The 143,902-nt window shown below is 38.9% G+C and overlaps 2 protein-coding genes across 3 annotated transcripts; both read right to left on the reverse strand.

The window, feature by feature from the left end:
- Positions 1-45,958: 45,958 nt before the first annotated feature.
- On the reverse strand, positions 45,959-78,791 carry GXYLT1 (glucoside xylosyltransferase 1). Of its 2 annotated transcripts, XM_082043256.1 has the most exons (8): positions 78,484-78,791; positions 69,577-69,669; positions 59,590-59,764; positions 58,704-58,829; positions 57,460-57,711; positions 49,852-49,975; positions 49,373-49,545; positions 45,959-47,855 (listed from the first exon to the last, which is right to left on the reverse strand). In XM_082043256.1, exons 1-8 carry the CDS (start codon positions 78,678-78,680, stop codon positions 47,694-47,696), a joined length of 1,302 nt encoding a protein of 433 aa, XP_081899382.1. In that variant the 5' UTR covers positions 78,681-78,791; the 3' UTR covers positions 45,959-47,693. The 2 variants fall into 2 exon arrangements, with proteins under 2 accessions (XP_081899382.1, XP_081899383.1); XM_082043257.1 differs by lacking the exon at positions 69,577-69,669.
- A 10,802-nt stretch (positions 78,792-89,593) lies between these two features.
- On the reverse strand, positions 89,594-120,608 carry YAF2 (YY1 associated factor 2). The gene is made up of 4 exons (XM_082043258.1): positions 120,281-120,608; positions 120,000-120,125; positions 98,292-98,444; positions 89,594-95,687 (listed from the first exon to the last, which is right to left on the reverse strand). The coding sequence occupies exons 1-4, from the start codon at positions 120,304-120,306 to the stop codon at positions 95,450-95,452; spliced, it is 543 nt and encodes a 180-aa protein (XP_081899384.1). The 5' UTR covers positions 120,307-120,608; the 3' UTR covers positions 89,594-95,449.
- Positions 120,609-143,902: the final 23,294 nt, after the last annotated feature.

Raw genomic sequence — 143,902 nt, forward strand, 5'->3', positions numbered from 1 at the left:
TTCTTTTTCATGGGAAGAGTTTAGATAAGAAAGCTCGATGCAGCATGTAAACAGGGACTCCATGGGAACAGACTTTTCTCAAATGTTTTTCAAAACCCTCCTCTGGAGACCTCAATGTCGTATGTGAATTCCAGGCCAGTTTGCAGTCTAACCTGAGTCCATGTTCACAGAGCTGCTGTTTTGATCTACTAAAGCTCTTACTGGATAATGTTGTCTGATTTTTGCTGTTTCCGATTTCTGCCTCTAACTGTCCTCCTCTTGGAACTGTAAAACCAGAAAAGGAAAAAAAAAAAAAAAAAAGGACAAACAAACAACAACAACAAAAAAACTTTATACAATGTTGGCTTTGACAGTTCAGATATTCTCCCTGGTATCAGTTTTTGACTGCAGGCTCTGATCCTCCAGCTGATAGGGTCTAAAATTAGGCTGAATCCTATAAAGCACAAAATGGGCAAATGTATTTACCCTGGGTCATTTATTATTTCTGCCTGATGCTGTGGAATCTCCAGCAGATGACTGCACAGTATGCGTTGCTGAATTATGCAGATAACCGATGAATTTTAGGGTAGTGGCTGCCTTAAGCAAATACTATCTTGCTATTGTAAATTTAATATTACAACTATTTTGATGCTTTTCTGTGTTTCATCTGCTTATTTTAAAAACAGCAGTATTTGTTTGCAATGGCATTGTAATACCCTCATAATCTCAAACCATAATGCCAATAAACCACCAGTGACATTGTAATGGCTCACATTACCATATCATTATAGATGTAAAAGTCAGTCCCATATACTTCCTACAACATCAGTATTGGTGAGGCAGCCATTAAGATGTCAGTGGTGGAGCAGAGAATCACCATTATGAGCTTAGTCAAGATAATAAAACATTGCTAAAGGTAGCTACAGGGCCATGCTCAGCAGCTGTTTCCAAATATAAACCTCTCAGCAGTTTAAAAATAAATTTTAAATTAGCCAAATGCTCAAATCTGCATTAGGAACTGATGTTTATGTCAGAAAAAAAAAAAAAAAAAGTCCTACTTAAGCCTGTCAGAGGTTGGGGTTTTCTTTAATGCCTATTGTGAAGAGGCATCTTTTGAAAAAATATTTCAGTATACTTTAAATCACTGAAAAATTGAGAGACAATAATTTTACTCTTGCTTTAGCTATAAGTGTTTTGTCCTTTGTTGAGAGCAACGGAAATGCCTTGCTAAAAATGAGAACACAGCCAGGTTGTATATAACCTTCTATAGCTGAATCCAGTGCTGAAATACTTTACAGATATGAATTTATATTCTATAGCATACACAATTTGTTCTATTCAGGCCTTTCATTGCCATTAGTGTAATTCAAAGTCATATCAGATTAATCTTTTTAATGAGATTTTTTTAAAACAATGCAATACCAAGGAGATTAATGAAAAGTAGCTAACAGAGATTCTGGCAAAAGGGAGAAGTTACTTGACTTTGGAAAGTATAGAGGATTGAGACTGGAAAGCACAAATGGCAGTAAGGGAACATAATGTACACAGCAAGCCAAGTACAGTAAAATAAGAGCATTTGCTGCAATAGCAGCTTACATTTATGGACATTGCATTTATGAATGTGTTGAGACTAAGTCATATAAACATAATCATGCTGCTGGATTTCTTTATATATGGTACATAAAAATCAGCAGTGACTCTTCTTAAGTGAATTTTAATCATCATTAAATTCGGATAATACATAAGGAAAGCATAACTGTAGACTTTACTTCATCTCTATTTATTAACTAGTCTTTAGAAGCAGGTGGTGAAGCCCTTACCTTTACTGCTCAGCCTGTACTGAAGCTGGAGATACCTTGGTTTCACCAACACTTCTTAGATGGGTAAGTAGTTTACAGGGCAAGGACATTCTTAAAATTGGCCCTTCCTCTTACAATATACGAAATGTGCAGATTATCATTGCAGATGACACCAAATTGGGTGGGATGGCCATACAGAGGGATCTGGACCAGCTGGATCATTGGGCTGAGGCCAGTTGTATGAGGTTTATCAAGGCCAAGTGCTGGGTCCTGCACTTGGATCACAACAACCCCAGGCAGCGCTGCAGGCTCGGGGAAGAGTGGCTGGAAAGCTGCCTGGCAGAGAGGGATCTGGGGGTGTTGATCAACAGCCAGATGAGTATGAGCCAGCAGTGTACCCAGGTAGCCAAAAAGGCCAACAGTATCCTGGCTTGTATCAGGAATAGTGTGGCCAGCAGGACTAGAGAAGTGCCACTGTATTCAGTGCTGGTGAAGCCTAGGCCTCATCTTGAATACTGTGAAGACACCATCCCCAGAAGTGTTTAAAGGGTATTTAGATGAGGTTCTTAGGGACATGGTTTAGTGCTAGAGTTAGGTTGTGGTTGGATTCAATGATCCTGAGGGTCTCTTCCAACTGAAACGATTCTATAATTCTACGATGATTCTACGAACACACAACTCTCAGGGCTCCACTCTTACAAAAGATTATGTTATCAAATGGGGAGTTTGACAAAGCCAAATTTTTAAGAGTCTATCAAAAATCTACAAAAACAATGGAAACTGTGGAAATAACTTATTTTTATAAATTATTTTTCTTAAAATCACTGTAACATTGGAGTGACTGGTTTTCAAATGCCTGTTTGGATTGGTCGTTTCTCAAGTGATAAGGCAAGTATGTGAAAACTGAGGAGATAACGGAAGTGATTTTGACTCTTCCATTCAAGTGATGTAGTTTTTCTGCTTTATTAAATCATGTGCTAACTATTGTTTTCAACATGATTTATATTCTATGCAGGTGAATATAGTCCTCTCCAGACTCATGGTAGTGATGACCTTGACTTGGATGTAAGAATGGAAGATGATGGTCTTTGACTATGTCTATATGCACACCTGTGTATGTGACTGTCCATATAGTCATATATGCTGTTGAATGCATGTTTAGGAAGAAAGATCAGGCATAATTAGTTGTCTGTAAGAAGAACAAGAGTTGTATTGGTCAGGCATTTAAATGCACTATTTGTATTATCTTGGAAATAGAGACAAAATTGTCATGAATGTACAGTGCTCAAAGCAACTTACACACTATTTTCTTTCAACACCAAACATCTGAAGCTTTATCACCACTAAATTAATAAATTTCTTATTCTGAGCAGTCCCGTTGAAGACATTTCAACATACTCTTTTCCTCTTTCAGTCAGAGGTCTTTACACAGTGCACTGCAAAGGGCAGATAACCACTGAAGGTCAAACAGATTCAAACACATCATTGAACTCTTCTGTGTTGTTTCTCCAAAAGATAAAATGGTTAGGCACTTTTCATCTGTTTTGCAAGTGGTATAAGACAAGGGTGTCAAACTCAATTTCACTGAAGGCTACATCAGCCTAGTGGTTGCCTTCAAAGGCCCGAATGTGATTTTAAGACTGTATAAATGTAGGAGTAGATACATTTGTACAGCTTATACAACCACAAGGCTGACGTGGCCCCCAGTGAAAATAAGTTTTACACGCCTGGTGTAAGACTTAACAACACCAAGTTCAGGTTTCCACAGATACCAGGTATAAAACACTGATTTATAAATTGCCTTCTCTGATTATAATCTTAGGAAAGCCAACCACTCTTTTAAAGACTAATAAAATTTTAGGTAACTCCAAAAATACAAAGAAGAGATGTTTTTATAACTTTGACAGGTGGAAGACATGTACTTTGGAAATAGGCTACTTTTTAAAGTATTACTACATTTTGCATACGAATAAACTATCTGGTATCTCTTAGAAACTTCTGGCATAACTTTTTAGTTATGTTTCTTTAGATGGCAGAATGCTTGGGAAACATGCACACAAAGCTGTAAGGTCTGGTTAACTGTATAACAGTCATTTCCCAAAGTATTTAAAGCATTTAGGACTTTTCAGGAGACACTGAGATGAAATGGTGCTAAATTTTGGAGAAGGTGTTTGTTAATTGACCCTGCCCTGTCAGCTCTGGGGCAGCACAGCATCTTCCTGGTTTTGATGTCTGAGGATGATGAAGGTTTCTGGGAGTCAGCAATGGGGTTAGTAGAGAGGAGATAATTGAAATGGATCTTGGAAGAAAAATCAGTGAGTAAGGTTATAGCAACAATACAGAGCACCAGGTTCATCTGTACTTCTGTTGCTGGCATTCATCCTGTAACAGCAAAGGGTCCCTTCCCTCCCCAAATGTCTTTATAGCTATTTTTTTAACTAGGCAGGATTTTATCAGCTTTTCCACTCTTTAAACATTGTCAGTGTTAGCCAGACTTCACAGTTAATTGTATTCTAATCTATCCAATTAGTCCCCTATTCCCACAAAGACTTACACATGTGGTTAATTTAAAGTTTAACGCAAGTGTGAAACTCTTCTGTGCCTGAGCCTGCCTGTTCCTAATGAGTGAAAAAGCAAATGCTTTTCTTCCTCAAATCCCTCCTTGAGAGCCACAGCTTTCTCTTGGCCTTTCATCATTAATCTCAGCTCTAGTGTTATGCACTATCTCACACATGCCTGATTATTAAACATAATAAAACAAAGTGAAAAACAAATCCAAAATAAAAGCCAAAGGGAATCAAATTACCTGATGGCCATGCCTTGTAAATAACAGCCCTTTCATGAAACAAGTTCCTTTTCTTTTGCTTTCTGCTGTTTCCTGTCCTCTTTCACCCCCTCTGTGACCCTTCTTAGCCGATGTCATAATTTATTGTGTTGTCTGTCATGTAAGCATCCTAGGGCAGGGACCTTGTCATCTCAGTAGTCTGCACAGCACCATGCACCTCCAGAGGAGTGTATAAATATTAATAAACACACACATTCAGTGAAATCAAAAGCCCTGTTTTTCTGAACCAATAACTCCCTCTCTCTGGGTATGAAACAGTAGTAATCCATGGCCATGAGCTTTAATCCTTTTGAAAAGTATTTTAAAATGGGACATTCATGAGCAGTATGAAAAATACATGCAAACAAACAAAGGTACAGCACAGCTAGTAAAGCACTGTTTTTCTGCATGAGCAGCGTTTATTGACTTCCACCCACAAGGAAAAATGCTGTTACCTGCTGGCCCTCAACCTGCTCCCAACCATGTTAAACTCTGTTTGGAAAAGTTTTACTAACCAGCCTTTCCAAACTTTTGGGTCCTTTTAACCTACCATTTCTTCCTTTCTCTGCCACCCCATTTATAGTGTTAAAGCATTACAAAAATGCTAATAAAATAATTGTAAAAATTAGAAGAAATTTATGATACTTCTGTACAATCTGTTTACCCTCCCTTCTGCCTGTGTCTCATGACTCAAACTTCAATTGCAGGACCATACCTTTATTTTTTACAAAAACCCTCTGACTTCTGGCAGCCAAGAGAAAGGGATTTTATGGAACAATCAACCTGTGAGTGTAGATGAGGTGTAGAAGCTGATGGCAAGGATCATACCTGCATCACAGGATGTCTAGCATGACCAGACTCGCAAATGAACTACATCCCTTTTAGGAAAGCTGTATATTCTTTCTTGCCTTGATCCACTATTATTCTCTGCACCCCATGGACCCAGGGTCCTCTGGAAAAAAACTTGCCTCTGACAGTGGCATTGTTACCAGAAGCAGTTAGTCAGTTTTCAAGGGTTTAGTGGGTTGTTTCTGTTAGAAGGAGAACAAAATAAAAAAGGAAACAAATATTTGTCTGTTCTAAGTCTCTTTAGCAGGAGAAAACAAGAACATTGTCCTGTAGATCAATACATGCAGGATCGAATACCTGTTCCAGCTCTCCACTCTGCAATGTGTCCCCTAAATATCACTGTTAATTTTATATCAGGGTCACGCAATGTTTTACCAGCTGATTCTAATTTGTCATTTTTTCTATGCAGCGACATTTTTTTACAATGGGTATAGCAGGGTACATCCATTCCTGACACAGGCTTACAACCATTGGCAAACTCTTTCTGTGCCTCACTTTCCCTGGCACTGAGCAGGGACAGTACCTGCCTCAGCCCATGGGAACTGGAAGCACACAACATCTCCATAGCATTCCTTGGCAGGACTTTCCTGCTGTTCCCAGTTACTTAGACAGGCACAAGGCCATTCGGGCAGGAAAAGCAGTGCCTGGGAGAAGGAAAGTCCCAGCTGTCCTGTGCTTATGCTAGTGAAGCGAACAGTAGGGATTTATTGTACGGTTGTGTGCTCTCATCCTTCTTCAAATTAAAGTTCAAGGAAGAAGATCTTTCATATTGATCAACAAGTTAAGAAAATGTGTTGCAGAGCTGTTGTGCACTTGTGTGTCTGGGTGGTAAACCCCAGGAGAGGTTTCACCAGCTACCTAAGCTCACAGAGATGGGCATAGTGCACCTGCAAAGCAGCACAGGAGAGACAATTGCAAGGCTTTTCACAACATAATTGCCATTTGTTCTAGTTTTTAATATATAATGACTAAAAAGTCTCATCTTCTTAGTATTATCATTGTGATGAGTGATTTCTGCTGTTTTTATGTTGTATTGTATTGTTTTCTCAAGCCTCCATTATGCATGAACTCACATTCACACAAGTCTTCTACAAAATATTCTGTTGAGAAAATTGGACATATCAACTAAAAAACACTGGAGTAACCACTGTTTCGATGCATACATGTTGTCTTCTCTTATACACCCATTTCCCTGAAACAGTAAACTGTAAAACTGAAAATGCTCTTGAAAGCATGGCTACCTTATATCAGACAGCCAGCTGTAGATGGTGATTATTTTCTGGAATTTTTAGCTGGGAAGAATTTGAGGGAGGAAAGAGATTTTTGCATTTGCTGGACTTTCAGAAATGTGGCAACTTATGGAACACCTACGCAGTAGCTTCATCTAACTAGCCAGAAATCTGGCAGCCCCAGGACCTGCCAGATTAATGACATGTGCAATACACAGATGGTTCATGTACATGCAGTAAGTATCATGTGAGCTGAAAGTGTCAGAGTAGCTATGCGCAGATTTAGTCCATGAAATCCCACTGACATACAGAGGTCTCACCTGAGTTCCCCTGGCTCAATGTCTGTACCATATTTGAAGGCAGCACTAGGCTCTGGGGTACAAAAGTGTCTCCTCTATTTATTCCAGAAAGAAACAAAATACATTTTGCTATTTATTCTGAATTAATAAGGCTTCAGTAAGGCTTTGCTCACTGCTAGTGTAATACGGTTGAACATTGTGTTGTACTGTGATAGGTCTGCCCTGAATGAAATTAACTTTCTTCATAGGAGCCTGTATGGTGCAAAGTTTCGGATTTGTGGCTAAAAAAGTGTCCAGAACACACTAATGTTTTGGCTATTGCTGAGCAGTGCTTGCACAGAATCTCTTTTTCCCACTCTGCCCTCTCATCACCCCACAGTGAGTTGGCTGGGGGTGGGCAAGAAGTTGGGAGGGGAAACATCTGGGACAGCTAATCCAAACTAGCCAAAGGGATACTCCATGCTGTATAACATTTTGCTCAGCAATAAAACTGGGTTAGAGGAAGGAGGAGGTGGAGGGGCTTTGGCTTCCAAGGCAGATGATGCTCAGAGGCTGGTGGGAGGTGTGTGTGGGTGTGTGTAGTGTGCTGGTGGTGGTGAGTAGTGATTGCTTTTGCATCACTGGGCTTTGCCTCTTTTTTTTTACCTGTCTTTGTCTTCACCTATGAGTTTTCTTGGTTTTGCACTTGCTATTCCCCCCCTGTTCTGCTGGGAGAGGGGGTGAGTGAGCAGCTGTGTGGTGCTTCTCTGCTGGCCACGGTCAGCGCACAACACACCAGTATGAGCCCAGACTTGTATTTGCTTTAACAGCAAGATTGCTTCCTTCTTCACCCAGCAGCCCTTGTATTTACTGAAGCACACATTTAACTGGTGAGTTTGGTGTCTATGTGTTTGTTGTCCTGTACTACCTACATCAGGGTCTTGGGCCCCATCTACTTTCAGCCCCTGCTTCTGCAAACCCTGACAAGCATGTCATTGCCCTGCTACCATCTATGTGCCCTAGCTTACACTTATTCACTGTTTTTCTTGTCTTTCCTCCTAATCACCCTTCAGAATCTCCTGCCCTGCTTGTCCAGGTGCTTGGCCACAGGACCTGTTCATCATGAGGGACCTGATTCCCACCATCCTATGCCATAGTCCTTCTCCTCCCCAGAGCCGAGCATTAACACTGGGTACAGAGAGACAATGCTCCTGCTCCCCTTCCTATGTTCAGGAACACAACGAAGAACATGAGTTGAGTGACTTACCCATAGGTCCATGACCTGACAGCCATCATGATTTTATCCCCGGTTTAAAAATCCTAGTTCTGCAAGCCATATATCAAAAGTGAATTTATTTCTGTAGGATAAACAAGTTTATAGCACTCTTGGGTGAGGGGGTATTCTCATTTTTTTTTGTCACCTGAATCATGAAATTAGTTTTTACTCAAGATGCTGTCCAGGACCAGTCAAAATGTAGCTTACTAGGGGATTCCTACTGAAACTGTTCATTTCAGCAGCATTAAACACACCAGTTCTTTTTAGACTGAAAGTCAGCCTCTCTGAAGACGGCAGGCGTTTTGTCATTTATTTCAATGGTATAGCTTTCTGCCTTTTCATATAAAAGAATCACTTACTGCAGAGAGGAACTGAGATACTGGGGCTTGAGTTTGGATCCTGATTGATCTCCAAATCCCTTGTGCAATCACCCAGGCAGCTGAGCTCTGCTGCAAGTCCAGGAATAAGGATGAATTCCACCCAACCCCCGAAAGAGAACAAGGACAAAGCAAATGTTTGGAGGATTTAAAGTCTTTAGGGACCAGAATGGTTGATTCTCCTCATTTCCCTTTGCTGCTATTGTAAAGGTTTCTTTCACTGTAAAGCTGATCAAATTGCCATTGAATGTCACTAGCAAAACTGCAAGTGATTTGTAAGCCAGAATACACCAGAAGGTTATTATTGTTATTATTATACTATATAGAAGCGAATTCTGAAGAACTTTTTGAAAAAGATGTGTTCTCTCTGTACTGTCAACTAGCCTGAAGAAGTTCCAGCTTTCAGCAAAACACAGAAAGACAGCTTCTGAAGTGTGTTACTAGCTCCCATTTTAAGGGATGTCATTTTTGCCTTCAGTGTGGCTGTTAATACTCCCTGACTTCAATGGGCTTTGCACATACCCTTCTGGTGATCAAAGCGGTCCGACACCAATAAAACACCATAGTTGCAGTATGTAGAAGTTCACCCTCACTAATTAAACCCACATTTTCAATGTTAGGGTCTTGCTGCAGCACCAAGTACGTAATAGGACTGTCAGGGGGGAAAAAAAATCACATATTAAAATATGTAATTGAAATTTGCCCCCCAAATCCCCCAACATTAAAATTTTTCATAGAATCACTCAAAACCAACAAATAACTGACAGCCTGAAGGGCCTGTGTTCTTGGACAATGGTGCTGGTACATTGTGTGCTGGCAGTCAGTGTGTTAGGGCAACTGTTTCATAACTTTCTCCACCCCATGTCAGTTCAGTGTACATGAAGAAAGAGGTTTTTGAAGAACATTTCTTAAGCTATGGTGCTCAAGAGGTCCAGAGTAGGAAACTTGCAAATAGAGACCACACTGCTGGAAGTCCTTTACATCATGTCTTCCAGCATGATGCTTCCCCACCCTACATACTCACTGTTCATCTTTTGCTAATTTTCCTGCCAGACTGAGAGTCACAGAAAGTTCACTTACACTCTTTTGAAACATTTACATACACGGGTTTCTTTATTTTTTCTTGCTGGACAATGAAGTTCCCTTGCTAACCTAAGTACATGGAAGCCTTTTCCCTCTAAGTGTCCTCATGTGTGTCAGAGAGGTCAGAAATCTTATCACTCAACCTTCTAGCTCTTGCATTGTGCCAAAAGGTTGGTCAGCAATCTTTTTGACAGCGGATTAAAAAGTAAGAAGCTTAACTAGAGAGTCTCAGAACATAATTTTTGATGCTCTGCTAGTATGCTTTGAAATGGATCTCAGTGTATATTTTCAATTACATATTTTTAAAAATTCAGTGCACATGGAGTGGTCTGTTTGCCCTTTCCTCATACAAACACGTTTACCTTTTGCTAATGGGAGTAGCAGAGGTATGAACAACATCTGGGTTGTAGGCACTAGGAATCTTCAGAGTCCTCAGCACTCCCAGCTGCGTTACTCACAGCTTTAGCACACAGGCAGCAAAAACTCGGAGAATATTTCCACTTCATTCTATACTTTTGCTTTGGAGGTGTGATGAACCATCTTTCAGTCAAAGCCAAATATTGTACTGTGGGTGCAAATTTTTGCTAATGAATGAATAGCAGACATACATTTTTCATTTGATAAAGACATGCACTTAACGTTGTCATTTAAAAAATGTATATTCATACAGCCATTTAAAAATAACTGGCACCATTGTCATAATTATCTTCTCATATGTTCAGCAGTGCCAGGAATTAACTATGAATGTAAATGTAATCAAGCACGCTACCACACTTTTAATAAATAAGGCAGTTTCTATATCTCTATTGTGCTGGGAATGATCCATCGTTTGCTCTTAAAGAAGCTAAAGGGAAATCTTTCCCCAGCAAACAAGAGTGTTGGTTCACTAATGTATCACACTGCACAGAGTCTGCTGAAACTCACGGGTGGATTAGTTCTGAAAAAAGGCATCCAGCTCCAACTATGGGATGAAAAACCAGTATTTCTGTGTGTCCTCTCTCATAGATGTGGGGAGTGGAGGATTGTCTGGAAATTGTGTGCAAGAGTGGATTTATCTGGGGAGGTACTATGCAGATTCTCAAACTCTCCCTTTAGCGCAAGTGCTCTGTATGTTCCTACATGACATAATGGCAGCCTTTTTTATACATATACCCCTTTCCCCGATCTCCCTGCTTCATCCTCCACCTGTCAGATAAGGGACACTTTCACTAATGGTCTATGTATTTTAAGAAAAGACTTCAAGTCATGTGCATCATAGGAAACAAGATATATGGTTAAAACACAATTCACCATGACTTGATTATTTCACTCTAGTGTTGCCCCAGCTCCCGCCTCTCCTCATCTCTCTGATGGTGCCTTTTGTTTCCTTCATATTCTCACCTCCTTGAAGGAGCAAGTGGTTTTAGTGAACAAACATGTGACCATAGGTCCTCTCAAAAACCCTAAGACCATTTATCAGCAAAAAGATATCAGGAATAAAAAAGGTGAATTGTGTAAAGGTAATAAGATACTACTTCCTTAGTACGTGTTGGAAAAACACAAATATTTTCTTTCAAAATATATACATCGCCCCCATTAAATGCCCAGCTAAGAATCCTATTGTCCTTCAGAAAATGCATAAGATCTGGACAACCAGGCCTGTGACTCAAAGAAAACATGCTATGGAAGGGCTTGCTTTGGGGCTGAAGTGGCAATTTACTCTCCAGAGGCATTTAGGTACCCCATATTTCTGTTGTGAGAAGGGGATAAGTTAGCAGCCACATGAGCACCTTTCTACTAAATACGGCTGAGACAACTTGCTCATTAAACCCAGGCTACCAGGCACCTGTCACTCAGTAACAGCCTTCGGAGCAGAAGAGGGCTGGATGCTGTGCTGGATTTTAACCAGTGGCCTGAGGGTAGAAGCACCTGTGTGTCCTAGTATTAGGTATTATTTCTCATTGATTTGACAGGGAGACTGCTCGCTGTTCTGGCATGCTGAAAAGTAGAGACCACACTGACAGTTTAACCCTTGAATACATCCCACAGGGGTTTACAGACCCAAGGTGCTTGATTAGGTAGAGCTTGCAAGTGAGTTTCAGTAATATTATACAAATAATTGCAAGGAGAATATTAGGCAAACTAGTAAGTCACATATTATGAAAATACTGGTCTCTGTCAGAGAGTTCCAGATAATCACTGATTAATTTATTTTTTTTTGTCAGCAGGTTTTGTTTCTCCATGTGTATTCTCTACATCCCCCCACAGCTCACAGGGATCATTCACAAGGTCATGGGTAGGTGGTGGAGAAAACTTCTCCACTGGGAGAAAGGAGACAGACACCAGAGTTCCTCCAGTCTCTTCCTCCAAATTCAGGCACCAAACTTTTCATGAGGGATTTTTTTTTACACTTGAGGAAAACTGCACCATGTCAGCAGCACGTGAATCAAAGACTTTCAATCAGATTTTTTTTCTTTGTGACCAAAGCATGGAGGCAATTTTCATGCACCCCTGCATATCCTGTTTTCAGCCAGCCCTGGAAGTATTATAGATATGAACATAACAAACAGAACTTCTCCATAGCCCCATCTCTGTATCAGGAAGAGGGGGCATGTATCACATAATGACAACTGAGATAAATATGGACAGATACTCCAACTGAATCCTGTGCTTCTGAGATTAAAGCACTGGCAGTAAAGAACCTCTTCTCAATATCACCATCAAAAAAATGGTACAGGAGTGATATCTGTCTCTTAAGAAAAAAAAAATGCAAGTAACCTAGAAATACTGATTCCACAAGAGGGTCTCATTTAGAAAAAGAAAATGTGTAGGGAAATAGAGAGGAGTACAGTATCTTCTTTCCTTTAAACAGTGCTGGTGCAGTGACAAGATACAATACCATTAATATTATTTCCCATTAATGGTTTTGGATCATTAGTTGTCATCATAGTTGATTACAGTAACTAGCTATGCACTTAAACGTATGTGACTGGAAGCATGATCAGTAAATTTAACTTACTGATTCCCTAATGGATTAATTTATTTCTTCAGCTGGGTGATATCAGTAGTAACAGGCAGGACTTGGTTTCGAAGCCCATCTCAGTAGGCTCAGGACTGTTTCCTTCATCTCCAGTATATTTGAGTCAGATCTATGCAGATTTTATAGATGTGAAAACATTTTAATAAAAAATGCAAACTAATTTCTCAGAGGTGTCTTGGATACTTATGTGTACACATGCCATGGTGTGTACACAAGAATTATATTATGTATCAGCCATTAATTTTACTTTCTTAAAGAAGTATCAAGATGAAAAATAGTTTCAATGGCTGAGTTCATGTGTGTGCATAAAACGAACTGTCAGCAGTGTAATAGAAATTATGGTAAGGTATGTTTCTACATGTAATGGGGTATAGGGTAAATTTTATTATTATGTTCCCTGGCACATAAATAATACAAATTCCCCAAAGGGCCCTTGCAGATATCAGCTGATACTTCTGTGTTTTTGTAGCTTTCAAACTGCTATTGGTTTTGTGCTACTGTTGTAAAACCAGAGAACACTGCATGAGCTTCCCTACCCTTTCTGCTGTTTTGTACTAAACAGACATTAGTAACAGAGTGTGTACAGAAACATTCTGTGTCAAACTCCAGAGAATGAAGAAAATGCATCATATTTTGTCACTTCTTCTTCAGTGAAGGAATTCTTAGAATTGCTCTCTGTCCAAAAATATAGTGTTAAAAAATGTAGCAGTTCTTTAAATAAAGTTTTCCACAGATTATCACTACTGAAGAAATGTAATCCTGCTTGATATTCAGTATATATTTTCTCCTGACAGTTTTATGGTACAATTAAATTTCATACTTTCTTTTCTACCACTCTGAATATGCATTAGAAAACCAAGCATCATAATTCTAAGCCAATTGGCTTGATTTGCTTGTTTGAATTCAGATATTGTTTCTTCCTATGCATTTCAAAGAAGGGCCATGAGTTGTAACAGTGTATTTAGAATTAACACAGCACATGGTCACCAAAGGTTTAGCTTGCAAAAAAAATTGTATTTCTAAACTCAAGTTATGTGCTTTACATGATAAATGAAATAATGTAATTCTAAAATGGTTTATTGGAGTAACAAAATGTAGAGAAACAATAGAGCTAATGGAGGGTTAGGGAGAAATGCAGATTATGGAACTCATTGTGTATTAGTTGAAAATTATACTGATATTTAGATGGACTTAATATCTTAATAAGACTCATTTGAATGCAAGAGAATGAACATTGAGTTGATATTAACTTTTAATGCTTGTCATTTTATGTTAATTCATATTTTTAATTTATAGTCAATTTTTTTTTGTAGTCAGACTGGCTAATTATACCTCAAACATGTAAATTTGACATGATGCCAACACCAGCTAAAAAAAAAATATTCAACAACATACTTGGTTATAAAGACCTGTAATCACTGCCACTGGATTCTGGCTGAGTTCCTCCAACCACATAAAGCATTATGCTTCGCACTAGTAAAATCATTCCATTTCTGTGAGACAATTTCTTTAGTTTGTTTTACCGAGGAGACAATGCTAATGTGCTCTATTTATGCAACCTTTTCCTGATCATTGATTTGATCACCCTTGGAGAAATCCTTCATCTAGCCTTGATATCTGCAGATGCAGTTTTCAAAGATTTTTTCACACTAAAAGCATCATTGGCAAATAAATCTTTTTCTGTCACTGAAATGGTGTCAAACTGGGATCGTGAGCTCTGTTTCTAACAGTACAAAGTAAGTTGTTCTTGTAAATCTTAGAGGTCTGCTAACCTTCTAAAATCCAAATGTAAAACTAGTGCCTTATATTTTATATATCTGATTTCTTTCAGGGCATTTATTTCACAACACATATTAAACCAAGTTACTGGCTCTAAGTATGCCAAATAGACAGGAGTTTATGTGCTACAGGAAGATGAGCACTTTCCTTTTCTTAATTTAAACTTTTGAATTAGACTTTATTTCATTTCTTTTATCAAGTTTCCAGAATTGAAATAATAAATTTCTTCCATCAGCTTTGTACAGATAGTTTTTTGAATGCTCATAATTCAGACACCCTTAAAAAAACAAATTATTTTTGCTTGAGTGACCTTGGCCTTCATAAAATTGGGAGATACTGTTCACAAAGCTTTATAGACTGTAGAGATGTGTTGAGCTGATAACCTTATAGCACCAGCCCTCTACCCGTTTGAAGGGATTTGTTTGTTTAGCAAGTGTTTCTGTAATGGAAGCCAACTATTTCATGAAACTTTTTGTTTGCGTATGGGTGAGCAGATGAGATGATTAACATATGTACCAAATTGAAAACCCTTACCCCTTCAGTAAGCCATTCTTTCTCCTCCTCCCACCTTCTGTGGGGTCAGCACTTTACTCGTCTTTCAGGACACAGATTGAGATTAAACCGGTAAACCAAATTTTAACATGGCAAATCTTCACTCAGGCAAAACTCTAGTTGATACAAGAGGGAAGTTTCCCCTAAAAAAGAATTGAAAGTTGAGCTGCGCCTTTGAGTGTAAGAAAATGTACAGCTACTGCAAATAATGGGGTTAGATGAAGTTTCTAGCTCCACTTCACTTCTTTCTGCAGAGGTGTTGAAGCCAGGGACAGTCCCTGGTTTTATGAAGTATTTTAAACCACCATCACAGTCCTTCCTCACTCAGCTATACCTATGATGTACAAAGTCCCTGATGCACAAAACTAGCTTGCATCTCCTGCAACATTAAGAAAGATGAGCAGAAATTCTCCGCTCTGCCTTACTATCAGTGATTTTGAGGACAGCTTTCCAGTAGCAGGCTGCTATGGTGCTGCTCTCACTTAGGCGCTGCAGAGCTCAGGCAAACAAGCTATGAGGTCCGTGTTCCCATGGGTTCACTGACTGCAGCCACAGAGCTCTGGGGACAGTGGTTTGGTGGGGTGTTCCACCAGTGTCCACCAGGACAGCAGCAAAAACATGGGCAGCCTGGAAGCGATTCTTTTTCCAACCAGCAGCAAAATTGTCAGTCTGTTGTAGGAGCTGGGTCTGTTTTATTTTCTCTATGCTTTTTGTGCATGCAGGTAACCAATCTTACAATTACACCCACAGTTAACTAATAATTACTGAACATCAGTCTTGGTAGCTACAGCTGAATGTGGTTCCCTATTCCTGTCTGTTCAAGCCCATATTATCAAAGTGCTTGTTTACATCCAAAATTATCAGGTCAGTTTTCTATCACAGTTTTCAACGCTAAAGTCACAGCAATCTTGTTTTAGTTTTCGTTTTTCATTTGCGTTTTGTCATTATGGTGGTGGGGTTTTTGTTTGTTGGCTTAGGTTTTGTGGGTTGTTTGGTTTGTTTTTTTTTGTTTTTTGGGTTTTTTTTTTGAGGGGGGAGGATGGGTTTTGTGGGTTTTTGTGGTGGAAAGTGAGAGATTGCAGAGGTTTTGGTTTTACTACCTGGTAGGGGTGTCATTCGACAGAAATCATTCAAGAACCTATATAAATGGCTCTGCTCTAGCATCTTTTATCTAGTCTCCAGTTGGGCCCATGAAACACACATAATAACAGTTACAGAGCACCAAGAAGAGGGTTTACTTGCCCCTCATGCAGAGCAGCGAAAATAGAAGAATTTTGAAATTTGCAGACCATCCTTATGATAACTGAGAACACATCTTTTCAGTGACTCAGAACTGATTTTCTTTTATTAAAGCATCTTCCATAATAGCTAGTGCATACTTACAATGCTAGTTACTTTCTCGCAATTATGTTATTCAGAAATAATTGGATTTCTGGGTTTAATTGGGCTCTAAATTAGCCAGAGCTTTCATAAAAGCTATTACAGAGATTCCTAATAGCAGCTTTTCCTGCTATTTAAGCACAGTATTTCAATGAGAGTTATTCACCAGTGTAAAAAGTCTTGGCTGCTGTGAACTCTAGCACAGGTTCAGATTAATTATGACAATTTAGGCACCATCCTTTTGTAATTAAACATTTGCTGAAAACACTACCCAGAGTGCACAACTGTGTCAAAAAAATGGTTGCCCTTAATTTAGAAAGATATTATTTTGTTTTCCAGCTTTTTGGAAGATCAAGAAGCTTTATGGTAGGTGGACTCCTGACAACGGGTTCAGAGGCAGAGTCAGCATCTGTTTGTTCCCACCAGTCATTTCACCAGCCGGAGCAGGAGGAGGCTGCAGGAGGTGTCCTGCTGGTGCCCCCTCCCACCCAAGGGATCCTGTGCTCCATTTGCCAACCACCCCTGCACATTCGTGTTTGCATGCAAACATTCCACTACTGGGAAAAAAACAGAGAAGTAATAATGTAGTCAGGTATTTTGGAGAATATCCTGGGGCACTTTCTCTGACTTTGTTGGAGATGTCGGCGGGGTGATGTTGAGATGATTCAGGGTCAAGAATAACGGACCTGGCCTTTGTGCTGTTCCCTCTGGGTGGCAACACTACTCCAGCACAGCGGTATCTGTGAGCATCACAGTCTTCATCGTACCCCATAGGCTGTATTTTAGGCATCACTCTGATTAATGAAAGGGGCTTGCCTTATGCTACCAAACAACATAACTCCTGGACCATAGTGATGCCTTTCCTACTTATCTCCTGGCACAGCAGGAGATAAGAATGGCAATCAACAAATTGACCACTGATTCCTGCCTACTGTCTGGCCTCTGCATGCCATGTTTGCTGCACTAACTGGTTGAGAAAGTCTGACGTTTTGCTCAGTCCTGCCTCATTTAATCTGAGGTCAAATATGTTAAGAATCTTCTCCCAGACACAAAACTCAAGACTACGTAAATTGTATAATATTGGACTTGAGAACAGAGGGTGACCTAGCATGTGAAAACTCAGGAAGGATTTGAGAAAGACAGCTTGGACTGTTAGAGAACAAGTTAGCAAGTCAAAACTTGGGTTTTTTTCTTTGGAAAATGGATAATCTAAGAAAAGTTAAAATGTGTTTTGTTAAATTTCCCTCCTTCTCTGAACCACTGTAAATTCTGAAGAAGTCCACCTCTATCCAAAGCTAGTGCTGGGGGAGATGAGGCCCAGTGGTGAAAGTTGGTCTTGTTATTACCTGCTCTGCTGGTTAGCTTCAGCATAAATGTGGTGGCTTGAAATCGCAATATCTTTTCCTGGACTAAATTAAAGGCAAAACTGGGAGAGCTTCTGATCTCATAATTTGCACTGTCTTTTCTTGGCTTTCAGGAAGACATTTGCTCCCAGTAACATTCTGCTCTGTTATTGGAACCACTTTCCACGTAAAACAGATACACGTCACATAGAGGTTTTGCTTTCCACCCTAACTCAGCACCTAAGAGAGTGGGTAGATATGATTGGCAGCATTTTTTGTGGGTTTTTTTCCCAGTCATTCGAGCTCTACAAAGCATTTTTCTGGGGTATTTCTATCTTCAGGAAAGGCATCCTATACAGTGTTTTTGAAAAAGGCTTATGCTAAAAATTCAAATACATTTTTTAAATGATCACAGATAAATCACAATACTCTTCCGCTGATTCATATAACTCTGAAAAATGTTTGCTCATGTAACAAAGGGTGAGATTCAGCCCCAGACTGAAACACAAGGATTTGGATGCCTACATATACATATCTGTACATGAACTAGATGGCCAACCTTCCACCATATCTGCAGTTTTAGTCAATACACTCAAATGAGTGTAAAGAGTGATTCAGTCCACTCTAATATAGACATTTCAGGGCTCAGCACTTCACCTGAATGCAGGTGCTCAATGCTATCTGAGCATCCCTGGGGGATCCCAGCTGGCTTTTAGCTGTTGATCCTGGAGGTTGTGTACATCCCAGGGTTCACGTATCACAACTGTAGCCCCATGTCCACATCTGGGGCACTTGAAGTAGCATGAGAATCCTACATTTAAGTAGCTGAATTGATATCAAGAAGTCAAAATACTGAAATAACTTCAGACACTCAGGGACTTCATAGGACATCGGAAGATATCACCATCAACTTCCTTAATTATATTACTACAAAGTACAAATAATACCTGACCTGAAAGGCATGATATAATTCAAAATTTGCCAAAATCAAATACAAAGGTTGAAACGATTCAGTGAAACATTTTAATGTTAAAGATTTTTCCATTTCTTACAAAATGCTAGAGACTTAAATGAGACCGCATTTTCTGGCAGAGAAGTCTCCTAGTGACAGGCAGCCACCTTCACAGGTATACTCAGACAAATGGTGAATGATAACATTTCAGTATCTTGCAACATAAGCTTTTTGGCTTTGTTTTATCTGTAATAGCTTGGAAGATTCTTTGAGGTTTACTTCAAGAATGACAATGTTTTTTGGAAATTCATTTTCTAAAGCACATTCTTTCAACTACCTGAGAAAATTCAAGGTTCTTTTGCATAAATAATAGGAAATGGTAGCAAGGCATTCCATGGGTCAGTTCTCAATCCTTTTCTAGACAACAGAAGCAAACTTAAACCTTCTAAATCAACATACCAGTTCACCATGGACTAAATACAAATAAAACCTTACTTAACTATAAAAGGAATTCAGTGAATTTAGTTAGTTCACTCAGTTAAATGATGAAAAATGTAAGCAAAAGAAATATCTTATTAAAAAGCCTTATTAAAGTATACGAACTTCTTTTTGGGCCTGTTTCATGTAAGAAAAGATTTATCAATATTCATCAATAATACATTCACGTATAATGACAGTGAATAATGTGATGTTTAATATTCCCTAAATTTTTTAGATAACCTTAGTGAAAAATCATTAATTACAATATTTATCTGTTACTCAAAAAAAGAACAAGATATAAAATGACAACTCAATTTTCCCCTTTCACATTTCAAATACAACTAGGTCACATTAATCAATCAATAATGTGCTTATCATACACTGTGGTCAATTATACCTCGACTATCAGTGACAGTTTTCTGGCTTGCAATCTGGACACACAAACTCTCATGACAACTACGTTCTTTTTAGCCCTTTTTTATTTTACAGCTGGTGCTATTGCTTAAGGCACATCATAAATGTGAGAAAAAAGCATCTGATACTTCATAATCCCAATTCCATTTCTGTGCTATTAATGTATTTCCAAAGAATAAACTTTCAGTGCACTGAAATCCAAGAAAAAGAGGATAAATTCCCCTTCTCTGAAAGTTACACGTAAAATAAAACAGGCAGTACTACAATTGGAGCATTTGCTGATTGCCAGGTTGCAATTATAGCTCTACCATTTTTATGAAATCATAAACTAGTTGAGCTTAGTTCTTTGGTTTATTGCACCATGAGAACCTTTTTTTTTGGAGTTGTAGCCATATAAACTATAATTATTAATGATATCTCTGTGAAAGACACTATTAATACTGTTTGCCAGGACATTATTTATATTCTGGGCTATCTGTAAAGGTGAGTCAGTATCTCCCAAATGAACTTTGACACAGTTTTAAATAGAACTTCTCACCTTCAGACAAATCATATAAATCTTAACCTTCCTGTTTTTATTAAAATTATTCTGAATGAATGATACAGTCATAAATCTTACGATAAAGTATTTCTCCATTGGAAAATGCTGTTTCACCAATGGTGAAATTGCTTATTTCAACAATACCTCACTCTAATTTCCCTTGAAAAATCTTTTCTGATAACAACATAATATTTTAGATCTTTTGAAGGAGAATATTTCATTCTTTCCTTTTAAAAAGAACTTCTTTCAAAATATTGAAAGCGAATTATTAACACAACATGAGGAAAATTATGGGAGACATTGACTGTAAATAATGAGATAAATTTAAAACACATTTTCAATAATTTTTATTTTAATTACATTTCACATTAATGAAATCTGAAAACCCTCTTTGATACATTTGCTCAGAATAGGAATTTGTTTTAAATTCCAGAGTTTCCCATGAAATAGAATAGGAAGTTTTTATGAGGCCACAGGCTCAGTCAGGCTAAGGGCACAAGCACTGACTGATGAACCTTCTCTCTCCTGCAGAGGTGATGGCTTCTTCCACAATTTCCCAAAAACACGAGGGAATGTGACCTTCCCTATTATTTTTTTTCATCTTTCTTGGGCAAAGTTCTGTTTGCTCTGACTGGCTCGTAGATGGAACACTGAGAAGGAAGGAGATGTGAGAGTTCTCAGCCCTTCCAAGTGCATGATGAGACACATTTCACATCTTCCTTAGTTAGTGCCAGCAGCAGAATATGGAAACAAGATGAGAGCAGATTTGAATATCAAAAGTCATTCTCTGGTTTACCCGCTCTTAAAATCTGTCACATCACATTCCCGGCACTAATTAGCTACCCTGTTCCAATTCAGAAGCAATGGCATCTCTGGGGTGGTTGAATGACCCTTACAGTTGCAAACTGTTTATTTATTCAGAATAAAAATAAGGAAAAAGAAAGAAAAAAAATGTTGTACAGTTCAATAATTGTTATTTGCATGGGGTTTTGTTTTTACATCATATTTTGATGCTGTTATACTCATTGGGATATTTAGAGGGTAATATAGTAATAATTCATGAAATAAGAGAATCTGATATGCAACAGTATTCCTAGTGGTACATTTCATATCACATTAGCAATACAAAAATCGTAAAAAGCTGATGGTGGCAGTGGGTTCCTACTGAAACATACCCAATTACAGTGGTATCCATGTCAGCTTTTTGCTTTTTAATCACAGCTTTGACATTCAGTGACTACAGTGTTTTTCTTTTAAAAATCATATAGATCTTCACTCAGGAGCCCAAATTATTTAAATGACTTTCCTTTTCCTATATTAAAACCAATTAATGAACAGATTATCCTTAGTGCAGCTAGCTTCCATCCATGAAGACTGATATACCAAGGTTATTTATGTGTGCAGTCCATAAAGAAAACGTCCTTTTTTAACCCATAGTTTGAGCCCTAGTTGGTGCTGCAATGCGACATGAGAAAGACTGGTAGGCATTTCTATGGCCATTTGAAGATACCTTTATTTCGCTCTTAAAACATTGTTATGCTACCAGGGCACGACTAAACATGAAAATCACTAGCAAAACCTGGACTTTTGATAGTTACTTGATTTAGTACACCCCAAACAAAGATAGGCAAGACCTGGTTATTTTGAGCTATCCTTACAAAGCTACAGTGAAAATGTTGATGAGAGTGGTGAGAGGGGTTTGCTGATATATTGTTCAGATCAAATAATTGAACTTGGTGAAAAATGGTCTTGCAGTCCCCAGAAAAAAATCTTAAGAACTGACTATTTTTCTCATAAATATAAAACACTCCCCTCCCCCCCCCCCCCCCCCAGGTTAAGTCTCTGAAAACTTTGCCATTTGTGTGGTCAGACCACCAGCCACAGTTACTGCCCTGGGAGATGGAAGGCTTCCCATATAAAGCCCTGGTTTGATTTTTAGCAGTGCTTTGAAAGACAATCATCATATATCCATAGGATCAAGGTGTAGGAGTGGGCCTTTGACAGACAGGCCGTGCACATTGGTATTGGCTCTGCCTTAGAATTGCCTTTTTTTTCCCCAACAATGTCCTTAAAATTTAATCATCCTGGATCTACAAAATTATTGACTGTGCTGTTGAATCTCCAATTTCATTTTTTTAACACTATTCCCAGATTTTTATTATATTACCATCTCCCATCAGAGAGATCATCTTTGTCAGAGTAAACTGAAAATCACTGGTTATGACAAAAAAGAATTCCCATTAACAAGTCATCATCTAATCATATTAGGATCTTTGTATCCTATTATCAGCTTTCTTATGAAATACCATTTCTTAATGACAGGGATTTGACTAATACTGTGTGAACTCTGTTAACATAATTTGAAAGTTACTACCAAGTGTGTATTTACAGAATAAGGTGTCATCTTTTTCATGCTTGCACATAATTCTACCTTGTGATTTGATCAGATGTGAATGTTGAAAGTTAATTTTCATCAAACCAACTGAGGAAGGAGGAATAGAGTTATCAGCACTTTGCACTGGATTAATACATTTTGGAACTAAATTCAGTGGGGCCTCAAAGGGAGCCAGATTTCTCTCTGCCCAGAAAATTTATTTTGTGGGTGACAGAGACAATCCATCCATTTAGCATTTTCTTTGAGGGCAATGTTACAGCTTGTATACGCGATATGTAACATTTCTGCTGGTTTCACTGAAAGCCAAGCAACAGGGAGAGCCTGGGGCCCTTCAGTCCCAGTTTCGAATCCCATGCAGTGAACCCAATGCCCTATTAATTTCTGCCACCTTCCTCACTCTGAAATGACACATTTCTTTCCCCATGTTCCTTCTTTTACCAATCTAGACTGATCTTACCTTGACTTGCCTAAATCAGCTGTTAAGGCTCCCTAGAGCATGGAAATTATTCACTAGTGTAAAACATCACATCATTATAAGTCTACACATAAACCATGTGAAAATAGGGAACAAATTTCTCTCTCCCCTTTTTTTTGTTCCATATGCTTTGCTCTTTGTAGCTCTAGTTGAGGGATAAAACACATAGTGGAATATATATATATATATATATATATATATTTAATAGTTCACCTTCCACCAATCTGAAGATACATACATTTCTTAGGCAATAGCTTGGGAAAAATGCTTCCCAAGAAAAAAAGTACTTTTTTTTTTTTTTCATAGTCTTGAAAAAACAAAAATAGATTATGATCCCTTTCTCATTGATGATCTTCATAGCACTTTTCCCCACACCTTAAAAGAAAAAAAAAAATTGGTTTATTTTTATAAAAGAAAATCCTCCATAAGAAAGAATCACTTTGGTCTATTTAAAAGATATATACACTCTGCTAAAGCGCAGATATCAAATAGTAGAAATAGAATTTTGCTTTACGTTTTCATAAGTAGACTGACTCCATGATTCTGAATGAAGAAAACCATTAATTAATTTAGGAAGGATTTTTTTCAGTTTGAATTACGAATGTGGAAATACTTATCTGAAGGACTGTACATAAACTCACAGAACTGCAGAGAAAAATTTACTGTCTACAGACTGTTCATAAGCCTCACACTGACAAAATACTGAGCACTAAGGTCAGGGACTGTCCTTTTGGTTTGTGTTTGTACAGCATCTACCCTGGGCTCAGATCGACGGCTGAGGTTCTTAGATTTACTGCCACATAAATAGCAATATTTATTTATCAAGTACAATGCCACAGAGTGAAATAGGTAGTATCATAAATGACAGCAAACAGAGCAAATTTGTCAAAATAAATAAATTACCCATTGTGCTTCAGTATCCTTGATATTTTTGTTATGGAAATCCATGTAAGGGGATAATACGAGCACAGTAATATCAATGGAAGTTTTTACTTTGATTTCCACAAGCTTTGCATCATGCTTTTACTCCTAATTTGCAACAGCTGATAATCCACAATACAGCCAACAGAGTTATTAGTCTGAATTAGTGAAGTTCTCCTACCTGATTGGTTTTAAGCCAATTTATATAGGCTTGTCTGTTTAAGCTGTTAATACTGTTGAAGATTACTACGGTATTACTGCAGTCTGCAATATTTCAAAGCTTACAGCACTGTTTCTCACCAAATCCTTTACGTGGATTTGACTTTTTCAACACAACTTCTAGTTGTTTAAGAGCTATTCACCTGTGAAACAAGCCCCTGAAAGCCCAGGCTAACTGTGCTGTCAGAAAACAGCACTTAGTACTCTGAAAGAGCTAAAGAAGGAATTCAACTCTTCAGCATAAAACCAGAGAATACTATTTTATTTCATTTGACTTCAGGTAGCTGGGTAAACATTTTGTTTAATTAAGCTGTGAAACGGTTTTCTTGATTTAGAGGTTCTGATGGTTTCACTGAGTTCACTGCTTAAACTCAGCCTTCTTTTGTGATTCATTCATTTTAGTAAAGAATTATCCATTTGAAACAAATACTGGTTTTGCACACATGAAAAGAATCCCTTAATAAATGTAAGTCAGTGTTCTGCTCTAACTGCACAGGGAAGATAGATTAGTGTTGTAAATTAACCCACAAACAGACTTTATGCTTTCTTGCTCCTTGAAAGAAGATGAGTGCATGGCTAAGTAAACCACCTCTGAAAATATGTAGCTCTGATTTCTCAGCCAGTGCAGAAAAGATTATTAATAATCCTCAGTCTTGTTTGAAAAGTTTAGCTAATGACAGCAGTCTGTGTGAGAAGAAAGGGAAGCAGAGCACCATCTGCTGTACAGCAGTGCAAATGTTTTGGAACAAAAACTGCAAATCCACCCACCCTACCTTAAGCTTTCCAAATAGTTATGACATATGGGAGAGCATCGTCATCCAACCATTGCATGACCATGAGCTTGAGACAGACACAGACTAAAATTAGAGAGAGACATGAAGAGCCAGGGTTCAGAGTTAGCCATCGAAAGCTACAACAAAGCAAAGTAAGGAGTATTGTTTCTTTGGAGGGGTAGTCAGGGCTGTGAGTTTTTAAAGTACACAATTTGACTGCCTATATCTATATATCTATATCTATATCTATGCTACTAGACTGACGTCCCATTTGTCAGACTTGCTTGCTCGGCCTAAAGCACTGTTGGGAAAAAATACCCCAAAGTTGTGTTAGTACACCTGCGTCTCAGGAAAAGGGAAAACAACTATGTACAGGGGCCACTGTCAGCATCTTTGTGAAATTCCTCATCATTTATAAGGGGATGGTAGCCATTTGAACATAAGCACTTTTGGAGGCTTTTATTTGGGAAACTTTAAGTTCTTTGCAGGGATCTCAAAGAGCAGACATGGCTCAGGCATGCCTGTCACATTCTGCAGAAGATGCAAGAGTTAAGAAAAGGAATGTCAGTGACTCCAGAAACACCCAGCAAGGCTGAGGGTAACTTGCCATCCAACACATCCAACATGAGCCACTGAGGCTCATCCACTAAATACTGGGCAAGTGATCACTAATGATGCTGTCCGCAACAGTGCTAAGACCAAAGGTTGGTAGTGGGTATGAATCACAAGCTTCGCAAGGGTTGCAGCCCTCGCAATTGCATGAAAAGGCCCTAGCAGGAACGGGAGCATCCTGGGGATTAGCACATGATTGTGCACACGGTGTTACCAAAGAAGTTTTGGTTTTTTGTTGTGGAAGGAGAAGACTATTACAAAAAATGAGGTATCTGTGAACAAAGGCCTCTAGGGAACAAGACTGGGATTATCAGGGGCTGTTGTAAAGACTTGCACAAAAAAAACCCCAACCTGACAGTATGACACAAATAAAGAGGGGCTAATTATTCAGTATAGCATTGTAAGAGGAGCACAAATTAAGACAAGAGGACAACCTGAGGAGCCTCTCAGGTGGACAGATACCAATGAATTAAATACATAGCATAAGCAGAAGCTATAAGCAGAGCAAACACACATCATGATTTGTCCCTACATGCTCTCCTGCCCTGGACACTCCCTCCACACAGCAATAGGGGAAATGAACTTTTATTTCCACAGATCTGTGTCAGGCTGCCCACAATAAAATGAGTGAATTTTGAGAAGGAACAGAAAAAACCTCAGTAACCAATCAGGAAGGTCCCTTGGGAAATAAATTGCAGAAGGAGGTCAGGATATTACACACAAGTACAAAATATCCTAATGTAAAGCACAGTAAGTCAGTTTGGTCAAGTCATGCCTTCCTCAATAATCTCAAACACAAATAAGTATACAAACAGTCAAAACCAGATCAAACTATTAGGCATAACAGAATGTAAAAGAAAACAACAAAAATGTAACAACTATATCAGAAAAGCGTAAGTCAAAAAACAAGGATTATAAACAACAAAAAAAGCTGCCTATGGAAATACCTCAGCCAGAAGGGGAGAAGAAAAGCTCATGAGTGGTGCTGAGAAAGATTAAATATTTAACACTTCGTTTTGTTTCAGTCTTCACTTAAAAGGTCACCCGGGTGACACAACGAACTCTAGTGCCAAAAAGCTTGCAGGTCGGGTTCAGCTGCCAAACCCATAGCCAACTTATCCACAGGCAAAGCACAAAACCATACCAGGGCAGCTGAACATGATCTTTTTGGTTTTAAACAAAAGAAAGAAACCTCTTTTCTCTCTCACCATGGCAAGAGTTATTGGTGATGTACATAGGGCATGATAACGGGTGTCTGTAGACCTGTCCCTTGGTTCGGGTTAGTGAACTGGCTCTCCTGGTGTTCTAACCGGTATGAGAGACCACACTCTTTTGTTTTATCTCAGCACAGGCCAAGAACAACTCAACTTGTAAAATAAAAAAAAACGTAAATAACCAGTAGAAAGAACATGGCACAAAACATTCTGTCTTTTCTTACTGACTCATCATTTTACCATTTTACCTTTTATTTGAACGAAACTTTGGGATCCTTGAGGGAAATCCTAATGCCAGCAAGTCAGTAACTCCATCAGAGTTTACACCTATGCTAAAACATAAAAGGGACCAGACTCTTCCTCTGCTCCTGGGAGCAACAGAAACGGCGCAGGTGAATCCCTCTCCGCTGTGTGCTGCCCAGGGAATCGCTGTGGGAAGGGGCTCAAACCAAGCGGGGGGATGCTGACAGCGAGCCTGTGTGGGTGTTCACAGACTTGCTAATCAAATCCTCTTTAATTTGTGTAGACACATGGCCAGTACAGCTGCAGCCAGAGGGGCATGGACTCCAGTCCAAGATTTTACAGCTTGAGATTAGATTCTAAATTCCAATTTCCTGGGGAATTAATACAGTGAATCTCAATTTATCATGTCCGCTTGTCTAACTGCTCTCTAATTTAGCACTGGCCCATCAAAAAAGCAGACACAACAGTACCAGTGACAGTGGCTAGGGCTGACCTTAGCACAGATGCATGCAAAATTATCAGAGCACATTGTCAAAGCTCTTAAAATACTGAGCTGAAATTCCCTTGGGGATCATGGGAGGGAGCTTGTGATGTGTTAAAGAGAGAAGTCAGCAGTGGTTCAGTTCTTCTGCCTGAAGCAGGGGAAAGAGTCATTATTAGTGCACAGGCAGGAACTTCTGCAGTTTCACCAGGGAACTGATGACTCTTACTTGCTGGCAGCAGCTCAGGACCTTTAGGCTAGAAAAGCAACATGGCAGTAATGGTCCTCATAGCTTGTGGCTGGCCCAGGCAGGTCACGCTTTCAAAAAAATGAGCCAGAAGAGTGTTGCACTTCTAGAAAGATAAAGAAACAGTAATATCAAAAGTTACAGGTCCTTTATTAGCGGATGAATTCAGAGATAAATCATAAATGCACAGGGTACTCAGACATGCACCTGGATTTTTATCTCTGAACAACCAGTAATCAATCAGTTTGAGTGAGGAAAGCTCCAGAACCAGAACAAGAGACCTGGTCATGAAATTACATTTTTTCACCCTCCTTGCACAAGAAGCTGATGTACAATATGTGTGGACTGATGTCCATTACCCCTGGCATCATCCTTCTCTACATTTGCCTGACATTATCATCAGGCAGAGCAGAAAATGCAACTCCAAGGGCAGATGCAGAACCTCCCTGAAAAGACAGCCTACACCAAGCCAATTTGCTTAACTATTACTATGTTGCTCTTAGGATTAAGAAAATGAAGCTGCCTGTGAAAAACTGAAGAAACCCATTGCGAACATTCTGCCCTGTACATGATTTCACGGTGGGGGGAATTTCCAGCCCTCTGCTTCCCAGGGCTGTAACAAACATGCAGTTGTGCTGCAGGCAGCCAGATGTGCTGCCATTTTTCACCCCACAGGTCACCCGTGTTGCAGAACCAGTGAACGTGGGAGATTTTATACACAAGCCAAGATACAAGCTCATACGTGAGTTTCATAGCAACAGTACTCCATGTCTTTCACATCTCCGTGACCTGGTGGAAAAGGCAGGTGACGTTCTGCTCACTTCAGCCCTGCAGCTCACTTAGTGTGGTTTCAGCAATTCTATGAGACAGGCTGGTTCAGCCTTTCCCTACTCTTAAGAGCAGCAGAAATGTTTTGATTGCTTTCACTGAGCACTGAATCAAGTCCTTGATGGGTAAGGGTAGTTTATTGCATTGGCCAGTCAGAAGAAATACAAGGCATATTGGACTCCTATTCTCAGAGGAAAAAAGCTGTACTTTATCACTGTCTGTGTCCTTCTACAGGCCCCTGTAAATAAGAAATTAGAGTTCCTCGCATAACTTATTTAATATCAATCATTACCAAGCCTGGCAGCTCTAATAATGGCCCAAAGAGATCTACAACACACAATTTGGTCTAGTTTACAAAAGAAGATGAGTAAGACCCCCAAAATGAATAGGTAGTTACAGTCTGGTCTGGAGGGAACACTTCACAGGATAGAGCTGCTTCTGTGTCATTACCATTTCATTTTGACTGTGTGGGCTGTTGCTTTGTCAAGATACAATTTACATGATGGTTGGTTTTACTCAGAATTTGTGTCCAGTAGCTGAAATTGCATAAAGTAGTAAAGAGCTGTCTTTTGCTATGAAGAGCTGGCAACCTAGGTTGATGGCAACACATGAGAAGAGGCTGAAACAAATGTGGAGCAGAGGGGATGGCAGCAGCCAGGAGGGTTTCCAGCACCTTGAGTCGGTCAGTGGGGACAAAGGAATACGCAGTATAATTGCTGGAGGAAATTAAAAAGAACAGTAACCTAAAATACACAGTCAATGAGAGACTAACAACTGGATTTTACTTTAGCAGTTGTCAGTGGTTGTAGCGTTAGGTATCTAACTAGGAAAAAAAGGACAACAACAAAAAAATCAACCCAACAATAGGCAGATTTCACCCTAAAACTGAGATCCCAACATATGAAGGAAGCAGAACATTTCAGCATCCCTTTGTCTCTTCCCCTTCATAGGTGGTCTTAACAGGGTTCACTAGGTCCAAGAGGGAATACAGGAAAAAACAGTCTCCTTCCCCTGGGAAATGCAGCATTACAACCTTTTGCACCAGTCTGGGACAAAAACATTCAGATTAAATGGTTTTTCTTTTGTTCAGGTAACCAAATCAAACTATTATCACGCCATTCATTCTGCAGCTATAAAGTCTAGAAACTCTGATTTCGCATAGCTGTTGAATTGTCGTTGTTTTCAGTTAGTTTGTGTTACTTCACTGGAGCGACTGACTAGTTGAAACTATACATCATTTTACCAAAAGTTTTGAGGAAAAAAAAAAAAAAACAAAAAACACTGCGAAAATCTTCTAACAAAATGAAGGCTTTGGGCATCAAAACTATGCCCACACTCCTTCTGTTTCATTCCAGACCACAGGAATGTGCTAATTTCATGAATTAACAGAAACCAATGTTACATAGTATTAATATGTGTTTTCTTTGAAAACTCAGTTTGAGACCAAATAACCTCTCTTAAAAACATAGATGAAAAAGGAGTTCAAAGAACTGAGCTCACAGTAGTACTCTTAATATAACAAATTTAGAAAGTAAAACAAAAAGCCTGAGATAAACACACATCTGATGCTATTAAGGTTGCAGTGTTGTGCTCTCTTTCCCTTGAGATTCTGCTGAATCTAGGGCTCCTAGATGAGTGTAAGCAGTAATGGTCTTTTAAAATTAAGATCAAATGTGAAAGAAACATGAAAGTTCATGAACTCTTCCTGTCCACAGAACAAATTGTATTATTAAAGACTGCCAAAACATTGTGTATTTTAATTGCTGTTCAAGATTTCACTGTGTGCTGAAAAACAGAATTCTGTCTCCTTTTCAGCTAGTGCCCTGAGTGATATTTAAGAACAAAATTGCATTAAAACAGCAGTAGTAACTAGAGGGTTTATTGAGAAGAGTGCCGCTTAATTTCCTTAATTTTCTACATTTCCCAAAAAGGCATAACAGCCCATTCTTTGCCTGTCCCATATTCTGTATAATCCATAAATGTACTCGATTGGTTTTCAGTCTGCAGAGTGCAGTATGAAGATAAACAATAACTTCAAATAGAAAATATTGATTTTAAACCGTTGATTCAAAGCCTCAGGGTATCAAAGGATTAGTTACTTTCAAGGAAAGTACTAAAGGTGACTTTCGGCCACCTTGTTATTGAAAAACACAAAGCAAATTAACCCTGCTATTCAAAGCAGCAAGGTACCAATGCACAAGCAGTTAAAAAACAAGCCAGTTTGATGCACAACAGACCAATAGAAAGAGACTCAAAAAGGTGTTGCTGGCAACTGTTCTAATGATACAACATAAACGCCATATCTTTCAATGTAAAAAAATCCCAACAGTGTCTTATTGTAATCTCCAGCTTAAAAAGGAACGGCACAGAATAAAATTTCATTGTGATGCGAGATGCCACAAGGATGTCTCCAAGTGTATGATGGACCACATAAACAGGACCACGGGGCTGCCACCTGGTGGGTACCACTGCCTCCTCCCAAAGTCGCTTGGAGCCAGGGACCCTTGGTACCCACAGCTGCGATTTGCCGGGGCTCCACACCAATCCCCTAAATCCAGGGCTGGTGCAGACTCGGGCTGGCTGGGTGATGCCATAAGGTCGTCCTGTGCATAATGGGGACAGAGGACATAAAGTACGTTGGGTTTGCAGAGCTGAGTGGGGACATGTGGCCACGGCTGTGCTGGGGTTGGTGCCAGGTGTGGGCACAGGGCTCTGCGCTCACTGGAGCTGGCCCTAGGGAAAACAAAATGCTTGGCAGCACCCAAGGGAAGGCAGCATTAAATCCACCTATAATCTACTTCCACAATCTTTGTAATAAAATTTAGGACTAGAGGGAGGGCTATCGTAACTTGACTTTGTGTTATCCTCTAGGACAGCCATTAGGTTTAATGAGTTTTGCTTTTGTCAACATTTTCCTTTTTAAGGCACATCCTAATGTCAGAAAGAAGTTCCAGATTTCATTTGCCAGTGAAAGGGATCTGTGACAAGAAGAGAAATGACCAGAAGAAAAGCAGCCTGTGGTAGAGTGGTCATCTCCTGTCAAAAAAGTGCCTTTCATTTAAGTACAGCAACCTCATGAGCATTTCCATCTGTTTCAGTAAAGTCCTTTAAACGGTGGAAGGGGAAGATAATTTATCCCTAAATGTATGTTCTTCACAGTCTATTTGCTATTTATATTCATGTTATCACTGTACCAAGAGCACAACCATGCTTAAACTCAGAGACCTTTAAACCTCTCATTCTCTCTGCACACACAGTAATTCTCTCCCACACGGTATAAACTGGTGGGAGAACGTGACAACATTGGCCCAAACATAAACAGTGCTGAAAGCAAGGTCAGAGAGGGCAGTGGGCAGATGTTGAAGGTAATTATGCCAAGTGCACTATGATGATTACAGTTACTTCTAAGAAACCTTCCTCCTGCCCTACGAGGACTGTCCACCTGCCGGTTCATGCTGAGAATGGTGGTTCTGTAATCACCAGAGCCCTCTTCCAGTAAATGGGAAGGCAAGAATGGTCAAACCTTCGGTCTATGAAGTTTCAGCTGAAAGATTGTGCTCAAACAGCACTCCATCTAGCAGCTTTACAAATCTGGAATTAATTCTATATACAGAGCCTGTGCCAGGTTATAAACATGAACTACGCAAACAGGTTCCACCTTTGATATATCCTTGCAAGTCTTCATGCCGTGAGTGATTCAGGAGGGTAGCCTTACACATGGCCTGCTAAACTCAAAGCCCCTTCTGTAGCAGAAGCAATCACAACTCACTTTACAGGAGGGAGAAGTCCTAACGAAGGGACTTTCAATATTTAGTATATGTCTTTGCTGGGGCTTAATTGGTATGGAATACTTACCGAGGGCACAAATTATTGAAACTAATTATCAAGGATACACGTATTGAGAATAAAGTTATATCCACAACTTCAGCATATAAGGCAGCTGCACGGCACGTAAGGAATCTCTTCTCTCTCTTCTCTCTTCTCTCCCTGCCCCAACCTGTCCTGCATTCTTGGATGGTCATGCATGTGGGGAGCCCAGTGTGCTGGCACTACAGAGTACGGGGGAGTGGAGTGGCCAGGCCCTGTCTACAAGGCAGGTACAGGAACCAGATGGTATTGTGCACATAGCTGTTGCCAATTAAAAAAAGATAGATGTTCTGTTCCATCCAAAATGCTAGTTGCTGAGCTAGCAGATGTGTCAAAATTTGTCCTGTGGATGACCTTCGGTCATTATAATCTCATCATAATACCAAAAGGCACCTCCATCCAAAAGCATACACACCTCCACTACATCCCTACGCTCCCTTGAGCACATGCTGGGAAGATTTTAACGTTAAAAAAAAAAAGTGAGAGTTTTTACACCAATCAATAGTAAAGGTATGTATGACTAGAGTCACTCAAGCTCCACCTAAACTTAGAAAATAGTATCAAATACCCTAACAACAGGAGAAAATTAGGGAAGACACCATCAATGAGAAGTCAAGAAGACAGCATCGCAGACTTCTGGAATCTTCTCCCTGAAGGAGGACACTTTTGGGTAAGATTTGCGCACATGGTTATACCACGTGATTCCCTGGGACACTTAGACCTCAAGCTTGTATTTGTAATCACAGAAGTAGCACCATATAGTCATCTTACAATTTATATATATTTGGTACCAATACATTCTTCTTGCAAATAAAGTGTATTTTTGCAACCAAAGTGTATTTTGCAACCAAAGTGTGGTTTTGCAGACAGTGTATTTTATCAGCACTCTGAAAGAACTTGTACCTGTTGATTTAATAGATCTCATTATTTGTGGATCTACTCATGAGAATCGCTCATTGGATGCACTCAGACTTATACTATATAGTATACTACTCGTGAATCTGTACAAGCACATAAATTCAATGACCATCACCCAACCCTACACCGTTGGTGAATCCGTAATTGTGTGAATTCAATGTAACACTGGACTGGCTGTTGACTGTGACTATAGTGCTGACTTGAGACAATTTGATGTAATTGGGCATCACTCAAGAGTTCAGCTCAGCTGCACACAGCCCCCAGTGAAATACTGAGGACAAGCTAGAACACAAGGGAACTGAACTTCTGCTAAATTAACCCTCTTAATGCAATAGGGCTTGGGAGGAAACACAGAAGGACCATCCTTCAGCACAAATAGTACTCATACAACCACAGATGAAACCTTACCCTAGAAAAATCTGGCATACAAGAGATTAGCCACAACAGCCTTTTCAGGCTTTTTAACTTAAACCCCAAATTTGGTTTTCACGGTGATTCATGATTTTTAACTGCAAGAGCAGATGCCTTTAAGCAATGTACTACAGAAGCACGGAAGAAAACCAAAACTGTTTCTACAATCAGGCATAAAAATTAAGATGACCACCAAAATGAATTTTACTAAGTAAAATCTTCCAATTGTTTAGATTTTCCATATATCCTAAATTGACATGGTGACGGTTTCTCCAGGGACAGGAGATCCATGCCCACACACTATCCCCAAAACTTATACTACATTTTTTATATATGTGCATCGAACAATGTCTTTCTTGCTATTGACATAGACATTTCTCACTGTAAGTGAACAAACTCACTCTAATTACCTGGAGCACCTGAGTTTCAGGGGACAAGACCTTACGGATTGCTATCAAATGCTTGAAATTGTGGTGACTGCAAACAGGAATGAAGGAGGCCAAGGAAAGAGAATGTCATGGGTACACAAGGTGATTAGGGTGCTTAATTCCTCAGCTTCTGCAGTGCCCTCAGGCTGAGAGGGATGGGGTGGAGGTTCCTGCCAGGTAACCTCACCCTGGAATCAGGAAAGTGTCTGTGAGGTCTCAAAGACAAGTACAGGCAAGAAAACCCTAACCGCCTAGTTTGCAGAGAAATTGATAGGAGACTATCCTCACATGGAAAATCATCTTTAGAATATTGTGTCATTACTCATTGATGGTCTGACAGTATAAAACATAAGGCTGCTCAGAAGGTAATGGCTGACAGGTGGGCTTGGATCCAGCCACATGGTGCCCAGAGGTTCACTGCCCCAGAGAAAATACCCAGAGTCACTGTTGAGTTGGATGTGCCATAAGCATAAGGGAGAGCCTTCCACTCTGCTTGTATTTTGAGGATATTTACGTGCAACATGGAGGTATGAGCAATTAAACATGCTGGGCTTTTAGGTGATTGAAGGGAGCTAATTTTAAACACTCAGTTGACCAGAAGAACATGACTAATATAATATAATAAGACAAATGGCACTATTTTTACTGCTGTTCACATCATCAATAATTTTTCAGGATAAAGACGACTTCAAGACATTAACTCCATTGTTGTCTTCTTGTTTTTCATTTAAAGCTGTTTCAACTACTTACTCAAATCCCTTACACGGTCTTGACATTTACTGTCTTTCAGCAAGCTGAAGAAGAGAGACATTCATTTCACAGTTTATTTGACAGAAGTTTCTATTCAGCGCTGGATCACAAGGCAGTAGTAGGTGGGAAGCAATGAATACTGTTTCCACAATGCTGAAAACTAATGCAGAGCTTGAATATGACAATTTGGCAGAGAGTAGTTCAAGCTGCTGTCTGCCAGTACTTACAAGTACGCACAGAGCACAAGTGAAAATAAAGTAACTTTTGGAGAATTCCTAAGCCATTTTGTTGGACTAGATGGATTCCTTCTGAGGAAAGAAAGACAGGAGTGCCTTATACCAGTCTCTGAAGTTCAAACTTTTTATTTTAATCATGTAATATCTTTACAAAGGACTCCTTTCCTGATCAAAACAATACCGGCAAACTGAAACTGGCAGCCAGAACTAGAAACACTGACTGAGGAGCAGAAGTAGAGGTGACCATAATTCATGTATCAGCCAAAACTTTCAAATAGACAATAACCTACACAGGCAATGTGTAGATACTGTAAAAGTCAGTTGACTGAAGTTAATTTGCTTTAGAATCATAGAATATCTCAAGTTGGAAGGGACCTATAAGGATCATAGAGTCAAACACCCTTTTCCTTGCAACACTACCTAAAACTAAACCGTTTCACCAAGAACTTAATCCAGACACCCCTTGAAGTCTGACAGGTTTGATGCTGTGACCAATGCCCTGGGAACCCTGTTCTCAGGGAAGACCCTTTTTGTCATGTCCAATCTGAACTTTGATCATTGTTACATCACCTTAGAGGTTACTAACAAGAGTAACTAACAGAGTGGATTTAAAAGATACATTAGCTAAGAGAAAAAAATATATATATAATTTTTTGCATTTGCATCAGAAACTCTCTTGCAGGATGTTTTCTTGCTCAGTCAGGAAACAGAACAAGTACCACTTACTATCTAGTGAGTTCTCTTAGACTAACCAAAACCAACACTTAGCTATTAATTTTTTCTTTCTCTGTCACATCTATGTTCAATCAGGTTATTAAAACATTAGAAGCTGGGGGAGGGAGTGTCCTTCTTTGTGTCTTTGTATTGATCATCCTATACAGACACAGGCAACTTTTTGCACAAAATGAAGATGACAGGGGCATTTTATTTTTTTTTTTTTTATTTAATACCAAATCACAGCCTCTCTGAACCTTGTAGCATGATCCCAAAGGGGATAAAGGACTTGGGCATCTCCTGGTTTTGACAAGATGTTGGACTCCAATATATCTCAAAGACATTAGCTCTAAGACGATACTATGGCATTTGTGCTTACCAGTACAAGCTGACCTGAAAGGCAACACTTCTTTGCCCACCCCACCTCCCTTCCTCCTGCCCATTGACTATTGCAAATTTGAAATCTGTTTATTCATCTGGGGGAAATCTCCTATACTGAGTTGCTTAACCTGCTTCTTATTCTGTGAGTGAACACATGAGCTCAGTGACTGGAAGGCATTATGCTCTGGAACCGTTCATGGAAGTTCCACCAAACCTCGAAGTGAGCAGACACAGAGAGTAACTGCAGATGAGCAAACTTTGCCCAGTACTCCATCTGGCAGACAAGCATCTTACAGAGTGACACAAAGAAGATGATGCCAAGTGAAGTTTCACCAAGATAAAAATAACAAAAGGCAAAAATTAGAATTATGAAGAAAGTACCAAGATCCCCAAATTGGGAAGTATTACATTTGGTGGAAAAAAAGACAAAATAACAACAAGCACACAAAACACCACAAAGCAACCAACAACAAACCCGCAAACAACAACAAAAAAACCCAAACAACAAAAAACCACTGCAGCTGACAGAATGAAGGACTATGAAAACAATGATGTAATGTTTTGAACAAACTAAGAACAAAAGAAATAAAACTGGTTTCACTACTAATGATAATGTTGTTGATAATGTAAAAGCACTCAATTAAGTCTTCTGCATTCAGAAACAAAATATGTTTGCGTCACGTGTAGATATTGAAATACTTTCTCGTCCATTAGCAAACCAGAAGAAAGTTAAACAAACATTGACCAGGTATAAATATTTCAAAATCAGCAGATCTAGACAATTTACAGCAGGAAACCATGAACTTCCTGAAGAATGCTACTGTTAACAGTTCAAATAAATCTTAGCATTCCCAGAAAATTCCAGAATACAACCTAAATAATTTGAGTATTATTCCAAATAGTAAATTACTTGTAGGCTGACTACTATGAGACTATTCCCATTAGAAATTATTACAAAAGTTGCAACAGAATTAACCGGAAGAGAATTAAAAGAAAATACTACAATCAGAAGCAAGCAATGTGGTTTCCAGAAAATAAAGCTTGTCAAACAAATGTGATATTTATTCCTGAATATATTTTCTTTTTGTTCCTTGAAGTTGAAATTATACTATGCAGAGTAAAAACAGAAACATGGAAACCTTGCAAGGTGAACTGGCCACTCTCAACAGATAAGCTGTTATAGAAAAGTGTTATCAAGGAGCTGTTTCCAGTGATGTTGTAAAGGACACAACATTATTAAAAGCTTTCATCGGTAATTTGGAAGTAAATGTAAAACCATGGCTGATAAAGTTTGCAGATGACAATACCTGGCAAGATGATAAACAGTGATAACGACATCAGTTGCACAGATGAATCTGCATTACCATAGTGAAATGACACCTGGCTGAGCTCATTTTAACAGAGACAAATGCCCTTATATCAAGGAATGTAGATCTTATCCCAAGAATGGAAAGCAAGCTCACATAAGTATTCAGTGTATGAATTCAGGACTAGGAAAAAATTACCTATGTATTAAAATTACCAAGTCCTTAACTGTACTAAAATCCTCTATACCGTCCTGATGCTCGTATTTTAAGGAGGACTCCAGAAAACTGACGAAGGTAGAAAAAGAGTCACAAAACTTGAACAACTTGAGAGAGAGTTCATTAGTTGTTTGTTTGGCTTACCCAAAAGGAAACTGAGAAGTGATTTGATTACAACATTTAAGTACCTCCACGAGGAGAAAGTGCAGGTTATTAAGGAGCTCTTTATGCTCACAGAGAGAGGCATAAAAAGAATCAATGGCTGGAAGCTAATGTCAGAGAAATTCAGATGAAACCTGAGGTACACATGTGTAACTGTGAGAACAATAACCATTGCAGCAAACCAGCAAACAGAAGTATTTTCTCTCTTCGTGTCTTCAGACCAGGACTGGGCTTTTTTCTGAAAGGTATGATTTAGCTGGACACAAGTTATGCTTTAGTCAAACAAATTATTGGGATTGGTACAAAGGTAACAGGGAGAAAATTAATGGCCTGTGATATATGAGAGATGAGAGTAGATGAACCAATACACAACCCAAGGCTCTATTAATCAATTTATTGGTGCTATATGCTGCCATCCATTGCTACAGTATCTCAGCACTTTAAATCAATAGCAACACTCAAATCCCTGGTGGACTTCAAGGAGCTTCTAGAACTTTTAGGGGTAAAACTAATTAGGGAAGGATTTTTGAGTTTTTTCTAGAGGAGGCCTGTATTTACCCTTCTTGTTATAGACTATATATTAGTATATTTCCTTTGTGTTTATGTAGTATTTTAAAGCACTGAGCTAGTGATTTCAGTCAGGCACAATACTGCTGTATAGTTAAGAAACAGTTCCATTTGTCTACTCTAATCCTTGCAAACACACCAGTGGGTATCACCACAAAACAGTCTCAGAGCTCCTCTTTCCTGTGTTCTTTAGCATAATGGATACTTGCTTTGCTGATACTCAGGAAAAAATAGTTTGAATCCTCAGAGAGCCATAATTTAGATTAAAAGGAAGAGTGGCAGTAGGCCCAATGTACCATATAATCTATTCCTTTAAAATTACACATTTTCAGAGACAAGATACCACCCTATGAGGATAACATGTCTGTTCTACAACTCTCCCTCCAAAGCAATTGGATTTTTATGTCTAACAATTATTATAGACGTATTCTACAGGATGTGGCATCCACAAGACACGTGTTTTGCAAAAAGGTATTAATTCAACACTAAACACTAAAAAGAATAAAAATGCAAAAGTATTTTTGGACAAAAATTCTTCCCAATGCACTATTTGATAAGTATACATTTAGAAAGCAACTTTAATTCATTTAGATAGTGCTTGAGGTCTAAAGCACAGAAAACAGAAAAAATTCTCTAGGTGTTTCATTTTTCTTCTTACAATCACAAACTGTTAACACTTTATTATTCAAGCTAAATCAATTTTGATTAATTACACCCTATCCTTCTGGCCAAAGAAAGATCAAGATAGGCAAACAGGAATACTGCAAAAATAAGAAATTGATCTATTTTTTAATCAGTACCCTACCATTACTTATTTTTGCTGTTTTATTCATTGTTTTTAATGGACCAGTGAAGTAGGTACTTCTCAAACACCTGTGTGTTTTAATAGGCTATTTGCAGCTGTTAATTTTTTTTTTTCTAGAACGTTTTTACATACTGTGCACTCTCTATTGCATTCTATAATCCCTCTAAAACTTTGTTTGGGCCTTTTGAAGTTATAAGTCAATTTTCTCTTTTTGTACGTGCAGAGAAGAAAGAGTCAACTGAAGATCACTTCTCCCTCAGAGGATGTTCAGCACCCAGAGCAACAGGGCACAGATCAACTCCCCCACTGCACACCAGGTTCCCCAGCTCTTGTCTTTTGTTCGTGTTGTTGCCCAGAGCCCTGCTGAGCCTGCCTGAGGCAAGCAGAATGGCTCAGATCACCTCTGTTTCGCTGTGATGGTTTCATCAGCCAAGCTTTCTTCCTGAAAGCACACCTCCAGTAAAAAGCCTTTATCTCTACAGAAAAATAAAGAAGATTAAAAATTTGTAATAGTCTACACAAAGCTGAAAGGAAAACTAAGTTTCTTCCCTGAGCTTCAGCCAAGAAACACAGCACTGCTTAGGACCTGCTTTGGGTCAAGAACATGGTCTTGTGCCCAGACTCATGCTCATCCATCAGCACTGTGGAGAAAGCACCACGGCTGCTGCAAGGCGCCCTTCACTACAGCAAACGGCCCAGTTCTGAAATCACGTATCTGGTGGCAGAACGTTGGCTAATGGGCAGACCAGCCACCAAGATCCAGAAAAAGCATCATGAGAAGAACAGATATAGTGACACCAACTCCTGGAAGAGACAGGCAGCAAGAAGCACTGGAGGAGTAGTGGAGAAAGGAGGCAAGCCAGGAACAGCAAGCAGGAAAGATGAGTACCCATGACAGGCAGTAAAGTCCCCAATATATCAAACTTACCCACTAGATTGGTGAAAAAAATAAAATCAAAAGACAAATAATAGTATAAAACACATCCTGGATAGCAAAAGTGGTTTTTATTTCTTGGGTTTAGATCTGCAACCCTGCTTCACTTTGGATAACACTAAACATGGCATAAAAACGTCCAACAAAACAATAAAATAGAACATTTTAAAACAAACAAAGCAAGCCAGGAGTACCAGTGACTAGTCAGAAACTGCATGACTTTATACTTCTGAAGTTTCATCATACGCAACAGGCAAGCAGAGTGTCTCATAGGTACCAGCTGCTCAGTGAGACACAGTAGGTGAGCATTATATGGCTGAAACACCAGCTTTAATTAAATTTAAATTCCTAGTCTTAAATCAGGAGATATCTGACTATATTGCTTTCATTTTCTTGGAAGCCTAAAAAAACCCATGCCCTAAATACTCATTAATTCAACCACAAAGATTTGCAGTTTAGGATAACTTCCACATCTATTTTTGTATTTCAAAGCAATTCATGTGAATATTACAGACTGATTTAATGTGAATTGCTCTAGTAAAACGTATACACAAATGACTGGCAGAACATTAAGATTCATAAGACAGAAAAGAAAAAATGAACCTGTTGTTCCCAGATTATAATTCTGAGAATGAGGATGTGATATTAAATGACCCAAAGGAGGATCAGGAGAGAACGTGACCTCCCAGAATATGAAGGTAGTAGAAAACGCATTAGACTATTCTAATGAATTGTTCATCTCAGTTGGTTTAATAATTCAACACAAACTAGATAAAATAGAAAGGCCCTTTAGGAATACAGAAAGACTATTTTTAGAATCCAGTGTTCGATGCCAGAAATAAGTGAGGAAATTATAGAGAGTGAAATCCAGCAGCACTTCTGAAAGCAATGAGGAAGCCACAGGTAAATTGCACATCAGCACTCCATGAACTTATAGAGATCTGAAGGCCAGAAACTATCACTAGCAAACAAACTTCACAGTCCCTTTCCTTCCCTAGCAAAATCCTGTTTGATTTCAAGGGGACATTTATTAGAGCAAACTCCCAAATTTTTTCTTCACTCTAAAAGGACAAACAAATCAATAAATTGTCTGTGGGAAATAGCGCAAAGGGGAAAAAAAGGGGAATTTGAGTGAGAATATTAGTTCAGCAGGTGCCTTGAAAAGCAGTCACAAGTCTAAAAGACTGTAGACTTAAGATTGATTATATTCTTATAGGCTTCTAACAGACTTTAGAAACGTAAAATGCCTGTACCTTACACATTTGGCACACTTAAAACAGCAATAAACTGCATCAAACTGGATGAGTCCTGCTCTTGCAGACTCGCTTTGATAAGCAGTGCAACAAAACACTCTTGACTTTTTAATCGACAAGTAAAGCCCATGACTAGAGAAAGCATGTTCCTAAATGAAGGTTTTAATGCGTCAGGAGAAGCCTTCAAGTTTATTTGCCTCTGGCTTGGACCCAAATGCAAAAAGTTGGGGTTTGGTTGGTGGGTTTTTTGGTTTGTGTTTGTTTTGTTTGTTTTAAGCACCATGTGGAATTAAGCACCATGCAGGAAATAACAAGGAGATTGGAATAACTGCATTTTTCCTCCCTCCCCTTTCAGCTTGACCATTAGAAAAACCATTAAATGCAGTATCATTAAATAGCAGCAAGCAGACAGTTATTACTGGTTTCAAAGAGTTCAGACAGGGACACAAAGGATCTACAGGAATGACTTACAGTTCAAGAGCTGCTCTTCCTTTCCTTGGAGTTCAAAGGTAACTAGGAATTGGTCTTTTAAGAGATACCTGCCCATCTCTCCACGTAAGGAGCTTACATAGGAAAAGTCAAAGTATTTGACAGAACCAAGGATGTTAACCGTTACATCTACCAAATCAGAAACTGGGCTCAAGGATAGAATGCTAGTTCAAAATTGATTGTGTTTTTATTTTTTTCAGAAATCTGTAGTTCTCTAAGCTGTTGCAAAACATTCTGCATTTCTTGTTTTCTCAGTATTTTATCCCTACTAGTCCATCTAGAAATTAAAACAGGGAAATGAAATCAAAGATGGATATCTAAAAGTGGAAACATATTAAGTCCTGGTTTGTGAAACTAAGGTGGGACCCACATACGGGTGTTTAAAATCCACATCTAGAAGAAATTATAGTCACTGCTTTGATTACAGCAACTTGCAATAATATAGATCAACTAGGCAGACAGTAGCCAAGCATCTATCACAAGAGATGACAGGGATAATATTAGTTGATTCAGGGAAGAAACTACCAGGTGATCACTCAAGAAACATGACTTTACTAAAGGCTTGAAAATTCCTTCTACCCAAACGTCCTCATATAGCAATCTGAATTAAAAATATATATAAATTCAATCACAGTAGGAGTACAGGTCCTCCTTTAATTACAAGTCTCTGCAAAGAGACATGAAATAATATCTCCTGTAATTTTTATAAGCATTCAAATGAAAGAAGAGGTTAGTGATTATCTTTTAAAAGCAGTTCAGGGAAAAGAGGGAAGAGAGAATGAAGAAACCTTGTAAACATTCGCTAGCAGATATACAGAAGATGCACAGCCATAAGTTTAAATGAGGGCTCTCTACAGAATTGAATGCAGCTGTGCATAAAGCAACAGCAAAACTTGAGAGACACAACTGAATTTCTTCAATACAAAAATTTCTGATTGCTTCATATTCCTTCAAGAAACTTAAAAATTTAATAAGCCCACAAAGGCTTAAAAATGCATTGGAGAACCACAGATCTTAAATTTTATTATAACCTTAGAGGACAAGCTGTTCTTATATAGATCCACTAAGTGGTTACAAGAGAGAGATTTTGAGAACGACTTTAAAATGAGATTTTCTCCCCACTTCCTGAAGTGGGAAATTCACTATTACCTCTGCAAACATCTTCTGTTTTTAAACCTGAGTAATAGTTTCTAGTAGTCTACTAGGACTGCAAAGCAACTGTGAGGCAACTTGCACTTCTAGAGAAAATTATCTTGTGTTATTTAAGATTTGGCAGTTAAATACAGAAGGCAAGTTGTGTTTCTCTGTAGAGCTAAACATGGATCAAATGACATTTTCCTTTTTTTCTAATGGAAGCTAAAGTGAATATGCTAGTGTTTAATTTTTTAAAATTTGACTTGCTGGGTTCATGCTTTGCCTGCTTGGGCAACTTGAGCAAGTAACTTGGCTGTTGTTTGTTCAAATCCTTGTAGGAATTTAAGTTATTCCTCTCAAATATATACATAAATTCATCTGGACAGACAGAACTGAAGTGCCGAAAAAGAAATTGAACAGAGGACATCCAAAGACTTTAGAAACATGCCGGAAAAATACTTACGGTTCTTTTTGAAAAAGTTATGATATCACTTCCAAGTGTTTCTGTGCAGAGACGTGCTGAGACTGACAACAACAACCACAGAAGACACATCTAAAATATGTTCCAAGGTCCATGGTCCAACTTCATACCTCTACTGTCTGTGCTACAAAAGCATCTCCTTCCTGCTCATAAATGAGAAGCCATGCCCACACATTACAGGTCCTGCAACTTATTAATACACAGAATTACTGAAGCTATTCCAAATGCCATCCATTCACAAAGTAGTGAGTGGGCAGGGGAGCTATGACAACTATGGTAATCACATTAGAGACCACAGGAAAGAAAGTAAAAATAATAACTATTCAAAATTGATAACTTATTAGAAAAAAAATGGAGACACAGCCTACACATTCATTTAGATTATATAGGGGTATTCCACTTAACTCAGTCAAAAAAAAAAACATACATATAGTCAGTAAATGGATATTGTTAAACTTGCTTGACAGTTTAAAATCTTTTAACTGCAAACAGAAACTAGACAATTAAAAGAACTTAAGACTTCTAAGAAATAGAAATTCCAGATATGCCCATGTGTTTGGAGATACCTTTATAAACCACAAATCTAGTGTTTTCCTACAGATTAACTAAAAAAAGTAGAAGACCGATTTTACCCCTCAGTTTCACCCCATTTAATCCACAACAAGCACCATCACATCCATAAATGAGTAAATAAGCAGCAGTGCTTCATTCCTGTTTTCATTCTAAGTAAGAAAGCCCAATAATGCAGGTATAGATAATTCACTACACTTTCAGCTTCACCTCCTATATGTTCTGCTTCTAAACATCCCAAGCAGACCCAGACCCTCCTGTCCTCCTACCACTACACTAATTTCCTTTTCCATGCTGTCTAGATGGGAAGTATAATTTGGAAGGAAGCAAAGAAAAAACACCGGCTTTCTGTCATCATGTTGTGGAAAGTGCACAGCCTGTGTGGCTGGAGTGTGCCTAATACAGACAGAAACCTGGGACAAATTAACAAACATGTTGACACTTGAGTCTTCCAAACAACATGTTGCCAGAAGTTTATAGCTTGACCAAATGGGGATCAAAAACAGCAAAAGGCAACCTCATATTGCTTTTAAATCTGTTTAAAATAAGAATAAGGAAGATAATTTTTATTTTCTTCTAAACCTCTTTTCTTAATCTTTCTAAGTTTAAAAATCAAAACCTTACCAAAACCAGTCTAAATTTTGGCAAAACTACAAGTAACTGGAAAGACATTTTCATAAGGCTCATGAAGCCTTATGAACATGCAGAGGTACAAGTACCATACATAAGGATGGTTTGATCTCATTAAGGGACAGCTGGCCTTTCATACCACCTACAAAGAGAGAGAATTTCATACAAATGAGATAACACATCTTCAAACAGATCTCTTCTAACATGAGACTGTGTTGCCTCTAAACAGAAACAGAATAATGGTACCATGATATGGAGACAAATCAAGCGCAAACACAAAGAGATTTGTCTTAACCTGAACGTACAGTTCCTGTTGCTTACATTTTCCTATGAAACTTTACAATGACAAATAAATCAATGAAAAGAGGATTTCTGAAGTTCTATAATTTGTCACGTCCTATTTTGTTGGTTATTTACTATGTCTACAGAAAAAAATAACGTTTCTAAAACTAGACAGCATTAAGCATATGAAGGCTAAAAATACGTTTCTACACTTATATGCATATAACTTTACAAATCAGGTATTGAAATGTTTGGGGGCACAACTGGTTTCTATCACACTTCTTGGTTTTCAGTCTTCTTACTGTCTCCAAATGTTTAGTTTGTAAAAGTCAGATATGCTTTTAAAGGTAAATCATCTTTCTAAATTTAAGAAACTGGGATTACAGAACTGGAAATTCATTTGAAATAAATACTCTGGAGAGTTACTTAATGGAAGCTACTGAGCATTTGCTGATTTTAAAGTTTTCTAAAGTGTTCACAAGTTTCAGTGGGGAACGGAGAGTTAAGGTGAAAAGCTTAAGTTTATACTAATAACAATTAAACAAGAAAACATGGCATAAGGCAGTATATTCTCCTATTTGTAAAATGCTAAGTAAATACCTCTTCAAATAAGCACAAAGTAAGAATTTTCATCCTATGATAAGCTTCAATATTAATCCTTTTTGTTCTAATCCCCCACAAAACCTGACATTTAAGTGGAAAGGTTGCTGCTAATGTTTGCATTCCACTTTTTTTTCTAAAATGGCTCATTGGCTTTTAAGCAGTATCTTCACATGCATACAACACACTAAAAATCAAGTCAAAACTGAAAGGTTCTGCAAAGACAAACACACACAAGTAAAAAAAAAAGCTGAAGACCAATTGATATAAAAATCAGTATTTATGTAAAAAAATAATGCATTGCATATTGTAAAAACCAGTCAATAACAGTATTCACCTTCACACAGATTTCTAGATTTTCAGACTTCAAAAGGTTACATAGAAAGGAAAAGAGACCATAACTACACATGAAGCAGACTACTTTCTAATTGCCATCCCAGAAATTTACACCCTGAGCCAGCAGGGAGATTAGAAGCAGATTCAGAATATAAACTCTGCTTCCAATGGAGTGTGGTTTTCTACGTCTAAAGCATTCATCCAGCTCTCATGGATGTGGGAGTCAGAGCCAGCCTGTCTTTGATAAAGAAACAGCCACAACAATTAAGCTTCTAAAATGGGGTTCGGATGAAGGTGCAAGTCAGTGAGTGGATCCTCCATGCTCAACACACAGGAACATTTCTGGAGTCCAAAAACTCACTTTATGAAGACTTCATCTCAGTTAGACAGGTTATCCAAGTTCAAATACACCTTACAAATACATTTAATACCATGCAATTTTAAATAATATTTTACCATAACACTAGAACTCAGCCTTTTTCTTCATGTTTTTCTCTGAAAAAAAGTTCATATTACATAAACAGATTTTTTTTTTTCACTAAGATAACTAAAGAAAGCCTAATCCTTACATGTTGTAAATCACTATCACCCTATTGACAGTAACGCATTCACGTATTTGAGGGTCTGCCCCAAAGCTACTTTAAAGCCATGTTATTAAAAAAATATGATAACAGGATATATTCTCTAAGAAACTCCTCTAATATACAGTCTGATGAAGCATCAGAACTTGCATTACAGCTCTTCGCTTTTAGGTACTAAATACTCTATAATGATCATCAGGTAATAAACCTTAGTAAGAAAATATAACAGCAACAGCTTTCCACTGTTTTGTTTCTCCTACTTCCAAAATGCCCTATAAAGCTGCAAACCCATGTAATTTTAAAAAAGTATTGTAACACAGATGACTTCATACTGACTTTTTTCTAGAAAAACCCCTCAACTCTGCTCTATCTTTTGGCCATGATGGCTCAACGATCTTGAAACAAATGCTGTGTATTAAAAAGTCTCTGTATCTACAGAGAAAACTAGTATCACATACTAGTTATTAATTTATGAGAAATCATTTATAGTGTGCAGTTTACATCTAAGATAAGCAAAACAAGATTGTCAAAACAGTACTTCAACATGTAAGAGATGAACATATAAAGGCACATAAAGATTGTCAATGATAATATCACATTTCTTTGAAAATAGAGTATTTTCTGCACTTGTAAACAACTTTGTTTACATAAAGGCTCACACCTTTAAAGTGAAGTTAGTGCTGCTGACTCAGTTATTGCTACATTCACAGTTTAACAGAATTTTAGACAATATATGAGGTACGCTCCCAAATAGAACCATCTTCATTTCTTCCTTGTTCATCTAATCATTAGATAACTGAATTATGCAGACTAAAACTACCAACCATAGAAGCCAGTAACACCCAAGTCATCAGATCCAAGATAAACATCATGGATTAAACTTCAAAAGACCAAAAAGTCACCTTTACAGGAAAAAAGTTCCTGTTCTTCATTGCATGAATGTTTTCTTCATTTTTATGTATGCTAGTAAACTTTTATCTGGGCACATTAAGAGCCAATTCAAGCCATATTTGAATTTTGCACCTTTTGAACAGTTTGTTAATTCGGTCTCTTGCTTTAACAGCAGCTTGGAATAAAAATCACCTTCCTTTTGATCTTCTGGCATACAAGTCTCTTATGCTTTTTGTTAGCTGCTTTACAAACACTTTGTATACCCTTCCACAGTACGTATGCGTGGTTTTCTGCAATTCCAGTTCTAGGGGCTGCAGCAGGGAATGAACCAGATCCTCTCCAAATGAATACTGTAACAAGGTTAAGAAAAGAAGATTGTAAGGTCAAAATCGAAGAGTGTCATTATTCAGAGTCATTAAAGAGTTTTATAAAAATGCCTTTGAACATCGTATTTGCTTTCTATAGGTTTATTAAATGTTTGCAAGAACTCATAGAGCTCCCGAACGCAGCCTTTGAAAAACACCTCTAAAATACAGAAATATTCTCTAGTGCTTTCAATAAGCCTAGCAAACAAGTTTGGTTTGGTTTGTTTTTAAAAAAAAACATAAGCAAATGAAAATATCCAGACAGGCAAAGAGGAATTTAAAAATTACCGTATTAAATTAAAAATTAACCAGAAATCATTCTAGATGTGTAGTCTGCTTGTTAAACAGTAACTTTCTTGAATGACATATAACTTTAAAGGAATTCTTATCAAATTATAATGAAACAACAGTATGAAAAGTGGTGCTACTGAAGTTTCATTAAACTGAATGATGGTCAAACATATAGTATGCTTAACATGGGGATGAAATAAAGAAGTCATTAATTCAACAGCACAATATTTTTCATAAACAAATTATAAGCTAAAACTCATTTCAAAGTAGCATAATTTTGTTGATCTTATTACCACTGAATCAGCAGCGTTTTACATACTTTCTCTGACATATTCATAAACCAAATGGGATCATAAATAATTTTTTTCTTCTGTTTTTGACAATGCTCAAAAGAAACAAAGAAATCGTATTTTTATTGAAACACATCCACTTGCCCTGCAATGTATTCTCAGACCCCCAAAAGTACTTTTCTTCATTTTTATATCCATATGACAACATATAATAAAGCACCATTAAAATATACTATTGATTTTTGAAGGTTATACACACACAATAGCCCGCTACATTAAAATGTGCATCAGTTCTAAATTTTACAGCTCTTCAGTGAGTATACTGATGTAGTGATAAATAGTTTATTAGATGACTTATTTGCACAATGAAAAGAAGTCACTGTACTGAGCATTTAAAGGAACAGCAAAATATTAGTACATTGAATCTCTATAAAAGGTCAAAACAGTATAAAAAAATATTTTCCACAGTCCCAAACTAGCTGCAGTTAAATGTTACAATGTTGCAGTAAATACACACAAACTTTGGGAGAAAGGTTTTTTTCTGCATTTTAAAATATCCAGAAAAATTAAGCTCCTGGTGACCTTGAAATGCTCCAACAGTTTAGTAGATATATTTATTAAAAGAACGAGAATTAAGCCTTTTAAATAGATATTGAAAACTAGAGGCAATGTGTTAAAAACCTAACCTAGACATAGTCTATACCATGTTTCAAAACATGCTTGTCACAAAAGGAATATACAGGAATTCTATCCAAGCAGTAAATAAAAAATTGGTGAAATTCTTAACATCTTTTAAAAGATTAAAAAAAATTACTTTGTGGCAATCAAGGTATCAACAAAACCTACAAAATAGAATGCAGCACTGTAGACAAAAATACGTTTAAAAACACTTTGCGCAAGCACAATGCTGTAAACACTTACGTTTTTTATTGCTTCATAGACAGCCCTAAAAGTTGGTTGTTTATCATCATGGTAAACACCTCTGTTTCCATGAAGAATAAATATACCTTCTTCTTCAGCTTCCTTACAATTGCTTCCATAGATGCAGTGGTCAGGCCGATAATTCCATTGGCAAGGAAAGACATAAAGACTTTCTGTGCAGAAAAATGAGAACTCTGGATTAAATACTAAAATTGTTTCAGGAAATACATTCATTGTGTCTTTTTTCCTTAAGGCCGTTTCAGAAATTTCTCTATAGTCATTTTGAAACCCAGCAGCTAATTACACTCTAGCAAGCCCCAATGCTGTGTCTCGGAGTAAGCATTTTCAGAAAACCAAAGAAATGAAAAGTCCCTTGAATGCTTTCACTCAAGTCTGCTAAAGAGTATTTTCTGAGATTTTTGAACACCATAGAAAAGATCAAGTTTGTCACGTTGGATTTCGAATCAATGTGGATTTACCTGGATTGTGAAAAAACATGATGTTCAACAGATCCTGATCACCCCATGTTATGTTCAATTTGTACTTCTTCAGCAGTGGCATCAGAATTTCTCCCCACTGTAACCGGACTGGTGTCATATCATTCTATTAAACAAAACAAAGCAAAACAACATTCAAGACAATCATTCCTATAAAGAAGAAATGCGTTACAGAATCTCAGTAATTTGCCTGTCAAAGTTACAAATCTCAAATGTATAGATGATTTCTTCCTTTTAAACAAATGAGCATATCTAAGGAAAATAGTTATGGACATTTCCAATATGTTTTATTTCTCATTTATTATATTATGATAACAAAAATTAGATGCATCTCCAACTTTTATTTAACTGCCACATTAAATTTTTGTCAAGATTTCCCTCCAGCATCTTAAACCAAGATCTGTAAGAAACAAGACTTTTTTTTTTATACAGCAATAGGATCTAATGCAAGAACTGCATTTATGTGACACGTGCAACTGGATGGGCACTATTTAAATATACATTATGCAATTTCTCCGTCTTTATCACAGAGTGATAACATACACAGATTTTAAAGTTAACTTCAAAAATTCAAACCAGATCAATATAATATTAATAATTAAAGAGTTCCAAATACATATAGGTAAAAATATTGGCTACAAAGCAGTGTACAAAAATGCAGAAATCCTTCAAAGTTTTTCAAACAAATTTTCATTGAGTTGAATCGATATTTTTTTAGTTACTGAACTTGAACTTCCACAGCATTCCCAAATTCCTGATTTAGCAAAATTCCTTCAAAGGAAAAGGAGGAGTTGTTCTAAGGGTTTGGCTGGGGACATGCTACTTGGAATAAGCTCACCTACACTGACCTCCACATTACCAAATGGGTTACCGTCTGCAGTGTAACAGCTTAAATATTCTAAAGCTAACTTCTTATCTCTACACAATGTTTAAGCTCAACTAGAACAGATAGGGAACAACACTGCTCACTCTGTACCTCCTACTTCAGTTGGGAGAGTGAGCATGGAATACCAGGAGCAAAAATTCCTGATCAAGTTCAGAATCATACCCTTGATTCTTTTTAACCAAGTTGCAAAAAAAACCAACAACAACAACAACAACAACAACAATTTAGAACTCCAATATGGTTTGAGATCTGTACACAGAGACACCATGTTAAAACACAGGAAAGATTACCGAGAGCTAAATATTTAGTTTTAGAATTACAGTATCAAAGACTTCCTTCTCCATGCTTTCCACTGACAAACTAGAAAGTGCAAAAATTAGCAGTTAACATTTTAGTCTTTCCTCAAATCATTCCAGTCATCAAATATGAAGGGCTTTCAGAACTGAAGACTAAAGAAGAAATAATATCAGATTTCAGACAAGAATTAATACAAAAAAGATCTATAGCTTATATTATGTAAGATGCCAAACAGAATATTACAGTCCCTTCTGTCCTAAAAAATTTATGACTATGATTGCTTGCAAGTATTTGATGAGAGCAAGCATAAGAAATGCACAAGAGGATTCTTCTCTAGCAAGAATTATCATTAGGCTCAGTGCAATGTGATTAAACAGAAGAAAACACAGGCTTAACACCAAGCTAAAACCTTCCAAAAAAAAGCAAATTGATCAGACTGAATCACAATTGGTAAAGATTAGTCCCTCACCTGAACTTTGCCATCCATAGAATATTGACCTAAGGTTTAAATTTAGACTCAATGCTAAGAATTAAAACCAGAATTGAATTAGCTCACTGATACCAGGATAATCATGATAGAATATACAGCAGTAAATAAAGTTTTAGAGAAACTCATAGAAATAGTAAATTCTTCAAGTCATTATTTCATATAATTTTAATTTAACTTGTATAGTTTTAATAGTAGTGAAATCCAGAGTACATCCCAAGGAGATGCAAAGCAAGTACTGGCATACAGCACATTGCCAGATGTCTGGAAGCAATACCGCTTGACAAATAGTGCTATCAGATTTAGGAATTAGAAACTGTAATATTTCAATAACCTTTGCATAAACAGAAGAGTTATATACTAATTTATTAATACTAATATATAATGAAACTGGTGTAGGAATCGCAGAGTAAGATAAATTATTTGCATAGTTATACAATCTCCTTTAAAATTTTACCGTAACTTGTAGTGAGGTCAGTGTGAGAAGTAGAATGCTAAAGTTCAATCAAATTGATGACAGAATTGCTCTTCAACAGTTACTCCAGTAAACACAAGAAAAACAACTCTATCATAACTTAAAGATTTCCAGAATATAAACCTCCTCTCTAATATTCAGCAAGTTGCAAAGAAAGTTAAAGGTTTAGGAAAAAAAACCCACAATGGTACTGGTGTTTCTGTGATGCCATCAAGCTGATACAGACAGGCCCTTATGAACCCCCAAAATTCCAGGCTTTTTTGAGCGGAAGAAAACATGTAAGAGCAAAATATATAAGGACATGAAGACATTCTCCTACATGTTGTTTTTCTGTGTGTTTGTTTTGTTTTGTTTAGATGCTGTGCTTTATTTACTTTGGTCATTACTGATTTCTGTCCCATAAGACTTCTGCCTGTCCAAGGCTGAAGTCAGACTTACAAGAGCTGTCACATTTAGCCTCTAGCAACCTAGCATTACTTCTCTCAATTCTAGTAAAAAAATATAAAGTTGAAGAAAAATATTCAAATCATAATAGCAATATCTAAACAAACTGCAGTTGTGTCCCACAAACAGGTGACCAGTTTAAATTTCCTCAATGCCAAATAAGAGCAAACCTTCTTCCTTCTGGTGACATGACTCAATCCTGTTCTTGCATTACCCATGCCAATATTTACTAGAGTTTCTGGGAGCCGATTTACTTCACTTACTCAACAGAAAGGTTTCTTTTTTCCACTGTTACCACATTTAATTGAATCATAGAAGGGACCAAAAAACAACAGAGGCAGGACGACGTAAATAAGAAAAGCAGCTGGTAAGAGATGGGAACCTTCCTTTTAGAAGCAATTAGATTTTGCACAGGCTCACCATACTTCTTGGAGCTATAGCCTTAAGCAATCCTGAATGGTTAAAAAAAAAGTGTATAGTGGCTTAGGTCATAGAAATCCTCTGAATTTTTCATCTTTTTTTTTGTCTAAAGCATGCTCATGAAACTCTCCTTTTCTCACACTATCTGGAGTTTTGTTTGGGGCTTGTTTGATTTTCTAAGAGCTCATTCCTTTCAATGACTGCCCATGTCTCAGGCATCACAACTAAGTCTCCTAATAAATCTTATAGAAGTCTTTGTTCTCTATTTACAAAGCTTCACTGCTCTAGGACTTTTTGTTAAAACACCATATCTGCTATGTCTCTTTGAGTATAAAAGTATCTACATCTATAGGTATGCGAGTCCAAAAAAAAAAGTCACCTACTACTAGCTCTTCTATCTCCTAAATACTTTGGCATGTTTTACATTCCCGTTTTCTAATTACTGCTTAGCAAAAACAACAGGCAGGCACTATCCATAAGAAGTTTCATTACCAATTCTAGTGTTATGTTCAAGTTATGCACTGTTTAATGACTACACTATATTCAATAACATGATGTGCATGCGTATGTATCTGTATATATGTATACACATGTGCATATAGATGTATATATACAGTGCACGTTTGTACTGTATTTATATACACAGTCTCAAAACACACAAGACAAACAGAAACAGGATTGACAACTTCCATTAAACACAACAGATAGCCAAGTACCTAGGGTGCTTGTTGAAATGAAAAGACCTGACAGTCCTGAGAAGGCTGAGGCTTGAATAAATAAATGGATAGAAGACGATTTAATCCTTAAGCAATACATGGAATTACACATTTTCTGCTACTCAGGTGAGCACTGTAACCATTGGCTAAAGTCTCCAGTTCTTTTTATCTATTCATCTTCTAGTTCCTCCTGACTCTTACAAATCAAAACAACAGAAGATAGATGCTTAAAGGCCTCAAGCAGCTCAGCCTGTAATTCCAGGCTGAAGAAACTACAATAGACAAAGAACCCAAAGCTTTAAATCCATCATATTGGAGGAATATCCTGATTCAAAATTTCCACTGTTTAGAGAAGTGCTCTAGCCACTAGACAGTCATAAAAAAGATCTACAGGCAGCTTTTTAAAGATCCAAAAATTCCCAGAACTTATATACTCCTTGAGGAAGGTGTTAAGTCTCCTGAATGAACATAAACAAATTTGGTCCTTCCTATAAAAAAATGAAGCATTTTCTAGTTCTACTGTATTTGACTGGAATAGTTAACGGGACACAACATGGGACAGTACCAACAAGGTCCAAAAGCACTGGCAGTGTTGCTGGCAAGGGGCATTAGAATAGTCCCTACCTTGAATTTGTTTTACCTCTCTTCTAAAAGCTTGAAACTAGTAGCTTCTTTGCCATCAGTAAACAAAGGAAGCCATACACTCTCTCAGGCCTAACATGTGTAGTCTCAACTATGCTAAACCCTTTTCAAAGTTTTGCTGTGGGGCTTGCAACTTTTCTTACTGATCAATCACCCTTTCAAGACACGCAAGGAACATGAAGATGACAACCAAGTCCCTGCAAGTCTCCACAAACAGCAGAGTTTCTGTAACAGAGCTTGTGCATTTTAAGGCCCTGTGATACTCCACAAGCTTGATATGACAGGACATTTCTCCAGTGTGTCCAATAGGTGGAAGAGCTAAGTCAGCAGCATAAACTAGAAATCATGAGGAAGTCTGATAAGTACATCAGTCACTGGCAGTACAGGCTAATGCAGAGTCTTACCAAGCCAGTCACACTGGAGAAAGTATCTCTATAAATTCAAAACTTGAACAAATAATAAACATTACACTTGCCAGGAACGTACAAAGACAGAGACAAAACACCTGGATGCTCAGCTAGATGCTCAGCATTTGTTATAGAAGAGACTGGAAGATACTGGGTCAAGATTTTAAACCAAGAAGGGTACCTAAAGAGGCCATTTAAAATGCTTCAGCTGAACCAGAAAATATATATATGTCAAAACGCCATGCATCCAAACATTGTATGTGTATTTCTTGCTCAAGATAATATGACTAAGACTCCAGGAAAAATGTACAGGATGATAAAAGCAGGTGGGGGGAAGCACAGGAATCGAAGGAAAAAGATGAAATTAATGCAAGAAACAAGTTATCAGCAACCATGTTAAAAGTTGCACACACAAAAGTAAAAAGAAAACACAAAACAGGTACATAGAACGAAGCACCTTTTTAAATTTTTTACTTCTTACTATCAAGCAAGAGTGAAAGAATATTTCTTTATGTGCACCACTGGTCTCAAATGTTTGACAAACGGCCACAATGTGCACACAACCATTCCTGGTGTCACGAAATATCACACGGAGGCACCCTGAGGTTAATTTGAGGGACAACAGAGTCCAAAACAACTTTTATTAAACCAATGAGAAACAGGGTTTTAGCACTCCACAAGTGACTTAAATACAGGTTCGGATATCAGTTGAGGAAATAATTTGAAGGGGCAGCAAGTAATACAACAGGCGGTCCACAGTGTGCATGCACGTGGCTGCACCAAAACAATGCCGGAGCCGGCCCTGGGTCCCGGAGGAGCACACACTTGCCAAACACGGTGCAGGATTATTTTTTTAAAAGAGATACGCGCACTCGTAGTGAGTACGGGAAGTGTACACTCGCGATTCCGCGAGGGTAAATTTATAATACACTCGCAATTGTGCGAGGAAATAATTTACTTACACGTGCTAGTGTGCACGGAATCCTACACGTGCTTATGTGGAAACACGGGAGGAAAATACACTTGCGATTGTGCGAGGAAATAATTTAAAGTACACGTGCAAATGTGCACGGAAAATATATGTGCAAATGTGCACGAAAAGTATGAATATACTCACAATCCCGCGAGACGTTTTACTTACACACGTGGCAGCGAGGCAAGCGGAGTCTCAGTCCCGGGGAGCGGGGGGGGCCCGTGGCTCCCGGCGGCAGTGGCCAAGCTCCTGCTCCGAGGGACCCGCACAATGGGCGGAGTCGCCGACGAGAATCCCGTTTTTAATCTGATCAGACCTGACTGGAGGCACTCTAGAAGCTTCTCTGCACCCCCCAGACTGACTGTGAGTGCCCCTGAAGCCTTCCAAACATCCCCCACACTGCCTGTGGGTGCCCAGCGGCTCGGCACTCCCTTCTCTTAATGGGCCTGGCTAGTGTGCTCTGGGCCACACAAAAGAAGCTCTTAGCCTCAAGAAGCAGAGAAAGAGGGAGATGTGCCTACTCCTTCCAAACTGGGGGAGAGAGGGGGTTGCATTCTGCCACACCTGGACAAGTATGAAATTCAGAAGAAATATGAAAGCAAGGGCCAGAAATATATATACATCGGATGTGGAAAGAGAAGTATAAGTTTGAAGTGACAGTAAAGCCCTGGGAAGGATGTCAAAGAATGATGGCTAATGATTAAGGGAAGAAAATGCTTTATTCCTAACATTTAAAATGACTGATGTGGAGCAGGGTTAATTGTTGGGTTTTGGATTGTTGTTTTGGGGGTGAAGTAGGGAGTTTTGGTTTGTAGGCTTTTGTTTTGGTTTTTTCCTTGTTTGTGGGGTTTTTTGGCTTTTTTTTTGGTTGTTGTTTTTCGATTTTTTTTTAATTATTTGGTTTTTGTTAACAAAAGCCATTAAAAAGTGCTTTGAATCATATGCTTTGCTATTGAGCAGCTTTTCTCTGTTTCTGCCTCCCTTTCTCAAGTGCCCTGTTATAATTCCGAATATTTAGTATACTTGCATAGTACAGGGTAGCTGACTCCCATCTGAGTTCCTTTCCTTACTTGTATGAATGCCAAGCCTGCAACCCATCAAGCACACTTGCTTAGTACAGTACGTACTGAACAATTTGAGAAAGAGCATTAAGATCAATGTTTTCACAACAATTCAAGACTCTTTTTTTTGTTCCGATTCCCTATACCAAATATGACACACAATCTTCCTCACTTGTGTTTCAAGCATGTAAGAAAAAACTTCCCATCTGTGAAACAACAGCCATTTCTGATGCTGCACACACTCCTTCAGTAAGTACTCTCATTATGAACTTAGTTCTCTACAAGAACTAAAGCTTCGAAGTAAATCAAAAGATACTTGAGGTGATGATCACCTGGTTACAATGTAAAAGATCTCTAATTTGGAAACTGTACAGTTAAAACAACTTACTAAATGTTTTAGCACCACCTCCTGGCCATACTGCTACACACATTTTTAAAGTTCATTTACAGTATGTTAAACTGTTTTCTCTGCTCTCTACTGTGAAGAAATATATCATAATATCAACAAATGTAATTTACAGAAAACTGTATCAATTCACAGGATCTCTCAGAACTAAGAAGAATTAAAACTAAACACTTAAAATTCAAGAATTCCAAGTCTTACAGTGAATCATGTTTAAAAAACACAAGTTAGATAGCATTCTAAACAAAGTATACTTTTAGAGCATTATTCCAATTACAAGAAAATTATTTTGAAAATTACTGCCCCACAAGAATTTGAAAGAGGATTAGAATTAAAGGATGTAAAATCACAGAAAATGCAATAAAGGCAACAGACATACCTTGAAATACTTTCTTCTGATACGTGTCATATTCATTAACATGACTCCAGAATTTATTCCGGTGACTCCATAATAAGGATGTCTAGCAAAGCGATTATACCACCCAATACGAGGCTCTTCATGTTCCGGTGCCATTGCAGCAATTTGTGTGGAGTTGAACTTTCCCAAAAAAGACCAAATATCATCAACAGGTCTCAAAAACAGGACGTCAGTATCAACATACAGTAGTGAATCCACATTTTTGAGGATTAACTGTGAGGGGGAAAAAAGTTTAAAACCAAACTTAAGTTTTATCGAGCTTCTTTTCACAAAAAAGAATTTGCTGGCATCACACAATGAAGTTTAATACATTTTTGTCACATGCAAATAAATTCACTTTAGAATGACAGTTTGCAGTCAATAAATTTTTCATTGTTCCCTCTTCTCTCATTCTGGATAATTTATGTAGAGTGGAACAGAGGTTTTATATAGAACAGTAATGCAAAGGCACTCAGTCTGTATTTTGTACCCTACTCTTCAGGAGTAGGTTGCAGGCCAGATAAAACATCACTGTAACAGGAGTTCCCATCTTCCTCCTGTTCCCTTGCTTTCCTACGCATCTAATCAAACAAGGGAGAGGGTTTGGGAGCCCTAGAAGAGACAGTATGTGGGTGACGGAATCATAGAATCATTTAGGTTGGAAAAGACCTTTAAGATCATTGAGTCCAACCGTAAACTAGCACTGCCAAGTCCACCACTAAACCATGTCCCTAAGCACCACATCTACACATTCTTTTGAAAACCGCCAGGTATGGTGACTGCTACTGCTATAATTCACCTAGTCTGAAGTATAATTTCTGAAGTGCCTTAGATCAGCAAAGAAAAGGCAGCACAGAGCACTGGCAATGATAGCCCATTTCTCGTTTCATTTTCTCTAACTCTTCTCAGACCTGCACATGCAGGAAACTTTCTAAGTAAATGAGCAAATGAGGTGTGATAAATCCTACTTACCTCTGAGAGGATGACAGGACCTACACCACTAATTGAGGATACTGTGTCACAATGGAGCAAATGGGAAAAGGACTTTTATTCACTAGTGTATTAGTGCCCCAGAAGGTTAAAGTCTGGGTCTTTTTTAGGATGTCATAAAAGTAACTTTTAGGAGTAATAGTTTTCATTTAAAACTAAGCAGAAATTAGATTAGCGGGGATAGCTTGTTGTTTTGTAAACAGACCTCTGTATTGTCCTATTACAGAATAACTTACTGGCAAGAATAGCCTTTGTGAAGCACAAGGTTTAAACAGCTTCTTCCATTCTGCTGCGCTCTCAGTTGGAAATGTTATTGGATATAATGTGTAATTAACTTTTTCTTCATTGGTGAAGCCATCAAGCTATATGAAAAGAAGAGATCACATGAATTACTTCAGTTCAATTCTGTTACAAAAAATAAATTAATCCCTCATTCAAATTGATAAATGAACACAACTGCAACTCCCCTGTTCCATAACAGAAATGCTTTCCGAACTACAATCTGTCAAATATTCCAAATACTTGAACAAAAACTGGCACCTGCAGACTACTATAAAGAAAACACATCATATCAGAACATGTCCAAAAGAACAAGTAAAATACATTAGTATTTACAAAAAGTAGATATATCAGATAAAAGCTCTTCCGCTCTTAACTAGTTTCGGCAGGAGAAATATCACTGAAGTCTTTCTCAATTAAAAATAACTTTACCCAATTTTGCCACAGTTACTGTTTGCATGACATTAGTGTATTCTATTAATATGTCTAACATACTAATATCACAGTTAGTATGATATTTTAAGCAAAAAAAATAGTAAAACCCTTCACAGCTATATACTAGTCAGCTTCTGATACTGCCACTTCAGTCACGATGTTATATTCATTAACTGGAATTGGCTAAAACCAGACATAACCATATCTACCATTTGCAAAGACTGAAATTTCACTTTATTAGAAAATGTAAAGCTGATTTATTTACTGTAAGCACAGAGGCAAAAAAGGATACCTCCCTATTTTATCTTGTAAAGACTTTAAATAAGCTCACACAAAATAAAAGGTTTGTATTCAGAACATCAGGTTTGTATTTAACAGATTCAAAGTGACAAATCAGAAAATACTTACTATGTTTTTGAAACTCTCATGCAACTGGTCCTCAGCAAAAATATGAAACTGGAGAGGTTTGATGCTGAAAATAATGGCTGATCTCAACATAGTAACAGTCTCCTCCAGCCTTTCACCACAGGCAACCACTGCTAGATGCATTTTCTCAGAAGGATGTGTTTTCATATAATTGTATCTAATACAAAAAAACATTTTTTCATTTGACATTATTCCTAGCAAAGGCTTCAAGAAAACTTCTACTGTTTATAGCAGCATGTAATTTAACAAAATGTCCTTTATCTTATTTAAACCACCAAAGGATAACTCAAATAGAACATATAAAGCTAGAGCATTACACCTGATACGTAGACTTACATTTAACTTGAAATATTCTCATATTAACTCCCACCATCCCAGCCCATGAGGGAGAAACAAGGTATGGAAGAGCTATACAGAAACTAAACAAACCAATCTTTATTTTCTTAGTAATTTTGCTGTCTATAACTAGCAAGGAAGCCCATCAAAATAGCTATGTTAAAAGAAAGATCACATGAAGTTACACCAAAATATGAAAGGCTGACAGCACATAAAGTCTCTGCAGGAGTTCATTTTCTCCTTTCTCTAGACTCGATACAGAGATAGGTAAACATGACAAATACAGCAAAATTAAACTCAACAAAAGTGAGATAACCCCTACTTTTAAGAATGTTCTGTTAAGAACATTTTTGAGTGATCTAGGCGTTTTGTCCATTTTCTGCTCCAGTAAGTCCCTTTGTCAAACCCACGCTTCAGGGCTTCTCCTAAGCACTGGAAAAAATGCAAAAAGCTTTCTCGCCCCCTGTCATCCTGCAGGAGTACAACTTGGGTTGGAAGGGGAGGGAACTAATGGCTGAAATAACCTTGCGGGAGGTCCTGGTGCTCCCAGCGGTTCTGGAAAATCTCTCTGGTACACTGACCACACGCACTGCCCATGTCCTTGGGGCTAAAGCACTGCAAGGAGGTCTCCCTGAAGACATACACCCAACAGTTACAGAGATAAGTACCTCGTATGCACTAAAGCTGGTACATTTAAAAGTTATTTCATTCTTTTAATACAATAGGCTAAAATCATCATCAGGTAAATACCGTTAGCCTGGTGGCAAACACAGTGGGCATACTAAACCTAAAACCACGTTCTCCCGGATTTCATATATTTAATTAGGCAGAAAAGCTTTCAAAGGTTTCAAACGTATCAGCTCAAAGGCAGTCTTCAAAACAATGGTCTGTGCTTGAGCTGTTTGCACAGACTATGGGGCGGAGGGAGAGGGGGTGACAGAACTAACAGCATCTGAAGGTTTAAAATACAAGTTTAATTCCAAGATATGCAGACGAAAATTTTCTGAAGTTAGAAAAGTCTTTCCCAAACTAGCAACAGGAGAGAAATGCTTGGCAAATGTACCAGCCTCTCTTCAAACTCGCCAAAGAGAGAGACACTTCAAAACAGAAATTAACAAATGTGATTCTTTGCACATAATCTCTATCTAATTTATGTAACTAAAACACATTTAGATGTATACAAGTTTTCCTTTAAATTGACAAAAATACTATGCCCTTTTTTTCTTTAAGGCATGGAAGAGCAACACACATTATTTTAAGTTCCATGAGGCAAAATATAAGCAAAGATATCACTGTAAAACTGTTGAAGTTTAATGCCACAAATAATGGCTGCATTTAAAAAACATTCTGAGTTTCAGAAGAGTTTAATGCCCTGGAATTAAAAACTCCAGCATCCCAGGGATTTAAGATTAATAAAATTTTAATTACAACATGCAGTCAGTCTTAAGGTTTGGGACATTACTAAAAATCACATGGAAGAAAGACCTCATAGGTAGGATTCAGACGTAAAATAAGACACCTAAACGAAGATGCTGACATGAGATTGTGTACAAAGTCTCACTAAAGCAAATGGAAATCTAGTGAGCAGGATATGGAGCACAGAAAGCAATTAATCTTATTTCAAAGTAAATACCTAGGGCTTGATTCAATTTTTTAACTTAGGTATAGTGCCATTTAATAAATTCTAGAATATCCCACCTGACCTTCCAGTGCCAGTGCAAAAGGACTGTGTCTCTCAAAAATCATGTTGTGTCTACCAGTCCTAAGGAGAGGTCTAGGATACCCAAGTGCTTCTCAATACCAGCCTTTTACTTCTCAGCAACTTAACGGCTAGTCACCTGGATCATCCTCTATGCTTTTTCCATTTTAATGGCCGCTTAAGACCTACTTGACATAGACACCTATACGCAGATGTCTATATTCAGCGGATTTAATCCACAGACCGAAAACTTAAAGTCTCACAGCAAAACCTGAAAAATTAGTTCCGGTTAACACACACACATTAAAAAAAAAAAAAAAAAAAAAAAAAAAAAAAAAAGTCTAAATTTAACAAAGGCAACCCCATTCAGACCTTTATACATAAAGCTAATTTAAACATTAAACCATGTAGTAAGTAGCTAATGTCAAAAGCACAAAGCAAGCTGTGATGAGGGTAGCTGAAGCCCACAAATAAGTACACTGCTGCAGTATGAACCAGCTGCAAGCAGCAGATTAGCCTCATCACTAATCCACTGAAAAGAGAATTACAATAATTAAGCCCTGAAGTCATGAGAGCCTAGAGTGACATTGCAAGGTCATGTGATAAATAAGGGCACAACCTGCTCAAACTGCATAGCTGAAAACCAAGCTCCTGAACCACATGTAACACACGGCTTTCCATGAATAAAGTATGATGAAAATTATGCCAAAGCTACTCTAAAATGCATTGAAAGCCTGTATTTTATTATTTCTAAATCTACTGATATCTGTGAATAAAGTAACATTTCAAGCCACACAACAAAAACCAGACTGATGATATTATAATACAGTTCCAGTCACTTTGCTCATGCAATCTGTGTTCTATGAGTTTCTGATTTCATTAGTTCAATTTTTTAAACCTGTACTTAAAAATAATTTTTGAAAAGGCAAAAAAAAAATTAGAAAAAGCTAGTAACAACTGAATTTCAGCTTGCACAATATGGAGAACAGCTGGAGTCAGATCTGTAAATCCACAACACAAAGCTTTATCCCCAAAGCAGATGGAGCAAGAAACCATTGGAAAGAACAGGCCACCATTCCCTCTGGGGACTACCCACTAAGAAGGGGATGAGACATATTAGGTCTCAGAGACATATTATGGCATGAGAAGTTATGAGACTCCAGAATTGTGGTTCTTACTCGAGACTCCATGAAGAGACATCCTTAAGTGATTATAAGCTGCCACTGACTTCCCTGCATACAGACTACCAGCAATCACAGCCTCCTTTTTAATAATCAGGCCTCAGTGCTGCTCCATACACATCTCTGTTCACTCCCAGAGAGAAATCATTGCCCCATCTTCATTGGGGGGCACTGACTGCTGACCTCTTGTGCTAATCCTCCAGTGCCAGCACGGTTCATCACTTTTTCCTCCTCCTCCAACTAGAAGCAGCATAGAGTTTCTGTTGTACAGTAGAACTTAACAGCTTGAGCTCTGCAGTCTCACCTTCAATATTAACATGCTCCATGAACAGAGCCAGTTATCTACGCCATGACTCATCTCAGTCCCTTCTTCAATATTGTATCATGTAGATACAGTCTTGGGTGCTTCCCCTAATTCCTTTCAAAATTATCTGCCCTCAACTGCTCCCTTCTCTACTTTGCTGAAATTTCCATCCTCTGTAACCCTTCTCCCTGACTTTCCCCCATCACTCTCCACTGCAGTTAGTCATGCCAATACCTCACCACAAGACAGGGACAGAAAAACCTTGTTCATTTAAACAACCCTGAGTCTAGTATGACCTAATGACACAACTTTTTCAGCAATACAGACTTTTTTAGCAGCTCAATAGCTGAGATAAGCATGAGCAAAATCAAAAGTATTTTACAAGAACCATAATTTGTCCGAACCTGAGCAAGTTTGGTATCAGAGTATCACACTGTGGTACCAGAGCAATACCCTTACTGAACCTCAAATCCAGGTTCTCAAAATGTTAAGACATTTTCAAAAGTGAGGAGATAGTTTAAAAAAAAAAGTTCAGACACAACATGAAAAATACAAAAATACAAATGCAGATTTTTGTATGTAAATTTCTAACTAATGGTAGCTTGATGTTTTGATTTGGGGCAACCAAGTGGAGAAGCTGGAAAAGGAAAAACAGAGTGAAATATACTGTATTTTAGTAAGGCTTTTGGATAGACTAATAAGGAAAACTTGAGAGCCCCAATTTCTAAAGAAAAAAAAATGTCCAGTAATGTGGCAGTCCTAGCTCCTATAGGGGGGAAAAAACCCTCTGGTAATTAAATTGGAAGAGTGAAGAATGCACTTGTAGTCCACTAGAAGATACTGAGCAGGAAGCTGTAACAGGATTTGAGTGCTGAGAGACAAATAAGAGAACTTCATTTGTCTGTGGATACTAATTACACATGAGAGCACCTGGGACACGGCAACCCTGGCTGTACATACAGACTGGGGAATGAGATGCTGGAAAGCAGCTCTTCTGGAGAGGAACCTGGGGGTTCTGGTCAATGACAAGTTGAACATGAGCCAACAGTGTGCCCTGGCAGCCAAGAGGGCAACCGTGTCCTGGGTGCATCCAGCACAGCATGGCCAGCTGGGCAGGGAGGTGACTGTCCCGCTCTGCTCTGCACTGGTGCGGCCTCACCTGGAGCACTGTGTGCAGTTCTGGGTGCCACAGGATAAAAAGAATATAAAGCTACTGGAGAGTGTCCAGAGGAGGGCTAAGAAGTTGGTGAAGGGTTTGGGGAGGAAGCTGTATGAGGAACAGCGAAAGTCACTTGGTTTGTTCAGCCTGGAGAAGAGGAGACTAAGAGGAGACCTCATTGGTGTCTACAACTTCCTCACAAGGGGAGCAGGAAGGGCAGGTGCCAATCTCTTCTCTTTAGTGACCAATGACAGAACCCGAGGGAATGGCAGTAAGATGTGCCAGGGGAGGTTTAGGTTGGACATTAGGAAAAGGTTCTTCACCCAGAGGGTGGTGGAGCCCTGGACCAGACTCCCCAGGGAGGTGTCATGGCCCCAAGCCTGACAGTGTTCCAGAAGAGACTGGACAAGGCCCTCAGAGACATGGTGTGAACTGTGGGGTTGTCACATGCAGGGACAGGAGTTGGACTCGATGATCCTCGTGAGTCCCTTCCAACTCAGGACGTTCTATGATTCTATGAGTGGTAGGGACAGTAAAAATAAATGAAAAAACAACACTTGAGCGAGAGCACCACACATAATCCATGAGTTTAGAAAACACATTACAAACAATCCACTTCAACACTGTGAGAGCAAAAACATACTTTAAAACATGATGCTTGTCATCAGCATAAGGCCAAGTACAAACCTTTCCTTGAAGTATTTATGTGTTGAAGTGTAGACCTCCATTCCATACTGATTAATTCTGCTGTGGGTTAATAACCTTTGATGAAAGAACATAGCTCAATATGCTCAGTGAATCTGCTACAACAAGATTTTCCAGAGCCTGTCTGTCAAGATACTGCTTTGTTTTTAAAGATGTATACCATGACACACTGTATATTAAATTAGCATTTCTAGGTCAACTAAAAATATGAATAATTTGCTAGTAAGCTACAGAGGTATGTTTTGATGGGTTGTACACTTCTAGAACCTTCACTGTATTCCAGCTGAACTTCTTGGAAAAAACCAAAATGTTAACCTTGCTAAAATATTCACCAGCTCCATGAAGATCTTAGCTCTGCCATCTAGACTTGGTACTGCAGTTATGAGTCTCCTGTATACATTTAAGGTAGGGTTCTCCTACTCTTATTCTTACTTAACAAATTAAGAGCATCAGTGAGAAGGTACAAAACCCTCAGGAACACCCTGACACATATAAGGAATCCTGTCTATAAGTCCACCTAATCTGTGATCATTAAGCCTGTCCCAATCCTAGTTTGCTTTACTGAGGCCAGAGTAAAACGGTTTCTCCAGCCACCTTCCAAGCTCCAAACCTTCCAGAGCAGCAGCCATGTTACAGCATCTAGCGTGACCTGGTACCGTTCAAAGAGCTGCCATTGTGACCAAGGGCAATTTTATTTTTCTTTTTTTTTTTTTAAAGCACATTGAAGTATAGTGGTACTTATTAACGAAAGCCACAAAGGAACAACAGTCTGTGTTACAAACTTTGTGGGCTAGATTTCCTGTTTCCCATCCACTGGATGGGAAAGAATATGCCTAGGGATCATCAGGAAGCCCCTTACCCACCTTCCCTGGCAATTAAGCTGTCTTCTCCTGTTCCATTAACATGGCTGTGGAAGCCAAGGAAGGAAAGATCAGCATCTGAAAGCAGAGTGGTATGAATAACTGAAGCAATAAATTCGCCTCAGTTGTCCTTTCAAATCTCATTCTGGCCCAACGAGGCGTTACCATTTTTAATACAATTGCCTGAGTTTTGAATAATGTAAAAATATCTGTCATTTTCCAAGAACGTTGCCATCATCTTAACTTACACCACTAGTTTTTATATACAATCACCACCATATTACATAATGGTAATACAAGAATGTAAGAATTATTTTGTAGGTTACAAAGACTTTGTAACTGACAGAGACATTATCCTTATTATGCATTATTAGAATCAGCAACTACTTAGGGCTCAACTATTTCAAATGATGTTGAATTAACAACAGCATGAGTCATACTGAAGTCTACATATACACCTCTCTTGTAAAAAATTTCCAGATTGCTCTATAGGTCTCCAACTCTACTATTACACTAACTTGAGTCTTACGAATCCACAAACCGTTACTTGTCACTCCACACTTTATACACTTACAGCTACTTGGAGGAAATGACATAGCAAGCTGCATTTCAAAAATGTCTATGCCATGTTCTTTCTCTCATGGATAAACAAATCTCTGTGGTTCTGATATCCAGGAGGGGGGAGAAAAAAAAAAAAAAAGCAAAACCAAAAAAACTCCCACCCAAACCCAACTAGAATTTCAAGTTAAAATCAGAAATAAGTCTTTGAAAAAATTTAGCTTTAAGAATCCAAACACTGAAGGACTACTTCCCAATGTTTGGAAAAGTTCAGTGGTAAAGGGAAAGGAGACATTCTAACATTTAGATAAATTTTATTTATCTATTAATACTATTGGAAAGGAAATTCTGGCTATATGATCTGCTCCTCTGTGCAAACTCATTTGGCTAGTTTATTGAAACAGAAAGAACACCAGAATCTCCATTCACAAACTGATTTATGACTTGGATAAATAGTAGTGTTCTCTTTTAATCGATTAAACCATACCAAATAGAAGATTCAGGGTAGGTGTTAGTGCAGCTGAATGACCAGACTTTGCCATTTCTATTAAAAGCAAAGCTCATTGGAATTCTCACTGTTTTGTTGGCACATCTACAGGCAGTGGAGTTAGCTATCCTAAGATTTCAATTACATATGTGACTCTTAGGCTTTTCTCATATCCCTCTCCCAGTCTCTTCAGAGACCAGCTTTGTTCTGCACCTCACTACAACAACTGCACTTAACAAGAACATGAACTTTTAGTCAACCCAGGATCAAATTATTTGAAATAAGACACTATGGTAGAAGTCTCACTCCTTTCTATTTCAAAAGATACCAAATTTAAAACCACAATGCTGCCTTTTTACAGAAATATCTTTCAAGAGGATTCATCTTCATGAAGAATCTCAAATTGGCCCTATAAATACTATCTCAGAAAACAAGAATTTTAGACTTTATTTGCTGTGGTTAAGAAACCTGCATGGAATTAATTTCATTTCACTTCCTCCAAAAGTCTGACTGCAAACTTGAGAACAACTACTAAGTATTAGTTTGGAAGCGTAAGATGGTATCAGAGGTCTAAACGCTTCAACTTCTCAACTAGTAAAATGCATGTATTTTGAGAGTCAAACAAAACTATGACTCCCATCCAAAGCTGTAACTGAACTGCAACCATCTTCTGTGTTATTCCAGCACATCCAAGGAAATAAGGCTCAGGCAGCAGGTTCAGATGCTGAGCCATTGTGATTGCTTGCTGCCATCCACTTTCTCCTCCTCTCTGCCACCTTCCCTGCTTCTTCTCTCACACAAACTCAGTGCACCTATCTGAAACCAACTGAACAAGAAATAAATGAAGTTTGGGAGAGGCAAGAAGGCCACCTCTGAAGTTAGGGCAGCTCACTGAGGAATTCAACAAGCACCAGAGTTAGCACAACATCTGGGGATTATTTTAAGAGTAATATATTGATAAAATAAAACAATCTAAAATGATTAATCTGAACAACACACCTCCTTCACACATTCAAGCAGCTTTTTCTTCCAGTGTCAAACTGTATAAACATGAGATCTTGCAGACACTAGTGGTTCACCATGACAACTGTTTCACCATGAAACCAACCGCACTTGCCCAGTAATGCCATTACTCAACACACACTTCAGACTTGTCTTGACAGCCACGCACAACATTCTTAATGGAATCATACAAATTATACTTTAAGGTACATGCAAAGGAACTGCACGTGGTTTCTCTGCTTTTGGTTCCAAGTTCCTACTTGCTTTAATCCTGGCAGAAGATCCAGAAAGGAAGTTTTCTGCTATTTTAGTGCATCACATTGTGTTGTGAGGAGTTCATGGACAACATTACGGGCAATAGGGTCAAAAGACAGTGAGACACTCTCCTCTTTCAGCACTACGTAACTGTTAGACTGGCTCAGATGTCCCTGGATGAATAAGCTTACAACTATGTGCTGTCCCTCCACCAAGCACAGGCTAAGCCCCCATGTTGTCTACCATAGCGTTACTGACATTTGGTTTACCCCCATGTGCTGAACTTCATAAAGCTAAACTCCCAAAAGGAAAAAAAAAAAATAAAAGTGCATTGAGTCCATCCAGAGAGCTAAATCTGCCAAAGGGAATATCAGATGAATATCTGTGCCAAGAGGATGACACACTGGCTACAAAGGGCAGGGAGAAAGACGCAGCAGTCCCAAATTACAGGTACAGTTCACCAGACTAAAAATCAATCTAAGCCACCTCTTCAAGTAACTTCTTGACAACTGACAAGCTTAAAAAGCCCTGACAGCCCACAAGCAGAGAGGAAAAGAGTACAGATTTAGTCTTTCCCACAATCATAATAATGTATTTTTCAAATACATTAAGTCTTGTGAAGCTAAACTTTTTTTTTCTTCCCTAGAAATATTCAAGCTTCAGACTAACAGGAAGAGATAACCATATCAAAGGATGATCAGTAAAATTTTCAACATAAGAAAAATTAATTTACAACTTAAATTATATACTGAAGAGAACTATGCAGGTTAGAGAACATTATCTGTCAAGTAGCTCAAGGCTACTTCCATTTCTTTTAAAGCAACTTCTGTAATCTGACAGCCTAAAGCATCTGAACAAACACATCAAAACATTTAAAGTTACTGTTAAAGATGCAACTTTTGAGGATACAACCTATGTTTTAACACACTGTATCTTCAAACACATTCTAAAATGGTTGTTTCAGTGCTTTTGGATGAAGTATCCTCCTCAAATTCTACAAAACATGTAACTTGATAAAAAAAAAAAATCCAAACTTAACTATTAAGCGTATCTGCGAGTTTTTATTACAAGTTACATCATGTGTATTACTGTGCAGCAAGTTTTAGTTATCAAGAATAATTAATTCATCAGTAACTCTTCAGACTATATTCAGATAGACTTCTACCAGTGTTAGCAAATCTCTATTTAATGAAGCACCATAACTGAAAAAACTACTCTTTGCAATAACATTTGAGTCTACAATTTTTAAAATGTAATAGAACAGTAGTAAAAAGCCCAGCTAAAGGCAACCATATTATAAGCAGGTGAAACGCATATGAAGCAATCAAAATATTTTGCTTTGCCACCTCCCCAAATAGCAATTCTTATCAGCTACACCTGTCTGCAATCAAATAATAAAGCACTATTTAATAATAGATCCTACCTAAAAGCAGCTTCCCAAAAGCAGTTCTTTCCACAAACATCAGAGGGCAGCATCCAATAGGAATTCCAGAAAGACACAGATACATTCTTACACCTAACAGGACAAGACAAAAATAACCTATATAAATGTTACTGATTTTATGGCAAAGTTAAATGGATTATTCTCTAGCTCAAACATAACTTGTATAGTTAATTACCTGGCAGAAGACTGGCCGCGTAATGGAACTTGGTTAATAGAAAAGAGGGGGTGTTAGGTGCTAACCAGGAGGAATCTTTATAGAGAAGATTGGTCCACATCCTCTAGCCTTTCCTCTCCATGTATTTTCAGAGGGAGAAAAACAGAGGGCTGGAATTCTGTGTACTTGACTTAGTGTAAATCCTTTGCTAATAGAGTGAATGGCAACACTTAACTGCTGAAAAAACTACATCTTTGCAATACTTTTGTCTACTCCAAGCAGAGAAGCAAGTAGAACATTTCATTTTCAAAGTTACATTTTCCATTTAAACACAGTCCCTGTTCATCTATGACTCTATTTGGTACAAACCTGCAAAGCCAATTTTTAACAAAAATCAGGGCTTTTCAGCACCAACAAATTCCACTGTTTCTCAACAAAAGTTTAATACAACACAGAAATAATCACTGTATCTGACAAGTTTTCCTTCTCCACACTTATGAGAAGACTAATAATTTATTGACTATTGCTACACTAACAAGTAAAAAACCCAGGTTTTACTAGTCCACCACTACATTTTATGCAACAGTAATATAGGAAAACATTTTAAAGAGCAATTGAAGTGTAATTTCAAAGGTTCTGGTGAGGAAATAAACACCAAGATTTAAAATCTTTAATGAGCAAGCAGATTATTGCAAAGGAAGGTGCATACTCTTAAAGGATTTCCTATGCTCCCTCTTTCTGCCCCAAGACACATGATAAATGCCAATAGCATTTATCCTCCTTTGAAAGTTGGTATCTGCAAACAAAAGATGTGCAAGAAGAAAACCCACACAAAAGCTTGATGACAAAAAGGTAGTTAAGGACCACAGCTCAGAACTCTAATGGAAGTTGGCTTTGCAAGTTTGATATGAATCAGCATCATCTTGGTTGGGTTATTTGGTATCTGTAAAGGCCAATGTTTTGCAAATACCAGATTTAATAAACATAGCATAAAAAAATGGCAAGCTGCATAACTTGTTCTTTTTTCAAGACTTGAGAAAAATGATCTGATAATCATGCTGTTCCACAAAGCCTCATTAAGTGTTGAGAGGATGGAGCAGTTCTTTGGTAGAGATCGCAGGAAATCTTCGTATCCTGTAGATACATGTGTTTGCAAGAATTAGTCAAGTAAATCTATCTCATGACTTAAAAATGGTCTCCACAAATAAAATTCCAGGATACTGTAGATTGTGACTGGGATATCTGCACTCCTCTGGGGAAAATAAATGGTATGAAACCACAAGTTCTCTCTGCCAGATTCTTTCTTACATTAATCTTTGTGTCTTTTGAAGTTTCTTAAAAATTTCAAGGCACATTAAGACTTTGTGCTTATCTGAAGAACAATCCTTATGATCTGCACTATGTACCTTTTTTAAGTAACTGTCTCTCATTACTTTTAGGATAAATTAATATACTATCTTTCAAAAACAGTTTTCTGGTCTGAAAGATTGTTATCTTATTATTATTACAGGGGGTTCCTCTTCCAGCTGTCAAGCTGTGTTTTTCCTAGCTGCCTTGAGCTACTCTCCTATCCAGACTACCAAGGCAAGAGGCAAGCTCAAATTAATGCCCCAGTCATTCCTCTGACACATTAGACCTTTCCAACATCCCATTCAGCACAATGACATGGTTGTCAGCCACAGATTTTATTAATTTGAAACAAAAATGTTACTAGGATACATATGAATGTAATTTACCTAATGCAAGACTAGGACTATTCCCCTGCCAACAGAAGTCTCAGCTGACCATATGCTACCATATTCCATGAAGCTTTTGCATAAAAAATATTAAGACTGGAATAATCAGACAGCATTTTCTTCTTGTTATTCACAGTTATTCAAAAAGCCACTCATTAAGATTTTTTTTTTTTTTTTTTAGCTGAAATAAAACTTGAGAAAAGCTTAGACTACAAATAAGTGACATAAGTGCTTTACAAAGCTAGGGAGATACACTGTATCTGTTTCATCAAACAGGTACAGTCACTGTTACTTGAGAGAGGTTACTAGGCAGACAGGAATAGTCACCTTCAGCATCAAGGAGGGATATTTTGCTCACATCTATTATAGCTTAAGCGATTAAAGGCCAGTCTCCACAAATAGAAAGCAGAAACTAACGTAAGGTGAAGGAAAGCCACCAATCTAACCCAGGCATATGGAGCACCCTAGTCCAGCCCTAACACAGGACAGCAGTCAGCCCATAGGCCAAGCAAAAGATCCACCAGATAAGACAACAGGAAAGGCTCTCCAGACCACCCTACCAACTGCCTACAGGGGTGTGGGTCTCCTTGTGGACTGGGGAGGAATGAGAACGCAAAAACAAAAACTGAGAGAACATAAAAAGGGTTCAGTCACATGCAAAATAGGTTGCTAGTCAGTATGATTGGCCCTCTTGTGTGACTCATCACCAACCTCCTTATTTAACTCAATTTCTACTTTCCTGGGTGAAAGGGAGCTCCATTCCATGTGCAGATGCATGCACAGAGGTCCAAGTACCAGCAAATGAAAAGGTGGCCACAGGTCATAGGGGACCATGTGCCTGCAGTGCCAGAAACTGGAGAGACATGTGCACATAGCATGTGGGTGTGCCTGTTGGTGCACGTAACTACTAGCAAGTATCAAGCCAGACTAGCCCACAAGTAGAGCAAGAGGCTTGGGAAACAGGTATCAGACAGGCCACAAGGCTGGGCCAGGCTCTGCAGAGATCAGAGGGTCTGAGCTACTGCAAGAACGTCTCACTTCACCTAGCCACAAGAGACCAGCCTCTGAGGGATGGCTACTGGAAGGACCAGAAGGTCCAAGCCAGCCACCAGACAGGCCCCGGGGTTTGAGGGTTAGCTAATGTTAAGGCCACAGGTCTGGATCAGCTATCCAAAAGACCCATTTGCATGAGGCAATCCTTGTGGCCAGCTGCCACAAGGCTAAGGCCAGTAACTGGAAGGATCCATACTGTGTGCACCTGTGTATATGTCTAAGAGGGTTCCAAGTATCAGCAACTGAACTGGGGCTGCAAGCCTCATGGGTTTGCAAAACCAGGTCAGGCAATCAGGAGCCAGTCATAGATAGACTGTCTAAAGTCAGTTACTGGAGGGATCCACACTATGTACTTCAATATATTTTTCACTAAAAGTCTTTCACCCTTATCAGCCAGAGAGGGAAAAGGATCGGTCTGCTTGTGTTGTCTGTGGCTGTGCAAGCACTGTTTTCTCCACACTGATCTCTGTGGCCAGCCACGTTATGTGTGCACTGCAGGCATATGTGCTCACTGGGAATAAATGGTCAGCTTTGCTACTAGTTGGATGCGGGACACGGAGCTACAGCAGCCTCGCCTCCATCACACTACTGGGTTGGACAACTCCTAACACCAACCACTGTCAAAAATATAAAAACAAAGCAAGATAAAGTTTTTAAAAAATCACTGGTATCATAAATAAGCATTCTCAAAGATCTGTTTGCCAGTTCAAGGTGTCTCCCCCTTAGGCAGTCAGTCATTTCATAATTATCTTTATAAGGTAATTTAGCTTCAACACCACTAGATAGTAAAAATCTCAGCCTTGCAGACATGGCAAAGGTGTCTATATTATGACCTGAATTATTTTCAGAATTTAAGGACAATTTTAAATTTGTGTGCAAAATACATGGCAATGCACAAGTTGCACTGACAAAGACTGAGGCCCTGTGCTCACCCAAGTCAATTTTGAAGCATAACAAATCCCCCAACAACCAGTGGTTAAGAAAAAAAAACAAACAAAAAAATCTCTTGTTAAGCATACTGCTGGGTTTACTGTTAATGGAGATCAAAGCTTTCAAGTATACTTTTCAGTCCACGTGGCATCTTTTATACTACTGTACCTTCACAGCAAATATAATATTATGTCAGGGTTGCAGTTAACTAGCTTGAGTCATGACTACTGCCTTCTTGTAGGTATTGCATTAACTCCTAAAGTCTAATCAATTGCAAGAATCAACTAATGGAGCCAGACTGGTGTCTCCTACAGCATAACCATTACACACAGCAAAACAGGAATGATGCATTTTTTTAGTTCATTCCTTTTCAGAATCACAGCAATAAAAATTTAGGAAGATAAGAGATGCTAAATTTGACTCTCAAGTGCACTGGGAATTTCTGATTCTTCTGAATAGCTTTTCCTTAACATCTCCAGCAATACCGCAAATTTGTTTTGATATATTTTGTCAGAAAAGCAATGGCTTTATTAGATAGGAGAGAGGAGATGTAATGTTAAATGTCTGATACAGGACAAACTTTTTAACTGGAACAAACTTGATAATGTTTTGTTAATTTACACAATTTATATGTAAGTAGGTTGCTAGTCAGTATGATTGGCCCTCTTGTGTGACTCATCACCAACCTCCTTATTTAACTCAATTTCTACTTTCCTGGGTGAAAGGGGGCTCCATTCCATGTGCAGATGCATGCACAGAGGTCCAAGTGTGCCTGTTGGTGCACGTTAACTACTAGCAAGTATCAAGCCAGACTAGCCCACAAGTAGAGCAAGAGGCTTGGAAAACAGGTATCAGACAGGCCACAAGGCTGGGCCAGGCTCTGCAGAGATCAGAGGGTCTGAGCTACTGCAAGAACGTCTCACTTCACCTAGCCACAAGAGACCAGAAATCAGCTGATTTTTTTAAACAAAGTTTTATCTTCAAATTGTTCAGTGCTTCATCCTCTCAAAAGTTTCACTCACATTTTGAAATGTCCAAACAGTTTCTAGACCAATTTCTTCTTTCAGAGGAGTAGCTATGAAGCATACTGGTGAAACTGCTGGTTAAGCTCTGACACAGACAAACACAGCTGTGTACAGTGCAAGGGAAGAATGAACTACCTACTCCAGTCACCATCCCCTGCTGTCTAAGCTTGTGGGTTTACTTCCTATACTCCTCCATGCACTATAATCCACTTAACTCTCTGCTTGCCAGGATGGTCAGAGACCAAGAGACAGATACAGTCAGATATCAGTGTCACACAAAACAGTAAGTGTGGCTGGCTGCATGAAAACACTAAACTACAGCACAATGGGAAAATGTTTTACATTATTTAATAGGGTCAAATGTACTGACCTCACTGAATTCACAGAACTGAAAACAAACTGACTCCTGCTCTACTTCACAAACTTGCCACTAGGATAGCACTCTTTTTGGAGCTGAATAAAAAGATTAACATTATCTGCTTAATTGAAGTAGCAATATTCATGAAAATTACTGAAGATTCACTTTGCATAAGACAGAAAGACTGATTTGAAAGGATACTCCACAGACAGATTATAGTACTATTAAATGACATTCTGGTAGCAAATATGCATTTGCTTACACTGTTTTGTTTGTTTAGTTTTTCACAGCCTTCTTCCTCATCCATAAATCATACTAGCAAAAGAAAAAAGGCTGACTACATATACTGGCTTTTGACTGATTTTGTATCTTCCGGAACTAGACACTTCAGTATTTTCTTTTATTCAAGATCAGATCTATCGTTTATTTAGGTGTTCCATATGACAGTACTGACTTTTCTCACTGAAATGAATAATCAAGACAATTTACCTTCAGCGTTACTCTTTCTTCACAGCTAAAACTCAACCTTTGGATTTAGCTAATCAATGTTGAAGTGTTTTTCAGCTATTTATACCAAGTTTCAAGACACATTTAGTTTCTACTCATCTTGTTACTCAGGCTACAGTAGCCTTTGAAACAAACAACTCCTTACCAAAGTGATTACCCAACAAGCTCCCCTGAATTACTATGTTTATTGGAGGATCCTGTCTCAACCTGTAATTCTAGTTTCAATACGGTACTTCCCTTTTAATTAAAGATTTTCTAATTAATAGCATCATCACTATTGCAAAATTCTTCCAGGTGTGGTATTCTGAAGCTTTATTCAAAGCTTGCAGTTTACACGCTTCTGAAAACTACCAGAAATCTCAACTTCTCCCCCTCCATCACTGAGGCTCTTTCTGCCCTTAAGTCATGTTCTAAACGACTCAGCATTTCAAAAAGATGGACGCAATTTCAAAACATCCATCCGATTTCAAAGGGTCCATCTTTTTTAAACACCCTGTAGATTATTCAGGCAAAGAAAACACTTCTTGGCCAAAGAGAAAAGCAGATCACTGCTGAGTGAGTAGATGCCTTCAGAGGGACATTTGCTTTGTCAAACTGTATGTTAAAGCTATCAGTAAAAACAGCTGAAGGAACCCATTACTGAGAGTCACTATCAATGCATATGAAATGTTAAACATCAAGAAGGATTAGAAGGTTATCTGAACACAATGTACTGTATAAGGTAATGAACCCTTTAGGATATTACATGATCACAAGATAGCCAGAAGCGCGCAGCAAACAGCCCTGTGGCCGTCATGCTCGGTCTCCACTACAGAAACAGTAGTATAAAAAGTATAAAGCATAAAAACTGAAAAACACCAATACATTTACTGAGATGTGTGTATCAATTACGCCAGAGAATGTAACATGCTTTCACACCTGAGAATAATCGAAACATACATCTAAAGGAACATTCAGTGGGGCACTGCTTAACTGCCACAGGACAGATTTTTTTTCTTTAAACGAAAGCCTTTTAGGGACTAAGGGACTGACTCACACCTGAGTTTTGCACATGCTGCTTGTACAAACAGCATATAAAACATCAATAATTTACAACAGGATGATGTTCATCCTGAGCCTTCAGTTTGACAGCAGTTTATAAGTAAATAATTCCCACGCAGGTGTCAACAGACACTGATTTTGCAAGCAGATATGTCCCATAAAACTGTATGCACAAGGAATTATTTACAGCACTGAAGACCTTTGGAAAAATAACTTTCTCAATTTGTAAAGCTTTTCCACATTGCAACACAGGCCAGATTTATATATCATTTCACCTCATCACAGCAAGAAGCTTCTTGCACCTTGGGGTTTTCCCCCACCAGTATCTTTGACTTAAAAACTACACGTTAGTACAAATACTAAACAAAGTACAGCTTTTAAAATAAACTTGTTTCTTCTTTTGCTAACCAGGAGCATGATGTACTTGGAAGTAATTTCAGTGTTTACTACTACAAAGTATTTAGATTATCATCCACAAAAGTTTTCTTCACGTAAATTGCATATTTTCTTTACTAAAACAAATATTATACATACAATCTTTTCCTCACATTTCTATTTAAAACTGATTCATTAAACCAATTAAATCTTACATAAAGATGTTAAAGTTCACTCTTTTATTCCAGTTATCACATTATTTAGAATTAGTAGATTTAAGCTCACAATTAGCTTTCAATCATTAGCTACAAGTGAAGAACAAGCATCCGCACATTTTTTCAAGTCATAATCTGTATTAATCGGAACTAAAGCAAAAGCATGGGAAAAAAAACATTCTCTGAATTAGAGCCCAGTCAAAAGCTGGGTTTCACATCTCCGCTGACTCCACCCCTAGCAACTTAGAATGCTGTTTCATTATATTCATAAAACAATTGAGTCAGAGCTTCTGTCATCCTGCCATCCTCCATAACTCCTTTGCACCAGCACCAACACACTTGTAATTACAGGATGAGTCAATTCAGAGCGCTGAGCTGGTCAAACACTAGGCAGTTTTCTGGCAGGTCAGCACATCAGATCAACTCACTTGTGTTAACCAGAGGATCAAAAGCAGTGTTGGGAGTGGGGGGTGCCAGAGTGTGTGCAGTATTGGCAAGGGACAGTCACCAAAGCATCAAACTTACATTAAACTTCTGCGGAATCTAAGCAGAGTTAAAGGCAGGCTGGCCCAGAAAGGCCTGGTCCTAATTCCTCCACCAGCTTCAGTAACATGTTTCTTGTCACTCCTCCTGGCATTAGTATTCTGGTAGCCACAGGTGAAAAAAGATCATGAAACTATAATCTAAAGGAAGACCAGTATTTTTTCATTCTCTAATTTCACTCACCACTTGATCACATAAAAATTTCTGCTGACAGGAGGCAGGCACCAGAAACATGAAACTATGCAGAGTGTGAGCTGCTCAGATTTATGACACTTCAACGGTGGAACTGGACTCACTGCTCACTGTGCAAAGACTAGCTTTATTAAAGTATCCCGTAATAAGTACTTTTGCTTCGATAAAGTTATATTTGACAATCATTAAGTTATCAAGTTTCAGAACTGAGTAACGCCCTTAAAATACATTAGCTTTGGTAAAAGAAAACGCACCCTCCTCGCTTCATCTACCCTGTTGCAACAAGGCAGCAGCAGCGCGGTTTTACCGCGGGCAGCGCAGCCTCTCCCGCGGCGGGGACGCGCCCGGGGGCTGGCCTGCAAGCCCACTTCTAAAAGTTTCCTTTGTTGGCTTGTTTTTAAGGCTTTTTCAACCTCTCTTTCCCGGTGAGCGGCCCGCGGGGTGCCGGGGCTGCTCGGGAGGGAGCACACAGCGACACCACCACCCCCGCTCGCTCCCGAAGCGCTCGCCCGGCCCCGCGCCACGGCGGTCGCCTCGCCCCCGCCCCGCCGCCCAAGCGGAGCGGCGCCACAGCGCTGCGGGCCGGCACCGAGCAGCCAGGGCGCCCGCGGGGGGCGAGGGGGAGCGTCCAGCCCCACTCCGCCCGCGGGACGGCGGCCAGCGCGCCTCCCGGCCCTCCCCGCAGGAATGCAGGCGCAACCACCGCCCGCCCGCGCCCCCGCCTCCCCCGCCCGGCCCCGGCCCCCGCGCCCCGTACCTGCCGGCCTCCGCCTCGCCTCGGCCCGCGCTCCCCGCCGCCGCCCGGGCGCCAGGCGCGGCGGGGTCTCGGGCCTGCCGCTCCCGGCCGCCGCCCGGCTCCTGCTCCAGGGAGAGGGCCAGCTGGCTGAAGCCGTAGAGCAGCGAGCAGACGCCGCAGCCCAGGCACAGCAGCGCCACCCGCACGAACCGCCGCATCCTCCCGCGCCGGCCCCGGCAGCGGCGCCAGGCGGCGGCCGGGGCCCAACCGGCAGCGGGAGCCCGAACGGACGCGGCGGCGGCGGCCCGAGCCCCGGCATGCGAGGGGCGGGGCCGAGCGGGGGCTGGATCCGGTGAGCCTGAGGAGCCCGGAGGGAGCCGGGGGGCGGGGCCGGGCCTCGGGGGGCGGGGCCGGGCCTCGGGGGGCGGGGCCGGGCCTCGGGGGGCGGGGCCGGGCCTCGGGGGGCGGGGCCGGGCCTCGGGGGGCGGGGCCGGGCCTCGGGGGGCGGGGCAGTATCGCAGCGGCGGCTACAAATCCCCGTTTAATTGCCCCAAACGAGGAACAGGCTGAATGTCCCTCCTTACCGCGACAAATAGCCCGGGGGCTCCGCTGCCCTCAGGGGAAGGCCCGGGAGGAGCTGCCTGTCCGCACCAGGCCCCTGTGGTCAGCCCGCTGTCGCTGCCCGCTCTGGTCTCCAGAAAATGTGTCCGCGGGAAAAAGTTGGAAGAACAAATGTCCGACACAGATGCAGTGACTGGTCTGGTCGAAGCAGAAGTCCCCGGGCTCAGTGCACAGGCTCCTGTATTCAACATGGGCAAATATGAGGCTCAAGTTGCCTGAAAATTACACTTTTTTTTCCTACTACCCGAGGCTCCTGTTGTTGTAACTTCAGCTTTCCCATGTAGAAGCTCCACACCTGCATCCTACAGGGACATTCCCCATGTTCGTTCAGCAGCTGGGGTTACACAGGTGTCCTGTCTCCTTGTGGAGACACAATCCAAGTGTGCAAATCGTTTTGGACTCCAGCCCCTTCCCTCCTCTGGCTTCATCATGCAGGAGAAGAATAAATAATAGGTGTGCGTCCTGCCAGCCAGGGGCATGTTGGTTGGGTTCCAGCTGAATCCAGCACAGTATCACAGACCCACTCTCTGGCCCAGTCTGCTGAGCAAAGGCCCAACAGCTGAACCCACTGTGGCCAAGATATGGGTTTGAAAGTTGCCAGCCAATGCTTCTCCCTCAGCTCCTGACATTGGTTTAAAAACAAAATGAAAAAAAAGACAAATTTGAAACAATTCTGCTTGCTTTTTTGCCCTTATGGTGCATTGAGCTCACGTTTTCTCTACAAAATTGGCTTTTTTTCTCTATGGTCTTTTCTGTTTTTCTTTCTCTATGGACGTTTTCAAAATAAGTGATGACATCCCACTTAATCACATGAATTCAGGACCCCGCTTTTTAAGAAAAATGCCAATATGATTTACAATACAGCTTAAAAAAATAGTTATATTGTAGATTCTGGGGCCTGAGGGTGTATGTGATATGTGAATGCCCACAAAACCCGCGCTGTAGCTCACTGCTGCTCTTGGCTGTGTTTGAAAGAGGGCAGAAAGCAGAATGCCAGCTGGCAACTCTAGTAGCTGGAAGAGAAGTAATGACAAAATTGTCCTGCCAAAATTGTTCATCACCTCTTCCTCAAAACGAAAGTGAGAAAAAGTGGCCTTCAGAGATGGTGGATAAGCAGCTATGTTTGCAGCGCAGATGCCAGGATAATTTCTAAGAGATAAAAGCAGGGACATTGGGACCAAGGGAAAAAGAAGTAGAATCCAAGAGAAGTAGGGAACTAGAGGTGATGAAGAGTAATGATGAGAATTCAGGGCCAGTGATAGCGGGTTGATGATGGAAGAGTCATAGATGAATTTGCTTAATGAAGGAAGGGAAATTTATGTCAGTGAGACCCACGTGCTGGCATGCGTCACAGAAACAACCAGCTCTGAAAGTGCCGCTCAGAGTCTTTGCTGGGCTCCCCTGTTCTCCGTTCCTCCGCGCTTTCTGCCGCAAGGGATGAACCCACCGTTCTGCCGGCTTCCCTGAATTTGCGTTTGTGCTCAAAACCCGGCTCATTGCTCTCATTGCCTATCTGCCTGCTGACCTGTGTAATGAATTCACTCACTGTCCCATATCACAACCCCTTACAAGTCCATATCATACCCTATCAAGTCCATTTGGCACGGAATAAGTAACATAGCTATATGAGACTCAGAGCGGAGAGGTACTGACAGTGAGCATAAAACCAAAGAAGAGTTAGTCACTACTGAGGTGTAACACTTGCCTTTTGTATTGAAGAGTGTTCCAGTCAGGGAAAATGAAGTCTGAAGGGTGTTATAGAGGGACCAAGAATGAATGTGGCAGCTAGGCAGCAATAATGCTTTAATGCTTCAGAACAAGAAAGTATATTCATAGATGAGAAAATAAGAAATCAGGAGTGCTAAAGAGAGATAGGGAGACCAAAAAAAAATTAAAATTATCAATCGTACCATTTCCTAAATAGGAATTTACAGGATTCTCTTCATTCAGTGCTGTCCAATAATGCCTGAATAATTAATGAGAATGTGCCTGCAGTGCTCTAAAAGTATAACTGAGGCAAGGTTAGAGAGAAAGTATCTTTTGTTAAAGTATCCAATGCAACTGGGGAGAAAAATCTAGATAATCTTACACACCTTTTTCACACTGCAAAGTGTGAAAGTTTTGCACTGAAGACAATTAAATTAAACACTATTCCCTGAAAATAAAACCGTTTCAGAACAAATATGAGGCCTTGGTACTTATTTTTAAAATGTTCCTTAAGATTCGATGATTGTTTGCTGCTACCCTTATGTACAGTCATGCTGAATAAAGCTATAGCTAAATGGAAAGTTAAATGTATTTACGAGGTGTTAATGTCTACACCTTATTATTTGCAGTCTCTCAGAGAAAGCAAAACATGTTTTATGAGTTAATCTGATAAAAGATAAAATGCTACTCACTAGAAACTTGGCCTTGTGAATAACAAAGATAAGCAAAAGTGACCAAAATATCATACTTAGGTTGCATCCCTGAGTAAAAACACTATTGGATGGTATCCAATTAGATAATTCAGCTTTTAAAATACTTTAAAGAGAAATAATTTTGTATCTTTATTACTCACTGTAAATGGTTAATGAACAATATATAACATTTTATGATATAGCATTTGCTAGTCCTTAATAAACTTAAAATATGAAGAGGTACAATTAGATGCAAGGTTATCTCCATTTATTACCAATATTAAATCTTGAAATCATTTTCTTGCATGGAATTCAGTTACTTAGCCATGGTAACTTTTGTATCTTTAGGATTCAATTCTGCCTACTATGTTCAGAAAATAGCTGAAATCCAGAAAACCCTACTCAGTGAACTACAGATGTTAGACAAGTAATTAGGGCAATTGTTTTTTTTTAAAGAATCAGCACCTTATACTTCTGCAAGTGTGTTCAAGGGTCATAAAAGCATTTACTGTATGTCAGAAATGAAACCAAAATTCTAACAACTCATTAGATCAAGAGATAAATTAGATCAACTTAAAAAAATAAATTATTCATAGTTATGGAAGCGGATTATCTAATGCAACAGAGAGAACAAAGAGAGAAATTGATTTCCACTCCAGCTTTCTGCTAATTAAAAAACCCAGACCTGACCACATGCATTTGTATCATTCATTTGGGTTTTGTTCTTTCAGGAAGTCAAACCATCAGTTAAGTTGGTGAAGCAATAAGATTTTGTGTTGACAGATTTGAGTCAATGCTGCCTCGTGTGCAGACCAGTTAAGGGTTTTTCAAAGGCAAAGACACTTTCTTTGATGTTGAGGTGCCCTTTCGTACAACCTGCAGTGTCAACACTTTGCTGTGATAGATGCAAGGCTGGGTAAGCAAGTGGAAACTGCTTTACTACCATGTGTTGTGCACATGGTATCATCAGACTTCTTGGTGTAATGTCCCTTTGCTGCTGCTGCCAGACATCATTTTTCTTTCTGTCCAATTCATTTTTAAGACAAGGATTTAGTTTTTTTTACAACTGCCTTCTACGCTTCAAATTGCCCTACATTGGCCAGCAGTGTCAAAAATGTTAATTAAAATTCTAAAAATCAACTTTTATTGATGACCAAAATATTATTGCTTTCCTCCATTTCTTCCCTTTTTAGCTCTCAATGTTTTACATTGTAGTTTGCGTTTAACCTATTCGGACTATAAGCAGGAGCTTACAATATTTTGTGATTACTCTTGGTATCAGCAATATACACACCCAAGGACAACAGTACACGAAATTAAACAAGCTGCATTGTAAGCAGTTTGGGAAGTGGTGTGATACTTTGCAAAATTCCTAGTTTCTTCTAATTTGAATCAATTGTTTCTTTGTCAATAGTACCATTTACTTCCAAATGTATTTAATGGATTCTCTGGGAACAAATATAAGTTATTAAACAGTAGGGAGTCAAAATATTGGTGGTGTTCCTCTTAAGAAAGTTCAGCTTCCATGTCCTACATAAATAAATATGCATCTATATATGTAGACTTGCACAATTTTTAGTGCTTTACTACATTAAATAAGCAGAAAGAATACCTTCTAGGAGCAAAAAGATAATTTTATCTCTTTTTTCTGTACGTGTGTGTCAAAACATTTTTTTTTTTCTGTAAAGATTTCTAAATCTGAAGCTCCAAAACATTGGTCCAAAGGGGATTCTCAGTGTTGGGCTTTGGTTTCTTTGCCTTATCTGAAATTCTTCAAGGACCATACCTGGCAGAAGTATTTGTGTTTAAAATACTCCTGGGAGGAGTCAAAGCAAACTTATCTTCTTATTCAAATACGTACCATGTACAAAAATATAGAAACAAGGCAAGCAGGCCTGGCTGTTTGTTTATATATGACTATACTCAAGTTTGAAAGTCCTTACCTTGTCCTGCTGTTTGCTACAGCATCAAGTGTTCTGAGTCCTCTGACACCCTGATCAGGGTCTTTAAGTTTCTACAATACAACATTTTTTTCTTGTAAGACAATAAATATTTACTAACAGTAATCATACACAATAGCAACTTTCCATTGTGGCTGGAAGTTCAGTTTTTAAGACGAAGGACACCAACTAATCTGAAATTAATCCTGTAACGTGTTTAATACCTTTTCCACTTTACAGTAACAATGCAGATGCTACACAGTGAATTCAATGCTACTTGTAATACATACGTTCATCCTCATAGCTTTGTTGAAGACTCTTGGAAGGAATGCATTAACTCTTGAGATCCTCAGACCACAGAGTGAAAACAACTGCTTTTTTTTTTTTTAGTTGGTATTTTTCACATATGATGTAAAAACAATTATACATTTTATGTATTTATTATTTGGGAGTGCAAAAAGCCTGCATAGCAAGGAGAGTGAAACTGCATGCAGCAAAGAGCTAAAATTAAAAAAAAATGTTATATGGGAACTGCCGGGTGCCCCTCCAAGAGGAAGAGGAGGTTTAGGAGAGTTGTCTGGGTCTCTCAGAGCCCTTCAGCAGTGCAAACCGGATGATGCACTGGAGGCTGTGAGCCAGGTAGCTGGTTGCTCCTATTTTGCAAGAGCAGTGTAGCCTGGAATGGAAAAGATGACAGATGGTCATTCAGTAAGGAGAGGTTTTGGGAAGCAGTCAGTCAGTCAAACCAGCTGAAGTGCAGATTTATTTTGTCAATTTCTAGCAAGCCCATTTGCTATTTTACATTTTATTTTGTTTATTTGTACCCTGCCTTTGCTCCCTAGTCCTCTTCAAGTAGGGTTTAACATTATAAACCAATGTAGAGACATGTCAAGGATACAGAAAGCGAGCTGTAACGTTCACCTCTCCATATCCTTTTCTCTAGGGGTTGCTTTATTTCCATAATTACTAATTCAAAAACCAGATTAGAGCAGTGAAAAGTGCTAGCTGTTTAAAGCATTTAGCGCTTGAAGTACCAGGAAGAAGAGGCAAGACATTAATAGTTTATTTTGTACTGATTGCCCCTTTTAAAACTGGATAGAACAGCCACATAACAAATGCCCGGGGCACATAACAGGCTTTAGGTACCAAGTACCCTTATACTTGCTCAATAGTCATGTCTGAAGTTCACAGAAGTAATTACGGTGAGCAGTCAGCTTACCTTGCACAGTCCTGTGCCATTCCCTGGAATGTGCAGACATTATACTGATTTATCTGATTTGTCATTGAGAATTGTGTTCTCAAGCTATTGTATTCCACTGCCCAAGTGGCAGCGGAGTCAGCGAGTAGTTGGGATATGGTGTTGCACAGAACTTAGAGCCTGAAACATCTAAGATACCTTCAAGCACTGCTGGGTCATTATTCCATTAATATATTACTCTGCCTTCCTTTACCTGTTCTTTATCTGTAATTTCAGAAAGACTTTTTCCCTCCCTCCTCCCCTCTTTAATTTTCTTTCAGGTCAAGAAAGGGTAAAATAAAATAGGACACTGTCCCAAGATATCTCTAGGCACCAGGCCCATAGTAGAATGCTGTGATCTCCCATGGCTGCCAAAACATTTGTGTGGAATTTAAGAAATTTGTTTTGATCTTCAGACTCATAATTGTGTAGCAGACTTACCAAGCAGTCAAAAGAGGAAAGAAATGAATAGAAGGGTAATATAAAGGCTTTACAGCTTGCTCTCCTCTTTAGAATTCTTTCTCTTCTAAAGATGAGTAAGTAGACTAAATCAGACTCCCTTATTTAGTGACAATAGCCCCATTCTGGTATCTGAATCTTGTACAAGTCAGTGTTTCTGCTAGTACCAAGGTTGGTAGTTATATCAACAGTTTGAGACCACTTGCTGCCTGCACTTTGGGATCCATGCCCAACACTTCCAGGGCAGCATTAGAACCATCTTGCACCTGAGGATATGTCAGCCTCACACGTTGCCTCCTTGGAGTGAGGATGAGCTTACGTACTCATGTCCAACACTTCAGTCACTTGCTACACAACTAGGAATCTCCGACTGTCTTAGCAAGAGAACCAGCTTCTTTCAAGATTGCCTTGTAGGATTTACTTCACGCTGCAAAGCAAAACAAACAACAGACAATTCAGAGATAACTGAACACAGCAACTGTATGTAATTTGAAGATAACTTGAGACAACCCATGCAGAGCATTTTTTAGAACCTGCTTTAGTTAGAGAAAGAGTAGTCGTATATGCAATAAGATAAATCCTGTGTTCAGTTTTGGGCCCTTCACTCCAAGAAAAACATTGAGGTGCTGGAGAGAGTGCAGAGGAGGGCAATGGGGCTGGTGAAGTGTCTGGAGCACAAGTCTTATGAGGAGCAGCTGAAGGAACTGGGGCTGTTTAGCCTGAAGAAAAGGAGGCTGAGGGGAGACCTTATCGCTGTCTACAAATACCTGAAAGGGTGTTGTAGTGTGGAGGGTGTTGGTCTCTTCTCCCAAGTAGCAAGTGATAGGACAAGAGGAAATGGCCTCAAGTTGCGCCAGGGGAGGTTCAGATTGGATATTAGGAAAAAATTCTTCATGGAAAGGGTTGTGAAGCACTGGAACAGGCTGCCCAGGGAAGTCGTTGAGTCACCATCCCTGGAGGTGCTTAAAACATGTATCAATGAGTCTCTTAGGGACATGGTTTAGTGCCAGAGTCAGGCTAATAGCTGGACTTGATGACCTTGAGGGTCTCTTCCAACCAAAAATTATTCCATGAAGCCTCAGACTAAGCCTTCTTCTCAAGCCTCTTACCTCAGATGTTACTTTAATTTGCAAGCATGGATGCTTTCATGATTTCTTGCCTTGCAAGGAGTACTCTCAGGAGTATTTCAACTTCCATCACAGCTGAAAGGAGTAAATAAATCACCTGTGTCCATAAATTAGCAGAGGCCTCCTGACATTTTGAGATCAAGTTCCATAAGTCTGCTGTTTATCCCCAAATTGTCCACTTACACTTCTTGCACTTTCTCCTAACCCGTACAAAGAACACATTCAGAGAAGGGTTCTGAACAATTTAATCATTTTATTTACCATTTTATTTATAATAACACACCCTAAGCATCACCACTGGAAGTCAAGAATGAATATAGTGCACTCACAATAGTTTTCACCAAAAATACTTGCTTGTCAGATTCTTTACAGGCAAGAAGTATTAATTTATTGCTGGAGAAGGCATTTCAATATGTGTCACTATTCTGGGCTTCAAACACATATATTTACGTTCATCTGAAACCAACTGTATGTAATGAAACAATGTGAAATAACTATAGTTTTTAAACAATTCCGTTATCATTGTGTGGCATTTGTTTTGGAAAATATACCTTTGCACTGTGATTCCTACTGTTTCCTTCTTCCCTGTCACTTCCCCACAGCTCTTCTGCCAAGCTTTCAGAATTTTAAATTGTTTAATAATGCCTTAGAATTGAGGTCGGGAAGGGACCAGTTTAGGGCAGTGTCCTAATGGGTTACTATACACTTGGACAAATGCAATGTATTGTCATATTTATTTAAAGGAGAACTTAACTGGAATTGAACATAGTTTATCAGACAAAATTTGTAGCATCTTATGATGCAAACTATTTTCTGACTGCTACACAGAAAGCTGTTAAGTGTAGGTTGATACACTGGTTACATTTTTCTTAGAGTACCTTTAGAATTTTTAGAGTAGATTCATATATACTAAAAAAATTAAAACCACACACAATCTTTTGTTCACGGAGATGTTTATTTTTGTCGTCAATATTTGTAGGGAATACGGTTTCACTACAAAAGTGTCTCAGAGAAACTCCATTCAAAGTCTAGACTTAAGAATGAAGGGAAAATAAACTTTCAGCTGTACCGGTCCTGAGCAAAGCTAAAAAAAACCCCAAACCTCTAGAGATAGGAAGCAGCACCAATAAAAACAGAGGGCCTCTTACTGATATCTGCTCATGCTTTCTTTTCTGCTTGAGAATTGGTCAAAACTTAGGTAGGAAGAATTACTTTATTAGAATGTGGACCTAAGATTCACAGTCCCAATCTCTCACCAAATACCACACATTCTTTTACAGTCAGAGTCCAGGGCCTCAGTTTTACTCTCCATTAAGTAATCAGGACTGCTAACAGCAAGACTGTTGCCCTCATGGTGTAACATTTTCTCTTACTTAAATGGGTAAATAAATATTTATTTAATATATTTCTTTTAATAAATATTTATTTCATATCAGTGTCAAGTTCCTGAAAAGTAACACTGTTCTTAGAAGTATACTACTCATAGCAGTTATAAAACTTCTGATAACATCAGGTCTCAAAATAATTCAAGTGGCTTACATTCTGTTTCCTGTTCTTTCAGTGAAAGGATTTCAAGCCATTGGTAACACTCAGTACTTAATAGTTGGTTTATCCAGGACATTCAGATTCAATCTGACAAAGTGAATACTTCTAAGAATCAGAACAGAAAAGGCACTTACTCATTTTGGGGAAGACACCTGGTAGGTAAGATTTTTATTTTCAAAACAACAAGCCCTTTTTCTGACAATAAAATCCTTAAAAACTACTGTTGGATAAACATAAACACTATGAATAAAACCAACTTACATACTCCCTCCCGAGAAGGATAATACTGTCTTTGACTGAGAAACTGAGAAGTGTGAAACCATCCAGAAATACTCAGAAGTTTTATATACTTCTGTGATATCCCTGTAGGCTATCACTACCGACTAGAATAAAATTACCCTCCAAAGAATGTTTTACCAACTGAAAGCCTCACAAATTTCTGGACTGTTTCTTATTGGGTATTTGTATCAGCAATACAATATAAGACTCTAGTGTGTTATAACCAGGAACCTCACCTTGGTTACAACTGATAACCCGTGACTCCATCCAAAGGAGTAAATCTTTTATCAAGCTTCCTTTCAATCAAACCATTGCCTCAGTGATGCTCTGTGTAAGGCACTTAGTAAATATTAAGAGCATCTGACAGCGCTGTTGGTAGTTTTGATTTGTCTGTGAGGATGCTCTACCAACAATTCAAGATTAACGGGCTAAGGTGTGGAATAATCACTGAAAACAGCTCTATGAACTACTGGGCACAAAACTCTTCAGAAGCCACATCCATTCTAGCCTGTGTTCTTATTACCCTTTCAACATAAATTTATCCTTTTTCTAGTAGTCCAGGAATCAGACCCTTCAAAATTGGTTAGTGTCTAAATGTACTAGAAGAATTTATTTTCTTCCTGACTAGCTCTTTAATAAAAACTTCCGCCCTTTCAACAAATGACCTGTATCCAAGAGTGAAGTGTTCAGGGTATTTACTATGAAATCCACAAAAATCTACATCTATCTTTAGGCCAAAAGTCACTGAACCAACAGGTATCAAGAATTATAAAGCAAACCGCACCTCTAAGTGTGGGATGCTGCCTACTTCCAATACAGTACACAGAGAAAGGAATACTAAACACACAAAGAAGCCATTATATAGTGGCTTTTCTAGGTATTATTCCGAAAATACATTTTCTTGGTTCTTTCCCCTACTCCTCCTATGTCTTTTTATTTGACGGAGGGGTTTTGAAGGTGTTTGATGTTTTGGAAACAGAAACTACTCAAAATTTCTGTAGAAAAGCTGAGAAAGCGCCCAGTATCTGTGCACGTGCCTCAGATCTCTTCCTCCAGCCGGCACTGAGAGCATTTTCTTGCACCTTTCAAAAAGCCTTCCAGGTACTGGAAGTTACTTGGCAACATTACACCTCCATCAGCTGGAAAGCATTTTGCTTATTTTCCCATGTTTGGAAGCCTCTCAGAAATAGAATCAGACCGTTTGCAGAAATGCAGATAGAAAGCCCTATAACTGGCATCCCAGAATACCAGCTCCCTCAGCCAGAATGCGTGAATGGTACAGGATTGATATCAGTAAGTTTGCTCGGCAAGAATCTGCTCAGTAAGTCAATTATAAAGAAACAAGGACAATAGTCACAAAATTGATAGATGACCTCTAAGCTCCACATACCATTGTTGGTCTTACAGAAACCAAGATAAAGCTGAAGAACTGGGAGTAGCAGTCAAATTACCCACTTACAAAAGCAGGCATAATAAATTATTTCAAACTCACTGCATCCACTTGTACTATAGATGTTCTTTTAAAAAAAAAAAAATTAAAAAGACATAAGGAACCAGAATGCATTTAATTCAGAAATGGGAGCACACTCAACAAATACATGTAATCTTAAGAGATTTCCCTTGCTTAGATTAATTCATAGCTGAAGGCTGTTACAGTAATAGACGATCAGTCAGATGGCAGATTTTCTTGCTCAGATCTGTGCCGACAGGAACTGGGTTTGGCATTGAAGCATTTTGATTTATTCTGTGCAAAGAAGGATCAGCTTGAAATAGATTACTCATGGATGGTAGTTACATATTAGATGCATATAAATAGCAAATTAGATCTCTGTATTCTCTAAGTGGGTACTCAGAAAGCAGAACTGGTCTGACCACTCAACTAACAGATGCTGAGGGACTGAACAACTCCATCCTTTCTAGTGACAAAGTACCTGCGACTGCCTTTGATCCAAACTGCATTTCTAGAATGTAGTGAGCTTGGGAAGGCGGTAAAGAGCCAAATTTCATTAGCCCTGGATATATATATCTCCTGCTTCTGTATAACTTTGCTTATTCATACAGAGGAGGAAAATTATGAGCACATGGTTAGCAGGTTATCAAAAAATAGATAAATGCTCTCTTTTCCTCAGTCATCTTCTCAGTAACTCCACTGTATATTAGAGCTCCACTGGTCTAAAGCCACGTTCCTTAAAATCTTCAGGTTTAAGGGAGCTTGTTCACTTTGCAAGCACTTTGAGTAAGATCAATATTTATACACAGAGATCAGTGTAATTAAAGATTACGCTTTTCCAGGTGGCCTAGATCCTGAAAATGTAGTCCCAAAGGGCTTTGTGCTCAGATATTTCAAAATATGCCATACTTTCCACAAAATAATTAACATTTTGGAACTCTTCTTCAAACCATTGTTACTGGAACAATATTTTTTCTGGTGGCAATTTCATTTTTAAACATATGGGACAAGGAGTGATTAGATAACGTTACCATTTTGTCTTTTACAAACGCCAAATCGTACAGCAATCTCTTGTGATCATTCTTACTAATAGTCATTTGAGCTATGGGACATGTTTTTGCCCTTCATCTTCCACGTTTAACTCTTTAAAAATACAGCTATAACTTCCTACACATATTTAAGTTTCTGCTCTTAAAATTCCCTGTGATAGTAGACAAGGCAAGTTCTGTTAGATGAGTTTTATCTGTTTCTCATAATAAAGGGGGCAAGATTAGGATCGAAAACATCTCCTGAGGGATTATGTGTTATACAGTGGCAGCTTATTTTAATTAATTTTCACTGATAGAGTTAAACAGAAGCTGTAAACAGCTCCAGTGTTTCTAGGACTCTAGGATCTGAAACTAATTTATTTGCTGCATTTTCTTTCACTGTTTGAATGCAGTAGCATAGTTTAGGTGGGGGTGATGGAGGCACCTGGACGCCTAGGCCTTGTTCATACACATATCACAATCTTGTGCCATGTCTTAGGAATGTCACTTACACATCACTGGCTGTTGGATAACATACTTTACTAGCAAGTGTGCAGCCATCCATTGCTGTTGCACCATTTACTCCATTTGTATCCATCTAGACAGGAGTTACAATAATGTCTGTAAAGGATTGGTTTGTAATTAAAGTAGAAAAGTACTTCACAAGTTAAACTCCGTAGTTAAATCCTGTTAATTCTCATTAAACATGGGTTCTTCTGTAGATGTCAAACTAAGCTCAATATCTGCTGCTTGTTTTAGACAAATCTCAAGTCTCTCTTAACAAGAGGAGAAAGTTTCTCCTCTTAAAACTTTGACAGTACAAAAGAAAACCAACTAAGCTTCCTCATTTTGACTGGTTTTACTGTACAGCTTTTGCTAGTTTGTAAAGTTACACCCTTTCAAATTGACACTGCTTTGATGTAAGTCGGGGCATAAGTTCAAGTAAGAAAAACCTCTAAAAGCTCAAACAGTATTTCCAGCACAGCCAAATCTTCACACAGAGATTAAAGTACACTTTTGCAAAATATCGTATTTGACTGGTCCTTTAGCCAAAACCAGCATTAACTTTTTAATCTTACCTATCTTATTCCTGAGTAAGCACAAGACAAATTTACTACAAGTATAGCATTTGCTGTTGCTTTTGGAGAAATTAAATTAACATGCATTTCTATACCCATATAGTTTCTGATATTAGAAAGGAAGTATACCCAGACTCCCTAGTAGGGACCAGAGTCAAATAAAGGCATGTGACAGAAAAAAAACCCAAGCAGATACAGTTAAAGAACCCCAGATGTACATAAAAAGTACACAATAGACAGTTCCATGCCAAATCCAACCCGTATAACAAAAGTATAATCAATCAGCATAATGTGGGAAACTGTCAGGCTTTTGAGACAGGAGAGAGACAAATTAAAGGATCCAAGATGCAGAGCCACACACTGGTGTCAAGTGTATGCTGGAACACTATAGGGAACTGGTGGAAACAAATTATAAAAAGTATTCTATCTTACACGGCTACCTAAAAATGTGCTACCCGTAATATTAAAAAAAAAAAGTAAAGTGCACAAATTATAAAATCAAACCATTTTTGAGATTTTACAATCTATGCCCCAAAACATCAAATATCTAGAGAAACATATAATAGGTTAAAACTTCAGTCATAGTTTTCATCTCAAGACTTCTAATGTCAAGAATTACAAAACTTATGTATTTTTTCTTTTTTACTACAGCTTCTGTTAGAATCAAGATTTTATATGGCATAATTTATCCTGCTACTAAGAACAACTTTTCTTTCTCTCCCATAGGTAGATTTAAACTCAGGAGAAAAAGAGGATCACAGTCTACAACTGTACATTTGTTCTTTTCCTTATACCACCTGTAATTAGTGGCAAAGTGAGGAAGATAAGAGACTGAACTACATTTTTGTACACAACTGTACATTGTATCAATGAACTATTTATACTTTGTTTTCCCCATTTCTCCCCCCTTTTCCTTTCTGAAACCAGACAATCCACCAGCACATAAAGGAACTAATTTACATGGAACACTATCACACTTGTCTTTGTTGGGTCACCTTTTCATGAACAACCCAGAATGTATGGCTGTTGAAAACTAGTGCATATATAGATTTAACAAATAACAGTTCTGATGCACAAAGCAGTCACAGAGAAAAATAGCTAATCAAAACACATTACAACATTAAATTTTCACTTTTTATAAATTGAGTAAAGATGCTTTTAAATATATTTACAGTTAGAAAAAGGATTTAGGATTACTACAAGTCAAAATTAGTGAAGTTCATTTAAATTATAACATTCTGAACAGAGTCAAATGCCATATTCTACTTAGAATTTGTCTACTCTGCTGTCAGTGTTGTCACATCCCTTTAATCACAAGCAGGCAAAAAGTATCTTAACTTTAATGCCAAAACAGGCAACATTGCAAGGTAAACACTGGCAACATAACAAGTTCAATTAAAACCACCACAGCTCAGTTTTTAGATCTTAGCTGACTTGTGTTGTATCTGTGGTTAGAAATTGCTTTTCTGTGTCTTATTCCACAATCAACAGTGAGACTTTCTGCATTCTTTTCGATTATAACCATACTTGTAACACATTTTTTGAGATTATTCTCTAGAGGCAGCTGAATCATAACAAAATCCACACCATTCTCCCTTCCAAACCAAATGGCTACTTATTTCTGAAGATACAAGGAGACCCCTTGTTGGCAGTTTTGGGTGGTTTGTTCACATAATTCTAAATGAAAATGTGTTTCCCATTTAGTGAACTATTGGTAATTGATTATTATTTGCTTGCAAGGAATTTTGAAATGTGTTAGCATTCATTAAGTTTTAAAATAGAAACACATTTCATAAAACATCTTGCAATGGGATTTGCTATCCTTTAACTGTTTAATTTAAACAATTTCGGCTCTCTTGTAATCCATTACATCCGTATACTCTGCAAATAGTCCCACCTAAAAATAAAATATAAAAAAATAAAGTTGAGAAGTATGTATTTTTCTTTTGGAAACTAGTGTATGTTATTCTGAACACCAGCCCTGCCCAAGAAAACATTTAAGAACCTTGAAATGCATTGTTTTATAGATACTAAGATTTGGCCAGGTAATGGCAATGAACAGACATACTATTTAGTAAGATAAAGCAGAATACATAATAAACAGGTCAGTAGTTATCCATCTGAAACAGCCTATAATTAACATTTGATGTCTAAAAAGTTTAAACAGCAACACCAAGGAATGAGGTATGTATGTTTTCAGATATCACATCAGACTTTCATTTTATGCAACTAACTGTATTTCACAACTAGCATCTTACAAATTAGAACAGTACCATTGTGCCTGTAGAAGTACTGCATTAAAAACAGAAAAATACATTACTACAAGAAACCACCAAACATCACAATTGTCAGGGGCTACAAAAATCCATTGTTTTAGCTGTTAAGACGACTTATCGTATGTTGGTAATAATTTGGGGCTGGATTCACTACCAAGAAGGTACATCCAACTTTTACATGGGCTTAAAAATATATGTAATTTGAAGGAAAAAGAAAAGAATTACAGGAGTGTAAGTGGACTATCTCACTAAAAGGAGATAAATGGACTTTTGTACTGAACCTGAATATATAATTTAAAATCTATACATGGATTGTATATTTGTATCAAAACACTTATTGGTTGTAAACACAAATGCAAAATCTGTATTCACAAAAATATTTTATTGGTAATTTTACATAATACCAGATGGGATTGTAAATAGTTCTGCTCTGTATTGGTATATTGCTAAATGTGTAAATGTTGAAAGTTTATGCCATAAAGTAGGGTACTGAGTTTTTTCATATGATTTATGACATAATATATTTTAACAGGCCAAATCAATATTGAAGAAATTTATACAGGAAAAAAATAATATTGTTATTTCCTTATTCTTGTACAACATCTGATATTCCTGTAATGAAATGCTAAGTGACTATATGACACTAGATAAATTTGGGGCAAGGAAACAGCACTAGCAGAAATGAGAACTGCACTTGCTATTTTTAAAGCTCTTCCAAACTTTCATATTTCCAAATGTTAGTTTTTGCCAAATGTGTCATCATCTGAGGTTCAATATTTGTTACACAACACAGAATACCAGTGTATAGTGACAATGTAGTATTTTACCTGAATTGTAAGGTTAATCAATCAATGCTTTGAATGTATTTTCTATTTTGCTTGTAAACATTACAATAAGTGTTTTAAGTGTGAAAAAATATTGGTAAAACCATCAACATAATTCAGTAATCTAGTAAAATGTGTCAAACATTGGCAAAAATTCATACAAATGTTTTATTTAATAACATTTTTCCTATTTAACCACACCAAGTACCAGCAGGTGTTTTTAAGAAGATAATTATTATGAAAATTCTGTTGCAGCAATAGTTGATTAAGTTGATCTTTGACTTGCATACATATAACTATGTTTCACAATTCTCAAATAATACATATTTAGGCAGCTTGAACTATGTTATAAAAATTTAAATTCAGTACATGCCAATAGTAGAGACACCAAGAGTTGTGTTAGAATTCACTAAACTAAAAGTGAAAATGGACTTACCAATAACACTGCATAATGAACATTCAAACCACATTTTCATGGCACCTTTACACATGAAGATTAAAAAGTTGGACTGAAAATGCTTTCTAAGCATTTGTCGATTGCATTTAAATTATTGTTTCTACCACTGCACTTTTTTTTTCCTTTTTTTTTAAACAGCATAAATTATGTTCCAGTAAACATACCAATTATGCATGGCTAATCTGTCATGAAAATGTGGTAACAGGTGACAGAAGTCATGTATTTGCATGTTTTGAAGAGACTAAAGAAACTGGAGAAAATAAACTTTAATGAGATTCCCCATTCAGTGATGACGCTTCTCCTCTGGGTGAAGACGACCTGGACATTCCCCTCTCTGTATTGTCAGAGCTAGAACCACTCTGACTGTGCTGATCTGCAGAAGCAGCGCTGGAAGCAGGTGGTGACTTAGTTTTCTCCTTAAAGTCTGTAATTATGACTGTCAGATCTCCAACGGTAACTTCCAAATGCTGAGCACTACTTCGATCCACATTTTTCAATCTTGGCCTAAATAAAGCAAATATCATATTAAAAGCACACATGCCACCTTATTATCTTGTCTTCTTCCTGCTTTTTAGGAGCTCTGGAGAACATATATGTGTACATGAGACTGCTATGTGCAGCATGTAATACTTAAGTAACGTACCAAAAGTATTTATGGTAGAGTGTTTCCTAGTATGTTTTACATTAAAATAGCTGAACATAACACATTACCTTCTCTTAAGATTATTTAAAAGTTGACCTTGTGAGTAATGTAACTGTGCAGCAATATGGACGTGTTGCACATGTGAAGGTTTTTATTTTTGAAAATTAAGTCTTTCTTTACTGTGGCTATAGAAAGTTATAAATTTGAACCAGAGAAGTATCGATCTCTGCAGCAGCCTTAAGCAACAACTGTAAGTAGAGTATGATGTTCAATAATGAAGATGTTGGTGTCTGTCTTCTGAATTCACAGCACAGATAGCATTAACTCACAAAAAGTATTACTTAATCTCAAAACCTCACTAGGACTGCTAGTACACTGTTTGAATGGGACTTTGTGTTCACAGTATAACTCTGGCATTCCTGGCATATGCTGTGATTTAAAATACGTACAGAGCTGAGCATTTCACAGTGTTGACAGGGTAAGTCTCCTCATCTATTCTTTCAATTGTCTGATTTTCACAACAACAGCAACAACAACAAACAAAGAACACTTTAACTTGTATTTTGTCATCATAGTTTTGCTAGTGATGAGTACAATGTACTTTCAATTTACTGTTTTCCTTTGACTACACAAAAATCTGCCACAAGGCAGCTGAATTTACACAAGTGGTTATGAACAGCATAGCTTTATGTAAGTGACTCCACAGCTTTCACCAGCTCAAGTTGCAATAAAATAATGACATCACATGTGAGCAGGTGTGCTAACGACAAAGCCCTAACCTTTATCCTGCCATCTGACTTTGTCTGAAGCAGAACTGGTTCCCAGTCACTTCAGCCAAAACACCTCATGCCTTTCTCTGCTAGGACAGAGACAAGCTTTGACATCTTGTTCCCCTGAGGCTGAAGTAGCGTGACTGAAAATCTAAGAGAAAACTGAAAATCTGCTGCTCTGTAACATGGGAATGGAGAGAAAAGTTCAATGTTATCAACCTGCGTAAGTGCCGTGCCTGGAACTTATGGATCATATGGAGTGTGCGTGCAGATTTTTATGATCGTTTCTAGCAATAATATACAAGTTTTAAGGCAAAGAGAAAAGGACATCCTTTTCACAAAGGATACTGGAGAAATCTGCTGAAAATAAACAAGCCTTCTTAATCTGCTGTCCTACTTAATCAATTCTTTGAAAAATTTAACTCTTTGAAGCATTAAAAAAAAGTAGCCTAGTTATTTCAAATAGCAATTCCTAATGCAGATCTCAATACTGCTGTTTCAGTCCAAGACTTTTATTTTAGTTATTTCTTAAATGTTTTCCCTTTTTCTTTACATCACTTTTGCATTTTTAATATAAGATTGCAATTCAACCAATTTCAATTTATAATATTTAATTAGCTTAATTAAAACTCACTATGTTAACTTCAAGTACTTAAGCTGCATGAGGCATGCTAGTAAATTTGAGTATAAAAAAAAAAAAAAATCAAAACCCATACAAAACAAAAAAAAGGTAAAAGGAAGGAACATTTCCATGTTCTTAATCCTAACTAAAACTTTCTTAATGACTGCTCTTTCTTGACTCTCAGTCTCTCCCTGTTTCTGATCCTGATGATCCTATTTCAGGGACAGAAGCATCTGCTACTTCTCTGCATAACTAATCCTGAAGAATCTTCCTTGGTGTGCTGACCTCAGATGGAGGACCTCAGTTCCTCCCACATTTGAGTAGACTACTTCCTGTATAGTTCTCAACTTTTTGGCACAGCATTTTTGCCACAATAACTTTATGCTCAGGTTGAGATGATGTAGGGGTTAAACTTGCTGCTTTTGTTCTGCAGTTTGCACCCTCCTTCCACCTGGTCTTCCAGCAAGATTAAGGCTTTTACAACTGCTTGTCTGTACTGTAATATTTCATGTTCTCAGTTCTATGAGCCCAAGGTTTCCTTCAGCATCCCAGATGTAGCCTAGAGATTTTTATCACTAGGTAACATACATGCATTATCCTGTCACATTAATTTATACCCTAGTTCAGCCCTTCAAAGTTTATTCCAGTTCTGCAAGGACAGCAATAACCACATTACTTCCCTACACTTCTGCAGTCTGGTACTGGTTCTCTCTCGAATTATTTTCCATGAAAACTAGTCACTCCTGTCCCCTCTCTTTTCCAGAGATCAGTATCATCCATTTGCCTACCTACAATTTTGTATGGTGTGAGCAATACATCTGTAACCCTTAACAAAAATACCTAGTCTTTCTCTCTCTATTCAGCTGGTCTCCATCTTCTGGTCAAAATTACAAACTGCAGGTTTTCTTCACATTTAATTGGCATCCTAAACTAATGAAACTTCACACACAAATATTTAGCCTTATTTTTGAAAGAATTTGCCACAGCACAAAGCAGTAAAATCACCAACCATTTTGTTGTTTTCTTTTTTAAATTGTGTTTACCGATACTACAGAAGTTTCTAAAATTTTTACCTGGTTTTCTTATGACTGTTCTTTTTGCTTGTTGTTTCCTTTTCACTTTTTTCCTTTTCTACTTTGTCTTTTTTCTCTTTCTTTGATTGCGTAGGGGGCACAAATTGCTGAGGAACCTGTTGTGCAACCAGCTGAGAGACAGGTCGAGGTTTCCTGTGTGCACATATATACAGACATGCATAATGCTTAGACTTCACAACAAGTCTCAAACTCACTACACTTCAGTTATTAACAACCACAATAAGAAGAAATACTGTTAAAACTTATCTTGCTGCTCATACTTAATTAAAATAGCATATCAAATTTAAACCCATAACAGCCTTTTGTTTCACTCGCATTATAAGAAATGAGATTGATTTATTTTTAAGGATATAGAGAGAAGACTTTGGAATATGCCATCTTCTCCCAATTGTCATAGCCAGACAGAGACTTACACGGAGCAACCTCCAGATGATGAAGCTTCCAGAGGGAATACTTTACCACCCAGTCCCCCCCCTCAAATGATGAAGGCGTCTGTTTTGAGTGTGCTGCAATACTGAAGTATACCATCCATATCGCAAAAAGGAAGAAGCTGACCTTTCAGATATCAGAGCTAAAGCCACTGCTGGCCTTACAGAGTAAAACCGTTTTCAGCTCAAATTTCAGCTTGAAAACAACGACAAATCCTCTTGTGTATCATTTTTGTCAAGTTGTTCACTGGAAAATAATATATTGCACGAATTATAGTAGGATATAGCTGTCAGAACATATATACTTTTAAAGCTGGCAACAGAAACTTCCAACCGCATTCCATCAGTATACACAGCACAGGCTTCATTTCCAAGTTTTGATCCAAACTAAAAACCAGGGTAAGAAGAGGAACAGGAATCAAAAGGATTTCAACAGTTTATTATTTTTTATATTTTCTGAAATGGCTTCACTTCATTTTGTATTGGAATACAATGATTCTAACATGAAATGAAACATTTTACTCTTTCCAATGCATGTTTCTTTATTTTGAGATTTTGGAATTAAGAAATTTCAAGGCATGGCATATAAATAGGAAAGTTCTGATTCTATTACGACTTTGAAGATGCAAATTTCTTCTCAAAAAGAATGTTTACCCTCCCAAGCTCTTGGGTTTTGTTAGTTGGGTTGTGGTTTGTTTGTTGTTGTATGGGTTTGGTTTTGTTTTTAATAGAAAAAGCACAAATTATATGCACTGTGATACTCTGAAAATACAAAGCAGTTATTAAAGCAACAGAAGCTACGAGCACCTACATATTTATTTATCCCAACCCACAGGATCACACTACAGGCACTTCTTGCTTAGGTGAAGTGATGAGTAAAATAACAAAAGCAGAAAATCAAGACAGCTCCCACTAGCAAGTTATATTTTCAGTAATGACTGCAATAGTTCCTGTTACAGAGTGAAAGCCAAGTTACAAGAATTCATAAAGTGTGGGAAAGGCACTTAATATAAACCAGCTGAGATTTCCTGAGTCCTCACAGCAAGTTCTTAATGAGTTAAAATAAAAATAGACTATTAAAAAGGTCAACCCAGTTGAACTTTGGGGTGAAAACTGGACTACCACATATCCACTCATGAACTAAGCCTATGCTAACTCATGGAGAGATGAAGGTCAGCAACGGATCACTCAGTGAAAATTACTCAACTTATATCAACTGGCACATATATGACTAAATGCTTTTCAGGAGAACATTGCAACTAGGACCTTGGAAACCACACATTACATGGTGTCCAAAATAACTAAAATTATCTGATGGACTGCAATTGTTTACATTATCAGAGTACACAGGACATTTTTTAGAAAACTTGTCTCAGAACTGTTTTGACCTTTCGTCATAGTAGTTCATAACAAAGCAAGAAGAACCCAGGTGTAGTTGATCCACAAGGTTATAATTTCAGGTGAAAAACACTTGTGATATATAAACAAAACTGATAATCTGTCTTGAATTGAAGACTGCTCCAGCCAATAGGGATACAGGAAGTTGATACTTCTAGTGATGGCCAAGTGACAATCTTGTCATTACTGTTAATACATAGTGACCTGAGAGAGTAATCTGACTTGTTACTTATGAAGTAAGACAGCAGTGAACATCTTGACAGAGAATTAATTATTGCCCAGGGCTGTGGACAACACCATGATCATGGAAACCTGTTAAAAAAGGGGCAGAGAGGGGAAAAAAAAATATTTTAGCCAACTATTTTAGGAGTTCTAAATTTGCAACAATTTCAGTTCCTGAGGGCAAATTACATAACTCCTATTAGAGTACAGCCGGGAAATTAAACTTGGAACTAAGTCCTATGTTTAGAACTTCTTTTTCTAGTACCATAAAATAAATGAGACTGACAGAAAAAGATCTTCGCCACAAGGAACAGAGGTCAGTTAAGACAAAAAAACCCACAGGGAAATAATGTTTGGGAAGATGCACTAAAAATGAATCAAGAGGTTCTATGTGGTTTTATTGTGGCAATGAATTCCACTCAGTTATTTTATTCCTTCCAATTAAATATCCATCGTTTTGCTGACAATTATTTCTATAGCTGTTATATCTTGTTCTAACTTTTATTATCTGCTTTGTTAGTCCCAGATTTATTAAATGAGGTGTTCAATGCTTTCATATTAAATAACTGAGGGGAAAAAAATGCACGTCTCTCAACACACAGTGTCTTTCAAGCATTCTTTTTTTCCCACGTACTCAAAAAGGGCTACTGAACTGCAACCAAGCATTTTGCAAGCCATGCAGCCTTCAGCAGGTAACTTTACCACTCATGAAGCTTTAACGCGATAGAATTGTTCATGATTTAGCAGTAGCTGAATCATGTCATTCAAGCGTGAAGGAATCCATACAGAGAAGATTTTCTTGCAGAGAAGATAAATATAAGAAAAACTGTTCCTGTAACAGGAAATTGATTTTGATGATTTGCCAAAATATGACATTTTAAATTACTGGTTTTCAAAACCAGTTAAAGACTCCTTGTAATAGGGTGCTACAGATTAAGTAAGCACAAACAATGTTAACACTGCCTTTTATTTCATCAATATATTTACAGTAATTTGCTTTTTTAACATATTCAAGAGCACCTGAGCTGACTAGTGTTTAGAAGGAAGCTCTATATATACTTCTGCATATACTTATGATTATAAGCATTTCTGCCTCTACCACTTTACAACTGAACAATCCAGAACTACAGGCAGAAACATTCACAAATACAATACATACTGCTTAGTCAGCCCCTCGAAACTTTGTATTTTTGTCTAATGATTTCACTTCAGTCATTTTAAGCAGAACAATAATCAAGAGAGAAATACACTAGTACAAAAGACAAGCGCTATCAATTCTTTCCAGAGGTGAACTTCATGGTTTAGGCCTTAAGCACTGCAGCTGTACCAACAACCTGATTTACTGAGGTTCCAAGAGATCATTAAACATCACAGCTACAGCCTCTCCTTCCCTATCACTTAGATTTTCTTCCTTTTCCATCAGTGTTATCTTTCTTTTAAGTTAACATCAGCCACACTTCTACCTACATTTCTATTCCAGCCTCATCCATTATGGTTTTATTAATTATCTAATTCCAAAGATGCTTTAAAGGTCCTGAATACAAATACTCACACACTTCACAATCTCCTTTAAAAAAAATAAGATTTTTTTTTTTTTAAAGCCACTGACAGTAATACAAATTCAAGTATACAGTTTGTGTCTTTCCTACAACTGCCATTAATGTGAAACAAGAAGGATGCAATCATTTTAATGCTATTCTTCCTGTTGCAGAATGTGACTACATTTTATCTTACAGGATTTGATCTAGCTGCTGGCTTGGAGGGTATATTTACAGAGGCTGCAGTGACTTGTCTATTTACTTTTGTGTGCAGAAAGTCATTCAACACTAATGCTCTCAAAGGGAGCAAATATTTAGCACTGAAAAGGATAGACTAGTTTTCCTTGTTAGCAGCCTCAAAAAGAAAAATAAACCAATTCTGGTTTTGAGTTACTCTTATTCCCCAGTTTCCTACAAAATTATACACATCTGGCCCCATCCTAGAAATCGGGAAGAAATTGCCTGTGAAGTACTATTCCTACAGAAAGATGTTATGTCATGGCTGCCCCACATGGTATTGTTTTATTTTCAGTTCATGGACTCAAGTTTCCCTTCCAGATACCAAGAAACTACCTTTTGAATGACAGGAGTCAATGCAACAGGTAAGACGTTCATACTATCAAACAGAACAGGTAACTATTATACACCAGGAATCAGCAGAACAGTTTGAGCTTTCAGGCTGTTCTTACCTCCTATCATATTTTCATTCCCTGGAAAGATCAGCAGCTGAACAAAACAAAGCCTGGGATATTTCTTTAAAATTCTTCACTTGCTTTTGTATAGAATCTCTACACTGTGTCTCCTACATTCCATTATTTCAATCTTGCACACAAATTTTCTCCTTCCCTCCACTGTAAAAGATCATAATTTCTTAAAAACAAAACAAAACAAACAAAAACAAAAAGCCAAACAAAAAACAACAAACATGTTTCAGAGGCTTAAAGAGGTTTTACTCAAAGGCATCCCCTAATCCTTAAGAAGTACCATTTATCTAAACTTGTCTTCCCTGCAGGGAGACACTGACCTTTTGTTCAAGACAGCAGACTCATCCCTCAAGAAACAGAGGTTAGAAATATCTGGAACAGAATCTCACTGATTCTGTCTTGCCCTTGGTCACAGAATCCTGTCCTCAAAAAATGAGAAATCCACATTATTCTTTAAATTGAAGTATTCTTCTCTCTCAGGTGATTCAGGAGGACAGAATAAATGCTTCCAAATTAATGGAAGTTCACGATTCTTCTACTTTGCCCCTTGTTGCTTTAAGGCTCTCACTGCACAGGACTCAAGTAACAAGTCCAATATGTTTTTGAACATTCATTCACACTTCAGTGATCTGTTCTGTCTCACCAGCAAGGCATGGCAGAACTCATTATTTGGAAACCAGAAATCTAGTCAATCAGTGCCCTCAATTTCACTTTCTGGGTTTTTTTCAAGAATTATCAAAATCGCTATGGGCAAAAGGCCTTACAAACAGTAACTAATCCATTTATATAAGTCCTTTTTGGTCAAACTTGCAAAGCTGATTGCTACAGAATATGATCAGTACAAAAAAAAAAAAAAGAGAAAAAAAAAAGCAGCTTGGCCTTTACAGACTTTACATAGGGTTGTGGGTTTTTTTTTATGATGGCTCCTTGCGAAAGTCTTGGAGTTTACTCCAAAAGCTGCATTATAAACACAGACTATGCCAACATACTATGGATTAACTCGGAACACTTGACACAGTTCTGACTACGGTAGTAGAAACTCTCAAATCAAAGTCAGGAGTTCTCAAGTAAGTATCTTCAGGCAAAGCATAAGAGAATAAGCTCAGTCAGCTTCTAGGAAAAAAATACCTAGAACTCATCACTAGGCAGCAGAGAAGGTCAGTCAGCTCCTCAAACCACTGCAAGTTTGCCTGTATTGCACCATCTTCTTTGTTTACTTCTTATGAAGGACAAGTTTTTAAAAAGCAACCTTCCCAAAATCACACATTTCTAACAGTTACAAAGAAATATGACTATTAGAGTATCGTCATGACAATGCCTCCACTTTCTAATGAATACCCCGTTGATTTTTCCTTCTATTTTATCCTGTATACACAAGCTTACGCAACTTCTATTTTAAGTCATGCTGAAATTCAGCTTATTTCTATTTCTAGTTTTGTTCAAGCACTCATCATTACTTTAATTACAGAAGCTTTCCTTTCATTTACCTACAATTACACTGCTTGCTTCTTTTGAGAGCTCTGTTGTCCCCTGAATTCCATATAAAATGTGTCCCATGATCTACAGAAATATAAATAAGTATCATGGATAAGCTGATACGCAGTAACCAGCTATGTGCACTCTTAAACCACTGCAAATGCTCAGTAACTTTGGACAGAACATGCCTTCTCTGTGGAACCTTCCCGCAGGCAGTTGTGCCAACAACATGATGCATAGGAACATGTTTTATTACTGTAACGGTTCAAACAGCATTAAAATGTTAAGATACTTTTCAAAATTACTGCCAAATGCAAGGAAAGCTTTTAACACATTCTTAAATTCAAAACTAGCACCTTCCATACAGGTTGCCCTTCTAGTCAAGACATTGTATGATATTTAAAAGACTAATCACTCTTGGTACATTCTTCACAAAGCCACCATGTACAGCAGTATTCATACTTAGTATCATCCTGGTTTTGCCCAAAATGACACACTCTTCTATACTATCCCCAGTATATTAAAGACCTGATTTTTAAGGTATTCAACCATGTTAGAAGGTTCAGACACATCAAATACAGGTTTACACTGCCTACAACACTGAAAAAATTATTGGATACCTGAAAATAGCATCCAACTTGCAGTAATACATACCATGTTATAAAAACACTACTACCATGACACAAGTAATTTCTGCTTTTATTGTACCTCGTTGTCCTCCCTCCAACACGTCTCCTTTTGGGAAGGCGGGGGTCTGTCTTCTTTTTGAAATGCTAGCTTTTAGAAGCTGTTATCAAACACTTCTCAGCTTATTCTGCACCAAATTTAAAATTTCTCAGTTCATATCAAACCCACAAAAGTAGCATTTTATCTAGAAGTTACCATAGACTTACATTGTTATAAAAAAATAGTATTCCTAGTATTCCTCTCTCTCTAGCGCACTGCAGACCTGCATATCTCCTTTCCATCTGCTACTGTGGAGTTTCTGTGTGTTTCTGATGGAGCTGAATTAAGATACTCAATATTTTTTTAAATGGAATTATAATTTTGATTGTGTACTAGTACTCCTCCTCCAACAGCTTTTGCTATTGCCCCATCTACTGAAGATTTCAGAAATGCCTTGTTAACATGCCTGAGTTTTTCCAGCCTTCAATTCCTTTAGAATTTGGTAGCAAGTTTAACTCTCGTGACAGGAGGCGGAGTGAAAGTCTTCAGTTATCTGTATTTTGTAGTGCATTGCCACTGGAAATAAGAGTAACCCCCGATAAAAGAGGACAGACCCTGGAATTCATTAAATGTAGTCATCTCCTCCTTCTAGCTTCAGCCTTTATGCAGAAAATAACATGATGGGGGCCATTTCCAATGACCATTTTTTAAAGTGTGCAACCCATTTGCTAACAGCAAACATGTATTTTACTTCAGACAAGTCAAAACATTCTTGGAAAATTCATGGCACATTTTTAGTACTGCATCTTGAATACAGGGTTATATTTCAGACATCTGTACTTAGAAATATACGCTGTTGTGATGCTCAATATTCTCTACTGCTCCTTTGCTTCTTTATATCTTATGTATTCCTCACCTCCATGCAACACAAAGCCAACCTCATTATGGTTACGACTGTTTCTTCACCCAAATCAAATCAAATCTTACTATTAGATACTTAATCAAATAGTTTTCTAAATACCCCTTCATAAATATCACTTGGCTAGATAATTTCACAAAGCTGTTAAAAGTAAAAACTCTCATACATGGGCTAGTTAAATTCTACAAAATTACATTAAAAACAATTGAAACAGTTTAAAGCACTTCCACGAGTATTTTTAGAATGCATTTCCAAGACAGTATGAGACCTGATGTATCAGCTCACCAACAAAAACCACAGACGCTCGTTCCACAGAGCTGAGCATCTAAAAGCCTACAGACAGCCCGGCTCAACGCTTCTTGGAACTGTCACCAAAACCAAAAAGACAAACTCCTGTAAAGCTAATATTAGAGTAAGCAGTTGATTGTGTTTTCTTAAATAATTCACCTCCTTGAGCAAGAAAGAAAACCCTAACATTGTATTGTTCATTCCACTTTAAGCAACTCAATTAGCAATATGCCATCGTGAACTAAACAAAACTATTGGAAGAAGGTTAACCAAACCCTAATAAAAATCTTGTTTTGCCGATGTTTGTAATATACATGGCTTTTAAAAGTCTAAACACAGTTAAGTGCATTAAAATCTTGCTCAGGACAAAGTCCTGTTCTTTTATTACTAGACTGGATCATTTCCCAATACAAATGCACAGGCTTTAAATATCTTATAATTTATTTGAAGATCATTTCGCACTCACATCTATCCTAAATATTAATGTCTCAAGAAGCTAATAGAAATCTGATATCCACAGTAATACTCTAATCTCCATTTTTCTAGTTCACAGTCATTACTGAAATCTCAAGAAAAGCTTATCTTTGCATACTTTCTACTTCATCATCATATTCTTCTGAGTCCCTACTCAAATCTGCTTCACCACATGTTCTCGTTTCTCTAACTACTAAGGTCCACATTCTCAAATATATCTTAACACAGTAATTAGCACAATTAATTTAAAAATAAAAAGTTGCTCCTGATCTCCAAAGCAGGTAGATACATACAGGGAATCAGCTGAAAAGATGTATGATTTTAGAGTAAACAGCTTTTACAACAGACAGACAAAAAGAAGAATATTAAAAGGTGGTTTTAGGGAGAAGATTTTCTAAATGAAACACTACTCCTGTATCACATATTACTAGGAGAATATCTTCCCTTAGGTATGGATGTTTTGAGTGATTCTTACAGCATTTATTTCAGTCTCTTTTACAGGGTACTGCTACAGTTAAATATTGTATCAATATTATAGTATGATACGCTTCCTGCATGTTTTCTAAAAGACATTAATTATGCAACGTTCTAACTGTAACTGTGTAAAAGAGCTTAGACAGCTTTTTACTCTGAAGATCACAGGACAGGTTACAACCAGCAGCTTTGGAATGTAACTTTTCCAGGATGGACGGATGATGTAGATTTAGATGCCAGAAGGTATAAATGGCTCCACAATGGGGAAAAAAAAAAAAAAAAATATATATATATATATATATATATTTCAGAATTCAGTTTCTGTTAGAAGTAATACACTAATTTGAAGCAGAAGCTACTAACTTAAATGAACTTTCCTCCCATCAATTCTTTTAAATACAATTATATCCTCCCCCCACCACTGCCATACACTGATAACAAGTTACTTTACAAATATAAAGTAATTACAATCTCCACTTCATCTGGCACGTTTTCTCTTTTTTTCAGAAGTCTTTCTGCAAAACAGGTTACAATAACATGATTTTTACAGCTGTGCCCCTTCCAGAGTCTCTTTTCCCTCCCACTGTAACTGACTTTAACAATAGCAAATGCAAGTAACTTCACCTAACCAGATGGAAAAATTAAAAATATATACAGCTACCCCAGTCTTCCTTGTTTTGAGCTGACTTCTGCATGCAAAGAGCTTAACTTCAAAGAGATTTCTTTTCTTTTTTCTTTAAAAAAGACTAGAAATCCATGAGAAGTGTTGGAAGACAATGCAATGGTGTTGACCACTTTAAATAAATGGGATCAAATTTAATTTAGCATCATAATCTTATTAACACAGATTACAAATGCACACATGAAGAATTTCTTAAGAGTCAAAAAATTGTTATTGAAGTTCTTTATAATACAGAAAGAAATCAATAGAACCAAGACACACATACGTGCATTAAGTCATCACAGTAACTGTCCTCATGTAATAATTCAGACACTCAACAGTCAATTTGACACACAGCAAATGGCAGAATCTTATTAAATTTCAAGTGAGAAGAAAAAATTTTAAGTCTTACATTTAGGCCATTCATTCCAGTTTATGCATAGATCTATATTGTTAAGGTGCAAGTATGTGCAATCTGTCTATACAGAAGCAAATGAAATTTCCCTACCTTTACCCTATCAATTTCCCCTGTTTTTTTTACTGATCTTTCTTCATGCCTCAAGAAGACAATGAATTTTTCAAATGCCAGTTTGACAGTAAACATTTAAAGCATGAAATATTTTTCAAACTCCAATAGTGGAGGACTCTTTTTGTCAAGTGCAAAATACTCACTCCCAAATGGAAAGAACTGTCATACACTCACATCAGCTTTTAATATAACCTTCCACATATTTGCAGATCAATAGATACAACGTTTTGACAATCTATTTTCTTCCATCAGGCAATTTTTAAACTAACTTAGCAATTTTTTTTCTAGATTTGATATATAAGCAAAATTTGCTTTTTTACATCACATTTATCTTTTAACAGACTATCTGCATCTACTCCACAAGCTCTTTGAGCAGCACCTTGGGCAACAAGAGCTTCTAGGTTCTGCCAAAACACACAGGAAAACATATTCCAGAACAAAGGAAACTGCTTTTTCAACTTCACTAAAAACCCAGCACAACTATCTGTTCCCTTACCATGGCTGATTTTTGTGATCAAGCACAAGCACACCACAACTTCTCCTAATGCCCGAGGGGAAGGAAAAAACAAAATAAATCATTTCTGTATAAGCACATAAGTGATGTTATTTAAAGCAAACAGGAAATCATCAGGAATGCTGTGTATAGTAAGTAGAATTGCAAACGCTGTGGCCAATTAGATCTTGCAAACTGTGGTCTGCACAGAAGCTAGCAGTTCATCTAATGATGCCACTCCTGATCTTTAGCAGTTGAAGTCACATTATGAAAAACAAAAAATATTTGCTATTACTCGTTCTTATAATGCAAGTACAATAGTTGCTAGCAATTAAATTAAATCATTAGAAGGAGAAGCTGTCTTTGAATTCTGAGAGTAGTTCACCCTGCCTCAGTCATCAGTACTCTATTAAGCTATTCATAGCATAAAAACTACCAGATTAAACTACGTTTAGCTTGCCGTGTCACATGAATATGCTCATACTAATCACCACGGAAAGTCATCTTGTGAGAAACTGTCTTTATTTCTACATTGAAGCAGTTCATTGGTAATTTACGTTGCTATCCAAAATTATTTTTTCTCATTACCATCAGTTCTGTCATATCCTCGAGTGTTAACAGTACATTACCTTGCCTCTGCAAATAATACAACTGAATAATGATGACAGTGCAAACAAGGGAGCTAGTGGTCTGTATGGAAAAACGCAATATAGATCCATATGCATATTGCGGAATAACAATGCAATTTCTACACATCCTACGTATATCTGAATTCTAACTTTCAGCTAGTGCTGATTTCCAGTGCGTTCATATTCCTAGCTGGTTTACAGAGTGAATCATTTACTTGGAATTCATCCATTTAGTGCATTTCTAGCAATTCTGTCTTTCAATAAAAGTTGATTCAATTAGAATAGACTTACAAGACCCATATGGTTTTATCAGTCACTGCATAAATGTGCAGAAAACTACCCCTTGAGGCAGTGTCCCTATTTAATCATTCCCTTAAAGGGAATGCCCTATTTTCCAGATGACATTTAACAGATGAGGCCAGCAAGCCTCCTGAAGACAACTGGTACTCTGCACAACAGTCTGCCCTAAGAAGAAATATCCATATCAGGACCTTTAGAAAGCCCAAATTCATCTTCATGGATAGCTTTTAAAGCAGCTATCAAATTTTACTTTTCCAACAACCAGTTTTAAGGCTTCAACCGCTTGCACACGCTTCCTAGAAATTCTTCCACACATGCCATGAACCATGGTTCACCAATGCTCAGCATGACAGCTATATTGAAAATATATTGTTTGAGAAGCATGAGAGTATCAACCAATTTGCATTTCCTAGATAACAATGTGCTACATCTGAGCAGGGTTCAGAAAGCTCAATTTCCTTAACAGCATCCCCTAAGGAGTGGGGATTTGGGACTCTGCAGAGAAGGCAGTGGTTACAGTCCTTTAGACCCCTACATCCTTGGGATTCATGGCAAAGCGACCTCTCCCAACTTTCAATTCCACAAAGAATTGGATCCTGCAGGCTGCTCCTCTGTCCCCTTCCCGTAGAAACCATGATGCTTCTCACACCCACGCAAACAAACACACACAAAACTGGAGGCTCATACTGAAGCAGCAGCAGCACAGCTATTGTTGCACAAAAGCGGGTGAATACTTGGCACAGCTCAGTTTGTGACCAAACAGGACAGAGCCTGCTTATGACCTGTCCTATTTGTTCTGCACTGTGGGTGTGATCTTGCCATATGGTTGCAGCATTCTAGAAACTTCCTCCATTCAGAGCCAGCCTCACAAAGATGCCTACCTTGAGTAGGGGAAAAGACTACACACTTTTCCTAAAAAAAAAAAAAAAAATCAAGTCTCCATAATGCTCTTCAGCAAAGGTGTATATTCATAGAAAAGGATGCCACATAATCATCAGTACTCACCTTTTCTTTTCCCCTTCTTATTCAATTACAGAACTTCTAGCTCGTGACCCTAATCACAGAATTCAGTCATATCTTTCACTGAATGTGCCAAACCAACATTTTTCAGCTTTTAGAATTAGGAACTCTATTTTAAAGTAAATTTAAAAACCCCTTCTCATTCACACGTTTTCTTCTACAAAGCACTGTCATTTGAACTGTGCAGTTCAGATGAAGTATATTCAAGCATTATGGAAATGTTTAAAGATAATTTCCCCATTCTGACTTACTGGAAGTTTGGGACTTGTCAATCGTTCACTTCCTCCTTATCCCACAACTCCTACAAAAGCAAGAAAAACTTGTCGCCAGTGTCAAGGTCATATCTTATAGTCTTCAGTCTGACTTCTGATGGCAAGTTCGCCAGCCAAGAGCCTACCAACACCATCCTGTGGCTGAACTCTCCAAGTTCAAGCCTGCTCTACGTCAACGTACCACATATCAGTAGAATGCAATTCACAGAGAACACACAATCCTCAGGATCTCTCTGTCCTACTTAAGACAGGATAAGTTTATGCATGAAAGCATAAAAAATGAACACTTAGTATTTTGTTCCACTAGCCTACTTCGAAAGTATTTTGTAGCTGACTGTGTCAGCCAACGAGACAAGACATCATTTGATACTCCGAGAAAATTTTCTGCAAAGCAAACTGTCCTAACCTGACTTTCAAGATGAAAGGAACAGACACTTGGTATCAAGTTTTAAACAGGAACAGGCATAGTGGGTTGTCACAAAAATAAAGGAAAAATTGTTGTAAGAAGTCATGAGGCAGAAAATACAACTTCTCATCACTCTACAGGTGATAAAAGAGCTTTCTTCTTACCAGCTTGACTTCTTTTAGCATAGTCTTATTGTAGGTATTTATTCAAATCCCAGTAGCTTTTAGACCAGGACAGCTAATAATTTTCCCTAGAAAAGACACAGTGAGCAAGAATACCATTCATTGGTGGCACTAAAAACAAAGGTGAAATTTCCACACACATACAAAAAAAAGCAAAACAAAAACAACAAACAGCTGAACACATCGAAACACACACTACCTATGCCCCCTAAGGAAAGTACTTAATAATGGAAACAGAAAGGAGCATATCCATTATAAAACATGGAAAGAAAGCAAATATTGGATGTACCAGATGGCATTACCGTTTCTTTGCTTCAGTCTCCACACAGAACTTTAATTCCATTTGACCAAATTGAACAAGAGGATACTAGTACAAGTTAGAATAAGACTGGGCTACTGAATATTATATATCGCAGTGAATAACATCTAATGAAATTCACCCTCCAAAACATATTGTTCAGAGAACTACAGGAAGATAGAAGAAGTCAACAAGTACTGCAGACAAAAAAAAAAAAAAAAAAAGACAAATCACATGGTGGGCAAATACAAACGTAGGAAGTAGTAGCTGATTCAGCCTAACTCAAATTTCAGAAGGATACTAGAACAAAATTATTCAACAATTGGGAGCATTAAAGGATAAAGCCGATTGGCTTGCCACAGCCTAGTTTCTCTCTTTAGTGGACTAATTGTCCTAGTGACTAGGAGAAAAGCAAGACACGTCCCAAAGCTTGACTTGAGACACAATCAAAAATACATTCTCCCACTAAAGCTAGACTATGATTGGGACAAAGATGTTGCAGAATGAAGTTAAAAATTATGGTTTGCTTTTAATAGTTCTCAACCACCATCTGTAGATGTATGATAGCATTTATAATGAGGTTCTAGAGGTACACTATTTAATATTCTTCATCTTGCTTTAGACAAAGAAATAAGGAATACAACAAGCAAACGGCACCACGCTGAAAGGTGGTGAGAACTACCTGCCAAGACAATCTTAAGACTCAAAAAAAAAAATCAAAATTCTGAAATCCAAGAAAGACAGCATAAAACACCACAGACCCTCATGACTGCCTAAAAAAGGCCCTGCTGAAGTAACAATGATACACAAAAGGACACCAGACTGTACCAGACCAAGTAGATGACAAGGCACAGAGAAGCCAACATCATGATAATATTGCACAAAAGGAAAATCCTCATTCAAGGAAGTACCAGCATCAGACATAATGATTTAGCAGGATTCTGGAAAAGCACCGGCCCACTAAACCTTATACTAGAAATGACTCAGCTGAAGGTCAGTCCTCATTCTGGGATACCACTGTAAGAAACAGGTGCGTCAACTGAAGAGTCAAGAATAAGGAATCATGATATAAACTGAAGACTACCACCTATAAGAAAGGACTGAGGAAATATTGTTTCTGTAAGAAAGACTTGGAGAGAAAAAGTGGGTGAACATGAAAACCCAATAACCAAAGAACTACAAATACAGTGGGTAACTCACTGGGACAGGGGGAGTATAAATCAAATTATCTTACTGAACAGAAAGGTTAAGTGTCTGGAAAAACATAATGGGTAAAAGCTGCCTAAAGGGGTTACAGTCTCCTTCACTGGAGACCTGCTAGAACAAAGATTATGTTAGAAGTTGCCCAGGTTTACTGATCCTCTTTCAATAGGGAAGAGGGTCTAATTCACTAGTAGACCTTTTCCATCCTCAGTTCCTAGGGCAACCCAGATAAGACAAACAAGATGTTAACCTCCTTAGAACCATCCCTATAATGAACCCAAATGTATTCAAAGCTTTTACTACCTTAGTAACTGTGGAAAACAAATGCTAATGTATTTTACTTGGCTTTGGTACAATGTAGCTGAACAAGCCATTCTTGACTGGCAGAACCTACCTCTGACTCTGCAGTGCCCATTAACAAAGGTGGCCTTCTAAAGAGCGTATCTCCTAAATACATTATCAGATCTGAATCTTGGAAGCAGAGGGCTAACAAGTTTTTATTCCTGTTCAGCAGCTCTGACATCATTTGTTATCATAGGAGGGGAAGAGAGAAAGTTTATAGAAAGCGATAAGTTTCTTTCTGCTCCCTTTTGTTTCTTTAATTACATAAGGTATTTACACACAGTAGGCCAGGTCACAATGACAGCTACCTGAATTTCTGACCAAAGATGACTGCTGATATAACTACTATTTTCAATATGATGCAAAAAGAAACAGCTAAGCTAGCTTTAAATCAACTATCAAAGTTTGATCAAACAGGCCCTACCAGGTCTTAGCCCAACATCAAGTGAAATATTGTTCATTTTGTTCTGGAGAGATTGCATTAAAAAAGGGATGAAACAGCAAACCAAACAACCAAGCTGCTGCAACAGACATCAGGAAAGAGTTGTAGAAAAAAATCCCAAACAAACATCAAACCAAAAATATCAAGCTCACACTTAAAAAAAAAAAAAAAAAAAAAGCATATTTTGTCATGGGCTCTTTAGAGTAATGGATTAAAATATCTGTCAGGTTCAAAACTACAAAGGTTTAACAGAATTAACCTTAAAAAAAAAAAAAAAAAAAACAAAAAAACCCAAAAAAACCCAAAACCAAAAACGAAAACAACAACAAAACAACCTACTTATGTAGCCTTTCTAAAACACAAGCTTTATCTTCTTTTGATAGGGTGACCATTGCATTCGCTGTTGCACATACACACTACACCTGTCAACAGCATCTAACAGAGCCACCCCAGTCAATAAAAATTACTTTGCGGTTTTATATGGAAAAAACAAATCTCATTCAAGTTGCTGTGTTCAATATTCTTAAGTTTCACTATATTTTTCAGAGAAAATCACTCCTAAATAAGTTACTCAATAATTACAAAGGTTACTTAAAAAAACTCTTTTTAAAAATAAGACTTGAAGCCCAGAATGACTAGATTACCTGAAGTCTACCTACAGAGCAAAATAGAACTATTTATACGTGCTTTTCAGAATTTAATATTTAAGCTGAAACATAACGTGTATTACAGAGCTTAGTAAAGTATGGATTATATATGACTTTTCCACTCACTTCATTCCTGCAAATATTTCCTTCCCCAAACTACCACAAGTAACAAACCGCTCTTCAGCCTGTTAAGCTCGATTCAATCGTGTATTTGTAAAATCAGCATGACAGGCGGTTCTTCCTTTTCTCCTTCACAACCTTACCCTGACACACGCATGCGCATGTGCACACCCAGAGGCTGCACACTGGAAGGCAGAAGAGAGTCCTTAACAAGCTGTTGTAAAACAGACATGTTAAACCAGATATACAAGATAAGTACCAACTCTCTGTCCTGAGCAGTACTGCATTTCAACAGAAATAAAAATACCAGATTTGGTTAAATGTAACTGATTCGTGCTTATAAACATCCAGATGGTACATGACTAAACAAATTGCACATATTTGCTGAAGAAAAATGACCTTGATATCCAAGTTAAAAAATTAAACATTTTATTTATGCTTTGTAAGGCATAAAACAAATGCATGACAGCTTTGAGTAGAGACCTGTATCTCATATTTAGGAGACTGTCAGACATGTTTATAAAATACATGCACGTATTGAATGTCCACAGGCACAATTTAGCACAGACCTAATATCAAGCAAATGTAGAAAGACGGCATCCCAGTTCCTTATACCTCAGACTCTTCTGTCTGGTGTGATTTAAAGTTGGCTTTTCATTGCTTAGGCTGGGAGAAAAGGAACAATCCGTTAATGCAGATGAACAGAGCACAGGAGATGGAAGCCATGCCCCCATTCAGCAGGTTATACCTGTCTCTGCTTCAGCAGTACAGAATGTGAAGAGGTATACATCCCAAACAGACAGAAATTCATCCTGACTTGAGATTACTTTCTCATTCTGGCTACAAATTTCAGGGGCTATTTTATGTAAATGATACTGCATATAGTAGCTTGCCCAACATGTATCAGAGGAATATCTAAAAAACACCAACCACCACCACCAAAAAACCCCAAACAAGCAAACAAAACTTCACAGAAGTCACTTGTACTTGTTTAACCTCCTTAAATATCCCTCCTCCTTTCCCATGGCCAAAAGAAAAAAATACTTTGGGCTTGAATAGTGTGCACTAGGTCTCATAGATTCATACAAAAAATTAAGTTTTTACTGAATTCAAAGCAAGCAAAAAGAGTCATTCTAAAAAAATAAAATGAAATAAAATCATAACAAGCATAAAGTAGTTACATCTTTGTACAACAATCCTTCTCCTGTTATTAGCTAAGAGAATACTATTAGTGAAAATATCATTTAAAATTTTGCCCTTTTTCCTAACTTGAATATCACAGAATGCTATTGACTCTGGAAAGGGGAAATTGATCATATACCCAGTTCCTTTTTTTTTTTTTTTTTTCTTTTTTCCTTTATTTACATAGCAAAATATCAAGCCAAACATTTCAAAGTTTAAAAAGCCAGATTTGCAGTTCCTCCTCTAGCTCTGACTACACTCCCCTGGATGCTCACCCTTCACACTGAACGGAGAAGTGGTTTGACATAGCACGGAAAAAAGAAAGGGACCCTGCAGCTAGAGAGCAGACCACAATATGCATGCATAAAAACCACAGTAAGAAAAGCAAAGTGACAGGTATTTTTAAATCTGGATGCTGTCACTAACTGAATAACAGGAGTGTTAATATGATCTGAAGAAGATGGAGCAGAGAGGTGATGGAACAGTAAGGCACATCCCTTCAGAGAAAACGCTGGTTCTCTTGTGTACTCCTTGCCAGCATGACTGGAACTCTGAACCCCCACCTTTACAACACATCTAAATTACAACGACTAACCATGTTAGGGGGCAAGAAAAAAAACAAAACAAACCAAACACCTATTAAACGACAGACGAACTGGGAGCAAATACTTGCTGCAGTAAGGTCTGTCCCAGGATCCAGCCCAATCCCTGAAGGTCAAACCAGTCTTGGTGTATTCCTGATTCAGATAGTGCCATGAAAAGCAAAAGGACAGAAGGAAGGCAGACAGAAAGACAGACAAGAAATGGTAGTGTGCCCATAGAGGCAACATTCTTTCGGGAAAGCAGCAATTGTGAGAGTCAGACCAAATTTGGCAACCCCACTATAACCTCCCCAGAAGCCAGATAATTCCATTCTGGGTATTCAGCATAATGTCATTGCCACTGTTGCTTTTACAGTGATGCTGGTCTGGGCTTTTTCAGTGTTCTAGCAATTACTTCACTTTTCTGTACAACACAAGTGACAGAAGGTAAATGATGATTTTCAAGTGTTTACGTCTCAGCAAAACTTAAACAATTTAATGGGGCAAGGAAATCAAACCACTTATTTAGCCTAAGGGCTCTTCCTCTTACCAAACTTCAATGGCTTTTACAAACAATAGAGCTTCTCAGAGATCATACAAATTCTTTATCATGGAAACTGTTAGGCAACTTAAATACAGAGTTCGTTACCAGTTCCCTTTATAACACAGTACATTAGGGTTCTATTCAGCATTTCTTACTCATGCTTCTAAAGAACTTCAGCAGGAGATTTGCCCAAGTAAGGAATGATTATTACAGCCCTAGGTTCCTTACGTTTATACAACATCTTTCATCTAGAAAGATTTTAAAATGTTTTAAAGGTCACATACAGAAAATTACTATATTCAGTACAGTCTCCTATCAAGGGGAACATAGTAATTTCTCAGTACCCAAGCAACAATACAGAACAATTTAGGTTAGAAAGTAAATAAGAAAGACATGTCTACAGGGAGAATTTAGATCCTCAGTGACATTATAAATTAAACTCTGGCAATAGTTCTACAGTAAAAGGTACAGGGATTTCCAGCTGGCAGATAGCATCTTAGTTTTACATCTGACTCGTGGCACATCCAACTGGCACCACGCTGGGGCACTCCCTCAGTACTAACCCAGCAAAAAAAGTGCCACCACCTTGGGAATCAGTTACACCACTTCCTGCAGCAGCCAGGATTTCTCCTGGACATCTCCCACTAAAGCACAGCCCAGTTTATCCATTCAAGGTGATGCTGTCACAGACAAAGCTAATTTAATGCCATAATAGAATCTGCTTTGAAAATTCAGCCTAGAAGTATATTGAAATATAATCACAAAGTCGTAAGAATTATTTCCACTAATCTTAACAATTCCACCAGTTGTTAAAGATCATAATCCATGCCTAGCCTCTGGCATAAAAGATTATTCTTTCAGAGAGAAGAAATTATTCAGCAGTGAAAACACTCACAAACCCTACCACACATCTGAAAATATTTCTCTAAAGTTAATTGCACATTATTAGTATAAAAAACACAACTGTTTTAATCCACTTTGTGCCTAATTTCCAGTTGCCTTCAAAACCAACAAACACAACTATGGTTGCCTGTTTTTACATCTGCAAATCTGGTCACATTTAGTGAACTTTAACATGCAGATGAAAACATTAAACTGTGCACCACAAAGATATGGATTTCTCTAAAACAAAAAACAGTGCTTTACAGCATATTATACACAAAGCTCCCATCAGTAAAAAAATGCAGTAGAAATTTTGAAGTAAGAACCACTGCACTCTAAGAGCTGTGCTAAGGCATCAACTTAATCTAATATTAAGCTTCACAATGGAAGACTGAAAAGAAAAAAATGCATTCGCAGGGTCTTCAAAACACCATTCTATTGTTATTCTGACCAACACTGATGAAAAACATTTTGTTGCATGTGCAGTACCAGCAAATGTTTTAACAAGGCCCCAATTTGGTCTCTTGGACTCTAGCTCCTTAAAAAAAAAATCCACCCAAATGGCCTTTTGTGTCTCTTTGGCACCCTAATGTTTCTCTCCATAGACACAAAGGTCTACTTACTGGCTCAAATCTAATTTCAGAGTTGGAGCTCAAAACTGCCTGGCCTAAAACCTCAACCTGTATTTACCTCATGTCGTGTGTAAATCCTGGACTTTACAAACATGTGAACATGCAACCCATTTAAACCTATGGGAAAAAGAAACCCATAAACCTACTCAGCTACGCATTGTTTCAGAGTGTAAGTAGACAAACAAAAATCAATGTATCAAGTAGAGCTCTGCATACCAAATCACTGTGGAAGAGAAACCAGAAGTAAAATAATTTTTTTTTTAAATACTTTTTTGCTAAAATATTTTAAAATTTTGAAATATTCAAGCAAGGAAAAAGGAAGGCCATGATAACACAGTTTTCCCAGGACTGTTTATTTTTTCCACACTTGTTTGTTTTTTTAAGTTTTAGTGCTTTTATCCAACTGAGTCTCCAGTGCAACAAAACGTAATTTTAAACTGACTCTGCCTATCAAACTGACTGGAAGTTAAAGAGGCTTTATTTGTGCTGTTTTAAAGCTTCTGCATTCATTATTTCAGCAGTATTACTTTGCTGAAATAAAATACTGATCTGTACACATCTGTGGTATAAACACAATGCCATTGTTATAACTGGACACCTCTCAGCACATTTAGCTCACTGATTTCTTTGGTTAAAGGAGAAAAATTAAAGAAATCAACTAGTATTGAAACCTGAAGTTATGACAAGTCCTTTCAACATTCATTCCAGTTTTCAGAAGTCTACAAAATCATCTCTAGAGAGAAAGATGAATCTCTTTTTTTGTCAAGTAATTGGACTCAGCCTTGCACTTACAATTTCAAACATGTAACATTTGTTGCAAGTCATATTCGGTGCTGCTTTGAACAATATCTGGAATGTAATTGGTGCTTTTGATAGGATTGCAACTTCTACTGCCACTTAAACTTCTCTTGCTGACGGGATTAACCCATAGGTATGATAACTGTAACAAAGGATTCTTCAGCAATATTCTCTTTGGTTAGCTCACAAGCCTACAAGTGCACTCCTGTTGGTTTTATAAAACTTAAATTCCCCAAGCATGCACATTTAGGCCACAATACTGAAAAAAAAACGGCAGGCGCAGGAACCAGGTAATCCACCGCAAGCTGTGACAGGGTCACAGAGACAAGGGTCTCCTGGGAAGTCACCAATATGCAGGATGGCACTTCCATACGGCGCAATTCAGCTAATCAACAACCCCTCCCCAAACAGCCAGTGGTTATTATCCACCCCTGCAGCCCCAGAAACCTGCACAGTGATGCTCGCTGATGAAAAGCAAATTGAAAAAATAAAATTTTTAAACGGAGTATCTATAGGGCCAAGTTAAACTCATAGAAAAAAAAATAGTTTAAAGGAAAAAAAACAAAACAAGAAAACATTAAATGGTGTGTTATCAGGCACGCCCCAGGGGATGGCTCTTCTTGGTGCGAGGGGCACGGCCTCTCCGGGGTTAGGCAGTGCAGGCAATTACGCCCTTCCTGGTATTTATTATTTCTCTCTCCACACACGCCGGCGCAGCGCTCCCGGCTCGGGGCGCGTTCAGCGGGGAGCCCCCGGTAAACGTGACCCGGTTCCTGTCACAGCCGCCCTCCTTCGCACCCCGGGGCGCCGGGAAGCCGCCCAGCGGCTCCTCCCGGCCCCGATTCCTGTCACAGCCGCCCCCCTCGCTCCCCGGGAGGCCGCCCAACGACCACCCCCCCCGCCCCCGCTTCCCCTCCAGCCGCCGCGGGCGACCCACCGTGTGGAGGTGCCCTTCCTCACGTCGCACATCATGCACTTGAAGGCCTCGGCGCTGTTGCGGAAGGTGCAGACGCTGCAGTCCCAGTAGCCCTCGTCCGAGGAGGGTTTCGGCTGCCGCTTCGGCCTGCGGAGACACGCGCGCGCCTGGGGCAGCACCGGGCGCGACGCCCTCACGCCGCCGCTGCCCCCCCGGGGGCGCCCCGCCGGGCGCCATCGCCTCCGCTCACCCGGCTGCCGCGGAGCGGGCCCGGGGAAAGGAGGCGCCGCCGCTGCCCCTACCTGGTCGGGCTCTTCTTGTCTCCCATGCCGGCTCCAGACGCGTCCCCGGCCCGGCCCCGGCGCGGCCCTTTGTGTGTTTGTCAATAAGGAGGAGCGCGGGGGGTCTCTCGGCTCTAACGGGGACCCGGGGAGGAGGAGCCGCCGCCGCAACCTCCAGCTGTCGGGGAAACTCCTGCCGCCGCCGCTGCCCCCTCCCCCCTCACGTGTCCCCCCGCCGCCAACCAGCGGCCGCCCGCAGGCCGCGGCGCCCGGCGGGCCGCGCACGGCGGCAGGTTCGCAAGCGCCGGCGGCTCGGGCGCTGCGAGCCGGGCACGGCGGGGCCGGGGTGCCGCGGGGGCTGCTGGGGGCGGCGGGAGCGGAGGGGCGGGGGGAGCCGCGGCGTGGCGGCGGGCCCGGCGCGGAGGGGGGCGGTGCGCCGCGAGAGGGGGCCGGCGCCGAGGGGCGGCCCCGGCAGCGGTTGGTGTGCGAGCGCCCCGCGGCCATTGTCCTGACGGGGAGCGGGGACGGACCGCTCCGGGGCGCATGGAGGCCTTCCGTGCGCCGGGTCAGGCCGGGCGGGCTGCGGCGGCCGGGCGGGCCCAGGGGCTGAGGGGTTGCGCGGGGCCCGGCGAGGAGGAACGCCCTCGGGATCTCCGCACGCCGGGGAGGCCTGGGCCGAGGCAGGCCGTGGGCAGCCGGAGCGGTGCGGGCCGGGGGCTCGGCGGGGATGCAGCCGCGGAGCCGGCGGAGGGTTGTCCCCGGCCGGGAGGCGGGAGGCCGTGCTGGGCAGAACGGGCCGACCGGGTGCTTTAAACTGGCCCGCACGGCTTTCCCCCGGGAAACTGCTTTTCTGTATCACAGGATATTGCTTGCAGTAGCGTCTAGGTTGCCTTGTTCTCCTTCTCAAACAAATTGCTGCTGGTTGTGCTTTACAGCAAGAGGGAAACGGTCAAAAAACTAAACACAGTGTTCTGCTTAGAAACCTGGGTCTAAACCAGCCTGTTCCCCGGAGGCGCGTGGAGAAGATGATGGGTATGATACAAAACCAGGAGAGAGCGGTGTTACCTGGGACCTGTGTGCAGCGCAGTGCTTTGGCACTTTTAAAGTTTACAAGTACAATGTGGTTCTCGTGCAGCGTAGCAACGTTAAACAAAACAGTACTGTTTGTTACCTGTATTGTCTTAGTGCACAGGAGCCCCAGTCGCAGCCTAGGATGCCATTTTGCAAGATGCTGTACAAACAGAACAAAGAGCACATGTCCTAAGGACGTAACAAAAGACGGCAGTTAGACGCAGGTAGATGGCAGAGCGCAAACAATGAGATTATATTGGTCAGCATCATAGTGGTCAAAGCTATTTTTGCTGCATGGTCTTTGTCAAGAAATGATGGGATTTCGAGAACAAAATATGCCCAGAGGGAAGTTTACCCAAGTGTGTGAAAAAGCGTAACTAAAGATGTAGATGTCTTTGAAAATCTATCAAGAGAACAATGGAGAAACTTTCTGAATCTAAAGGCAAAGCTGTCAGAAAGAATTTCAGCTAGAAATGCTGGGGTATGATGAAGAAAAGGAAAATGTAGGTAAAGTGCTTGACATCATCTTAGGGAAGCACGGAAAGCCCCATTAGTTGAGCCATTTACAATTATGTAAACATACTAATACTTCTCCAAGGTTCACAGTTTTCTGTGTCTCTCCTGTACACCAGCAATTGGAAGCCTGTGTAGTATTTCTTGCTTGTGGTTGGTAATTTAGCCTGATTTCCTTCTGCATTCACATCCTGCTTCCAGAATTGTAATTTTCCCTGCCTTCTAGGTTTTTTTTCCATATTTGCCTTTTTCCTTTCTTTCTGTATTGCAGTTTCATTCTTCTCTTTTTATGTTTCTCATAGAGCCTTCTGTAAATTATGAGTAACATGTATGGATTGCACATCTGAGGACAGGCCACACCAGGTGGAGATAGCTGGCCTGGGTTCATTTGTATTTAGTTAGACATCTACATGAACTAGATGCCCAGACCCAACCCCCAGCGGGGAGAAGCAAGCTCCTGCGCAAGGTGATTGATCTGTTGCTAGGACAAGCATATTTTTATCTGAGACCATTTCTCCCAGTTGACTATAAAGAGAGCTTTGCACTAGTAGTCCAGAACTGGACATCTACCCTTTAAAATTACAGAATTATATGAGCTGACTCAGCTGTGCTTGAACCTCACGCTATGTAGAAATCTGTAGACAGGACACAATACTGAAACCTGTCTCCTTGTGCACTTTTCCACAGTGTACTCTTGCTAATGTATAAATAAACATTTCCCCACTTTCAGAAGCACTTATTTTGAAACAGCCTCTTTCTTGTGACCTCTCTTGGGTCACAGCATACTTTTTCCATACTGATTGTGAGAAACAAAACAGAACTTCCACTGATGGTTACAAAACACTGGGATATGTTGCAGTCCCACAGGAATCATTCTTGCAGAGAACCATTTCTAATCAGCAGAGGGAATTGCAACTGCCAGCCACAAATGTTATCCCTAACAGCCAAGTAATTTTTCTGGCTGTCGTGTGGCCATCACCCAAACCACTGTGCTTAAAAATGGTGGTGTTTTCCCAGCAGCATTGAGCCTACTTCCCACTGAACTTCCAACTAATCCTTACTTTGGGAGCTGAAAGGTGATTCAGAGGGTGCATTCAAAAGTTCAGTTAGATGGGTCACGGTGCCCATGGGTTTGTGTGAGGATGGGTCTCATTCCCGAGTAACAACAAAGAGGAAAGAAAGGATATTTTCCTCATACCTTATTCTATCCTCAAATAGCACTAGAGAACACCAGTGAAAGTACTGAGCCATCCCATGTCACCTCTGCAACAGAAACAGTAGTGGAAAGCATCTTTTAGCAGCAATGCGGAAAAGCACATTGAAGAGGTGTGTGTAATAGTCAAATGCTTAATCAAGAGATTTAGGAGGACTTTGCTACAAGCTGACAAAAGTTGAGAATTTCATAGCCAGAATTTTGTCATCCAGTGATATTCATGTGAACCCAGAAAAGTTATCTTTCTTCTGCTGAATATTTGTGTGACACATTACCTAGATTGAATGACAAAGTTGATGGCATCAGTATTAGCAATCTTTAAAAAAATGTTTCAGGGGAAGAAAGGGAATGAATGAGTCCTCATTTTTAATTCCCTTAGTTTTAGTTTGATTTCATCTAGAAGTACTGTTGTTCTGGAATCATTATTCCAGATAACCCTATTTTAATTCAGCTGAGCTAAAGTAAATGCATCTTTAAGACAGAAGGGATGTGCGATATAATTGTTTTTGTATGTCAGGCATTCACTCTCTAGCTAGTGTTTGGTCTCTTATTATCTTAAAATCGACTTTCTTAGCATTGTACTAAGGAAATGCTCACAGTATGATTATGATACTGAAGATGATACGCTGATAGCTTTGTGGAAGTTAAAAATCTAATAATATTTTCAACATCTTATGGTATAAATGTTCTGGCATGCATGACTTCTCGGTTAAAAGTTTATTCATGTTAAAGAGGATGTGAAAGGGGATAGTAGCAATTTCTAAGTATCTTTGTGTGAAAAATCTTGCTGCAGAGACAATTACCGTTGTTCCTGAAAAAAAGTGTTCACATATGAGGTTATTTAAAAATAGGCTTTTGCTGTGTAAATCCATATGAAGACTTGCCATTTAGTCAGTATTTGAACCGTTATTGCACACATCAAAGCTATGCCAGTTGCTGCATCACCAGCATCTTGAGCAACTAAGTAATCACTTCATCACTGCTTGAGTTTAAAAAACTCTCCATAAAGATGATTATCATGATATTATAGAGAAGCCACCTTTTAAGCCCTATTTATAAAAAGGAAAACTACATAAATATAAAATTGCACTGGAACAAACACACATTATTCCAGGACAGTATATCTGCATTGCTTGAGTTGCATTGATATAATAAAATCTACACAATTCATGGAAATTTGGCTGGTGAGTTTTTTTAACACGGTTGGTATAATGAGGCCTGAAAACCCTGTAATAGAGACAATAAGATTGGTGACAGTGAGAACTGCCCCTCCAGCTTGTGTTTGCTCAGCCTTGGGGTCAGCCCAGCTATCAAAAAAGTGGCTCCTGGGCAGTCCACACTTCTCTTATTAATGTGTGGAGCAGAACATGTTAATTCTGCTTTTGAAAGGGCTGGGGCAGAGTGGGACCACATCTAGAGTACATTGTAACATCAGAGAGCCTAAAACATGCTTTAAAAGATTTTGTGTGTTCAAGCCTGACCTGAACACATTGTGTAAGTGTAGGGAACTCTGCATTCATGAGACTTGTTTCACCAACACATCCTTCAGGTTTCACACCTTTCAAATGGCCCTGACATCAGCAGGGATATGTTGTTGTTAACCTGGAGTAACATGGTGGTAGATAAATCCAGGACTCTTTCTAGGGCTGTAATTTGTATGTTTGTGCATACTTGGCTCCAAACATGTAAGACAGAGGATTGTATACAGAACACTCGCAGGTTATAGCATGGCAGCAGCATTTGTGTGTGTAGGATCAAGAAAAAATTGACTATAGTGGTAATTTTTTATATTTGTCCTCTGGAATTAAATTATCAAACCATTTTACTTCAGGTACTTGGTAATTATCAAATAATCATTTCAGTTACTGCCTACTTTTCATTCATTTTCCTGGTTTGGGCCCTGCCTTTATCCTTGCGGAGTTTGTAGTGAATTCAAAGGATGCCAAATGTTCAACTCTATAGTCTGTGTAAGTCCTCTATTTTGTCGCAGAAAACTCTTAAAGTGGAAGTTTCCCTATTTTTTCTATTCAGCCTCTCTCGGAGGTAATCCAAGCTGTGAGGGATCACTGCTAGGAATAACAGAACATTCTCAACACTCATTAAATATTTCTGATCCTTTTGCTAAGATTCCCAGGCATAGTGGCACACATGACAGTCTTTTAGACCGAAGATGATAATTCATTTTGGATAGGTCACTGAAGATTGTTAATAAATAATACCCATACTTAATTGTTCTATCATACCTCTCACAGCAGAGGTGTGCTACAGACTGCCTGTGAATGCTAAATTGAAGGTGTGCCAGGTGATGCCTTCAGATACCAGAAAGCTGTTCACACACCCTGTGTCTAGACTTGAGGAGCCAATGGAAGTTTCCGTCCTAACAAATGGTGAAAAACTGGCTTCTCCAGGGCAAATGGTTCGAAGTGGTAAAGCTGGGGCCATGCTTTGAACCATCAATAATATAAAGGGAGCAGAGGGAGGCAAGGCTCACCAAACTCTGTGAATTTGGATCTCTGGGGTTGAAGGAAATGGAGTAAAGCTGCCATTATCGGCTATTTAAATTTGGGGTTAAATCTTTCCCTGGCTCCTCCCATCAGGGTGAACCAAGGTAATGTCCAGTACATCCTCTGCCAAGGGGGAAAAGGGGATTCATTCTGGCAAAGCCAAAGCCCCCAAGGAGGAATGGACATGCATTGCAGGGGCTCCTTTAAACAGAAACAATCCCTGTTTTCAGCTGTCAGTTCTTGCTGACATCAGCGTAAGATCTAGCTGCTCACAGGGGTGAACACATACATACCTTGATTAGCAAGCCCAGCTCCCTCAGGGCTACAGGAGAGAAAAGAAATAGCCCACTTTCAATGCTGTCGGTTCAGGTCTGCTCCCTGATTGCATCATCTGCCTTCATCCCTCCTACTTTGCACCCTTTCCCTCTCTGCTATTTGTCATCTTGGTTTATTTTTTTTTTCCTTTTTCCTTCTCCTCTTTGTGTGTTCCTTCATCCTCCTTCCTGTTTTCTTTTTCTCCTTGTCTTTATATCTGAAATTTATCTTTCTAGCTGGTCTTCTGTACTGCTAATTCTGCCTGCTCCATCCTCCAAGTTCCTCTTCTGTCGTGGTTCACTCATCTCATGCTTGTTTTTCAACTTCACTGATGCTCTCTCTTTTAGGAGCTGTTTTAAAGCATTAAAATCTGGCCAGAGGTTGAGTTTCCTATTTTTGTGTCGTGCAGGTGGCAGGCTTCCAGTGGAAATAGTGCCAAAGGAAGAACAGGAGTCCAGAGGAGATTTCACACTTTACAGCAATATTTAAAGCATTCTGAATCTGATTACAGGATATGACTGAAAGTCACACAGCTTCTTGGTCCTACATGGCATTTTTTAAAAGCTGTGAGCACAAAAATGAAATACTAGAACTAAAGCCCCTAAGCAAGTTCCAGCTTCGGTTCAGTACTCAGATGTTGTGTCAGTCAGCACGCAAACACCTACTGCGATGGCTGGATTCACAAGTGCCATAAGCCACCTTTGGATCAAAAGTGCCATTCAGTTTTTCTCACTGTAAATATCTTTTATACATTCCTCCAGATTTACTTTGAGATCAGAATTTGACTTACAGGCATTATCTCTGACAAATGAAGGGGAAAGGGTGGATGAATGTGTAGCACTGTGGCATCAGGAGGAAAAAAAGGATATTGCAGATGTACTGCTTTTTCAGATATAATGGGAGTAGTAAATGAACAAACCAACCTTCTGTCAAAAAAAAACCATACAAAGATGATGACTCCTTAAGAAGAATGCCTTCTCTGTATATAATAAAAAGCATACTTCACTGCTCATAGCTATATATATACACATACACACGCAGAGACATGGGTACATTAATAATCAAAAAAGTTGGAAATTTGTCTTAAGAGGTATTCCGTATGAGGTCATTACATTTTCATTATGAAATACTCTTAAGGTAAGAGATCTCCACAAGAAACCTTTTGAGTCCTCTTTTCCCAATTCCCACACTATTCCATGTAAGGAAGACAAAGATGGATTTAATAAAGGTGCGGCACACAGGAGAGCTGGTAAGAGATCTCATCACGTTTTAATTTTTTTTGGCTTGGAATCACTGGTTTTGTTTCAATTTGGCAAAAGGTTATATCCTTCGTGATATAACCCATGTCAGTATGTTCTGTCTCCAGCCCCAGTGTTACACTTTCAATTTTTCCTTCTTTTTTTTTCCCCGCCTCCTTTAAATTAAATTAATCTAAAATATAGCATCTAAACAGCAAAAATGAATAAAAAAAGCACAGGGATCAGATCCAGCTAATAGAACACATCACCGTGTGTGTTCAGAATCAAAGCTGAGCAAGGAAGCCTCTCCCCTGAGGAGAAGACAATTTCCTTGCCACTGTGCTAAGGCTACTGCAATGCCAGCATCCCTAAATAACCATGCCCCGCATCTTACCACACCTTCGTCTGTTTCCCTTTTTTTCTGGACTTGTGTTGCTGCTAAGCGTAGGGCTGGACCGTGTAGAGACTCAATATTTGGTAGAAGCTCTTTACAGAACTGCTTTTTCAAAATAAATACATAAATGAGAAAGAGTAACGAAGTTCTTTAATTAACGTGGAGCATACCCTCAGGCTTTGCCTGTAGGTACAGAGCACTGTCTGCAGGAAAGCCCATTGCACTGACAGGTGGGCTGGGGCTGGGAGAAGCAAAAGTCTCCCAGAGGAACCTGTCAGTCAACATGGATCGGTGTTGATTCCTCCTGTTAGGCAATTGCTCAAGTAGAAGACTCTTCAAATTGTTCAGGATCAAGAAGAACTGTTCAAATAAAATACTATCTAATCTTGCAGCACTGCTATTTTTAAGATGTTTTATACCCTTAAAAAAAAAAAAAGTGCCCTGGAAAAAAATATTGCAATTATCAAGATGATCATCACAGATCACATTGAGGTCAAACGACTTCTTTAGGAAGCAGCTGCACGGCATGGTCTGACGGGTGCTGTCTGCCCTGCAAATGATGGGGGAGGCTGCACGGCTAATGCTGCAAAGGCACACCACCCATGCAGAAGCTCTGCTCTCGAGCTAAACTGCTGCTCTCTGCCTGCTAAAAACCAAAGGGAAATACAGTTACTACAAAAGGGAGTTTGAAAAATGACAAATTTTGCTACTTAATTCTGCACCGGAGTTATCATCATCTGTAGCCATTACGTGCATCTGAGTGTCCCTCAGAATGCTCTCCTACAGCCTTACAAAGAAGTCTTCAAAGAAACACCAGGATCAAGGCAGTGTAAGCACAAGCTTTAAGTCAGCTTTGTGTGACAGCTTCTGATTTGTGCTTTCAAACATACCCACAGATCTCTGCCCCAGTTTGTTAGTTACCACTTGCAAAATACATAAGGCAATGCAGTGCCTTAATGTACCTCTCCCAGAATAATAACATCTTTATACATGCTCTATTAAATTAGATGGTTCAGAGAAGAATAACATTTTCCTGAAGACTGGATTTATGAAAAGACTATCTAGAAGCTTCTATTTTTAATTAATTGCAAATTCTGTAGCATTCTAGACAACTTTAATGTCCAAATTTGTCCTCACTAGGTCTATTTAACTACTACCCTTTTCATATAAACATTGATAAATATTGCTAAGAATGAAGTGTTTAATGTCTTTTTTATGATACTAGTAGAACATACAACAAAGGCTTTACCATTTCCCTTATCCTTGGGGAAATACTTAGGCAGATAAAGTAATTAATAATGTGAGTTCCTAGCTTATATAGTAACAACAGAATATTTGTTAGCTGCACATGTAAGAAGATTTCAAATAAATTCAGTAGTTCTATCTGTAGTTCAATTCTTCGAAAGAAAAAAGAAATCCTATAATTGGATTTATTTGTTGAAAGAAAAAAGCTATTTCACAGTTAAGAAGGGAGACGCATAGCAGAAACTCTTTTAACCATGTCTCTCATTAAACTGCAGTAAAATGATCTAGGTGCTCTGCTTGGGTTAACCAACATACCTTTATGCAAGCTGTTTAACCTGTGCACTTAACTCCAGATAAGAATCTGTCCCTGTGTAACTAGAAGATAACAAACTGTATAGTAGACATAAGAAAAAAGCGCCTCAACCAGACAGTGGCAGAAAATGATTGATTGACTTTGTGTTCATTTGGTAACCTCAGGAGGTCAAATACAAGAGAGCTTGGAGAGCTTTGAAGTCTGAAAAAGTGTACATGTTCTAAAAGCTGTGTTCTGTCTTAGGAGTTTGCCTGGGACGCCAGCCAGAAGAGCACTGCAATAGCACCTGACAGATAAAATTAAAGCATGAATCATAATCTCCCTGGTCTGCCAAACTGAGGTTTATTCAAGTTGTAGCTTTAAGAAAGATTTCAGTTTATAATTTGATGGCATGTCCAAAAACTCTTATCCCTTAATTTCAAACAGCATTCTGGGAAGGTCGTGTATTTGTGCTGGGGTACAAACATCGGTTTGTGTGATGAAAATTGAGAGGAGTGAGTTCAAAACCATAATGGTTTCTATTGTTTAAATTTAAATGAAATACCAGTTGGACATTTGCCAAGATAAGATATCATTCTGACAGAGTAGAATACACAAGTATATCGAGCAAGTTCTTTGGATTAGTCTAAAAGAATAAAGGGTGTCCTAACACTCTTAGAAGGCAGAGAAAATGTGGAATGCTTCAAAAACAAGTGTTTGAAGTAGCACTGATAATACATTATTTAAATGGAATTTGGAATATGGAATTCTTTATGTTTGAAACCTTCTTCCTAGGTATGAGGAAGAATAGAGGCAGACTAGACCTGGAAGAAAGCCTATTAAAGGGTAGAAGAGTATAATTTTCATTAATGCTAGCATTATTGATAGACTAATCTTCCAAAGCAAATCTATTTAATCTATAATCTTTGAAGCTACAGAATTGACTGGATATCACAGTAAGTATCATCCTTCCAATTTTCATTTTAGACGCTGTAGCAATCAAAGGATGATATAGCTTCAAAGAGCAACACAACATAGTCTGAAGTTCAATTTATCATGCTGGAAATGGACCAGCCAATGGGATTTTTTAGTTAGCTTTACAGAGACAAGAGATGGACATTCAGAAGTCTTTAATCATCAGATTACCTTGATATGCATGACTAACTGGTAGTCTAAATATAGGGTTAGGCAAGCTAAATATTTTGTAATTGACAGCAAGCTGTTTGCTTTATCAACACCAATAAAAAAGACTAATGCAACCTAAAAGTTTTCCCCTCTGTGCCTAGATATGCTGCAGATTTGTATCTTTTACAAGTGTTGTAATCCGTAGATCAAATGATAAAATAGTACAGAACTAAACCAGACTATTCAATTTATAATTCAAAACATTCTTACATTTGAGATATCAGCTTACAAAAGTAAAATAGGTAGGAGACATCTGTGCAAGAATATGTATTTACTTTTAGTCTCTTTGGTAGTCTCCATTCAGGACCTGACATTCAGTTCATCAGTTACAGATATGACTTATGTGTGAAAATCTGTGAAAAAGGGATCTAGATTTTTATACAAATAGCCATCACTAGATGCAATTCATATCTTTCCTGAGAGTACTTTCAGTTAAATTACTAATATACAATCTCAATATCAACTCCAGTTGATATTTGGCTGATAATGTCTTCAAAAGGTATTTACATAAGAACATCTAACAAGAAAACCCAGGAAGAAACACAATAAGAAGACACAAGAACAGTAGCATAAAATTTGCCATAAGCTAAAGATGTATATGAAGAACGCTGGCTCAGCTGAAAACATTATCTGAAGTTTTGAGACAGATTCATCAGTAGGCACTAGTTGCTTCGTGCTGCTACACTGCAATGCAAAGTAAAAGCAAAGTCGTAAGCTAGGCCAGGTCTACCACTGTTTTGCATTACTGGGGGAACTAACCAGACAAAGAGACCTTATAAGCCTGATCATTAATTGACTAGCAGTCAGGCACAGAGATCCTTTAGAAGAGTGACATTGGGGACGGGGTGGTAATTGTGTGCACTGTCAGGGAGAGCTATTAACAGATGAGGCCAGTGTCCCTGACTGATTTTGCCCAATTAAACTGAATCATGCAAATCAGTGCATGAGGAAGGATGACACTTGGCTTTGTTATCTCCAGTGTTATACATCAAGGTTTAGATCTGCACCTGCTTATCGCCCACAGCAGTTTCTATACCAGCCATTAATAATGTACTGTCAATCTATGTCCTCCAGCTGAAGCGTACATGTGAGATTTAGGGAGCTTTAACTCTATGGAAAGTTTGAATACTCCTATGCTTTCGCATTATTGAACAGAGATAGGGGATAAAAGACTGGCAAATGGCAAATTTCTAAAGTGATTTTTTTGTTGTTTTAATTTTTAAGTTTAAAATGAATGGAAACATTTTATCTGTAAATTGTCACAGAGTGCTATATCCAAAGCACAGGTGATGCATCCCATGAAATTCATATCCTAGGTGATGCATCCTACAATCCATACAAAAGGATCTTGAACTTTGATGTGTACAAAGCAAAGAAGTTTTGAGTATTGAACCATTCATTCAGATTTCTATAAGAAGACACATACCACAAGCACACCAGTACTCTCTGTTCCTCACAGTACATTCTAGGCCTGGAAATGCAACCAAAAAAAATCACCTATGGTGATGATATTACAGATTATATAAGCTTTCTCTGATGTTCAGAAGGTGCAGAAAGGGTTGGCATAGTAGGCATAGTCAGGCTGATCTCTCACAGCATGCTGCCACTTCAGTTTGAACTTCTCGGTAAAGAGCTCGGAAGAATTATTTCTGGCCAGTCCAATCATAGTGTCTTAGATGTGCTGATGAATGGTGTTGCTATACAAAACGTTCAAGTTCAGAAGCAACCTTGAAATGTCTGTCTCCAGTGCTATCAAAGATGGGAAGTATTGTAAAGCTGATGTTACCCATGTAAAGATGAACAGCAGGAACATCAGTGATAATATGAGTGTGCTGCAGCTGTGCCTGGACAGTGGGAAAGCCAGGGAGTTAAAAAGAGACACTCAGTTCCAGAAGATGGTCTGGGGGAATTTTTTCTTTTATTGTCTGCTGGTTTATTTCATTTTTAATTGACGAGGAAGAGGGGTCATATTCTGATACCAGGAGCCTTCCAAAAGTCAAGAAATGTCATACATACAGTAAGACAGCGTATTTTTTTTATTTTCCTAGAAAAACTATAAGCTACTAAGTTGCTTTATTAGATACAAGCTTATTTTAAGAAGCAACTGAACACAGGTTAACAGACTATGTAACAGCTGTTTTGGTTTGTGCTGTTTTTTCTATTGCACATGACGTATTTTGCACAGGCAAATGTGACAGCCCAGTCACTTTCTCTGTGTTTGAAATAGCAATGGGAGGAGCTGGGAGCATTTGGAAAAGCTAGTTATACACCATGTTTTCCAGCTGAATTAGGGTAACTGCATTGCTGTAATGTGGAAAAACCCATTATTCAGCTGGAAAGCCCAGATACATTATTCCAGAATACCAGTAACTCCTGCAAACATTTGCATTTAGGTTCCCATAGAAAGATTAAATTATGTTTCCAGAAAAAGTTATTGTTACTAGCTTTTATGGTCCAGTAACTTGCCAGTTGTAGCCTCTTGGTGCTTTCAGCAAATGAGCTAAGTTAGGTAAGTTCTTGGGGCTTTATTTTTTTCGGAAGCTGCCCTTGCAACACCTCAATCCCCAGAATCATGGCAATATTCTCCTTTATTGCAGCCTGGCTTCCTGCTTAACTAGCAGCTGAGAATTTGAGCTTAGTATTCAATACTCCTCCAGTGTCTCAGCTGAGGAACCTTCTTTTGGTAGTTAACAGGGTCAAACTTACTGACTGAATTGATTCACAGACTTTATTTCAAGATAGCATTATGTGTTTGCACTGAAATAATGAGTGGGTGCAAGTTCCTTCTTGGTTAAACCTCCTTCCAAGGTCGGCCTTGGACTAAGATTTTGAGTTTTTCTCTGTCTGTCGCTGTAAATCTTCAGTGACTCTGCTTAAATCGAAACATTCACTCTGGATTTTGAAGAGGTTTAAATGGATGCAGACTCTTCAGTTTTATCTTGTTTGGGTTTTTTTCCCTTTGTTTTCCACCTGAGAAATAAAATAAGCAGATGGAATCTCAAGTCTTCTGAGAGCAACCACAGGGAAGAAGTTTTCCGTGGGTGTGCAAAAACAAGCTAGAGGACAATTCGTAATTTATTGCTGCACTGCTGAGTCTGAAGTAATTGTGTCACTTCTGAGCAGCCTGAGAAGGCTGGGTGAAAGCACACATTAACATGGAAATGTTACTAGGAAAAAGCGCTATGTCAAACTGGCTAGTTCCCACAAAAACTGCTAAAGTGGAAATAATAGAAAAATTGTTATTTTCTGGATGATGTTAAACTATGTACGAATTAAGCTGTATTAAAAATAAATAAATTTACAGCTTTTCTTATTAGAAGCCTGTGTTAATCGATGTGATACAGCATGAAGAATGATTTTTTTATTGCCAGCCAGAGTATTCTGACAAAATTATAGCACTTCATGGTCTTTCCTAAAGGATAGTGTTAATTTTGGAGTCTATTTGGGTTTGCAGAAATTACTCACTGTATTTATAGGTGCCAGCTGTGAGATAAGCCACTGACATCTCCTTAAAAATACTGTTGTTCTTTCACACTGACTCCATGTAAAGCTAATCATTGCACAGTTTTGCATTTGTTGCCGAAAGCTAAAAAGAAAACCGCCACTTCACTATTGCAAATATTTAACTGATGAAGTACGAAATATTCTCTGGCTTGTTCTTGTTCTATGCCAGAAGAAATAATCATTTTTAAATAATCATTCTTTTCTGCTACATTTATTTGAGGAAAAAAAACCCCAAAACATACATTAAGGTGTCTTTTACTGATTCTGCAGCCTCATGGAGACTTTCTCCTGGTACATTTTATGTGTAAAATCACCTGAAGAAAAATTTTAATGAAAGTATTTCTGAAGAGCAAAAGGTGACTGATCTGGCAGTTTCAGGATCACTTTATACAAGCTAATTGTAGGCCACAGCCCCAGGGAGCGCTCCCCTTTTTTGCCCAGGGGTCTGTCCCTGCCTTCCCCCTGCCTTGGCCGCCGTGGGGACAGAGCAGGGCACGGTGAGCTGAATCAGCTTGCCAGGCTGGCTGGAACCTCTCTGCTGGGTTTTCGTCAGAGTTCATTTTCTCTGCTCTGATCTGTGAGCTGGTTCAGCTCAGCCCACAGCTGTTTGATTGGAAGCAGCGGGAGCTTGTAACCAGAGGCAGGGAGGAGAAAGCTGGACCATTCTTTCTAGGCTGCAGCGAGTCAGGCTTCATTGCACACATCACAAGTCAGCAATGTAAAAATAGGTAACCTGAGCAATAAGGTTGTACTGAAAATCACTCAGAAAAGAAATTACCCTAATGGCAAAAGGGACATGGATCTGACCTATGATCAAAAGACAGAAAAGCCACCAAACAGGAAACTCCCTGAGAAGCCAAAAGCTCTTTGTAGATTATCACTTATTTAATAGCAGACGTGTAAGTGGTACTTCACAGATTTGAGTCTTGGCACTTACAGTCTAAACATACATTGCAATACAGAGGCACAGAGACCAGCCTACTTAATGGGGTTGCAGCCCTGAAGGATCAGGCTCTACATTAAATAATTAAACATGGCGATGGGAGAACTGACCCAGACAGTGACTAGACACATCTACATTAACTTACAAGAATAAAACTGTACTATCTCATAGCTTGCTGACATGAGAAACTAAGGCCCTGCTTTCCCAGGGTTAATCCTGGCCCCACCTTTTCCCATTTTCTTGCCTCTGGCACTGTCTGACCCACGGGTGAGCCAGCTCAGCTCACTAAACGAGCTTTCTGCCATCTCAGCCAGCGGATCCAACAAACTGTGGGGCCATGCGAGGCATTAACAAGAAAGCAGAAAGACTGGCAGAATGGAAAGCATCCTTCTGGGGGCAGCCAGGCATCCGAGTGTCTCAGCTATAATTGGAACCCTCCCAAGAGTGCTCTGAAGTGCTGGGTATTTGCATTCGGTTTATAGCGCTAGTGACAGCAAACCTGTAGCTGGTTATTTTTCACTTTAAGAACTCCTAGGGGCACAGGATAATTCAGGTTGGAAGGGATCTCAGGAGGTCTCTAGTTCAACCTTCAGCTCAAAGCAGGGTCAGCTTTCAAGTCAGATGGGGTTGCTCAGGGCTTTGTCTTTCCCTTTAAAACTCACTCTATTTGAGAAGTTCCACAGTTTATACAAAGTCTGTGATATTTTCCAGGGAAATTGCCTTTCCTCTGTCACCAAAAAAAAAAAAAAAAAAAAATAAAATCTAGGTAGCTTTAGCAGAGAACAAAACTATACAAAATTATAATTGTCCTTCTCCTGTTTGGGCTGTTCAAACATAGGCAGAAGTCCACTCTGCAAGTGCCTCTGTGCAAACAGTGCACTGGCACACTCACAGCCTTCTCTGTCGGGAAGCACCATTCCTTAGGTCCCATTCCTTAGGGTCTGCTGAGAGAGATATAGACGCCCACCCTGGGACCTGTGACTTACCGCTAAACATTTCAGTCGGAATGAGCCTCTCCTGCTTACCCTGTTTAACCTGGAGTGATTTCATTCTGACCTCAGAGGCGGACAGTGGGCTCAGCTGGTGGGTACCAGGGGACAGGAGTTTTTCTCAGGGAAGGGGCAGGTCACTGTGAGCCAGCAGGAACCAGGATAACTCTTCACCTCAGCACAGCTGCATCTGGAAAAGGGCATCTATCCATAGCCTGGGACACACATGAAACAGTTGTATTTTCTTATTTAAAATAAACACAAGACTTTTTGTGAAAAGGAAGGAAGCTACTTAAGGAGAACATCTGTGGATAGCAAAGCCAGCTACCCAAAAGTTAGAAGATGCCAGCTGACTATATGACCTTGACTTGGTCCCCTCCACAAAGTGAATTATCAGTATCAGCACGTATTGTCCCTCCATGGGATCTCTGTCTGGTTCAGTGCAGAATACAGATGAAAAAGGAGTAATAAGGGGATCTTAAACTTGACACTTTCTAATGTTCAAAAGCTTCACCTTGGACCTTATATGTCAGTTAATATTCCTCTAATGCAGAGGGTTACATGCAGTATGCACAATGTGCGTTGACACACCTGTATATACTTTGGACCACATTCTTACCTGAAAAAGAAGTAAAAATGCCTTTAAAAAGACTGAAAAATAAAATGATTAATGATGAGACTTGATTTTATCTCCTTTTAAATTCAGGTTAACTTTGGACTTGCAAGTTCATGTTAAACATTTCCTATATAGGAAATAGGAAATCAGCTTATCATAGCAAATGTAAAACAAATATGACCGAGTGTGGATGTGACCACATGAACAGTCACATGGGGAGAAAATCCAGGCAGCTGCCTCCAAATAACCATTAGTCCTCCCAAAGGTGAACAGACAAGAGAATAGCCTAAGGCCTCTAAGTGTCAGACGCTGTGCATTTCAGGAGAAGCAACACTGAGGAAGCTGGGATGAGGCACAGTAAGATGTCTTTAAAGATACTGGTTTTTAATTCAGATCAAGTATTTGTCAATTAAGAGCATTAACTGGGGACACAGTCATCCTAACTGGCATATGCATTCATCCATGGACATAGCCTGGAGGGGTGGTGATCAATTATTCAGCAAGGCATTTTATGCTGCCTTCACCTTTCATAGCACATAATCTGCTAGATTTTGATCAGCAGCAAATATCTGAACAGCAGCAAATGAGAAAACAATCAATATTTGGTTGAAGCAGTGAGCTTTTATTTTCCTCAGCCAAAACTCTCCTCAGCCACTGGGTTATGGAAGATGCACAAGTCCAGCTCCTTCTGTTCTCCAAAAAGAGCTGAGATGGTTGTTTCCCATTCTCCAAATATCCCATGTGCTTTAGCATTCAAACCCCTCAGAATTCTGCCTCTTCCATCAGGTTTATTGGCACCTCCTCCTCCCCCAGATCTTTGCTGTTGGTCCAGCAGCATGTTGATAGAGAACAGCTCTTCCTGTGTGCTTTTCCAGTTTTGAAGCTGCCCAAGACTGCAGTCAGAAATGTTGCACTGGCTAAAGATGATGGAGGTAAAGAGGTCACTGTCCCACATGCTCATCAGTTTCTCTCCATCCTCCCCATCTACCTTCAGCTCAGTTCTCTTGGGTCAGCCCAAAGTGAACTATCCCATCAAAAGCTTATTCATTTGCTGTTGGATCAAGGGAACTGATTCACCCTGAAGTTGCATAATCTCTTCATGTGATGCAAGGAAGAGAACAGGGACATGTGTGGGAGTGGGGACATGAAGACAGAAAGACTGGCATCTTTGGTGGCAGCCCACAGTTGTACCAGATTAAGTACAGTGTGAACCACTCTTGAAGAAGAACATGTTGACTACAATCTCTCTACTGGAGAAAATACAGTATTATAAGGTAACAGAAGCTACTTCCCACTTCTTTTGGCTTTTTTAGTTTGGCTTTCATTGGCTTGTCCCTCTCAGGAGCCAGAGTCACAGTTTATGCACTTCAGAAATGAGATACATGTAAAAAATCCTTCTAAGTAAGGTGTTGTTTGTTTTTTTCCCCTTAAACTATCACTAACACATGCCTGGATGAATCCATGCAGAACTCTTTCCATAGTCATTCTCTCACTTTCTAAGTTATTTACACTTCCTGCACTCGCCTTTTAGGACCAGGTAGGGTCCACGTATTTTTAATGTGTAGTAAATAATTTTTTGTGCCTCATATAGGAAAAACATACTAGACATCATTATAAAACAATCAAGATTGTTACTCTTATTCTTCTCCTGTGGGAGCTGCTCTGTGTTTCTGTTGCTCCAGGGCATCCATCTCTTAGAAGTGCATATTTAGTGTTTTCCTCCTTGTATTTTCTGTTGTCATGGGTAATATCAAGTACAGAGTAGGATATGTGGGTGAAACTGCAGTATCTCTTAATCTCTCTGGCTCTCTCCTAGGAGGTTAGAGATAAGACCAATGTGATTTGGGAGGCAGTATTTCAGTTGATCTTCCTGCGGGCAGTTATTCTACCTGCTTTGTCTAGGTGCGTTTGCTGAGCTGATTCTAAACTGAGGTCAATAATTAGAAAGGAAAATGTTTTCTACAATGAAGTTAAAAGGAAATGGTGATGCTGGGTAGCTCTGTAAGCAGAGAACTGTGCAGTTCTTACTTTTGAGTTAATAACCAGACTGAAACCTACACCCAAATAATCTGACCTATTAGGTACCTAAACTATGTTCTGGGTGGAACTAAACACATAACTAAAAAAAGTGATTCATAAAAAAAATATCTTGGTCACAAAGGTGCTTCAGTATGCCTAGTTTTCTCCAAAAAACAGTCACCTAATTTCCAGTATCACTTAAGTCAAATCTATGTGATCGCTGAAAACTGGCAAAGGATGGACAGCTAGGTTGGTTCTACATCCATCTATCGCCAAAACACTTTCTGATGGTAAAAAACAGCTCTGGGTTTCTGTGAGAGGTGTGAATATGTCTGCCATCACCTTAAAAATTGTTCAGTGGGAAAGGTTTTTGGAGTGAGAGAGCAAGCAAAACCAAAATGCTTAGAAGGAGTTTTCCAACCACCAAGGGATGGGGATGTGACATGGTCTTGATCAAAGCTTCTGAGGTGGGATGGAAGAGCAGGGAGCACCTCTAGTGCAGGAAGGTCAGTGTGGGATAATGAAGAAGACCGGATAGACCTGTTGGAAACCCTACTGCTTGGCAGTGTGCCCAGAAAATAAGACATGCCGGGAAATGGAAGCAAAGCATCTGCAAAGGAGGTTGTCCCTCATTTTGTGCCCATTAGCCTGGGACCTTCTCAAGGATACCTGAGAACTGAGGAAGTCCTGTTTATCCACTGCCCCCCCATCACTGCTCTCACAATACTCCAGTCAGTGCAGATGGATGCCCATCTTCAGAGGAGGGGAAGTGGTTCCTACAGAAGGGAGATTTGGGGCTGTACCACCAAACCCCCACTCTACTCAGGAACTGCATGCCCCTACCACACCAACTGCTGTCAAGCCCATTTGAGTACAAAGAACATATCTGCCAGCACTGGACTACATATTGGTATTATTAGACTTTTTATAGGCTCTCTGCAAAGCCTTGTTTAGATGCTCCACTGGTCCGAGTTTTTTTTGACGCCTCTCCTTAGGCACGTACGAGGCAATGGCACCGTATTCCTTATCCCTGGTCATTTTGCCAGTGTCTGCTGCCCAGCAGCTCCACTCAAGAGCCTCAGCAAGTTTCTTCCCGGATCCATGTCAGATCACAGCATATAAGACTGAAAAAAATGACATTGCTATGGCCTTTAATGGGCTCTACAAGGGTGACAGTGCCACTGCTGGCTATTATGGCAGTGGAAACCTCTGATGTAAGGCCAGGTCCAAAGTAAAGGCTGTAGAGACCCAGGAAAAGGAAGGAGAGAGCTGAGAATGGGTGCTTCGAAGAATCACCCGTGCTCTTGGCCAAACCAGTTGTAAGTGGGCAAACAACTGAGCAAGACTTGAGTATAGATATGGAAGGTCCAGTGAAATCCTAGTGAGAAAAGAAAGTATGTGATCTGCTCTAAGAGCAAACACCCTTTTCAGGAACGCTTCACCTTTTGGTGTGACTTTATACCTGATCAGTATTTTGTATTATGTAGCTGAAATACTGTGTTCAGTTCCGTCCTAACAAGGAAGACACTGAGGTGCTGGAGAGAGTGCAGAGGAGGGTAACAGGGCTGGTGAAGTGTCCGGAGCACAAGTGTGATGAGGAGCAGCTGAGGGAACTGGGGCTGTTTATCCTGGAGAAAGGAGGCTGAGGGGAGACCTTATCTCTGTCTACAACTACCTGAAAGGAGGTTGTAGCATGGAGGGTGTTGGTCTCTTCTCCCAAGTAGCAAGTGATAGGATGAGAGGAAATGGCCTCAAGTTGCACCAGGGGAGGTTTAGATTGGATATTAGGAAAAAATTCTTCACAGAAAGGGTTGTCAGGTGTTAGAACCAGCTGCCCAGGGAAATGGTTGTGTCACCATCCCTGGAGGTGTTTAAAAGATGTGTAGACACGGTACTTAGGGACATGGTTTAGTAGTGGACTCAGGCAGTTAACAGTTGGACTCGATGATCTTAAAGGTCTTTTCCAATCAAAATGATTGTATGATACTACGAATATTTAATTAGGTGCAAGGCATTCAAAAGTCAGGTTTAATGCTCTGTCAGGCTATGATCCACAGCCCTTCAACCCATGGCGCTATCACATCTGTTTTATACAGGGCAGGAGCCAGGAATGGCAGGTGAACCCTCAGCTCTATCTCACTAACCACCATCTGGTTTTCTTTCCTGTATATTCTACAATAAACTGTAAAGTAGGATTGTGAAAGGGCGTTATTAAATACAGTCTGGCGATGAACAGCCTCCTCTTAAGCAGGGAACTGTGTGTCATGAAGCTTCTCCATTATGTCAGGGAAGAGAGGAGTGAAGGAGAGGTGATAATGACAGGGGCTGCCTCCAGGGAGGTGGAGAGCTCAGATTGTCGTGAAGGGAGAGAAGGAATAGAGAGTACAGTCACGTGAATATGGTGGAAATAGATAAAGGTCAAGCAAAATAATTTATTAGAAGTGAAACAAAGCAGAACCACCGAAACCTTCAGAGCTATAAAAATGAGAAAAGGAGAAAAAGTATGAAAACATTTTCATCAAAATTTCTGAAATAGGCACATGTTAGCACACTCAGAGAGAGAAAAGAAAAACAGAGAGGCTTCGATCTTGTCTGTCTCTTTCTCTAATCTAGCCAGCAGTGTGCCCACGTTCCCACACAACGTGACTATAATTATAAGCTGTGATCTATCAAAGCAAGACCTGGAAAATTTCATCTTATTGCCCTGCAAATGTACAGGGAAGGCTGCAAAATTGTTAAAACATTGACTCTTCTCATCTAACCACATTATTATTTAACACCATGATTCTATACATAATGAAAGTGTCTGCATTTCCAGTCAGTAGGACTTGATAGTATCACACAATTAGATAAGAAATGTAATGAATATGACCAATACTTCACCCAGGTTTACTGTCTTTTGTTGTCTAAGGGAAATTGCTTGCAATTGCCTCCTCTTTAAAGGATGATCCCACACAAGGCTCTCTTTCCAATTAACAAAAAGTCTTGAAGTGTAAGAACCCATTTAAAGAGCTCTTTTTTTCAGTTTTGTCACTTATTTGTGCTCAAGAGTCCGTTTGTCTTTCTTTCCCCCACATGCTGATAAACTCCATGCTGACAGTCTGAATGGGTTGAGCTCAAATGAGCCCTGAAAATTTGTATTTCAGCTTTGGCATTTACTACATTGGCAACGGATGTCTCCCCCTACCACTTCACCAGAGCACCAGCCTCCTGCTGTAAAGGAGTATAAACTCAGACAAAGATAGAAGTGCCCTCAATCTAAGAACACTGAGGTATTTTATAAATGCGGTATTTGACCTTGTTAGTGATGGGAGGTTATTGATACGTAGAGAAGCATCACAGCTAGCGGCATAATGGAGCTTGTTGGGGGCTGTGGGAAATACAGTCTATGGCCCCAGGCTTCTACATAGCCTTGAAAGACAGAGGACAGTTATTAGCTTTGAAGATCTTATAACTTGCCTCCAAGGAAAAGAGAGTTTTGTTTTGCTAGACAGGGACTCTGAAGATGAAAAACAAAACAAAACCAAACGCAAACCCCACAAGAAACAGACCCCCTCCCCAAAACAGAAAAAAAAAACAACCCACCCAGCTTTAAAGGATCTCCCCCTGAAATATTAAAGTGCCTGTGAACCAAACATTACCAGACCTACTATACTCTAGGAAAGAGATAAAGAATTTACTGAAAGCTTATGATCTAAGGAAAAAATATGGTCAGATGAGTGAAATAAGATGTAGGGGTTTCAGTCCCATTTTCATCCAGAAATATTTTACTAAAATATTCTGCCTTGGAGATGCACTTAGTTACTGATCATCTTGCCATTGCCCCATAGGACACAGACACATAAACCTTAAGCACAGGTCGGCTCTGCTGGTGAAAACACTGTGACGAGCAGAGGGCAGAAGCCCACGCCAGGATGGAAGTACCATGGGGAGAAGCAAGGGCTGAGCAGAAGGTGCTTGCAGAGGTCATTGGAGGTAACCGATCAGCTCAGGAACAGCGAGGAAAGGAAGAGCTATTCTTATGCCCATTCAATATTCAGCAGTATCAGATGAAAAGCCAAGACAGCTGGTGTCCTACGTGATGCTCGTTATTCGCAAGTTTTACAAGCATATTTTCCATTCCACCATCCAAGCTTTTAAAGAGAGTATTGAACAGTATCGCATTTGTGACAGATCTCTGCAGAAGCCCACTCAGTACATCTCATCAGTTTGTCTGTGAATTACTGAGAGCAGTTTTCCCCCCAAAATTTCACTCAGGTTGCAGTAGTAGTATTTAGACTATGGTGTTACTATGTCACAATATCACAAATCTTAATGGAGTCAAGATAAACGATTTCTACCTCTTTTACATGTACAATCTGTAGCCTTGTACAGAAAGACATCAGATTAATTACAGTCCATATTGATTTTTACTTCTGATGCCTTTGCTCGATAATTTTGTTCCAGGATTTTTTTTTAACCATGGATGTAAAATTCCTCAGCTCCCATTTTTTAAAACCAGAATCTGAGCATATACTTGTAAAGGCAAATTCTCAATGACAACTCTTAGAATTGCCTAGGGTCTCCAGGTACTCTGAGAAGCCCAGCCATTTTGACAACATCAAACTAATCTAAGTATTCCCTATCCCTATTTTTCCCTGTTGCAGCTTTTATTCTGATAGATGGCTGCTAGCATTAGATTTGACTTTATTAGTAAGGGCTGATTCCACCAGGGCTGAAATGCCTCTGCACTAAGGACTTCTCCCTGTTGAAGGGGGGATCAACCTGCTCCCTGGTTTTACACCTCCTATGAGCATACTCCTCTTTTCTTGTTATTCCTAAAACACTCATTATTTTCTTGTTTGATTGGCTGATTTTTTGATTTTGCCTCTGCATCCTTGTGCTAATATTATAACACTTAGCAAACTGACTTAGGTTCCCTTTTTCTTCTCCTGTTTTAAGAGTGGTGAAGAGTTCATGGTTTAGTTAAGTTGGGCTCTTATTTCTCGTTTTATTCCACTTTGGGGTAATTTGCAATAATGCATTTATCACAGCTCCTTTAAGGAATTCCCTTTTTTTTTTTTATTTTTGACTACTTCCCATGAGCTCTGAGTTTTCATCTCTTACTGCTTCAGTTCTGTTGTGACACCTTTGAAAACTAATGGGATCAATAGTACTTTTACTAGTGAAACTTGACCTACTGCCTCTGGATGAGAAAAATAGGTTGGGAAACCAGTAAGAGTGAACGATGAGTCATGAGGGATTTCTCCTTAGCAAGGTGGCTGGTTTACTTCATATGACTGTCCCGTATCTTAACAAACTATTCATATCATGTAAGTGATAGCAGCCCACTGAGGCTCCTCTGAGTCTCTTGGTTCCCTCCTGTGATTCTCTGAGTTGAAATGCTGTTTCCCTAAACCAGTATTCAGATGTAGTGATACTAGTAAGAAATAGAAACATTTCAGAGCAGCCCAAGTATGGAACTATGGAAATAAGAATCAAAATAGGAAATAACCATCTGCTGGTTTGCTTATTCTTATTAAAAGGGACAGACAACTAACTTTTATTTCTAAATGAATAAACATATAATAAATGAACTGAATAAGCTTAAGGCAGTATATTT

This window comes from Streptopelia decaocto (genome assembly GCF_964273445.1).
Source record: "Streptopelia decaocto genome assembly, chromosome: 1".
Taxonomy (NCBI): domain Eukaryota; kingdom Metazoa; phylum Chordata; class Aves; order Columbiformes; family Columbidae; genus Streptopelia; species Streptopelia decaocto.

What these genes read in the sequence shown, in the direction of transcription:
- GXYLT1 (XM_082043256.1), bottom strand. Translation starts at nt 78,680, where the DNA reads ATGCGGCGGTTCGTGCGGGTGGCGCTGCTGTGCCTGGGCTGCGGCGTC. An exon ending in ATGAGAGTTTCAAAAACATA is followed by an intron (nt 58,830 to 59,589) that starts GTAAGTATTTTC and finishes CTTTTCATATAG; the next exon opens with CTTGATGGCTTCACCAATGA. An exon ending in CACAAAGGCTATTCTTGCCA is followed by an intron (nt 57,712 to 58,703) that starts GTAAGTTATTCT and finishes TCCCCCTCACAG; the next exon opens with TTAATCCTCAAAAATGTGGA.
- YAF2 (XM_082043258.1), bottom strand. Translation starts at nt 120,306, where the DNA reads ATGGGAGACAAGAAGAGCCCGACCAG. An exon ending in GACAAGAAGAGCCCGACCAG is followed by an intron (nt 120,126 to 120,280) that starts GTAGGGGCAGCG and finishes GTGTCTCCGCAG; the next exon opens with GCCGAAGCGGCAGCCGAAAC. An exon ending in AACAGTCATAAGAAAACCAG is followed by an intron (nt 95,688 to 98,291) that starts GTAAAAATTTTA and finishes TGCTTTATTTAG; the next exon opens with GCCAAGATTGAAAAATGTGG.